The 144,179-nt window shown below is 39.8% G+C and overlaps 2 protein-coding genes across 3 annotated transcripts in view; both read right to left on the bottom strand.

The window, feature by feature from the left end:
• LOC121320487 (DNA repair protein REV1-like) overlaps positions 1 to 20,083 on the bottom strand; it is an 87,675-nt gene extending 67,592 nt beyond the window's left edge. The window contains exons 1-2 of one of the 2 annotated variants that reach the window (XM_041258853.1): positions 19,848 to 20,083; positions 10,551 to 10,662 (exon numbers count right to left, since the gene is read on the bottom strand). The gene's annotated coding sequence lies outside the window, so the exon portion shown is untranslated. The remainder of the gene's footprint in view (positions 1 to 10,550; positions 10,663 to 19,847) is intronic. The other variant, XM_041258855.1, reaches the window with a different exon arrangement.
• A 20,525-nt stretch (positions 20,084 to 40,608) lies between these two features.
• On the bottom strand, positions 40,609 to 91,376 carry LOC121321056 (AF4/FMR2 family member 3-like). Its single transcript, XM_041259968.1, has 14 exons — positions 91,343 to 91,376; positions 57,514 to 57,688; positions 54,956 to 56,017; positions 53,693 to 53,811; positions 52,288 to 52,306; positions 51,865 to 52,083; positions 51,528 to 51,652; positions 50,179 to 50,242; positions 49,655 to 49,791; positions 47,924 to 47,995; positions 46,827 to 46,920; positions 44,597 to 44,646; positions 43,901 to 44,130; positions 40,609 to 40,961 (listed from the first exon to the last, which is right to left on the bottom strand). The coding sequence occupies exons 2-14, from the start codon at positions 57,679 to 57,681 to the stop codon at positions 40,837 to 40,839; spliced, it is 2,484 nt and encodes an 827-aa protein (XP_041115902.1). The 5' UTR covers positions 57,682 to 57,688; positions 91,343 to 91,376; the 3' UTR covers positions 40,609 to 40,836.
• Between the last annotated feature and the right edge of the window lie 52,803 nt (positions 91,377 to 144,179).

The raw sequence follows: 144,179 nt of genomic DNA, 5'->3' as shown, positions 1-144,179 counted from the left end.
CTAATATACTGTCTGTTAATAATAGTTCTGTACGGTGTGTCGCACAACTGAGTCAAACAAGAGAATGTAACCTAAAATCCCAGAGTTATCAATTTATTGTATTTTCAGTCACTAAACAGACTACAACCATGGAAAGTGCTTATTAATAGTGAACACTGCCAGTATACATTTATAAAGGACACACTTTACCAACGTTTTCTCTGCTTCGGTCTACCCTGGTTTGCTAGGTCAGCTTCAAAAGCTCTCTGATGCCTTGCTGAACTGTCGCGCTTCTTAACAGCAATTATTGCTGCCCTCTATAACACTGCAATGGGGGTCTGCTAGTTGCGGAAACTGTGTACACATCACAAAACATTGCTTTTCTTTGCTTATGTCAGCCACAGGAAATGTAATGCCAACTTACTATCTGTTTCGAAAGCGATCCATCTCATATCCTTTCTTTTTTCTCAGCGTCAGAAAGCTTTATTTTATTTTTTTTGATGGTTCAGCCCCACCCTCTAGACAGTCACATTTAGCTGTCAAATTACGTGTTATAAATAGCAGCCATCTTGCACAAACGGTCACAGTGAGCCTTGCTTCATGCGCGCCAGTAACACTTCATTGAGTAGCACTCAACCCGGAGAGTGGAGTCTGGTGGGTGTTACCTTCATGGAATGCACATTTCCCCATTATTATTATTGGCTCCTCAATTTGAGTAGCTTTTTATACAGCCAATGATAACAGGGGAATTGAAGTTAGTAAGGAAGCTGACTTAGTGGTTCAGCTAGCAAAGACTGCATTTGGTTGGTGCCATTTTTCTTTTTTAACATGGGAAAAATTTATGGTGGCCTACCGGGTGACTAGTGGTGCAAGTTTGGTAGCCCAAAGAAATATTTGGTGTTAACTATAAACCTAGTTCAATAAATAAATAATAAAAAAAAACATTCCTTAATGTTTTGAATAAGGCCCTCAATAGCAGTCTCAAGCTGGTGTTGAGTTTCATGGAGACAGGGGTGATAATTTTAAAACATATAAACTCTAAAAGAAGAGTAAAACAATTAATAATATGCTAGGACATACAGCCGGTCACATGACAAATGTCAAACACATTTTTCTGTGCATTAATTTTATGTTATTTTTCATCATTAGTCCGTCACATATGAGACTGCTCTAGTGCCACAGTAAGGGTGGATATTATAAAAAGGAAGAGTAGAAATGCGGTAGAAAAAATATGGGTTTCGTGTTTGTTGTCTGGTATGTTGATCTAAAGCTATACTAGGTATAATTAAAAAAATCATTGTTTTAGAAAAGAAAGAATTGGCAAAAAAGACATTTTGCTAAAATTGTTAGCTGTTTTTAAAATTCAAACTACCACCAATCCAAACGCATGTACAAACTTATAAACCTAAAATAAAAAAAATGTTTTGTACACAAAATTTAATGCAATAATGCACTGTACAAAACAACCCTCTGGAGCTTTAATAATTGTATTCATTTTTTTACATTCCTGTAGCCTTCTACAACCACTGTCATGGCAGCACACGGTGCAAGCTGTCGCATCATTTTTGTTTTCCAGAATTCACAAATTGAGTTAATCAGCTCTAGGCCTATTTGATTAATTTAATACATCAGGATTTGCATGTTGAATACATGCATTAGAGTTAAAAAGCTTAGCTTTTTTAAAGAATAAATTCATAAAAACAAAAATATCCAGACCAGACCACAGCAGCATGATTTTGGGAATAGGTACAGTCAACATTGCCAGAAATGGAAATGCATGGTTTTCAATTAATTTTTAATAAGCGGTCTGTGGATTTTGTCATAGTGGGTGAACAGATCAATTATTACTCCAGCAAAAAAAAAAAAAAAAAAAAAAAAAAGTGTTTGTTTGCACTGATGTGGTATTTTGCATACCACAATACCAGTTATACCTTAGTAGGGTTATTCAAAATACAATTGACCTCTTACTATTACTGTACCTTTGCACATTAACTACATTGATTTTATTTAGACAAACTGGAATTTTATTGTGCTAGGTATAGGTTTATGGTGCGATGTGTTCTGTATGAAATACTTGCTATATTTTTTAAATATATTGGTGAATAACCCTTTATCTGACAATAATAAATTTGTTTTGTAACATGCATTTTGTAACGTGCATTACTATGCTAAACTCTTAGCTTTTGTAACTGTTAATGTTTTAAAGACTAGAAGCAAGATTTCTACATCAAATATAAAATTAAACGCAACAACTTCCTTTCATATGGTTAAGGTATCTGAATTAAATAAATAAATAAAACAATAAAATCAGGGAGTTTCACTGTTGAGAAAGTGAAAAACCCTCGGGCTGTGTCATAGAGAGAAAGAATCGATGCTGTAAATCTCCCTCCCGATCGGAAAGGGCGCCAGGTAAGGTTGGTAGTACACTTCCCCATCAACGAGTCGACTCGACTGTAGGCGGAAACCAAAAGTTGGCCATCTTGGGGAAAGTGCACAACTGCAAGTACTCTGAACAACTCCATTGCATTCAGATACGGGTCAGGCAGCGAATGGATAAACCATGGCAACAGGCTGGTTGCAGGGAGAAGTTTGGTGGTACAGTTGCGCGAGTAAGGAGTTTGTTACCACACCACTCGCACTCAGACTGCCATTAGTAAAATTGTAAATAAATGCTTAAATGCATTCCTTTGTTTTGTGGTATCCATTACTGTACATCCAACCTAACTGAGCATAGGTAAAATGGCCTTTGTATGGTCAATAACAAAATCTGCTTATAAATAGGCCAATGAATCGGAAATGGAGAAACAAAACACAAGGCAGAAACCGTGGACCTTTAATGGTGAAAACTAGTGGGGCAAGTATGACCACATTATTGTATTAATTCAATTTTGTATTTTTAATTGAAATGTTCTTTTTACTTGTAGATTGCTAATCTCCTGTAAAATGAATCTGATTAAATCAAACTGTCAGAAATAATGACTCTAAGCAGGAGAGCGAGAGGGGTGAGATGGATACTTTGTATGCCTAAAAGGTTATCGGATGCACCCTCCATCTGTAAGGCCATTTGCAGATCGCACACTCAGCCGAGGGATGGTATATTACACTGCACACCCTGTAGAGCAGGGCTGTCAAACTCCAATCCTCAAGGGCCGCTTACAGTTAACTTAATTACTTGTTCAATTGGACACTTCATATTTTTTCAAGGTCTTTTACAGTTGATTAAAAAAGAAAAAAAAAAAAAACATTATATTCAAGGAACAATACCTACAAAACATTTTGAGGCTTGGAGAGCAATTAAGTAATTGAGAGGTCGGGTGGAACAAAAGCCATAAGACACTGTGGCCCTCCTGGAACTGAGAGCGAAACCCCTACTGTTAAGGGCACATCCCTATCACATCTGTAAATACAACATTAGAGCTATCATTACCATGAACAAGACTTTGATCAACCTCATGAACATACGTTAACATACAGGCACCTGCTTATATTGCCTGCTTTCACTCTAACTTGTGCAAAAGAATGTCCTAACCAGGTGTTATCACAGTTGGATTTACAGATCTCTAGATATACAGTATGTACAACTATAGGGCAATCCCACTCTATTCCTGTCACTGTGAATATACATCCCCAGTAGAGGTTTGTGGCAAAGTGGCTTGCAATGTGCAGGTGCAGCAGTGATGTGGTGATTAATGAAAAGGCAGACAAGAAGAATCCAAGTGCAATTGTCTTAATTATAATCCCGGTCTGGTGACCGCAAATAATAATCCCAGGCAATACCTAGCAATGGGTATTGCACTGTTGACAATACGGGTTACAGCCCCAAATAATAAGCACAGTCAATTTGCAAAACAAAACACTGCCACCAGTCCTGGGTGCGTGTTTTAGTAATCATGGTAATCATCAGTAGTTGTGCACTGGCTTTTACTGAACTGCAATGACACTGAAATAATTACATTGCGGGGAGAAGAATGCACCAAAAATGTATGGTGCAATCATCAATATTTACTAGAACGATTATATTTTATGTGCCTAATTAATCGATTCCTATTTGAGGCTTAACTGACAGCCCTAGTGTACTTTCACTACAAAAAAAATATATAGTGGGGAAATACAGTACTAATGGGTGCACATCAAATCTGCAGAATGTGGCAAAAGCACAACGAAAGCAGGAACAAACATGCCCTTCCATACTTAGCACCCGATGGAGTTAAACATCAGCAGTCAACAAGCAAGGTCACTTTAATAACGCCCCCCCCAGTGCAGCGCCCTCCCTATACTGTCCTCCGTTACACCCTCAATTGTCAGTATATAATTTCAATACGTCCATCAAAATGTATACGTTATAGGCTATTATGCCACCAGAAAAACAGGCTACCTCGGGTAAGGCTGATAACAGTATTGAAATGTGTTTTCTTAAATTATAAATCAAGTAACGACAAAAAAAGGAATATGCATAAAGAACATCATGCCCATACTGCTACATTCCATACTTACAGGGTGTATAGTACAAAATGTATTTATTTTGCAGACTATTTGAAAAAAAAAAAATTGAGAATAGTTAGCAGTATATGTGTAAAGCAAGTACTTAATGTATTGAAAGAAATACAGATGCTTCATATTTTGTAATTATGTACTGGTTCCAAGTACATTTAAATAAAATGTATAAATAAATCCGAAGGAGGAAAAAAGCTTACAGTCCCATTTGGAGAGACTTACAGGTATCATTTTTTTGTAGCTATTAATGAGGACAATTTCATTAAGATTATTTTTCTTCCACCTGTGTGCTTGTAAACACATAATTGTTACTTTTATCTTTATTCAGTTAAAAAAAGTAATTAAAAAACAACAGCTACTATCGTGATAATCATGTATCGTGAAAGAGTGGGCTCTCAACTATTCGTATCGTGGAAATTTACTACCATTTCGTCCCTAGTTACTTAGCGCCCTCACAGGTCGGGAGGGAAATTTACCACCAAAGAGCATTCTATTTCCTTCATAGAGTTAAAAACTATTAAAAAAGATGCAAATTGATCAGCTTGGCAGCAAACCAAAAGTATGTTGTTGCTACCCTGTTTAAGGTACTGCTGCTCTCAGATGAAAGAATACTGTATTTCAACGGGGAGAGAGCCATATTACCACAATAGGGCATAAAGGGCACCTGTAGCCGGCACCTGTGTTAGTATTAACTAGTTAATTTTGCCTTAAGAAAGGATTCCATTACCAAGATAAAATGCATTCAGCTGTTTTTAACTCAAAAGAAACACACACATCCCTTGACAATGTTTTCTTTAACCAGCAGCACTGCAAGGTGGCTTAACTGCCATTCACTACACAGAATCCATTGACTTGAAACAAAGCATTTGTCGAGCACTGTCACAGCCTTGAAAACCCCAGTTTGTTAGTACATTTGGTTAATAAATAATGCTCAAGTATTACAAACCTATTTGTTTTGATTACAGTTCAAATGGTGAATTGCTACTAGAAGCGTATTTTAATGTGATCAGAAATCCCTTGTTGGATACCAAACACAGATTCTTAATGTGGCTCGCTGCAGAACAGGCAATCAATGCAGCAGAGCTAGATAGTCTAGTCAGTATGCAAGTGGTTTTAAAATTGAGCCTTTAAAAGGTCTAAACAAAATCCCCTTTGCTGACTGAACAGTCATGTTTTTTTGTATTCCAGTCAGGGACTGAAATTTATATTTTTGCTCAGTGCAGACAGATCTGACTGCAGACATGGAAGCTGCAATGTATGAAATTACAAAAACCCTGCAGCTTTGGTTTAGTTCTCAAAGATAATGTACTTTAAAATACAGTACAAATAACAAGCATTTAAGATCCACTGAAATACAGCAAAAAAAAAAACGGCACCAATCATAATTTCAATTCAAAATTCAAATTCAATTTGGAGTTTGGAACGTGCTGCTTCTATCCAGAAGGAATAAGAGACAATGAAAACAATTCTGACATACTGTTCAAGAAGGTTAATGCCCTTATTTATATCCCCGGTATTCTATTTAGAATTGCGTTTCCTCCCACTGCCCAGTGCCTGAGGTTTAGCTTTCCTTTGGTAGTGGAGTCAGTTTAAACACAGCTGTGTTGTTAAAAAAAGGTTTATACCTCCTGTCTGAAGGAAAAAAAAAAAAAACACGACTATCCTGTTTATGACAACCAGGAAGAGAAAGAACCACTGCGCTTCTGTATTCCTAGAGACAGTAAACCAACTCTGCCAGCAGAGCAACAGAACCCTTTGTCTGTGAAACAGGTGTCTCTCCATTCATATTCTCTCACTACACTGCAACAAATAAACAATACATCCACTATCGGATTAACTAACACAAATTGTATTAATGCCGTCAGTAAACGACTCATATATAAATAGAATATTGACATTGTGGGGAAAATATCACAAGGAATTACCTTATTCCAGGGATGGACATAAGACTCCTATGAGGTTTTACTAGGAGCCATAGTGTATAGGTAACAACCTCCGGTGTGTTTTATTAAAGTTGCAGTAAAACCAGGAATGGATCAAACTGCTATCAACAGGAGTCTTATTTCCATCCCTGTACTCCAACATAGACTAAAACAGTGGTGTCACTGACAAAGAAAGAATCAAAAGTTCAAGCACGTATACCTCAAGATACTTCCTGCAGGTAAGAGCAAAGGGAAACTGTAAAATCTACTGTACTCTACAAACCACTAAACAATCAGATTGTCTTCCAACCATGGACTGTATTCATCAAAATTCCAAGTCTGGAGGATAGGAAACCTAAAAATGTTAATCTTCACTACTCAAACTGGTGACCTAACTGAGGAACGAACGCAAAACAGCCAGTTAAGTTAAATTGATTTAATTAAAACTGTAATTCAGAGGAAATTATTAATTTGCAAAACAGGTTATAACATTTTTGCAATGGGTCATTAAGACTTTATATCTGGAAAAAGCAATTTAACTGAACTCGTTTTTTATATTCGGTTTGAATTAAAAATAAAGTGCTCTTTTTTTTTTTTTTAACATTATCAAATGAAACATAATCAATCACAGTCACAAAGTGACCAAAAATAATAAAAAAAACAAAAAAGAACCCTAGATATACTTAACAAAAAAAAAGTGAAAAAAGCGACATTTCAAAATCTAATATGAACATACTATTTCCGAAAATACATTATAAATCTTGACATGTGTTACTCAATTAGAAATTATGAAAAGGTGACAGTTAGAAGTGGTAACAAGTAGATTTAAGCTATATAAGCATGATTTTTACATAGATTTTATAACTTCAGAGTAATCCCTGCAGAAGAGCCATACCTCCTTAGAAACACTCTCAGCCATCATTGCACTTCATAAGGAAGGTCTGGAAGCCCAAAAGTCAACACTGCTCGCCAAGATCACCACCTAAGCCGTTCAAGTTTGGGAGGGAGTGAAGGCTTCTGTGTGCACTGTGAGAAGGCATCTCTTGGAGAATGGTCTGGTGTCAGGGAGGCCTGCTCTTTTGTCAAACGTACAAAGACTGGATCAAAGATGACTGGGTCCAAGTAATTTTCTCTGACAAGCCCCCCTTCAGCTGCTTTGGAACCGAGGTGGATTAGAGTTTGAAGGTGCAACAATGAAGCATCCGGAAGCTGTTCATATCTGGGGGTGCTTTTCACATTTTACCCGAGGCGACAGCTGTAAACAAGGACTGGAACCTGAAAACTTCAAGACCACCTCCTCCCCACGGTGGGGAATACAGTATAATTGTAAATCTCGAAAAACTAAACTATTCTCTTCTAAATCTTTTGTAGTCATTTTTGTATTACTTTAGTATAAATACATGTTAAATTTGGATTCATATGTTGTTTTTTTCTGACTTTATGTGAACGAAAAGACACACATTTGCCCATTTTCCCATTGGAAATAGTGGTATTTTGAAATATCACTGTACTGGTCACAGAAGCAAAGTTTGTGGGGAATAATAGCCATGTTCTATACTTTTGAGGCATAAGCAATTAGGAAATAACACTTACTACCCAAGAACAAAAAAAAAATAATAATTTTGTTACACAATGTTCTTACCCGCGACCAACCCGATTTAATAAGACCAGCAACCTGAACCGAAAGTGTTTGTCGTTTACCTACTGCCTGCGTCAACTGACTCTCTCACACATTCACACACAGATAGATATCTCTACCATTCTCCAAAGACTGACTTTACACAATAGGCTATACAGCATGGTAGCTTTCTCTAGTGGTCTGAATATATTTTAACACTATAGCATATTAACCATCTCTACTATAAAATATCTGTCTATTCCTTTTGTGCCACCAGTTGAAAAGGACCTACACCTGTGCTTTTGCATAAATGTACCAGTTTTGTGTCTGTCGTTCACAAAAACATGACAGGTTTTACAAGCAATGAATCCAGTCACATGTTCATTATTTTCTACACTACAAAATACAAACCCTATGCTACCTTGTTTCACCTCGTCCACAGACATTTTTAATATCACCAAGCAGATGTGATAAAAAGGGTCTTGCAACGTATCAAGCAAGCAGCAATACTAACCGAGAACACTGCTTAGTCAGCTGACTCCTCCCTAATCGCCTGCTTTAGTGCAGGAAATAGCGGTACATTTACCTTCTAATACCTTATTTGGGAAAGGTTACATAGGCAAGTACACTGAAAGGACAGAAAACGTTTTTGCCGATTCAAATTCAGACTCGAGTCTGACCCGACAATGTTATTTATTTATTTATTTTTACATGCACCAGAAAATTTGTAAACCGCGAATTGTAAATTTGCATTCTGACACGAACCCGACATGCTTCTGTGGGTCACCCGTGGTGAACCACGGGTACCCAACCCAATGCAAGACTCTAATGCTGCATTTACACTGCCAGCTTAAGTCCGAATGTGCGTGCATACCATCTCAATTGTTTCGATGACAAGGGATGACAAGTTTTCCCATCCCCAAACCACCAAGACAGAAGAGACAGTGGTATTACAAACAAACAATACAGTGCGTGTTCACATTGCGGGAACTCATCTTAAATATATACTTATCTTGCAGTCTACAAGAAAAATGGTTATTTGTTTAGACAGTGTTTGACAGAACACAGCGGTTCCTGACCCATTTGTTATGTGAAGGATTTTACCTTGAGTAAGATAAGCAAATTTGATGTTTATTATCTCATCTTGTATATATAGATAACTGTATGATGTATAAGTCCTTTATTTTCTAGTTAAAATAGGCTAAGCAGTCACGGGAATACTGGAGAAAAAAACATTTATTGTATACAATTGCAGATAATAAGTTTTACTTTTTCAAAATTAGCCTTGTTACAAATACTACTACTTTAAATGAATAATAATATTGTTATACAAGTACAGTATCTACATTGTTTGTAATTATTCGAAACATTTCGTTCCTTTTTTAAAAAACAAAATGACAGGGACCGCAAATTATTAAAACAATCTTTATTTAAAACTTAGAACAGAACATGTAAAACGCAACTGCGTAACAGATCAACTGTAATCAAAACGTGCAAAGAAGGGGTTGCACAGATCTTTTCGCCAGAAATGCCACTACTACTCGGTATTTGTATTTATTTGGTGTTTCCGCTCAGAGTGCACTCAAAAAGACGGTGTGTTAAAGCGTGTTTGAAACTAAACCGATAACTAAGTGGTTTACAATAAAATAACTGGGAAAAACACAATCCAGGATAGTTTTTGTATAAAATTACTTGATAGCATTTTATAAAATAATTCTCACCAATACACTGAAATATTACACGTTTGTTTCTTTGAAGTCCACCGGTGTCTGCACCTGTTTAACAAAGCAAAAAAGCTTTCGTCAAAAGTTTACACAGCCCAATATATGGATATTTGGCGTATGCACACTTTTGACGACGATTTAATAATAAAACGTAGATATTAACAATTACTCCCCAATATAAACAGTTAATAAATTCAAATATTCAGGATGTTTGCGTCTCAAGTCGTTCTCTTTTTGCGACGCTGCAATGACACTGCAGCTTCTTCCTGTTTTGATACCATGGGGGAGGAGCCGAGCGGCACTCAAGTCTTGCGTGAGCCATCCTAAAGTCGGGTGAGTTTACACTGCCTTTCAGACAGAGCTAAGCTGCCGCTAATCGACATTTTTAGTTGGCAGTGTGCATTTACACTGCAGAAAGACCTGAGACAGCCCAAAGCTGTACTAAAAACGGCCAGTGTAAACGCAACATAACATTTATCGAATTTGTTATAAACCAGTGTTGTGCTTTAAAAATAATTTTATTTAAGATAAGAACGGTATCTCATTGTAAACTGACCCAATTACTGCCTGTTTTTTTCTCATTCATGATACTACTTGGGTTGACACAACGTTACCTCCCCCAGAATTTCTCAAATGACGCCCCTGGTTTCTTTGATTACATGATGTTACATAAAAGATCTAAATTATGCTCACAATTTTATTTATTTATTTTAATTAAAATGTCTCAATCCTAAAATTCTAGGGCGATACAAAACATATGGCCATAGTTGTACATGTAAATATAACAATAAAAAAGGGACAAATGTTACTTGCCTGAGACACTGTCAAACATGCCCTTACGACACCTTGATAGGCTGGACACTTGTATTACACAGACTTGTCTTGGACAACCTTCAGGGATGGAAAACAGACAAAATTGGGGTTCCTGTGAATTACAGACAACAAACAGATTAGCGTCTCCCTGAACGAAAGTAATGTTGGGGATTTATATTTTAAAAAGGGAAGTTTTGTGAAGAATGGTGTTGTTTTGTGTTTAGCAACAGGTCAACTGTGGAAGCAGTAAAAACTAGAAAATTACTTTGTACCGGTTATTGGGGTACTCCTCAATGCATTTTAGCTCCTGTCAGATGGCACATTACAGCCCTGTCATTCTGGTATTTGCATTGTGCCCTGGTTCTACACACAAGACTCCACCATTAAGCCACTTTCAACACTACAGTTTGCTGAACCTTACTTTTAAAATGACCCAGTATTTTATCTAGAATGACAAACAAAATCTTGAACTACATTTGTGTGACCAAGAGGTATGTATAGCAACTACCATCTCAAATTGACAAACACGAATATGGAATTACAATATAGCACTTTTACTGTGGTAGGTTCAATACCTGCACTACATTTAACAACTACAGCAAACTATATTTATATTTTACAGTAAGTCACAGTCATCTTAATCATCACAATAAACCTAAGACCACGGGATTTATAAACATTATAGAGAGATTATATATATATATATATATATATATATATATATATATATATATATATATATATATATATACATACATACACATATATATATATATATATATACATATATACATACACATACACACACATATATATATATACACATATATACACACACACACACACACTGCTGTGCAAAAGTCATAGACAGGCTGCATTTTTCTACTCCGATGCAGTATGAGCATCAACAATTTAGTCAAAGCCTCCGCTAGTGTTTTCTACTATTTTAATAACCTTGATTTGCATAAAGAAGGAAAAACATTGAGTGAAATAACTCGCATCAGCAACAGTTCTATCCAGATGTGGAGGTATCTTCTCCCAGCGCACTCGCATGTCATGGTCAATGTTCATCCTGGCTCTGTACTTTGTTTTCATCGATGTCATGGCTGAAAATCCAGTTTCGCATAAGCAGGTTGTACTGAATGCGACCAGCACTTTCAGTGCTGCAGAAGAAGCAATGTTGTATTCATTGGAGCACTCACACCAAAACGTCTCCAGCGGCATTTCACTGAACTTGGTTCTGAGGGAGATGTCTGATGAAATGTCAATTAGCTCTTCTAACAGCTTTGATGGGAGAGAGGGTGGCAGTTTAGCTTCAATATTCTCACACAAGTGTGTAGTGGCGTGTTCCCGCATAAGTTCAGAAAAGTAAGTATTACATTTGTTGAATAGACCAGACAGATGCGTTGCCAGCTGCTGTTTGATTATGTCAAAATCAATGTTAACTTTCTGAATGAAAGAAGAGCTCAAAACATATCAATCACAAAAAAACATTTGTGAGCAATAAATCTAATCCACATGTTGGTGTTCAATTAGCTTAACTCACACGTCCAGACCGAGCTCAGTAAACTAGATGGAAGCAGTGCCTGAACTTCCATTGTACATCACTTCACAATCATTCATTTAATTAACTTCAAGCAGTAGGAGGCTCTATTACTCTATTGTTGTCAAGTTTAAACATGCACTTGCCATTTATCTCATGTTTAAACTAACCCCAAAACCAGCCAGTAAACAATACAGAAAGTAAAAACAAAATCAGAAGAAATATTTAAATGTAGAATGCAGGCCTCATTTGAGTTCTACTTTCATTGTGTGAATTCTTTGTAAAAACAGGGGTGGGAGCAGAGCAAAGTAGCCAAGACTGAAAATGTATGGTGCCAAGTGAAGCAAGGCGAACATTTTTAGTAGTTTTTATTTTAACAGTTGTTGCACGTAGCCTATATACTACAAACAACGCAAATATGCATATAAACATACAGAAACAAACACACTGTGCACAATAATTGCACAAACTGTTTCATTTTAAAACAAAGTGCAAACAGAAATTACTGTGCTGAGAATACCTTGTTTCTAGTTCATTTTTACTGCATTCTCTCAGGTACAGCTAAACAAAGATATTCTATTTATTTCTATTCTATTAAATAGAATATCTTTGAGCTAACCTTGGAAGTATTTGCGCTACGTTAAAGATCAAACCACATTTAAACACTGAAACTGGAGTCGCTATTGAAACAATATTTAAACATGTATCAATGTTCTATAAATATACTGGATGCAAAAAAACATAAGCAGACAAAAATAGATTTTTTTTTTTTTTTTTTTAAACCCCTGAGCAACAAATTCAGCGACATTTTCAAGTTTTGTAAACCTTTTAAAATTATGTCGACATACTACTGAAAAGGAACGTGCAACTTCTATATTTTGCTGCCTTTAAAATCAATAAATCATGTACACGGAAAACTTCAAATGACAACGTTTTTGTATTTTTCTTTACATTTGTAAAACTACGTAGAAATAATGATGACGTTTTAAAAACAGACATTATTAGTAAATTGTAACATATATGCCACTGACTCGCTAGATCAATGTACAGATTAGTACAAGTATAACTCGAACACCAATCATGAAGTAGGTTTTTTTTTTTTTTTTTTTTTTTCCTTGTTACCATAGTAACCAAATGCACTGCTCTGATAAGTGACTTTACAGTGTAAAATACTGGAAGAAAAATAAAATGCATATTTTTCACTGTAAATTGCAAGAAGCTGAAAACAACTTTTCGTTTTTGCTTACGAAATCAGCTCTCGGCTCGCCAACACCCGCCATTGCTACAGTACACATTCCAAACACACACTAACTATTCAGTTACCAAAATATTTTTAATAAGACGAAAAATCCCACCCCTGTGCAAATCTGTTTCAGCATGGGGGAAACTTAAATACTAGCACAGTTCTGTAGTACGTACTACAGCTTCTCAAATTATGTATAGTATCCTCACTTTCATATTTTAAGGTTAAGGATATATTTTCTTTGAACTATTAATCCAATAATCCCAGCCGCCCTCCACATTGTTCACATTTTAAGAGATTCAAGGCCAAAGAGAAAAGGAACGATGGACTCTTCAACTGCATGCTCCTTGAGATGCACAACCTAGGTTAAAGAGGTCAAGGTTTCTAGAGAGGTTATGCATGTGTATCCGAAACATTAAGACATTTTACTTGAAACAGTCACAACGGCTTGAAGTGATCTTGGAGAATATGCTGCAAATTCCTATACCCAATGGAAGATGAAAATTATATCCCTCAAGAACAATTTAATCATCTACAGAGTAGGGATGGAAATGTTAAACGTTTAAAACATATAAACTCTAAAGTGGTTAAACGTTAACTAATATGTTGATGTATAACTGGCCATTTGATAAATTTCACCAAACTAATATTTTTTAATGTACTAATTTAAGTAATTTGTCATCATATACAGCAGTCCGTTGCATATCTGACTGCTGTGGTGCTACAGTAAGGGCGGATATTTTAAAAGGTAAGGTGTTTGGCAATTGCCTCCACGTGGTTTTTCTAATTGGTGCAACATAAAGATTGACACTGGGGCGGGCTGTATCCTCAGTCGATCTGGCGCTTCATTGGTGCACTCTGTGTTCATGCTGTAGTGGGCGTGGTATGATCCAGTCCATAGGGGTAAGAGAGTTAATGGCAACCATTTTTTTCTGACATTTGTTATGTATTTTTAATAAAATGGCATCTCTAAACAAACGAACGAGGTAAAGCCACATTTGGAATTAGGAAGTGGATGAGAAAATCGTGGTACGCAAATAATTACAAAATAGCCGTACAATAAAAACACGAGTTCAATGCTTCACCATTAGAAATGAAAACATTCTGAAATTACTGTGAATGGAGTTAGAGAGTAAAATGCAAACATCCATAATAAACAAAACACTCTAGGTGGTGAGTGACATTTATTTAGCCCTTACATCCTTGTGAATACGTATAATAAGATTTCAAAATCTTATTTTTCCCCAATATTAATTCAGAGAACACCCAAGTGTAAATAAATTAGGTATAGTTTTAAAAAAAATAAAAATAAAAAGGTATTTCCAGATTGTGGCACCGATCCCTGAATAGCAGAGATTTACTGATGCATCGTATTATTTGACAACTGTTGACAGTCAAGTCTGTGCATCGTTTTTTTGTAAATGGTTTAAGCAAATGAAAGCTTTACTTTGTATTAAAATTTGGAATCTGCAATTCTTTTTTGCATTAAGCACTTCTCTGCTCCCCTCAGGTCTGACTCACTGAATCTGCATGTGACAGCTCACTTTCTCCCCCCTGCCCCACTCCCTGTGAGTGTTTACTGGTGGGACTGGATCTGTGCTGGAGTCTTCAAAGTTACAGAGCAAGTTAAGAGTGTTGTGCTAGAATTACAAATACTGTATTGATCAAACTACAATGCCCTCCGATGTCTGCAATTATTTTGTAAAGTAAGACGGCAAGGAAGAAAAGTAACGAAAGTAATGTTTGGGATACTCGGGTAACACAACTAGTTTGCGTGACCATTTAATGATATCCAGAGGTCGTGCTAGCCTTTATAAAGCCTATTTGTAAAAAGCATATGTGGTGGGCTGCCCGGCCCCTGTGCGTATTATATATATAGACACACACACACACACACAATGACTTGCAAAAGCATTCAGACCCCTGACAAATTCTCTCATATTACTGAATTACAAATGGTGCATCGAAATTTCGTTCTGTTTGATATTTTATTTTAAAACACTGAAACTCAAAATCGGTTATTGTAAGGTGACATTGGTTTTATGTTGGGAAATATTTAAGAAAAATAAAAAAATGAAATATCTTGCTTGCATAAGTATTCAACCCCCACACATTAATATTTGGTAGAGCCACCTTTCGCTGCAATAACAGCTTTAAGTCTTTTTGGGTAAGTATGTACCAGCTTTGCAGTGTTGGAGTGATTTTGGCCCATTCTTCTTGGCAGATTTGCTCCAGGTTGTTCAGGTTGGTTGGACGACGCTTGTGGACTGCAATTTTCAAATAGTGCTACAGATTCTCAATGGGATTGTGATTAGGACTTTGACTGGGCCACTGTAGGACATTCACCTTTTTGTTCTTGATCCACTCCAATGTTGCTTTGGCCAAGCTTCAGTTTTTTAGCGGACTGAAGCAGATTCTCTTGCAGTATTTTCCTGTATTTTGCTCTATCCATTCTTCCTTCAATTGTAACAAGATGCCCAGTCCCTGCTGATGAGAAGCATCCCCACAGCATGATGCTGCCACCACCATACTTCACTGCAGGGATGGAGTGTCTTGAGGCATGGACAGTGTTAGGTTTGCGCCACACATAGCGCTTTGAGTTCTGGCCAAAAATCTCTATCTTGGTCTCATCTGACCACAAAACCTTTTCCCACATCGCAGCTGGGTCACTCTCATGCTTTCTGGCAAACTTCAGACGTGCTTTCAGATGGTACTTTTTGAGTAACGGTTTCTTTCTTGCCACCCTCCCATACAGGCCAGTGTTATGCAGAGCTCTTGATATGGTTGACTGGTGCACCATTACTCCACTCCCAGCCACTGAACTCTGTAGCTCCTTCAAAGTGATTGTTGGCCTCCCTCTTGTTTGAGCGCTGAGTTTTGAGGGACTGCCTTTTCTTGGCAGTGTCTGGGTGGCGTGATGCAGCTTCCACTTCCTGCTTATTGATCCAACTGTGCTCACTGGGATATCCAAACACTTGGATATTATTTTGTACCCTTTCCCTAATCTATCCATTTGTATTACTTTATCTCTAACTTCTGTAGAATGCTCTTTGGTCTTCATTTTCCTTCAGATTCACAGCCTTACCAATGATCCTTCAACAGTGGGGTTTTTATGCAGAAAATGCGACAGCAACTTTAATTGTTCACAGGTGGAGGCCAATGGTAAGGTAACCGTGTCCTCGTTTGGTTAATTTCTTTCATTGGTGCAAACTAGGAGCTTCCACAGCACAGGGGTTGAATACTTATGCAAGCAAGATATTTCAGTTTTTTATTTTTCTTAAAAATATTTCCCAACATAAAACCAATATCACCTTACAATAATTGATTCTGAGTTTCAGTGTTTAAAAATAAAATATCAAACAGAAAGAAATTTCAATGTACCATTTGTAATTCAGTAATATGAGAGAATTGGTCAGGGGTCTGAATACTTTTGCAAGGCACTGTGTGTGTGTGTGTGTGTGTGTATGTGTGTGTATATATATATATATCGACTGAGAAGCAACTGAGGCTGCCTAAATCCACAGAAGAACTGTATATAAATATATATATTAGTATATCCAAGATACACACACACACACACACACACACACACACACACACCAACCACACCTGTACTGAGTTCCTTCAAAAACTGTGTAAGAATGCTACCTAGACATGAATTGATGCTGTTTTAACTAAATGCAAAGTGGTGAACAGAAGAAAAATCTAAATCAAATCCATATTTGGTGTACCACCCTTTTCTTTCAAAACAGCATGTTCTTCTCACTTGCACAAAGTCATTTTTTTAAGGCATATAGTCAGGTGTATGATTAAACAATTATACCAAACAGGTATTAATGATCATCAATTCAATATGTAGGTTGAAACACAATCATTAACTGAAACAGAAACAGCTGTGTAGGAGGAATAAAACTGGGTGAGGAACAGCAAACTCAGCTAACAAGGTGAGGTTGCTGAAGACAGTTTACTGTCAAAAGTCATCACCATGGCAAGACTGAGCACAGCAACAAGACACAAGGTAGTTATACTGCACAGCAAGGTCACAGGGGTTTCCAGATGTGCTGTCCAAGCTCTTTTGAAGAAGCACAAAGAAACGGGCAACGTTGAGGACCGTAGACGCAGTGGTTTTACTGCAGCAGATGAAAAACACATCATGCTTACTGCAATCAGAAGATGTCCAGCAATCACTCAGCTCAGAATTGGCAGAAAACAGTGGGAGATACAAAATCTACTGTCTGGAGAAGTCTGGTCAGAAGTGGCCTTCATGGAAGACTTGTGGCCAAAAAGCCATACCTCCGACGTGCACGGCCAAGCGACTCAACTATGCACGAAAACACAGGAACTGGGGTTCAGAAAAATGCAGGTGCTCTGGACTGATGAGTCAAAATTTGAAATATTTGGCTGTAGCAGAAGGCAGTTTGTTCACCGAAGGGCTGGAGAGCGGTACACGAATGAGTGTCTGCAGGCAACAGTGAAGCATGGTGGAGGTTCCTTGCAAGTTTGGGGCTGCATTTCTGCAAATGGAGTTGGGGATTTGGTCAGAATTAAGGTCTCCTCAATGCTGAGAAAGAAGATAACAATCCATCATGCAATTGCTACTTCTGTGCTGATTTATTCTGCACAGTTCAGCGAAATACTTGTTTTGAGGTTTCAGCACTGTTTTGTCCCCCACAGAGCCCTGTTTATTTATTTTGGCCAGCGTGCCGTTCTCCAAGATGTTTGGGGTTTTTTTGCTGTTTAAAATTGTTTAGAAGAATTGAATAAAAGATGCAACAGCACAATTCGCTCACCAATTTGCCCCGTCTACTTCCTGGCCTGACGTCACCACTTTACCATTTGTTGTTTACAGCATTTTTTCTCACCTGCCTAAAACTTTTGCACAGTACTGTGTGGGATATGTTGCACAAATGACATTTGTATTTAGGCACAGGGATTGCACAATCACTCCATATGCAGATTAAAATATTTAGCAGTATGTGAGCACAGGGATGGCATAAATTAGTTCACATGCTGGGATTCAAGTGAATGACTAATTAGCAATCGAATACCGGCACAGCTGTATATATAGATGCACGAATCACTCACTTGGGGCTGGGTGTTCATAGTGGAAAACGGGAGAGAGAGGAGGAGAAAGAATAACTATATAGATGCACGAATACCTCACTTGGGGTTGGGTGTTCAGAGTGGAGAACAGGAGAGAGATTTTTCCGACTTTGTCAAGTCAAAGAATAAAAAACAACCTCCAAACTTGTGCTGAAACAGTTCAGTACGATACTTGTTTTGAGGTTTGTCCACTGTTTTGTCTGTTTATTTATTTTGGCCAGCGTGCCGTTTTGTTTGGGGATTTTTTTTGCGTTTTTAAAATTGTTTATTAGGCGTTAAAATTGTTTATTTATAATAAACCGATGCAACAGCACAATTCGCTCACCACTCTTTGCCCCGTCTACTTCCTGGCCTGACGTCACCACCAGCCCAAGTGTTGATTGCATACCATCTCAAAATCTGCGTTTTCAACCAGAACTCCTGCGTTTTTACATATTGCATCAACATTGTTACACTGGAAAATAATATAACTATTTCAGATTAAAGACGTTAACATGCAAAACAGTACAAATAATGGAAGTAGAAATAGACAAATGACGCTCCATTGAAAAGTGTTGCTTTTCAAGCTGCTACAGGGGTCACAGCTGAACTGAAATGGTGGTGCATCCTAAGTTTATTCAAATTATAACAACACGTGCCCAAACACCACTGGCGATGTGACCCACTGCACTGGAGAAGTGGAGAGGGGGGTAACTTGTGCCATGCCAACTGCAGCTACACCCCACAAAAACTAAGCCGCTGCATTTCACTCTCCTGTGAAATAAACAAAATAAAAAACAGTTATAGAGTAAGTATTTGCCAGTTTGGGGCTGTATGTAACGGAGGGGTAATAAATAGCAATACAGAGTGGCTACAGTACCCCCCTTCCAAAAACGCAGTGTAGCAACGCCTGTCAAAACATGGACACGTAAGCCAGCGTTTCTGTTATTATTATTATTATTATTATTATTATTATTATGTTTTTGAACAGAGACGGTCAGCTTTCGAAACCCGCCGGCTCCATTACCTACTGACTGATTCCTCAACGGTAAAATGTCACTGGACCTCAGAAATGTTTGGCCCGATAATGTTGTGTCTGCTCGTCGTACAGTCCCATGTGATGCGGCTGGTGGGTGGGACAGTCTGACATAGACCGGCCTAAAAAAACATACAGCCGGCAAGGCAGGGGATAGGCAAGCTCGGGCAAGTTACACTTACACCAACAATGCAACAACCAGAGGAAAATACAGAATAGAACCACACAAAAGCCGACTTACCATTTGCAAGATACACAATGTTTTTGCAATGCATGCAAACGATATACCAGTAATGCATTACACACCGAAATCAAAATTATCATTCTTTACAAAGCAAACTGTTTATTGTTTTAACAGCTGTAAATGTTACAACGCTAGGAAACCGTCCTCACCTTTCGACATAGAGACAACCATCTATCTGCCAACTTCTCCTTTTCCGAAATTTTCTGGTTTTCTTTTTTGTTTATTCCTTGTCTTTGTCTCGGTCTTTCTCGTAGCTCTTCAATAAGACAAGCGATTCCAAGTCAGTCCTCTCTCTCACTCACTCCATTTCTAGCCGCCTTCTCTCCGACTCCTCCTCTCGCTGCTTACCGCCGCAGACCCTCCTCCTGCCGGGGTCACTGTTTAACAGACGCACCGCAGGCGGAGGGTCTCACAGCGACCTCTAACGGTTTGACTGCTATCTACATTGACGCAGCGCAACACAGACTTTCGATATTCACTGTCGTTGGTGTCTGTCTGCGGATACTGGCGGCTTTGGCGACATAAAACCCTTGCAGCAAACATGTAACACGGCAGATGGGAATAATCACTTAACACTATCCACCTAGCGGGATGATCAATTTCTTGACTAGGTCTAGTCTTCTAGTCTTTTTTTTTCTTTCGGGAAAAATCTAAATTCTAAACCATATATATATATATATATATATCTATATTATATATATATATATATATATATATATATATATATATATATATATATATATATATATAATTAGAGTACCTGAATGGTCTAGACGAGGTGGTGTTGCTGTGTGGTTAAGCACTGGATAGTTTGCACAACCAGGGAGACTTGTTTGATAATGTGGAGGCCGATTTGCATGTTATGTACTGTATAATTACCTGTGTTATTGTGCTAGTATACCTCAGCACTAGGTCACGCTTAAAAACAGCCTTGACTAAAGGCGTTTAAGTTCATTGTCTTCAGTTCCTCCGCGCACTCTTTCCTGTTTTTGAATAATGTAAAAAAAAAAATCGTTTTCTTCTGGATTGGCCCACATCTGACTGCATAGTGATATATTTTATCATGACAGAACCTGGCTGATTGATTAACTCTGGTGATGTCCCTGTCTGTTGAGTGTGTGCCCATAACAACACACAGCTCTCAACCTTTCCAACAAAGATTAAACCGTGTGTTAGATATGAATTTACACTGCAATATAAAAAAAGGCTTCGTCTGCCTTTAATTGTTTGATATTTAAAGGGAATTTACAATTGGTAAAGACCTTTCATTTGCCACAATTTATGTTAAAGTAATACTTGTATAATCAAAAATCCTATAGCTGTTTAATATCGTATGATGTGTGCTCTGGTGTGTATGTGTGTTTCAGCACAGATCATTATTTACTATTCCAGCAAACATTGCTTCTTGAAATATTCCTCAAGGCTGATTGTGAGGAAGGATAGCATTGTGCACTGAAGCCCAAAGGAGTATTGTGAAATGGCACCTGCACCATGCTTATCCACCTCAGTACCAGGGTACTGTTGTGTATTTTCCAGTATTTCCGTGCTCAAACCAACAAAACTCAGGCAAATGGAGATAGTTACTCAATATCTGTTTGATAAGGGGATGTATGCTCTGAAACAATTGTGATGACACAGGTTATGATTTTACCATTGTATAAGTTACATTTTATGGGTACCCTTTTTGACTATTCCAGTACAAGTGAACAGGGTGTTGCTAAACTCCTTTACCTCAATTCAATATACAACATATATTGTTGGAAAACCCCTTGAAACAAGCTTTAAAATGACACTAACAGTAGTTGTCTCACTAGTCCCCCAAAAACCATTTTCTCCATCACAGGTGGTTTATACCGCATCAGAATTGTGTCCACTTCAGTTGAAATGACCCAGTTGTCCAAATCCTCTAGCTGAACATCTGTTACAGAATTTTAAGTTCACCCTTTCTATTTTTCAAGTAACATCGAGTTAAAGTAGCTTTAGACACTTTTTATCCTCTGGTGTAAAGCTCCCCTATTGCCGGTTTGTGATACAGTACAATCACATGGGGTACAGTTTGTTTTTAACACACGGGGTCCAGCCTGTTGGAACAGATTGGGGCATTGAGTTCTCATCATACCAGCTAGCCTTGGGCTCTTCTGTAATGAACAGTTCAATGCCTGGGATTTACCTCTTGTCTTAAGGGGAAACAACAACCATGTCAAGAGATTGGTACAGTACTGGTTATGTAATTAACATAGAACATACTTTCTTTAAAAAAAAAATAATAATTATATGAAAACCCATTTGGGTTTTTTTTCAGCCTTGCATTTGCCTGTTATTCTAAAGCTTGTCAGTAATGGCATTAGCACGGTCTTTCGTCAGTAAATATGCTGAAGCTAAGCTTCAGTATCTGACTCAACAGCCCCTTCTCTAGCATGGGTAGGATGCTATTATGAAACAACATATTTAGTGTTTATTATTATTATTATTAATTATGTATTTATTGATTTATTTTTAATAGCTTCTTTTTTAGGTTCTATGGGACCTCTTCGAACTACAGTGTTGAAAATATTCAGACAGTTACAGTACATTCACAGTAAAGCTAGGTACTTGTGCTTATGGTTTAGAGTTGACTTCTATTCAGTTGTTTGGACATTGTATGGCTTATTTTAGTTAATAAATAAAAGTTTGTAACACAAATGTTATCCTGGGTATCAGCGAGACAACCACCACGTACAGTATTTGAAGGACTTGTAAAGTACACTATGGAATCTATTTTATTATTTTACAGTACACAATTTCAAAGCAACACTTAGAAATGTATTTTAGGTCAGTTAAATATACATTTTACTACTCAGGTAAAATTAGACACTACCGGTTAAAAGTTTTAGAACACCCCCATTTTTCCAGTTTTTATTGAAATTTAAGCAGTTCAAGTCCAGTGAATAACCTGAAATGGTACAAAGGTAAGCGGTAAACTGCCAGAGGTTAAAAAAAAGTTTAGGTTACCAAAAACTGAAAAATAATGTACATTTCAGAGTTATACAAAAAGGCCTTTTTCAGGGAACAAGTAATGGGTTAACAACTTACAGCTGTTCTGCAGCAATGGAAGTAAATTAAGCCTTAAAGTTGATGCTAACAATTCCTACAGGTGTCCCAACTTTTGTTGATTACTTACAAACCCTCTGTCTGTATAAAAGCAGTGTTGGAACAGACTGTGTTACTACGTCTGGCAGACGCAAAGCCACAACAGAATCAGAAGACAAGTTTCTGAGAGTCAACAGCTTCCGTGATAGGCGGCTCACAGGACAACAGCTTCAAGCACAGCTTAACACTGGTCGAAGTAAGCAAGTCTCAGTTTCAACTGTGAAGAGATGACTTCGAGCTGCAGGTTTGACAGGTTGAATGGCAGTAAGAAAGCCATTGCTAAGATGGCAAAATAAGAAAAAGAGGCTTGCCTGGGCCATGAAGCACCGCCAGTGGACTACTGAAGACTGGAAGAAGGTCTTATGGACCGATGAATCAAAATTTGAAATCTTCGGTTCATCACGCAGGGTTTTTGTATGCCGTCGAGTAGGCGAAAGGATGGTTCCTCGGTGTGTGACACCAACTGTCAAACATGGAGGAGGAAGTGTAATGGTCTGGGGCTCTTTTGCTGGATCCAGAGTCGCAGACTTGCACAGAGTGAGTGGCACCCTGAACCAAAACAGCTACCACAGCATTTTGCAGCGCCATGCAATACCCTCTGGTATACGTCTAGTTGGTCAGGGGTTCATCCTACAGCAAGATAATGACCCAAAACATACCTCCAGGCTATGTCAGAACTACCTTAGAAGAACAAGTTGGCAGGCTTCAAATCATGGAATGGCCAGCGCAGTCTCCAGACTTAAACCCCATTGAGCTGGTTTGGGATGAACTGGACAGAAGAGTGAAAGCAAAGCAACCTACAAGTGCAACACATTTGTGGAAACTTCTGCAAGTGTTGGGAAGAACTTTCGGAACAATATTTGATTTCCATTGTAGAAAGAATGCCACGAGTGTGTTCGGCTGTTATATCTGCAAAAGGTGGCTACTTTGAGTAAAAAATTTAGATTAAATTTTGTTAAACAAAACAATCGCATGATCTCCAATTGTTTATTTGTTCTATGCTTTTAATTTCAGAGTACATTGAGCCATTAAACTGCGTAAATTTCACGAAAAACTGGAAAAATGGAGGTGTTCTAAAACTTTTGACCGGTAGTGTATATATATTTTTAATTTTATTTTGCAGGACAGCGTAAGTAGCAGAGAACCCACCGTTGCAGACAGTGGGTGCGTAACTTGAAGCACAGTTTTGTCATTCTGTGCAGAAGCGGCTGCACAGATCACACAGGTTCTGAAAGCTGCTGTGCTGGAGCAGCCGCGGCTTCAAAACAGATGAGCGCTGACTGACAGCGAAAGACATCGTCATCCATATACAGTCACCACTCAACCTGCTAGTTTCACCTAGTTATGGGATGTGAATAACACAAAATTGCCTTTTAGTAGTCATGTTTATTTTTTCATGAATGGCATACGAGATATGGGAACCTTACATCCCTACAATCACTGCCTATACAAATAGGCATTGATATTACAATTCCTAAAAGTATCGTTGCAAATGACTAAAAGGTATTTTGTATTAATTTGTTGTTACAATTTTTTTTTTTTTTTTTTTTTTTTTTTTTAAAGCTTCAAATGACACAAATACAGATACATACATGTTTAAATTCTTAAAACAGTTTCATAACAAAACATTGCACGTGGATGTTTTCCGCTATCTTTCTTTGGTCTGCCAACATAGACTGATGCCTAAGCAAACCAGTGAAGTTTAATACTTGTGATTTTAGAATATATGTAACACCCCCGAAATAAATAATAGCCAGACTACGCCACATTTTGTTTAAAGAAAATAAGGAATTATGTTCTATTATAATTACCTTCTACTTTCATTGACACAGGTTCAAATCAAACGAAGGGGGACAGCAACTAGCCCACATCCCACAGCAAGGAGTACAGACGATAAGTAATATGCAATTCTTTATTAAAAACAGGTTTTATTCAAAACTTGGCATTAGTATAGCACACCTCGTCACTAACAAGAAAAGTCAAAAGTAGCACAGTAAAATAATGTGCATGACCAGTCCTTATTCAATATTGCACTTGCCCTGGCTGGATTGTCAGTAGGGGACGTGGTTCCAATCTCCTGCCACCCCAAATTTCACAACTGCTCAATTATCTCTTTCCCCAACAGGGGGCGCCACTCCACCACCGAGTCCAAGCCAACAGACTAATAACACTAAGCCTTCCCCAGAGTCAATTGAGTGGAGAAAGAAACGTTTCAATCTGCAACACAGCAGGACCTCCACTCTCGATCTAAAATAGGATATTGCACATGACACAGGTTTCCTGATAAAAATAAAAACAAAGGATCAGTGCACTTCAAGACATTTCAATTCATCTGCTAATTTATACAGCAAATTAAAATAGTATAGTAAAACCAGAGAGGTCACTATTAATAGAATTGCTAATTAAAATTAATCACAAAACACACACACATTATTATATATATATATATATATATATATATATATATATATATATATATATATATATAAAAACCATATAGCAATACACATATCTAGACCTATATATAAATACAGTATAATCTAGTAGCAGATATAACCTAGCAGCATATACAACCTTAGCAGTATTATGTAGTTCAGCAACAGATACAGTCTAGCAGCATTATATAGTTTTAGCAGCATTGTCTAGTGTAGCAGCCAAGTATAATCTAAGAGCATTTGTAGCAGTAAAATACAGCCCGGCATCAATTTAATTCTGGCTGTAATGTAAGGCAGGGAACAGGGAAAAGACTCCGCTGATAAGTTATAATAAAAAATAACAATAGCTCAATGAGAAGGTGCGTGACTCTACTGCAGTTTAAGCAAAAGGCACCACAACAAAACACTTAGCTGGTGGATAACGACCCACAACTCCCAGTCCAGCGTCTTGGGCAGCTCTCTCTCTCTCAAAGTGCTCATGCTTTTAACTTCTCTCCAATCAACGCCGCTCCGCTGGGGGTCTTCTGATCCTCAGGTTCCGATTTCTCTTTAGTCTCGTTCCCAGTACACCAAGCGTCCCGTACAGCTGCCAACAACACCCCATATTCCTCACATCCTGGTCCCCTGCCGCTACCTACAACGCTCCGATCTCCTTGCTTTTTTTGGTCTTGTATCTGTTTTGTTCTTTTTCTCTATCCCCGCGTTCTGCTTCTCCTTATCTTGTTTCTGCCTATCTTTCTTTTCTTTTCGTTCCGTTCCGCCTTGTTCTAACTTCATTTTCTCACTTTGTTTTCTGACCTCGTTTTCTAAACTGCGTATCCCAAATTAATAATAATAATAATAATAATAATAATAATAATAATAATAATAATTATTATTATTATTATTATTATTATTATTATTATTATTATTATTATTTTCTTTCTCCTTGTTTTCCGTTCTACATTCTCCCTTATTTTATAGTGCACAGCTGATTAAATTATTGTCCAAACCTGTGATTGCCCAAAAGGTGATTTCAAGCGGTAGACCCGGTGGCGTTGCCATAGGAACAGTAACAGCGTGTGTACAAAAACGTAAAAGCAAAACAAATCAATACATCAGTAACGTGCTTAAACGAAATAAATCATTCCAACAACACATCGTGAGGAAAAAAGGAAAAATAAATAAAAAAAATTCTACAAATCACAACAGTATAATTCAATAAATCACATACACCTTTGTCACCCGTGACATATATGGCTATGGTTGTACACAATATCATCATCTCACAGTCTGCTTTTCTGCAGTTCCCGTACCAAAGCTGACCACGCTCTGTCCGCACCGACCATGACGTCTGCAGCAGACTCTGGCTGCAATCTGGCCGGTGAAGAAGTACAGTTGCCGTGGTACCAACTGCCGGTAGCTATGCGCTTCCGTACAGAAAAGGAAAAGATGGAAGCAAAGACACTCAACTCCTCCTTTACTCCCGACACTCTGAGCCCAAAGAGTTATGGGATATAGAGAGCTCGGAAGAAATTTTTCTATTAAGAGTGGTGTCAAATTTAGCCGATTTTCGCTATGTTAAAACATGCATCAAACTTTTGAAGTAAACTTCACTTTTACACAAGGCCTAATGCGGCAACTTTGGCAGATTATGACATAGGTAATTAGTGTGAAATTTGCTATTTTATGAGCAAAGTCCCATTTTGTGGTGCATGCGTTGAAATACAGAGTAAGAGCACAGCCCGATATTCTACTGTGGGACAGCATTCAGAAGGATAAAGTTGAAGAGATTTTGGAAGCTGTATCAATATATATATATATATATATATATATATATATATATATATATATATATATATATATATATATATACACACACACACACACACACACACACACACACACACACACACACACACACAGTACTGTGCAAAAGTTTTAGGCAGGTGTGAAAAAATGCTGTAAAGTAAGAATGCTTTCAAAAATAGACATGTTAATAGATTATATTTATCAATTAACAAAATGCAAAGTGAGTGAACAGAAGAAAAATCTACATCAAATCAATATTTGGTGTGACCACCCTTTGCCTTCAAAACAGCATCAATTCTTCTAGGTACACTTGCACACAGCTTTTGAAGGAACTCGGCAGGTAGGTTGGCCCAAACATCTTGGAGAACTAACCACAGTTCTTCTGTGGATTTAGATAGCCTCAGTTGCTTCTCTCTCTTCATGTAATCCCAGACAGACTCGATGATGTTGAGATCAGGGCTCTGTGGGGGCCATACCATCACTTCCAGGAATCCTTGTTCTTCTTTACTCTGAAGATAGTTCTTAATGACTTTCGCTGTATGTTTGGGGTCGTTGTCATGCTGCAGAATAAATTTGGGGCCAATCAGATGCCTCCCTGATGTTATTGCATGATGGATAAGTATCTGCCTGTACTTCTCAGCATTGAGGAGACCATTAATTCTGACCAAATCCCCAACTCCATTTGCAGAAATGCAACCCCAAACTTGCAAGGAACCTCCACCATGCGTCACTGTTGCCTGCAGACACTCATTCGTGTACCGCTCTCCAGCCCTTCAGGGAACAAACTGCCTTCTGCTACAGCCAAATATTTCAAATTTTGACTCATCAGTCCAGAGCAACTGCTGCCATTTTTCTGCACCCCAGTTCTTGTGTTTACGTGCATAGCTGAGTCGCTTGGCCTTGTTTCCATGTCGGAGGTATGGCTTTTTGGCTGCAAGTCTCCCATGAAGGCCACTTCTGACCAGACTTTTCCAGACAGTAGATGGGTGTACTAGGGTCCCACTGTTTTCTGCCAATTCTGAGCTGATGGCATTGCTGGACATCTTCCGATTGCAAAGGGAAGTAAGCATGATGTGTCTTTCATCTGCTGCAGTAAGTTTCCTTGGCCGACCACTGCGTCTACGGTCCTCAACGTTGCCCGTTTCTTTGTGCTTCCTCAAAAGAGGTTGGACAGCACATCTAGAAACCCCTGTCTGCCTTGAAATTTCTACCTTGGAGAGACCTTGCTGATGCAGTATAACTACATTGTGTCTTGTTGCTGTGCTCAGTCTTGCCATGGTATATGACTTTTGACAATAAACTGTCTTCAGCAACCTCACCTTGTTAGCTGAGTTTGACTGTTCCTCACCCAGTTTTATTCCTCCTACACAGCTGTTTCTGTTTCAGTTAATGATTGTGTTTCAACCTACTTATTGAATTGATGATGATTAGCACCAGTTTGGTATAATTGCTTAATCATACACCTGACTATATGCCTACAAAATCCCTGACTTTGTGCAAGTGTACCTAGAAGAATTGATGCTGTTTTGAAGGGTGGTCACACCAAATATGGATTTGATGTAGATTTTTCTTCTGTTCACTCACTATGCATTTAGTTAATTGATAACTGTAATCTATTAACATGTCTATTTTTGAAAGCATTCTTACTTTATAGCATTTTTTCACACCTGCCTAAAACTTTTGCACAGTACTGTATATATATATATATATATATATATATATATATATATATATATATATATATATATATATATATATATATAGATAGATAGTAGCAATTCACTTGCTCCATGAAGTGGGTGTAAGTTTCACCCACCTGTCCCTTTAATTAGGGTCAGTAGCCTGGCCAGGTTAAAACTAATTTTCCCATAGTTCCTTTCTATCGCCCTCTGTTCATCCTCTCCCCCCATTGGCTCATTCAGGTATCCACTTCTCCAATCTCAGAGCTCCTTGGAAGCCAGTACCGGTATTAAAGCTGACTGGCTAGGCTGGGGACTCCATTTTCTCTTGAGGAATCCATTTACAAATAATAGCATATTACTTAATTAACAGAGTAACTTTAACTATTTAAGATTAATACTGTTGCATCCATTTACTCTTTTCATAATCTTGTACTTTGTCTAAACCTTTCTTTTTTGTTTACACTGTTACTTGTTTAAGTTTAGTTGCTGTTTAAGGTCTGTTTAGGGTTTGTTTTTTGTTAGTGTGTTCAGTCTCCATTTTGTTCCAAACAGCTGTTCACCACTCAGCCTGGAACTACTAAACAGACTGTCAATTTCTATGATCGCTATTTTTTCATCAACCTTCATCCATCATCATCAGTACAAGATTCTATTCGGGACTTCATTATTTGTTGGTGAGAGTATTCCTTTTCTGTTTGCTGTTTTTTTCTACTTTACTTTGATACTTTGGATCCTGTAATTTTGGTTTTGTTCTTTTGTTACTTTGGATTTCATTTGCATTGCTTCACTGGACTTGTTAGGCCTAAATTTCATTTATCATCCATTGCCATCAAGACTGTCTTTTGGAATTGTTTTCCCTGTATAATTATTCGTTCACCTTTGTCTCTTTTGCCTGTCTGTTCTGGTTTTGTATTGGTGTGGTGTTTGTGTGTGTGGGTTTATTGGAAGCCCACTGGACACCGCATTCATTTCGCTTTAGTGTTAGTTTGTTTGGATGTTTGTTTAATTAACTACTTTCTTACTCGCCTGTACCTTTCACTAACTGTTCTCTGCAATAAGTTGTTGGCATTATATTAAATTTATTACTTTATAGTTTACAACAATAAACCGTTTATTCGTGAAATTGACACCTCTGACGTCCCTGCTTTTGCTGTCTGTCACTCTTGCTGACCTAGTTAGTTATAAATATTGGGCCAGTAGTATCTCCTTAGGGAGGACAGTACAATTGCTTCTCAGTTGTGCAGAGTGATCATTATATATATATATATATATATATATATATATATATATATATATATATATATATATATGTGGTGCTTTATTCATTAAGCTGGCTCTTTGAGATATTGTGTTTACTTTTCTTTTTAAACAGCTGAAGAAGGGCTTTTGCCTGAAACAGTGCCTCAGAGTTTCATGCATTTAAATGATGATTTTTTTTTTCCCCACTTATCTACACACCATACTCCACACTGTTAAGGGAAAAAAACTATTTTATTGAGAAAAATTATATATTAAATACAAAACTGAAAGATCATAATTGGATAACTCTCCACCCCCCTGAGTTAATACTTGGTGGAAGCAGCTTTGGCAGCAGTTACAGGTGTGAGTCCGCTACCAACTTTGCACACCTAGATTTGGCAATAGTTGACCATTCTTCTTTACAAAACTGTTCAAGCTCTGTCAAGTTCCTTGGGGAGTGTTGATGAACAGCAATCTTCAAGTCATGCCACAAATTTTCGATCGGATTTAGGTCTGGGGTCTGACTGGACCACTCAAGGACATTTACCTTTTTGTTCCTTAGCCACTCCAGTGTAGCTTTGGCTGTGTTCTTTGGGTCATTTTCATGCTGAAAGGTGAACTTCCATCCCAGTTTCAGCTTTCTTGCAGAGGGCAGCAGGTTTTCCTCAAGGACTTCTCTGTACTTTGCTCCATTCATTTTCCCTTCTATCCTGACAAGTGCCCCAGTCCCTGCTGATGAGAAACATCCCCATAACATGATGCTGCCAACACCATGCTTCACAGTAGGGATGCTGTTCTTTGGGTTATGCACTGTGTTGTGTTTGCGCCAAACATAACGCTTTGCATTTAGGCCAGAAAGTTCAATTTTAGTTTCGTCAGATCACAAAACTTTTTGCCACATGGCTACAGAATCTCCTGTGTTTTTTTGCATACTTCAAATGGAATTCAAGGTGCACTTTCTTGAGTAATGGCTTCCTTCTTGCCACCCTACCATACAGGCCAGATTTGTAGAGTGCTAAGGATATTGTTGCCATTGGCCTCTTGGTAGCCTCTCTGATCAGTCTTCTTCTTGCTCAGTCGTCCAGTTTGGAGGGACGGCCTGATCTAGGCAGGGTCTTGGTGATGCCATACACCTTCCACTTCTTAATAATCATCTTGACCGTGCTCCAAGGGATATTCAAGGCCTTTGATATTTTTTTATACCCATCCCCTGATCTGTGGCTTTCAACAACATAGTCACAGAGTTCTTTTGAAAGCGCCTTGGTGTTCATGGTTGAGTCTTTGCTTTGAAATGCACTACCCAGCAAAGGGAACCTACAGGAACTGCTACATTTATCCTGAACTCACGTGAATCACTACAATTTAACACCGGTGGAAACCACTTAACTTGGTGTGTGATTTTGAAGGCGATTGGTTACACCTGAGCTAATTTAGGATTGCTATTACAAGGGGGGTGGACACTTATCCAACCAAGCTGTTACGGTTTTTATTTTTAATTAATTTTCTACAAATTTCTAGAATATTTTTTACTTGGAAGTTGTGGGGTAGGATGTGTAGATAAATGAAAAATAAAAAAAAAACTATTTTAATGCTTTAATGCATTTTAATTCCAGGCTGTAAGGCAACAAAAGATGAAAATTTTGAAAGGGGATGTAGACTTTCTATAGCCACTGTGTGTGTGTGTGTGTGTGTGTGTGTGTGTGTGTGTGTGTATATATATATATATATATATATATATATATATATATATATATATATATATATATATATATATATATATATATATATATATATATATATTAGTTCAAAGAGCCAGCTGCCCAACATTTCGATATGTTGTACATATTTTTCTCAAGGGAGCCTGTGTTTGAATCGAAACATTGGAGGTATTTATAGGTTTTGGAAGGCATGACAACTACTTGTTGTTATTTATATTCAAATCCATGATTTATTCTTACATGATGTAATGGTGTTCTATACATTGTGCCATCATTTATACTTATATCTTTAAATCTGTATTAATTCTAATTAATATTATTTTATATAAACTTATATTTATATTATTGTGCAATGCTGGCTCTGAGGATCAGCCTTTATTTGGCTTCACCAGCTTATCAGGATACACAACCTTTGAATGTATTTTGTTTATTTTTTATTTAAATGTTATATTTATTGATGTTAATTAGATCACTATTTTCTGTTGAGTCCCGCTAGCATAATCATGTTCAGAGTATTTATTCATTTACTTTCTTTTATTCTTCTATATGTTGCATTGTCTACATCATTTATGTCATGTCCTTGACTGGTGAAGTGCTGTACTGTTGGTTCATTATTTTTTTTTATTTCTTATTAATGAAAGGTGTTTGAGTTATTTTATATGTTCCAGTCTCCAACATATTTTATTTCATCATATTTTTCACAGGCTATTCCATAAACAACGTTGCTGTTTTTATAATTGCACCTGTTCGTAATTGTCTGTGTGATTTGTACCTGCACTGCACTCACCTGTATCTACTCACCACTCTGCCACACGTAGTGTCAGAGTGGGATGGAATATGCAGCACTGTTGGTGCTGCTGGAGCAGCTGGACAGCAGACGGGAGTCTGAGGAGAGATGGAGAGAGGAGCGTAACATGACTCTGATTGACAGAGTTGAGCTGGCGATACCCCCCGCAGCAGCAGCACCCGTTATGGTGCCCCCAAAAACAAGGACACATAAAATGACGGTGGAGGATGACCCAGAAGCATACCTGGTGGCATTTGAGTGGCTAGCTACCAGTTCTGGGCAAGCCAATTGGCACCCTGCCTGATTGGTGATACACAGGCAGCATACCAGGCAATGGCTGATGACGACGCCACTCAATATGGCCTGGTAAAGCTGGCAGAGCTCTGCCCTTTATAAATTGGTGTGACAGAGAGGGCGAGGCTACTGGGCCATCAAGGGCAGATGTTACTCCCGGCCCTCTCAATATACCGGACATGTGGCACTCAAGCGCGGACATGGTGTGAGGCCAAAATAACGACCCCTCACTAGTGCACACTTGGGGACAGGTCCGGTCTGTTGGAAATACTAGCGCTGGGGCGCTAGTATTTCCACATTTTTTTTATCAAAATGGAAAGAGATAGGAGACGACAAAATAATAATTTAAGAAACGTAGAAGCGCCTTTTCTTTTTTTAGGAGGTTACACGTCATTTTCCTTCAGCAAATCTATTGTGCACTATAGGCGCCAATGCACATATAATGACCGTAACAACTTAATAAAATTGGCTTGAGAGGGTCCAGAGTTGATCCAAAACATGTAAAAATTGTATGTTAGAGAATTTTTATGAACTTTGACTGCTGTGTATTATTAATTTCCACCAAATTACAGGCACAATTTTTTATGAAAATTTGCAGAAAATGTAATAATAAAGTAAATGGTCAGAAAGGGGATGGGGGGTTGAGGTTGGGCTTTGGGGGGCAGCACCATTGTCCTTGTGGGCCGCATTTGGCCCATGGGCTGCACTTTGGGAACCCCTGTTCTAGATAGATTGGGAGCGTCAAGGCTTATTTCCACTTTAGATCTGATGACGGGATACTGGCAGATCCTGTTAACTCGTAATTCTAGAGAGAAAATCGCATTTTTAACACCAGAGGGGATGTTTCATTTCACAACCATGCCGTTTGGGCTACATGGTGTGTCTGCTGCCTTTCAGAGACTGATGGACTAGGTTTTACGCCCACATCATGAATATGCAGCAGCGTATATCGACGATGTGGTTATTTACAGCTCCACCTGGCGCGAGCATTTGGATAGGATCACAGCCGTCCTTCAGTCTCTAAGAGCATCCCAACTGACAGCTAACTTGCGAAAATGTACATTTGCCAAGAAAGAGACACAATATTTGGGATTTATAATGGGGAATGGCAGGGTGAAACCCATTGTCACCAAGGTCCAGGCCTTGGTGGATGCGGCAATCCTTAAGACCAAGGCTCAGGTGAGGTTTCTACTGGGGTTAGCTGGTTATTACTGCCTCTTTATCCCCGAGTATGCCACAGTGGTCAATCCCTTAGTTGACCTCACCAGAAAGAGCGCACCAAATTCCATTAAGTGGTCAGAAGAATGTCAGGAGGGTTTTTAAATTGTTAAGCAGAGACTTTGCCAGGCCCCCAACCTAATCACACCAGACTTCACTAAATTCATCCTCCACACAGATGCATCGGATGTCGGCATAGGTGCAGTCTTGTCCCAAATGATAAATGGAGTAGAACATCCCATCCTTCACATTAGCAAAAAAAAATGCTCCCTCGGGAGCGCAACAACTCCATTGTCGAAAAAGAGAGTTTGGCCATCAAATGGGCTACTCACTCCTTGAGATGCTACCTGCCAGGGCACTCATTTGATCTTGTCACTGACCACGCCCCACTAAAGGGGTTAAGCACAAACTGTGTCTGTGTCTTTGTGTTTTGTGTGGGTGATAAAACTGGACTTTTGATTGCTGGTCAAACCCGTGGGATTATACAAACTCAAGTGATACACGCCGCTGTATCGCTTCCATCATTTATTATTTACAGGTATTCGACATAAAGCTCTGGACTTTGAAAACCATTTCAAAAAACACCTTTGCGTCTGTTCATAATTGTCTGAGTGATTTGTACCTGCACTGCACTCATCTGTATCTACTCACCACTTTGCCACAGGGGCTTACTGCGTGCAAAACATATTACCGCAGTTTAATGAATGAGGCCCCAGGTGTCTTAAGGAGATAGATGTTGTGTCTGAAGAAACGTTTAAAAAAAAAAAATAATAATAAACTATATTGAAAATATATTGAAGGTAATCTATGTTTTTATTTACTCAATTCTAATAGTTTAATAACAAACACGGTACAGTCCTGATCTGTGTGTGATGCATGGTATATACAAATCAATGTAAAATGTCTTTGATACAATACCTCCCTTCCGAACTTACAGTAAATCAACGCCCCCCCCCCCCATTGTTTCTGCCTACATCCACCCCTCCGTCCCCTGAATCCCTTGGCCAGACTGGCGAGGGTCACTGAGGGTACAAAGCTGCACCAAGGTCCACTCATTGAAGCAATCTGTTGCAGTCTCCTGCAGTCCCTGCATGTGCCAGCTCCCACGCATCACCCAGAAGCGATCACAACAGGCCGCCTAGCACTACCTCTCTGCACTGTGCACGCAGGAGCTCAGAGCCCTGCAGGGCTGGTGTTGCTGCTAGCAAGCCTTATCTATAACAATGTCGCAGACACAGTGTTCTGTCTGCATGTGCCAGGCTGCAGTGTGAGAGGTGGGGCCATCACCGGGGGTGCCCACGGCAGCCTGCTGGGTGGTGTCCCTAGCTGGTGGTATTGACGTCCGGGTGATGTTGGGTCTGGACAGCGCCCCACCCCCAGTATGGGACCAGTTTTTAGTTTTTCACAGTGGAGTACCACCCTTGGTGGAAGTATCTGGTAAACCACTTCTCCTACGCGGTCCAAGACCCGGCAAGATCCTATACTGGCTCTGTCTTGTTCTCCCGCGCAAAATTGCCGACCCTTCACTTGAGTATCAATGTGCCTTTTCTGGCAAATGACCCCAGCCTGCAGCTGGTCACTGGCAAAGCGACTGGAATTATCCAGGCCGCTTACAATTGCCTGCCATATTCTGTGCTGGTTGCCTCTCCCAGGTCGCCCTGTGACCGGTCAAATAACAGGTCAGCTGTGGGGCTCCCGAGGGGAGCATCCAGTAAAAGCGCTCCACTTGGAGTGCAGGATGTGCCCTATAGTCTGGGGATCGCAGGTTCGAGTCCAAGCTATGACATAGCCGACTATAACCGGGGGTTCCCAGGGGGTGGTGCACAATTGGCCGAGCACTGCCCGGGTAGGGAGGGCTTAGGTCGGCAGGGGAATCCACGGCTCACCGCGCATCAGCGACCCCTGTGGCTGATAGGGCGCCTGTGGTTCTGCAGTGGAGCCGCCAGATCTGTGTTGTCCTCCGGCACTATAGGTCTGGTGGCCTCCTATAGGTCTGGTGGCCTCGCTGTGGATCTGCAGTGCGAAAAATGATGGATTGGCAGGAGCACGTTTCGGAGGACGCCTGCTCCAGCCTCCGTTCCCCCGAGTCGGCGGGGGGGTTGCGAGCGGTGAGCTGAGGATACAGATAATAACTGGGCACAAACAGGGTCTAAATAAAAGAGAGATGACTAAATAAAAAAAAATAAAATAAAATAAAAAAAACAGCTCAGCTGGGGTCCAGAGCTCCTGACCAAGCATCGGTAGAGCAGGGGTGCAGTTAGTGGAGTCTTACACAGTGGAGAGGCAGTAGCAGTTTTAGGCACATGCAATCCGTGCAATTGCCCATAAACAGAAAAAAACACAGTGTGTAGTTTAAAGCTGTGAGCAAGTTTGTCAGTATGTGCCATGTTATCATGTAACCCATGATTTAAGATAAAAATGGTAAGCCATTTAAAATTGAACTAATTTCAACACACTGAAAATAAAGTTTGCTTGCGCGTACTGTCAGTGCTGCAAACTTCATGGGAATAAACATGTAGGTGTCTCACACGTAGGACTGCGTGTTTGAATGAACCTTGAAACAAACTAAAATGAATGTATTTCTAACCAATGTATCGTCTTCGCCTCTTGTGATGCTTGACTATATCTACAAGGAACCTGTATCCTAACCTCAGTATTATTGACTTGCGTCTGTTTTGACTGTCTTTCACAGTAGTGTCAGGGGAGACCTTTTCATGCCTGAACATGAAAACTATTCACTTTCTACAATGTCGCAGAATGTTTGGACTAGGGCAGAGATCGATCATGTGCCAGATTTGCCAAAAACTGGTTTATTCAGCTACAGAAGCACAACAGGTTATTTTGTAACTGTCTCTGTGAGTGTTTTTTTTTGCTATTGCTGTAGTTAAGTGCAATACAAATAATCATTGTTGCTCTGTTTGAAAGTCATGGTATTGTAGCGTAGTATTACTGGTAAGAATATCTTATAGGGACCCCAGAATCGAGCTTTGCATGGGGCCAACCCAGGACAAATGCCACCACAGTGGTGCAGCAGGCCAGCAGAACCAAAGGCAGTTGGACGTCCCAACCTCGCCTCTACCACGGTCTCCGCCTCTTGATCAGGGATGGCATAGGTGTATGGCCACTTGGTAAAGTAATCCATGGCCACCAGGATGTAGTGGCTCACCTGATCTGAGCGAGGAAAGGGCCCCAGAATATCAATTTGTGCCTCACAACGCACCCAGGCATGCGTAAGATATGTCACCCTAGCATGGGTTATTGCTTCAGTACTTCCAGAAGCACATGTTCATATCACAAAATGATTACCAAAAAGATGGTTAAATATATAGATTTAATAAATTCTTCATTTTATTTTCTTTATGGGTTTTCTTTGACTTTAATGAAGATAGCATTTAAGTTCTTAGGAATACTCAAGGAGTTACTTTGAACAAAAACATGCAAAACTTACATAGAATCCAATAAATGAGAAATACAACAATACAACACAAGATTTTTCACCCCACCTCTCTCCAGAAGTTTTATTTCAATGCTTTAAAAACAGTATGAACATGTTTATTATAAAAGTGCTTATTCTTATAAATAACTTAAGGCTCTTCCTGTATTGTAACATTGTACAGTGGGGCTGCTTTACTGTTACAGAAACTACAACAGATTTCCAGAACATGTGGTAGATTGAACTAAGTAACATGTGCAAGATGAACTTGTACACAGTGTGTATTGTGTTTGACATATGCCTGCCTTACACTGTGAATGTATTGTATAGAATGACAAGGCATATCCACTCCTAAAATACACAAGCATTTCTCAGGCTAGGTATTTTTGCACTCCAGTTACCAAAATGAAACACAATTTAAGTCCAGGTCCTTTAAGAGTATATTACAAGAAGACAGAAAATACATACAAAAAAACCAAAAAAAACCCAGCTTTTTTTATATAAATAACTTCAAAAGTAATGATATGTACATAATTTTACAACATAATTTACTGTACACCACAATGGTTCTTTACTACTTCTCCATTATTGAATATTCACACAAATATACACTCCATGTGGTTTACTCTCAGGAAAAACACTACATGAAGTTCCACATATAACTTACTTAAATAAAAAACACAGTTTGCTATTATTGATATGTACATTTACTGTACATATTCCAGTTTTCCAAAAATGAGGATAGCAACACTACCATTTTCAAGATGATGTCTGTTGCCATACTGCTTGCAATCTTGCTGGACACATTTTTAAGTTATGCATTTGGTGAGAATTGGATCTGTTACCTTTTTAGTTTATTCTGTGGTGTGGCAGGCTTCTTGGAATTACAAATATTTCATTTACTGAATGGATAACATTTAGTGTACACTGAGTGTGAGGGATGGGCTTATTAAAAGAGTTTGCCTATTTTTGAAGAGGGGATGAATATACTGGGTTTTGCATTGTTTTAAATTCTACTTAAATTACATTATTGAACAAGCTGCTGGTGGCCAAACAGTGTGTCAGAATCTTGGTCAGACATTTTTCCTTTACATCCATGTAGAGCCTAGTTGTGCAAATTATGAATCACCCTAATATATATCAATACATTTTGTGAAACAAATGCTTAATTAAGGTTAAATGGACAAGAAATGCAATTCAGCAATATTTTCTTAAATTTAATTGACTTATTTGTCAATTTGTTTGTAAAAGGTATTGTATTATTATGTAGCCTACAGGAAATGTGACATCTCCCACTTAAACAGTTCCATAAATCAAACTCTTCTAAAGAACTAGAAACTCACCTTGACTTTTACAACTTTTCTAACTTCAAATCATTGCTACCTCCTAGATATTATTGCAGATACACCCACTCATACATATAAGCCCACTAAAAGCTCTGCTTCAGTGCAGTTACAATGTTAACAGTCAGTAAACTGAACTTAACAGTGGCAGGTCTGAATACTGCCGATCAGATAATATACATTTGTGTACCAAGGTTATGGAAATCAAACATCCAATTGTGTATGTGGGTCTCTTGTGCATTTCTGTCTGCAAAAATACTGTATTTATTTAGATCAGCCATTATTTATATCAATTCAATAGTCCCCACTAAACAATGAGCATTGAGATATTTAGCATTGAATAACGGTTTCATATTCAGTGGTCCTGTGTGATTTTTTTTAAAACCTGATCTCATTTTAGAATGTACCTTGCATTCATTCTAATACAATGAGGGAATGACCAGGCAAGTTGCATCATGTGCCAAAGCAGATGCCGAGCTTGATCTAAGGAAAGATATTCTAAGATACTGGATTTTAAATAAACATACTTTCTTTTCCACACATTGTGTTTGTTACATAACCCGAATCCTCAATGAAGGTTCAGTGTGCTCTGGTTATTTCATTCATTTGGACAACTGTAAACAACTCTCTCTACCCCTACAGTATGGCGTATCCTCTACATGTCTTTATATAACCAATAATCTAACATATAGGACGGAATACTGTAATTACTTACAATATATTTTATGTTTGATTATAGATGACAGGGTATATTCAATTTAAATGCTGCCGTCCTGTAACTCCCTGTTGTTTTGAACTGTAATATGGTTTATATTCATAACCTTGGTAATACATTTAAAACTATCTCAGTGCCAGTATTTACATTTTAATATGTATTCAAAATAGAAACCTGCAACTCTGTCCAATTAAAAAATATTCAGAAACGGGAAGCTGACCTGCGGGGCTGTTCTGATTTACGTTCAGGCTATAGTAAAGATGATCATGCAAAGCTAATTTCTCATTTCATCTAAACCAAACTGAAGTGGCCTTGCACCTTTTAAAGATGGGGAACTGTAGTATGTTATGTTCTAATTTGTAAAGAAGATTTCTGAGTAAATATATTGATGCTCCTGACTAACAAGTAAGGGATACTATTTTCAAAATGAATTAAAAAGGGACTTCAAAAAAAAAAAAATAATAATAATTATACACATCGACAGTTTCCTACACATTTCTTGGTGCTATGACTAGACATAAGGTTGCAATAAGTATTTAAGATAAAACAGGACTATGGACTAGAGGAGTTAAAAGCCCAGAAGTCTTGTTCAGATTGATAAATACATAAAAATACATACAGGAGAGGAACAAAAGAGAAAAAAACACCTGTCAGGTGTAGCACAAACTTTTGCGTAAATGGCCTGTCTCTAGCTCACATGAATGATTTGCTTGTTGTAAAAATGTATTCTGCAATATAAAAGATGCATTTCCCTGCAAGTACATTTCTGTCACCATGGGTAAGATCTGACATTGTAGGTCTTGTATTCCCCCCCCCCCCCCCCCAACAACTTAAAAACTTTGCAGAATTGTCACTTTTAACGTGTTCTAGATCACCTTGCAAAGTTTACAAGAAATACATTAAATTACCTTTGCTGTGTCCCATATTGTTCATATTGCAGGGTTATATATTTAAACACATTGCAATTCTTTTGAAAATTTTATTCAGATGCCATGGGTCATAAATCTGAGGAGCATTTACCAAGTGAATGTTGAAATAAGGAATTTCTGTTTTTTTTTTTGTTTTTGTTTTTTTACCAATGATGTGTGAATAAAAAAAAAATATAAACTATTGGGAACATGTTGGAAAAAAAAAGGTGAAAATCACAGGAGACAGAAAAGGTAATGTAAACACTGCAGGGGGTTCTGAAACACTTTCATGAAGGTGTACTTCTAATAAAGATTGGATCCCTTGTTTTCATCTGATATGCCGTGGAATCCAGTGACGTTCAGTAGTGTTCTTGTAGAAAACATATTGTCTGTATCACAGTGTCTAGAGACCAAGTTCTTATTTGAGTTGAAAATCAGTCTGGTTGTCAATGGGGCAACTGAGTGCTATTTCTTACCCAGTGCAGTCCTTGTCTGGTGTACTGAACTAGATGGGTCATACTACTGTGCAGCGTCAGCGGTCTCATCAATGTATTAAGGTCATTAAAGAACTCTGGAAGACAAAAAAGGAAGGATTAATAACCTGCTTTGCATAATCAATTACATGCAAATGTGTACCTAATTTAAAGTAATACCAATAAAGTCTGGTTTCTACCACCACATTTTTTATTTTTTAATTTTTTTAAATTAGATTTAAACTCGATCTTACCCATAAATGGAGCCAAATAATGTAATTGAAGTATCTTTAAATGTAAGTGTGACTGTGATAAAATAGGTAAAACCTGATTTTACCCGATTCCCCACATATACTTCAATTATACAATAATGTAATTGTTTCTGACTGAATTCAAACACATGTTCTTACCACTTATAAGCATAGCAACCCTAATTACAGGTCCCATAATTTTCCACACACGCCAACAACTCATGATGCATTTTAGTGTTTTCAAACAAACCTGTAAGTGGTAATTCAATAAAGCACTGCTGTATTGGATAAATCCACCAAGAATTTATTTATTTATTCATTTTAAATTGTAATGTGCCCAGTCGTTTTTTCCCATCACCATAGCAACTCCCCACACAGGTCAGGTGAACAGAGACTTCGCACAGCCAGGACACAAACCTGCACTGTATGACTCACCCTGAGTTTTGTATTTAATAAATGTTGTACCTACGTAATATCCTACTGTGTGTCATGTATCGTTCTCGATTACTGTTTCAGCTTAGATCACTATGTAACATGCTGCAGGTGTTTTCCTTTGGCTAACCAGTTGATTGAAGCGACTGACCTGTTTAGTACATGGATTCTGTTGCTGCTTGCAGTTAGAAGGAAGAAATCAAAAGTGTTTGGTAAGTAAATCTGAATGCTTGTTTGGTAAATCAATTTGAATGCTTGTTTGCTGATGTAACTTCATCAGCTGGTTGAAGTTATTAATTCTCTAAAGTGTTCAGAGCTGTGGTAGATTGAAGTGAATTTTGATAGCGTTTAAACTGGACCAGCTCTAGATGTGCAGGACAATATAAATTGGCAAACAGTGGCTTAGAACGCCAGCCGTTCTAAGCACCAGCCAGTAAAAGGGCCACACGTCCAAGGGCAGTCTGAGCTGTGGCAGTCTAAGGGCCACATGTCCAAAGGCAGTCTGAGCTGTGGCAGTCCCACTCTGACATCTAACATCTGGATCCCCCGGACACAGTGTGCTCACACTTTCTCTTCTCCTTGAATGAACACTGGTAAGTACCTGCTGCAGATACCATTACTAACTCCTTCTCCCCCTACGCTGCCTGCTACAAGTTTGAAAGTCTCCTTTTTCAATTGTTGTTCTCTGACAAACTCTGCATCTCAGTAAACTCATAACTGATGCCCATCTTGATCTTCCCTGTCTAGCTGAAACTTGGCACTCTGTAAACGACATGCACTCGCTGCATCTAGCCACCCCAAATGGCTATTCCCTCTTTGACAAACCTCGCCTCACTGGCCAAGGTTGGGACACTGCTGTTATTGCAAATTCTGCGCTCGCTTCTTCATTTCTTTTTTTGCCAGTCTTTTTTTCATTTTCCATCAAGCTCCCCTCTCCCACGTCCCTCACCCTTGCTGTTATCTACCATCCACAAAAGAATAACTCGCGCAGGATCTGCTCATCACCAAGGTCTTGACCGCTCCAATCTCTCCGTCTCAGATATCTCTTTGTGATGCAGAGAGAAGTAATCTGAGATGCAAGTCTGCCTCCTGACCAGGAAGGATGTTTGGCAAGATTAGTGTTATACCGTCTCCGAGATGACAGAACTCTGTGTTCCGCCGAAACTGGAAGTCGGACAGCTTGCGGAGGATACATGGCTGCAGTGCTGCTAAACAAATCCCTTCTGATCAACTGGGGACCGTGCACTGGGTTGATTACGGGGTGGAGTTGCGTGAGCATTGACCTTATGTTGCTGACTGATGACGCGTCGGAGTGCTCTGTGTTTGTTTAGTTTTCGTTGCAGTGGACTGACATGGGAGCTGCAGCTATACAGCACAGCACAGCACTACACAACCCAGCACAGCACCACACCATAACCTGGTGTTGAGAGCACAGCTTTTTGTGCATGAAGGTGGCACAGCTGTGCCGGATTAATTATTGTATTTTTGTTTGGAGACTGTTGTCTTTCTTTCCCACTCTCTTTTTGACCATTTCTTAATCACTGCTAATATTAATCTTCCTGCTCCTTCCTCTGCTACTGATACTGTTATTTCCTTCTTTCTCGCTTTCCATACTCTTTAAACCTGATATCTGTTATTAGTTGTTGTTTCATTGCTACTTTTTTTCTTGAATCCACAATGTTTTAAAATTCTTTTTACATCCTAGCCTTGTAGTTAATGTATTATGCATTATATTTCAAAATATTTAATGTATTATGCATTTTTCACTGTATTTAATGTATTATGCATTGTTTTATTTATTTTTTTTACTGTATCTTGGAAAGCTCTTTGTGATGGTGGTCCACTATGAAAGCCGCTATATAAAACAAAGATTGCTTGATTGATTCATTCATTCCTATTCCAGCCAAAATGTCACCTGAGCTGATTCTGAAAAGACTTAGAACGTGCATGCTTCTGCTTTAATCGGCTGGTCTGAAATCCTGAACTTTTGTTGTGTAAAGTAAAAAAATAGATTCCCAGTGGTTCTCCTAGGCAAAGCCCTACCCCTTGTACTACAGGTTGAGTGATGCGGGCATGGTGAGAATCCTGCTTGTGCAGAGTTGTGGATCTTGGTGCTCTCACAGGGTTAGACAGAAAAATCATCAGGGGAAGCTCCAAGGTTCAGTAGCTTGGAAACATTTTTTTCTTAGGTTCTTCAGTCATTCTGATGAGTGGGTAGGTTGCAGTGGTGAGGTGATATCTGAAATGGGTGTTTCAAATTGGGTAATAATTGGGGGCAGAATAATTGTTAAAAAATGGATAAATACATTTAATTCAAGCCCTGTTATGTCTATCCTGAATGTTGTTAGACCTACCTTTGTTTTCTTTGGCTAAGTTGTCAGAAATCTCCCAGTACTCGTAGCTGTACAGGACACTGTTGGTGATGTTGACGTGATTTGCTGCCATCTGGTGGATGCGCTGGGGAATGGTGATGAGCAAGGAGGAAGGCATAGGTACAGTGGTGCTGCCGCAGTTGCTGCCCTGGGACCCCACAGAGCTAACAGGGGATGGGCTGGGGGACATCGGTGAGGATGTGCCAGTGCTCCTACGGCACACAGAATAAACCGGTCACCTTCTTACACACAGCGATAGCATCGTACAGGTGGTTTGAAGTCAATTTGGGACCAAACCACAATGGTGGTATAAGTCACTAGGTATACAAACACATAGAAATCCAACAAAATCTTATAAGATAGTAAAAAATGAAAATCTAAACACAAGACAATGGTGTAACCCATGTTAACTGAGATTCTGTTATGTTATCAACCAAAAATGTCCTATATGTTTTTTATGTAAAAAAATAAATAAATAAAGCTGTTCATCTGTTTATTTACAAATCTCATAAAAATACTTTTGTTTACAATTTTTTTGTAGGATGAAGCATGCAAAAGAAGTGCAGTAACAACAGTAGTGAACCACCTTCAACATCCCTCCCCTGTAGTTCCTTACTCTGATTGACACTAGCTCAATGCAAAAAGGTTCAATTTCATCTCAAAGACAATTCCACTCACTTTCCACTGCCACTCCATGGGCATGGTACATTGACAGCTTTGGCCGAGCTCTGTGAGGGAGAAAGTGAAAAAAAGAAAAACGATGAAGCATAAAAAAGTCCAGCTATCTCACGTTTAAAATCATTTTTACTGAATTAGAAAACAATTTTTCTGCAAATTCTTTTAGCATATTTATTATGAACATAGAAACTCTGAGAAAGGATAAATAGGTATGGTAATCCCCATCCTATTGGGGCACTGTGGGCCCTATTCACAAAGCTGTAACTCTGGAGTTAATTGAACACTGTTCTAAGAAGGTCTAAGACACTCAAACTACCACTCAAAAGAAGCTGACCAGTTAATAGAGTTACCATGACCTTGTAAAGACAACTTTTCTGTAAAGTTACTTTTTGATGAAGGAGTTAAATAAACTTTGATAATCATGATTATTTGTTTTGCAAATATAATTCCTGATTTAGGGGTAGGTGTACTAAAGTGTTGTGGCTGTTGCAATGATCATAAACCAGTTGCAAACAAGTCGGAAGTCTAGGGTGAAATGTACTAGTGCAATGCTGTTGGAGACTTTTTAGCAATGTTTTGCGGCAGCAGTTTCTTTGCAGTTCAGTTGCATGTAATTATGGACGTTCCTGTATAAATTCGCAAAAATTAGAGTTCTCATATATTACATTGAGATGTAAAGCGGCCGGCAATTGCGACCCTTTACAATTACATCACTTTGTTAAGAACTTTTGAAAGCACGCTTTAAACAATTGTTGCTGACATTTCCCAGTCCGCTTTTTCTCGTGCGTTGCCAATTGTGCTCAATGCATTTTTGAGGCGAACACCCAAATACCTATTTTTCCCTAAAAGCAGGGTGTACTTACAAGCCTTGAAAACAAATTTCTAAGACATTTCTGGTTTCCCCCAATGTGCTGGGAGCAATAGACTGCACACATGTGCCGCCAACCCCTCCAGCTCATTGTGAGCATCTGTTTAGGAATAGGAAACACACCTATTCTATTAATGTGCAGGTGGTTTGTAATTGTGCACAACTTAGCACTGCACCACTGACTAACTTCAATAAAAACTGACAGTATACATTTGGCTTATAGGCTACTCATGATAATACAAATTAGTGGCATAATGTAAAATTTGTTGCTGGCCACTTGAAATTTGTATTGATGAGAACTGACTGCACTCCTGTAAGTATCATAACTTATCAGTGAGGCACCATGATCTACTTTGTGTTAACTGTCTAAGCTACTAAGTAGGCCAAGTTAAAAATAATAATAATAATAATAATAATAATAATAATAATAATAATAATAATAATAATAATAATAATAATAATAATACATGCTAAAATGTGTACAATGCAGCAGCAAGACTTGTTTTGTTTTACTGGTATCCTACAGGCTTAAGTAAAAAGAAAGTGTGCTAGGCATTCATTTGATTTTACTACTGTACTGTATATACCTACTATACAGATTTATATTTTGACATAATGTAGTGTGTAGCGTACCCCACACACATTAGTGTTATTTCAGTGGAATGATTTATACATTTAAAATACAAATCTATGCGTGTGATTTTATTGTATTTTTTAAAACCGGATGTCGGACAGATATGTCCAATTTAGTGAAGGGCTACTGTATGATTATGAATATGAAGCTTTTTGATAGAAACACATTTTTTATTTGGCAGTGAAGGTGGGGCCCCCACTATAGAATCTAATGGGATTAAACTGCCTTTCATTATTTATTAGAAAAAAATGCCGCACGACTCGCAATGCTGGCGATCCTGCGAAGATGACGCAACAAATATTTTAAACACAGTAGTATATTTTGACTCTTTTCATTAACATATTTTCTCTTAGCACATATGACAATATGTATGCGAACTGTCGCAATAAATATGCAAATTGCGGTATGTTTGCGCTGTGACTGGTCCATGACAGTACATCTACCCCCGAATCTGTAAATTATAAAAAGCTTCCCAAACATTTTGTTAGCTAGCAGTGGCACACAGCCACCACTAGGTGGTAATAGAAGCCTTCATTTATAATTATCATAGTACAGTTCATCTGAATGGCATTGGATCTGTTTACCCTATGTTTGCTAGCAGTGGCAATGAAAATATGTCACCATTTTCCAAAGGTAGAGAGGGAAATATTCATACAGATGTTGCAACTACTTGTGGGGTACATTAGGATCAAAATGGGATGATGTTTTAAAAAGAAAGCCTCTACTACCTTAAAGTAGTCAAGGAGTGCTTTGGAATACTTTATAGCAGGGTCCTTCTTCAGTCTGAACATTCTCCAGTACAGAAGTGCCAAGCAACGGAAACTGAAAAAACACAGAGTTCTCTTGAACAGCAATGCATTTATAAACAGTGTATTAATATTGAAAACAATGTATGTGTATCATTGACATGGTGATTTATAATTTGAACCATCCAAATTTAAAATACTCAACAATAAAACACTTTCTCAAGTCAAATAACATAATACAAGTTTCATTCAAAAACAATGTCAATATTACATTAAGTTTACCTGCAGCTGGTGAATTAAATGTTTAGTTTGTTTGTTTTATTTATTTATGCATTTTTTTTAGCTAAAACATAGTAGGAACTTGTTATGATAATTACATTTTTTCAGTTTTTTTCTTTGTTTAGTTTTGTTTATGCTTAATGTTTATGATATAAACTGGCTGATTGATCTCTGACTGATTCATTACTGCACCTTTAAGCAGTCTTGACAGGTCTTTAGTCATGAGCAGAACAGTATAAGGGAGAGTAATAACCAAGGGGTTAAAACTTTTACCCCTACTAATACAGGATATACCGACTTTTCCAGTACAAACACAAAATGTACATACCCTATTGTATTTTGCTATCATTCACTTCCTGTCCTGAAAGTCTGATTGCAGCTGGACCATTGGACAGAAATTGAGAGATAGCGCAGGAAGTGACTACGTGCCCAGCAACAGCAGTCACTTTTAATTCTGTAGAGTTGTATTGGAAAGATCAATATATACTTCAGTTGCTTTGGTATTATTGACTTTTAGACTTTGAAATTATGGACATTGTTCTAGTATCTAGATCTATAAAGATGTAGGATATAAAGGTTATCTGCTGATCTGCTTGTCTTGAACCAATATATGTAACACAAAACAACATGGTCAGATTGCGTTTGGAAACTTAAAAATGTTCAAAACAAAATGTTTTAGCAACACAGGGAACAAGAATAGCATATTATTTATTAGTATATAGGGAAGGCATGGAGTTCCAGGAAAAGGTCAGCTCCTTCCCCTCCTGGAAGTCTTGCTGGGTAGCAATTGATTTACTCACCACAACACAGCAAGCTGTTTGTCTTCCTGACTGGCACGTGGACCTGAGTGGCTCTTCAGCCTCATAGCGTATCTGTCAAAGCAAGAGAATAGCATTTCAGCAAATCATGCAACCACAAACTGTGCTTTCACAGAACATGGATCCCTTAAATATTCCAATGGCTCTGTTGCTAGAAGAGGTTCATAACAAAAAAATATAAGACCATAACTACAATGTCCAAGTCCCTTATTGTTTTGATGTTGATGTCTTTGTTTTTCAGACTATAATACAGGTAAATTCTATTGAAAAAAAAAGAACAAAAATGTTTTTCTTTTGCAAATGCAGGTCTTTAACATAGTTTCACATACAACAAATACAAAAATAATTAGATAAAGTACACTTTGCTGCACATAAACACCTGGGGTTGCAAATGTAAAACTACATATAAATGAATATGAACATGAAACTACTAATTCCAGTAACAGTATTTCAAATATTTCAAACAATATCTGAGATAAATTCTAATTCAATTCTACATAATTCCGGGTCTAATGCAATTATGTTTTTTTGGCTACTATTAGACACTGAAAAAAAAGGAATAAAGAAATCAATAGAACTATATGGTGTGGCAAAAGTTGAGGGAATCTAAGACCACTATGTCACAGTTTTTAAAAGACAGGTGATTGTAATAAAAGTAGTCAATATGGACAAAAAACTGTATACATCTACCTTCTCTACAACTTTCCTGTAACTGTAATTTCTATCAACACAAATATAATGCACTTTTAAAAAAGAGACAAGGTGACATAGCTTTTTTTTTTCTAAGCCAACTGTACAACAAATAAAGGGAGAGCTCAGCTCTAAACCCACTGCTTTCCAATAACAGATTTGATACCGATATGTGAGGGTGTTGTTAGTTCAGAAGATGTCATGCTTGCCTGTGGGCCTTAAGGGCATGTTTCAGCTCAGAATCTGAACAAACTCCACTCACCTACACTCTAAGAAGGCAAGGTGGCACAGTGGTTTATAATGCACTGGCATTTGGCTTAGGTCACAAGTAAACGAGTTTGGACATAATTGGTTGAGGTTCTAAGGAAATGGCACCAATTTGCCATTAACTATCCTTACAAGTACTGTTTTGTTGCTATGTCTGCTCTACCCAAGTACTGCTGTCACTCAGAAACACATAAGTACAAAAACTATTCAGTGCAAAGTAGTACCCAGTAGTATCAGAAGACTGCATCATACATCAAGGTGTAGTTCCTAAAGATTTAAAATAAACTGCCCAACCCTTTAGCTTTCAACCATTTCCACCATTAATCAATTGAAAAGTCTATGAATGTGCAAGACTATAGTCTATGTTGGTCTGCATATATGTTTTCATTGCTATTTTCAGTATGAACGCTCAACACATGCAGTGCTATCATATTTTAATACCCACAGGGCAACCCGAAGTGTCACAATAGTAAGTGACAAGGTACCAAGAAGCAACAGTAACTTTAAACTGTATAAAGGTGTATTTTTACCATCTATATATCCAAATGAAAGTATAAAAAAAAAACTGTTAAAGAACCAAAAGATATTCAGCACAAGAAATAATGTTGCAAGTGCGAATAAGAAATATGAAAATTAAACTTGTTTTTCACTCATTTGAGCTGTTGTGAAGAAGTAGAAGAGCAGCATATGCAGCGTGACAACAGGAACTGGCTTGGCCAGTCAAAGTAATGCCTCCTTCCACTGATGTCCGCCTACCTGATTAGCTCCACAGTTTCAGAGTACATGGTGTATGGTGATTTTGCTTCAACCGGGCCTTCTTCCATTGCCTTCCCACACTCAATGAACGACAGTGCCGCATCAATGTAATTCACTGCCTTTCCAAACTTGTCACACTGTTCAAGAAAACATTGCATTGATAGTCAATGTACTCATTCTGCTCTAAAAGAATTGTAGCAATTGCTCAAAGTACAGTTTTTACAATGTGCTGTTATATATAAAAGTTTTATTTCATACTGGTGTTGAAATAGTGAAGAACTAAAGTACTGAAAATAAATGCGCCCTGACTTTGTGTGCAGGCCTAACTCTCATATAAATTATTTTGCATCACAGGGGGAAAAAATGAATTACAGAATTTTGTTCTTTATATACACCCTGGGGCATTGTGTATCCCACCAACAACCAACCAAAGCAGGCAGGCATTTATATCTCAATTAAAACCTTTTCTTACACCTACTTCATAATGAATAGTGCTTATAGTATAAACAAATACTTTGACTCACCATTGCATCAGCTTTATGCTTCATCCTTTTAGCCTCCTGCATGTAATAATCTGCACTGTGTGCTCTAATGAATAAAGGCAGATAAATGAAACCAACAAAAACATATATATATATATATACATATATACAATATTGGCACCCTACACTAAATATGTTTTAGTGAACATTAGCCACTAATTAATGTGAGACCAAAATATACAATTTCTGGTAGTTTAAAAAGCAATCTTTATAAAAAAAAAAACAAAACCAAATCACTACGGTACATCTTGATTATTGCTCTGATTGTGAACTATAGTTGAATCTACATCAGTGAGAGGCATGTGTAAAATAACAGGAACAAACCGAAGTCATAAATCAGCAAAAAACGATGATACATCAAGGGCAAGAGCTAAACTTAGATATTATAATGAGATTCGTATTGTAGAGATCTTGACATAAGCAGGCACGTGCATCACACAGGGTGAGGCAATCCACACACAGGCGGAGGGCCGATTCCGCTATATAAACGGGCCAGCTCTATTGCAAGGAGCGTATATCGGGCTCATGTCTTTGTGTGTGATTACGTCACCTACCAGCCCTGCTGCTGCCTTCCCTGTGCACTCCACAGTATATTTGCATACAAAAGTACTTTGAAACAAACAGTCTTTATGAAATTACCGCAGCAGGGATGAAACTAAGTCTACGAAGTCACAAAAATCTATGAAAAGTCAAGAGATGAAAAACCAATGATACACAGAGTTCAATAACCATAAAAAAAGGTCATTATTTCAAACATTTGAATTCACGTTTGAGAAGAGCACTCGTAAAACAAACTACAACAAAGGAAATAGCTATAGAACAGTATCAAAGAAATGTGGAATACCAAAATCCACAATCAGAGCAATAACCAAGAAGTACCACAGAACAAATACAACTGAAACGCTTAAGGAAGTGGACGTCCAAAGAAAGGTATGAGAATCACCTGAGCAGCTAAAAAAATAAAAAAATAAATTAAAAGCCAAGGACTAAAGAAAGATTTAGAAGCAGTTAGAACACAGTTATGTACATGCAGACCTCACTGCGAACCACTTTTTTTAGTGAACTCTATGGAGCTCAAGAAGCTGCCCTGCCATAACTTAAAAAACAAAACAAAACATATATACATTATAAAATAGATGCATAGACAGGAAACTTAACATGGTACAATTGTGCACACAATGCCTGAAGGGAATATAGACAACATGTGTACAGCAATTGTGTAGACAGGCTACTATTCAATACATGTTTAAGTATTTTCTAACTCTAAGCTTCAATAGGCAGGACCGCAAATGTCAAACTTAAAAGCCTTTTGTTTTTTTTTTCACACTTACACATCATCAAAATGCAACAGATGTCTCCCGGAATCCCTCTGCCACTGGGGCACAGTCCATGGCTCACGTTTGCTTTGTTGGCTACTGCCGAGGTGGATGTTCTCCAAAACCACATGGTGCATTTTCTGCACACAAAGCAAAGATCAATAAGGATTCATTACTCTTTGTTCATATAAATAGGTGGGGCTGGTTGAATACAATTAGGAAGGATGTCAAAGCATAAAAATAAGGTGTAAAACCCTGTAAAACACCTCTGGTCAGATCTTGTGCACTCACGTACATAAATCTGACTGTCCATCAATGGCAATCAAATGCAGTACCCGTGGAGTTGACTTACATTCATCTCTGGCGCGGGGGATTTGATCTCCTGCTTACGGTATTTGCAGACAGAGCCAGGAGCCAACCCACTGCTGTCGCTCAATCTGCCTAAAGAGCTGAAGTCACAGCAGTTCAATCTGTGTTCTGACTGGTCAGACATTGGGGACAGCGGGGACAGAAGCCTCCTGTCACTTTTACTAAATGCTTCTGGAAAGCTGAAGGAAAGAGACAGTTTCATCTATGAGGAGACATTTATGTCTGAATTCCTGAAGCACGTTTCCAACAAATATTATCAATGCAGAACTAAAAGGTTAATTATAATGCATTCCAAGACTTTGTGAAAGAGGAAAATATGAACAAATGTGTATTTAGCTCCTGAAATGAGCTTTATAATTGTACATTTTCCCAAAACATCTACAGTAGCACTGCATTAATTCTGTACTAATATAGCACAATGGCACCTACAGTGAACAATTTTGTATATGTTTAGCATATTGTGCCAATGGTATCACAATGATATTAACCATCATAAAATGGTTATTCATTCTAGCACCAGTTTAGTACTATTGTGGTGCCATAAGGACAACTGAGCAACATGGGTTCCAAAACCATTGTGTTATCATTGCTGATAACATTTTTGTAAGCCAAATTATACATTTCTTGTCTGTTTCATAACACTGTCAGTTTGTAACTCTGCGACTTGGCCAGAATAGCAGAAATTGTGGGAGTGCAATATTGTTACTGGAAGAGAAATTTAAATAAATTTAAAATAAAGCGAGCAGGCACTCTAAACCTCCCTTGACGTGAAATGTCTTCGCTCGCAACAGAACATCAACAGCAATCTATCCCAAGGAATCTGTAATTATTAGCATTGAAAAACTGGCAGTAGAATGGGTGAAACACAGCACTGAGCGCATTTCAGAGCCAGCAAACGCTTTGTTTCTGTGAAGCTTTGAAACCTGTCCACCAGTAACAAGTCCATTGTATGAAAAATTACTTTATCAATCAAGAGTAAATAGGAGCTTCTCCATGATGCCCATAGAAATGCCTGCTCTCTGCTGGTGAGTTAAACTTACATACGGATCATTATGACACCAAACACAACATTATCCTGACTGACACAATAGCCACATGGCCATATATTTGGACTGCACAAGCTTAATTACACAGAGCTCCCCTCAATCTCTTGTATTAAACAAATTCCTCCAGTCGTACCTCCATATCTGTCCTTTATACTGGGACTCTTAACACTAAAGTGCCCTTATTATTTTAAAATTATTTGTACTAAATGGAAATTGAATAGTTGAATTTACAGTTTTAAACTCATAACAAAATGTGCATTGATCAGTTACCATCTGTACCGTCCAATTGTTACCAGAAGGTGTAAATAAATAAGGTTTGAGATCTATCTGCTAAATGAATGCAGGAAGTAAGATTAAAAAAAGAAACATAACAACAAGTGCTGTCTTTTCTGTTCCGTACCACACCGTGGATCATTATTGCTGTGTTGCCTGTTTAACAATGTGGGCAATAATCCTTACACTGTCAGTGCGCTAAAGTGGCCATTTTGAAAAGAGCTTTGAAACAGACTTTAGAGTTATAAGTGTAAAAGGTTGGCAGGATGTTAACAATGAAAAGAAAAATTACAGCTACGTTATTTAAAAAGTTGTAGCAACATCTGGGGGCGTGTAACGCTATATTTTTCGGAACCCTGCTACTTACTCTTTAAGTTACCAGCATGTGTAAAAGCACACGTCAGAAGAGCCCATTCCAGTCAGATAAATAGCAAATTTGTTTTTGGTAATACTGTGGTATGTTCCGTGAAAAGAGCAGAAAGCCAGACTTACTCATGGATGCTGATATCTGTGTAAGCTGTCATAGGTGTGTTGCTATCGGAAAAGGTGAAGGCTGCAGAAGATTCTTTGTCTGTGTGATTCCTCTTGCTGCCTACAACTCCATTTTCACACTGAAAAACATGTCGGCACATATAGAAGTGTTATGACCTAGGCCCCAGTGGCTCGCCTAGTAAATGCAAAGCCACTTGGACAGTAGGGTGGTTTGTCATGCAAGCATGGTTTGAATCATGTTCGGGCAGTGTGTTCCATTTGCTTTGCAGAATTAAGCCTAATGATCTTCAACGACAATGTGTTGTTTCAATACTAAGGGCCGTGTACATTGTGTGCAAATCGTTGTTAGTAATGTAACACATGTGTTCCCCTGGGTAGTAAGTGTTATTTCCTAATTGCTTATGCCTCAAAAGTATAGAAAATGGCTATTATTCCCCACAAACTTTGCTTTTGTGACCAGGACAGTGATATTTCAAAATATCACTATTTCCAATGGGAAAACGGGCAAATGTGTGTCTTTTCGTTCACATAAAGTCAGAAAAAAACAACATATGAATCCAAATTAACATGTATTTATACTAAAGTAATACAAAATTGACTACAAAAGATTTAGGAGTAGTTTTTTGAGATTTACGATTATACTGTAAGTACAGTATAATCGTAACTCTCAAAAAGCTACTCACTTCTATATCTTTTGTAGTCATTTTTGTATTACTTTAGCATAAATACATGTTAATTTGGATTCATATGTTGTTTTTTTCTGACTTTATGTGAACGAAAAGACACACAATTGCCCATTTTCCCACTGGAAATAGTGATATTTTGAAATATCACTGTCCTGGTCACAAAAGCAAAGTTTGTGGGGAATAATAGCCATTTTCTATACTTTTGAGACAAAAGCAATTAGGAAATAACACTTACTACCCAGGAACAAAAAAAAAAAAAAAAATTTTTACACGGTGTTATCAATTAATTGGTAGAATGGTGCTTCACTTTTGGTGACATTCTATATTTTTACATACCAAAGATTTGGTAATAGTATGACACAAAGCACACTGTTTATCTATTTAAATTCTAGCATACAATATCAGTTCCAGACCAGTGTGCTACTAATGTTCAAAATCCATTGCATTTTCTTTACGCTAATAGACTATTATTATAGTGGGATCCCAGTGGTGTTTTACAAACTTTCTGTATGGTAGGCAATCCCTGAAACTATGGTACTGTTTTTCTAAACATTCAAGGAAATATCCAAATACTAACCTTCCGTTTCCTCCTGCTTTTTTCAGGATCCATCTCTGCAGGGTGGTTTACAGAGTTATTCTCGTGCCTCATGCTGGTCTCCTTGCTCTCGTTCTCTATCTTGAAGGCAGAGAGCTCTCTAGTGACCTCTCTTGGGACTCGGGTCAGGAGGGTCAGGTCAATCTTCACCAGGAGGGACTTGAGCTCCTCAGTGTCCTTGAGGGTCGAGAGCAGCTCGTTGCGACCGAAAGGCACTAAAGTATAGAACTGTTCTTCCAAGCTGCTGCTGAGCTGTCCAGTCACTCTGGTGTATACTGAGCGCGCTCTACCAGAGCCCCTGACCCTGCCCAGGCATCTACTCCGGCACTCTCTCTGCCTCAGGCTGCAGGCGGGAGAGGTGGAGTCGGCTGGGACTTTAGCTACAACGGGAGGGTTATCTCTGTCCACGTCCGAGTCTGAATCTGAGGAGTACGATGAAGAGGAAGATGAAGAGGAAGAGGAGGAGGTTGAAGTGGAGGAAGATTCAGTCTCTATAAACTCCTTGGATTTTGGAATAATTTTGACTGGTCCCTTCTGTCTGTTCTTCTCAGCCTCTAAATCTTTCCTTTTGCCAGAGTTGTTTGTGTGAGGCCTTTGTTTGGGCTGTACCTCCAAGCTAGACTCCGGGACCTCATTCTCTGTGCTGTGCTCCACAGCTTTCAGCCAGCAGTTCAGTTTATACCCACTAGATGTCTCTGTCCTTCCTGTCTGCTTTTTACAAAGTGCGCTCTTCTGAGGGCTGGCTTCAGTGATGGATGACGGTCTCTGTGTGGCGCTTTTAGGCCGCGGGGCTTTGTGCGCGACCCTAGGCCTCAACGCGGCTGTGCTTGGGATGTGGTTCTCTCTTTCTTTGAGTTCAGCCAAGTGCAGCACAGTGTCTTCACCACTGTGCACATGGTCTGATTTGAACTGTGAAGTTAATTCTTTTGTATTATTTAAATCGTAGAGACCACTGTCATGGTTAATGACTGTGTTCTTGTTGGGTGGGCTAACCTTGTTAAGCCATTTATCCAGCTGCCACTTAGTAGATGATGGTTGTTTTGGCTAAAATAAAAACAAATACAAGTTAGATTAAACTACTCCACTGCATGTATTTAATTCAGTATGGAAACATGGAAACATCCAGCAGACAGAAAGAAACATTACCCTGTTCATGTGCAACACTCTCAGGTTAATTCCAGGGGAAAACGTTAATGATTAGACTTTGGTGTAAAAGCTTAGAGATAAGACATTTCTCAAAGAGCTTAATTGAGACCACAGGGGTTTAAAAAAGTCACCAGGATGGAATGACTGAAACAGAAAATTATACACAGTGTTTCTAAACACCACAAAGAATAGATTAGTTAGGCAGGTAACCGTGGTATTTCATACCAAGTTGCTCTATAAGAAAAATAATGAGGAGGCACTGTACTAAAGCCAGAATCATTGTCAAAGATTTAATGAGAGCATGGTACTACGGCATTCAGAGATGTGCAAGTCTAAAGCTGCAGTATGTGTAATCCTGTTCAATATTACAAAACCCATAGATTTTTGTTGACTACATAGTTTAGCCTTTTGTGCAGTCTTCTTCAATAGAATGCAGACTTTGTTAACTGTTCAGCTTAAACTCTGTACACTCTGCAGTTACAGCTGCAGAGACACAACCCCCTTTATATGTTTTCTGTAATCCAAATGGGCATGCTCCAGCTACTACCTGCAACAGTAATACATTGTAGGAGGTTATCCGTGGCATTTTCAAACATGGGTATAGCTCAGAAAGCAAAATATAAATGGGAAAGTTGATCAGTCTTTCTTAGCTTCTTCTAGTGATAAATACTACACCCCAAAGCTATTTAAAACACCAGTATGCTGCAGTACAATATTTTCTTAATTGTGTGTACACATGTATTATTTATCGCATTCTTTTGGTGCCATCAAAATCTGAGACAGAGATTGTATATGTTGTCAACAGTCAGCAGTGATTAAGGCAATTGGCAGTTACCAGCACACCTCTGTTAGCCCTGTGATTCAAAAACTGCCAATCAGTAGCAGAGGTGTGACTTGCTATAAAGCAAAGTCTCTTACTGGGCATCACAGTACATGCTTTATATTTTACATATCAGTAGTTTCAGTTCAGCTAAGGTAAAAAAAAATAAATAAATAACATAGTGTATAATAATAATTAAAAAAACTGCAACAATAACATAGTACATAATAACATTTAAAAAATGTATCTTGAACAACTGCTTAAACATTATATAATGGTCCTGTATTCCGAATATATACATTCCATTTGGTATTCATTAAACTTTTCAAGACACGGCTTTTTGATTTATTAAAAGAAAATTATGACAGCAAACTTAAAAAACAGTCTTCAAAAAAGCTTTTTCAGTAGGGAACAGTAGAGTGCATTTATTTTTATTTGAGTTTCAGCCGGTGACTTTGTTTACTGATAACCCCTTTAGCATGCTCTCTCTAGTGTTAAGTCATTTTCGTACAAGACATTTAGCTTGCTAACAAGAGTACACTTCTTCTTTAAGCTTTAAGAAATGGGTTTTTACCTCTGGGCTAGAGCTGTGTAGAGGTTTGCTGCCATCGGTATCACTGCAGCTGTTTTCACTCTCTGTGTCTGACTGGGAGTTGCTCTCTGAGTCACTGGAGGTGCTGGAACTTTCACTGGAATGTCTTGATCTCTTGCCATTGGGCTGCTGCTGCCGCCGCTGCTGCATCGAAGCACTGCCAATCAACAGGAAAACTTGATTTTTTCTCCCCTTTTTTGCTTCTCTTAAATTTAGCTTTGGCAAACCACCTACTCTGGGCACATATACCAGTTAAGACAGCCTTGATTGTAATACAACACCGCTATACTTACAAAGAACTAGCTTCAAGTTAGATTTCTGAATTCTGTTAGCAGCAAAATGTTTTCAGTGGTTACCTTACATTTTAACATCCGTAGCTGTATTCAGTACATGACTGTTAAGTTAAATGGCGTTAGAATAAAATTATCTTTCTCACTCTGTTGTAGCAACCTCTTCTGCCTTCTTGTTGCAGTATAGTATTTTAATGAACCATTAAAAATAGCTGGAGAGATTTTTTCAATTTACACTAATTATTTGAAGTAGCACAATGCTTTCCTAAATATTGGTTTGGATATGACCTGTCTATACTATTATTTTTAATGTATCCAAACCATTAATTATATATCTGTCTTATTCAATGTTGGACAAATGTTTTTTTTTTTTTTTTTTTTTTTAAGGAATTCACGAAAGGTTTCACAAAAAGGCTGCTTTAAGGAATGTTTAAGGACTATTTATAAACATTCTCTTAAACAATTATTTATACAGTCATTTAACAAATTGAGAATGAATTGCAAAAAACATTAATTTTTATTTCTTGCAATACAGCAAATATTGAGAACCATTTATTTTAGTGCTGTTATTTATTGAATAGATCATTGGTTGCGCCAATTCAAAACTTACAAGAAGTCAAGTAGACAAGAACACTGCCCAGAACTTTATCTAGGTTAGTTTTACCTTTTGCTTTGATTGAGTGCTGAGGCCAGCCTGGAAGGGCAGTTCAGAGTCAAACCATGACGATTGCAGATTACTTTGTGTGAATCAAACAATAGTCTAAAATCATTATCTTAAATGATTTATTTGCAGTGTTTAGAAGTAGTACACTAAGCACCATTCAGTAATATTTAAGTAGTATAGGTATAGTAAGGTAGTGCTTAGCCTTAGAGCTGATAAATCTGAATGTTTTAACATACTTTTTAATCATTATTTTTTTCCACTGCATAGCAATTAAACACCATTTAATTGAACCGTGTATCTTTTATTGATGATTCCATTTATGCTCTGCTCCTGTTTACTCGCATGCCTGCTTTACTAATGTGTACCTAATAGCTGAACATAAGCTGGCACAAAGTAAATAAACATGACTAGTGCTATTTACATTTTACTCAATTAAACCATTAAATTTTACTATTTACATAATTCATTTCTAGTAAAAAGGTATTTTAAATTTAGAAATAGTAAAATAACTTCACAAATTCAATGACAAATATGTTGACTAGAAGTATTTTTCAATGTCTTCTAGTTGATACATTTCTCATCGAATTTATTAAGTTTCTTTTAGTATTTTGAAATTCAACCCTATTGAGTGTTTAATAGTTATGAATGTGATGTATTTATAGTGATTGTAGCTAACAAGATAACATTTTGTGAAAACATTTTGTTCACCATGCACAACCATTCATCATATAGGTCTAAAATGTACAGCTTTGAAAGAAGCATATATTTTAGCAAACATGTATTTTCATTTTAAAACATGCTATCTGGTACTATGCAAAGTTCAATAGTTCAGGACAAACCCCACAACGCTATCGATTAGGTAAAAACACAGTATTTTATCGATGCAGCATGCGAGGAATGAACAAAACGAATTTTGGCATTTCACCTATCTGGATCGAAGATCTCGTGCCTGGCCATCAGACAAGGCAGGAGACACCCAAAATAATATCCAGATAGGTGTCAATGCTGCAGATAAGGAGTAGAGTGAGATGGATTACTGATTGATACCAGCTGCAGGTCTGCCTGGCTGTTGTACGAGCAGCAGACCCCCCCCCCCCCCCCCCCCAAAAAAAAAGGATCTGACGAGAGACTCAATATCGATATAGTTTGCCCACTCAAGAGAGTGAAAAATGTGTAGCAAGCAGGAAAGGAAAGTAAAACCCTTAACTCACAAGGGAAATAAACCTCTGGGAATCCAGGGCTAACAAAATGCCTTTCCTCCTGGCAGGCACTCTGAAACTAGGGACAGAGTGATTTTCTGAGATCGGAAGTGTTAGTTCTGATGTATAGCTGATATGCCTCGGACGACCACCACCCTAGGTGTTTAATAAGGTGGTCAGAGACTCCTTGCGGGAAGCTGCAGAGGCTGCTCCGATTCAGAATGAATTGTCTGTTGGGAATACACACCTGGACAGAATCTGATGAAGATGGTAAATGAACCAGTGGCGAGTGATGATAGTTTTCTTTTTGTTCAAAAAAAGGGGGTCCCCACTTGAGGCTCCCTGAAGAGTTTGGAGATGGAGGAAGGAGAGAAGGGATTCTTAGGGACTTAGGTGAATATTTCATTTAAAGTAAAAGACGAGATTGACTTTGACGCCATGGCCAATTTTAGTTCTTTTTATGTTAAAAAAAAATTGTGTCTGAAGAGAGAACGGACAGGTTGTTAATGCAAGGGTGAAGCGAGGGAATGAAGGAATGAGAAGATACTGTAAACTCAGAGCATCTTAAAAACCAGAAAAAGTCAGTAGAAAAATAGGTTCAAGAGTTTTACTGAGTGAAGCAGAGTGGTACCTGGCTCTGAGAGTGAAGATATACCGAGAAAGAATATCTGACGTGATAGGCAAACGAATTAGGGAGGAAGCCGCTTTGGAGCGCTGGAGCACTTTAAGGAGTAAGGAGAGTTGAGAGTTAAGGAGAAAAGGGCTGGGAGCACCGAATATAAGTTTATGAAAAAATGTAATGGCTGAAGCACCTACTTTGATGGAAGACACTTTTTTGTGACTGTTTTGAAGGAACACGAATGAATGAGGCGATAACTGAGGTGGAGTGAGAGGGAAACGGAACATTGAAGGTAGCGTGGAAGTTTTTAAAACAGGTCCCGATAAACCAGTAAGTTTCAAGGGTGCATGGTGAGATATCATGAAGCAAAGTTTCCTGGCCTTGAAGGATGAGGGGATATATTGGGTGATTCACAAAAAAGGCTGTTTGAAATTGTTAGAGTTTTGAAAAGAAGGCGTTCCGAAGATTTTAAAAAGACAGAAAGATTTTCACAATCAATGATCCTGCTGCCAACGGAAGCTAGAGTGTTTGTAAGCAAAGAAACAAGGTTAATATTGGCACTTGAAAGAATTTGTTGATGCAGCGGCAGAGAGAGGATTTTGGGTTTAAAAATAGAGCAGGGGGGATTGCATTGTTGAGAGAAAATCCAGAGGAAACTGGCTGTTTACCACGCGTATGAGAAACCCTGTGCCAAATGTGGTTGGAGGATAAACAAGGTAGTGATTAATCCCTCGACCACATAAAACAAGCAGCTTTGGCTGATAGGGGAGTGTGTATTCAGAGGCGGAGTGAGAGATGTGGGTCGTGAGACAACAGAGTCGATAATATTATAAAGCAATTGCAAACGATACTTGTTTTTGTTTCGTGTCTGTCTATTTTGTGAACTGTGCCGTTTTGTTTCGGTAAAGTGTTTTGTCTCTGTTTAAATTTTGTATTTTTCAATAAATCTGCGCACCAGCGCTTTCTCTCATATCCCAGTGCTGTCTGTGTCTGTCTCCTCCCTGGTCTGACGTCACCCACCAAGCCAATCTGTGACGGCACCATATGAGATTCTCCACAAAGGGAGAGCTGTGCACTTCTAATATACATACATGTGCACTCAATGACATTGGTACTAACAGGTTAGGCATGTCCCACACAGACAACATGAAGAATTAATAAGCTTCATATGCCTTAATAAAGCAAGAACAATAATGTGGCATTGCTGGATTATCAGAAACCAAGAATGATAATTCTCTAATCAGCTGGTTGTAGTGCCATGAATAGTTGCAGGGGGATCAATAGATCAATCTAAAAATAGTCTTGGGCTACTTTAAAATCTTTAAAACCACCTTTGGTATGTGTGTTATTTATCTCCTACAGTATTTGTTGTTGGCCTTTATCATAGAAGCTTTAAAAAGAGTACCAAAGAAATTCAGTGATAAAGCATAGCAATAACAGTGTGTATGTTAAACCTCCCAGCCATTGCTTCAAAAGCAGAAAGATTCAAATGATCTTCACCAAGGAAATAATCTAGGAGAAATCGTGGAAGACAGCCTTCTGTTTATCTCACAGACATGTGCGCTGTGTAAACTTAGAAATGAAGTGATTAGTCAGGGGGCTGACAGCTGTGCTAACAGAGTACCGCAAGATTCCAGTGTGTGCTTTCCATCACTGCCAATTGTTTGCTTGCCTAGCCAGATAAATGGGGCATCAGCGATGTCCTACTTAACCTGCTCTTAAGAAAAATAAAGCAACTTGTTCAGACGTTTCCCTGTCTGTGGAATAGGTTAACTCCAAGAAAAAAGCAAGCGTATTTCTCTGTCATTTTAAGAATATAATGCACACCCTTTACAATGATGCAACATTATTCTTGATTAAAGTTTACAAGTGTATCATAAATCATGACCTACACCAACACCACCCTGTTGTGCTTGCAGCTGTCAGCAAAAGCTGATGTTGCAATAAATCCTTTATTTAAGAAACAATGAAATTATGGTCAAGCCTTTGAAAACACCTAAACTTAAAAAGATTGTACTGTATATTGATATAAAAAGTGTGTAGTTTATGTTTAATTGATACATTTACTATATATATATATATATATATATATATATATATATATATATATATATATATATATAAAGGTATAAATTTCAATGAAATATTTCATTTAAAGCTATAGTGATTGACCCATACAACAGCATTTAAAAAAAAAAAAAAAATGAAACATTGATCAAATTAAGTCTCCTATCCCAATAAACTTTAAAGAGGCTATTTTAGCTTAGCATGTTATTTATTTATTAATTTATTTGGCAGACACCTTTATCCAAGGTGACTAACAGGTGTTAAGGCAGAAACACACCTATGCAGAGCGGCACAGCTGGGCATTTTTGCATTGCGATACCGTTTTTATCATCTTTTTCCATCTGTATGAAACATGGTTTTTGAGGAACAGTTTATACTTTAAAAAGTACCAACTGGCCATTTGATCTTTAGTGTTTGTAGCATGACTGTAAGCCTGTTGAATACTGTCCCCCTTTGAACAATGCCATCTATTTATTTCACAAAGCAGTTTAAGCTCAACAGCATTCTTTTTAAGCAGTTAAAAAAAAAAAAAAAAGAATATGTACCAGCAAACACTTTTTTAAAACGAAAAGTAAAGAAAAAAAAAACTGTCAGCCTTCATTTGTGCAAAACACATAAACAAACCTCTTACCGTATTTTTTCAGGTTAAACAAATCGACCCATTCCATCAAGGTAAGCCATGTATTTTTATCCATTACAACGTCTCTGACTGTCCTTTGATTAACAGTATACCTCACTTAGGCGAGAAAACATTTGCAATGTCTTGCGTTCTTATTTTCAGATGCATACATGCAGATTTTTTTTTCTTTTGCTCTGGTTTTAAAGGGTCGACCCGCCATTTCATACTTTCTGTTTTGCTTTGGGATCGAGGGTGTTGATGACATTGGTATGAATGTTCAGTTAACAATGAATTAGGAAAGTGAGTCAAAGGTTAACTGCATAACTTTGTTGTTTTAATTGGCCATGATTATTTCATTGGTGCTACAATGAGGGAAACTACAATGCTTGTATTTACGTTTGCTTGGCTTGGGAAGTTGGCGGGTGGCGGACAGCGGGGTGGCGATATAACGGGTAAAAACAGCACTGTTTTTATATTGGTGACATTTGTTCAGCAAGAATAGCTGGCGGTATGCGAGGGTGGCATTATAAAGGGGGGCGGTATAACGCGGGACAACTGTAGTTTATATATGAGGACAGCTCAACGACTTTAATAAAGTGCTAAATTATTATTATTATTTATTATTATTTATTATTTTTATTTATTAGCAGTTGTCACAAATATTTATACACATTGAGTCACACAAAATATGCAATACTTTTTTCTCATCTGCTGCCTGTCCTCTGAATAGAGTTACCACCAACACTCCACTACACTCCTCAGGCAGAATGACTGTGCCACCCTGAGTGTGTACAGGTGTAAAAAAATAAAAAATGTGCTTATTCTAAGCTCTCTGCACAAATCAGTGACCATTGGGACTGATGCTAAACGAAAGCTAGAGACTGTTGCATTTTACAACGCAACGAAGTACGGTGTGGATATACTGGATCAAATGGCACGGCTGTATTCTGTCAAAGGTGGTGCAGGTGGCCTGTGGCTGTTTTTTTTATAATGTTTTGGACCTGGCAGCCATCAACGCTTTGGTTTTGTACAAGGAGTGCACCAGCAACACAATCACTCAGAGGGACTTCATTTTGCAGCTAGCCCTGGAGCTACAGCAGAAACATTTTGATAACAGACACGAAAGCCCCTCAGCCTTCAGCCAGCGCTGCGCCCACTGGCACATGGAATAAAAGACAATGCCAGGTTGCTAAATGCAATAAAAACAGAACTTTTGATGTCTGTTCTGTGGCAAATGTACTGGTACAGTTGAAAAGCGTGTTTTCTACATAGATTGTACTGAGAAAGCTGTAATAGAACTTTGAACAGACAGACAGGAAACTGCAGCCCCAAGAGGTGCGAGCAGGCGACCATGGAGCAATGTCTGGCCTACCAGGGGGAGCGGAGCAGGAGACCAGGCGACCTCCCGGGGACTGTGGTGGAGGTGGTCTTCTCACCTTTTCCCCTTCTTTGTGGCCGGCAGCTCTCCGTTGTGGGGCTCTGGCCACAGTACTTCCTGCTGCAATGCAGGATTGGCAGCACCTCCAGGCGAAGCAAAGCAGGCAGCGACCCCAGGCGAAGCAGAGCCCTCAGCGATCCCAGGTGAAGCAGAGCCCACAGTGACCCCAGGCGAAGCAAAGCAGGCAGCAACCCCAGGCGAAGCAGAGCCCTCAGCCGCCCCAGGCGAAGCAGAGCCCTCAGCAATCCCAGGGAAGCAGAGCCCTCAGCGATCCCAGGTGAAGCAGAGCCCACAGCGACCCCAGGCGAAGCAGAACTCTCTGAACCCAGGCAAAGCAGAGCCCTCAGCAACCCCAGGCGAAGCAGAGCCCTCAGCGACCCCAGGCAAAGCAGAGCCCTCAGCAATCCCAGGGAAGCAGAGCCCTCAATGATCCCAGGTGAAGCAGAGCCCACAGCGACCCCAGGAGAAGCAGAACTCTCTGAACCCAGGCAAAGCAGAGCCCTCAGAGACCCCAGGTGAAGCAGAGCCTGCAGTGACCCCAGGCAAAGCAGAGCTCTCCGACCCCAGGCGAAGCAGAACCCACAGCGACCTCAGGCAAAGCAGAGCCCTCAGCAAACCCAAGCAAAGCAGAGCCTTCAGCGACCCCAGATGAAGCAGGACCGGCAGCAACCCTAGGAGAAGCAAAGAACACACAGACAGCCCCAGGCGATGCAGGACCTTCAACACCCCCAGGCGATGCGGGACATTCAGCACCCCCAGGCGAAGCGGGACCCTCAGCAACTCAGGTTCAGTGTAAAGTGCCCCCACTCCCCGTAGAAGTAGCACTCGGTGGTCACCCCTAAAGTGCAGAGGAAGGCTTCCCAGATGCTCTCCTCTCGTGGCTGTGGAGGGGCCAGCAGACACTCTTCCCCTGTGGGTGCCTGCTTGGGCTGTGGCTGTTCGGGCTCTTCCCTCTTGGGTGTTGGCTGTGTCTGGTCTCTTGCACAGAACAACTCTGCCGCATCCCCAACCAGGTTCCAGGTCTCCTCATATTGGGGGTCTCCATAGGGGCAGTCCTCCCAGACATGCCAAAACTCACCACAGGCGCCGCAAATAGGAGCCCTCTCCTTCCTCCACTGCTCCTGCTCAGCAGCCCAGTCCAGGGTTCCAAATGGACTGGGAACCCGGGACCACCACCTCTTGCCCAGCTGTTCTGGCTGCTGCCGCTTGAGCTGCTTCTTGCAGCTTTTTCTTCCCATATATATATATTTTTTCCCCATAAAAACCAAACTACAGTCCCACTCCAAGTCTCTAGGGGGCGCTATCCCGCTCTGACACCATATGTGACAGAGTTGCGGGCCCAGGTGGTATAGGCAAGCAAAGAGACTCAGAGGCAAGGAAACTGCAGTTTTTAAGCGCAGTTTAATAAACAAAAATAAAGCACAAATTTGAACAAAACACTGCTCACAGAGCAAAATAAAAGGTTAAACAAAAACAAGTCACGAACACAATAACAGAAACAAAAATAACCAGCTAAAGGTGCAAAAACAAAAGGTTTAAACAAAACTGTTCAGGCTGGGCAGAGCCTTCACTGAACTTTATCCAAATACAGCGACACACAGTAACAAATTTATTCACTAATCAACTCACACCACCAAACAAACGATTTTCTCCTCTTTTTATACCATGTGGGTGGAGCCTAATTATCATCAATTATCCAATCAGCTCCAGCCACATTCTCACATGTATTTTGACAGGGATAGGAAATTAACCCCATCCCTGAAAAAACGTTTAATTTTCAATGTAAATATGGTGTCTCTGCTCTGAAAATGTTATGTATGATGCTCATAAATAAAAATATCTGATTGTCTGATTGTTTGTTTTTCATTTTCATAACAAAGCCGTTTTAAAATGGAGCTGAACATTTTGCGGGTGCGGCGGTTGTATCTAGTCCGAAATCTTAACGGTTCTAGTGTTAAATAAAAGCCCGCAGTGAATGCCTGCTCGGGGATGCCTGCCTCGCATTGTCCAAGGATGCCTGGGGTTGCCTGCTGCTCCGTTTCGCTTGAGGAGCTATTGATTACAGGGTACGAGGGAGAAGTGGAGCTCTCGCTGCCACCTCTATGGCCAGGGGCTCCCCTCCCGGGGGTCCGCTGCTGCAGCCGTTGCCTCCCAAGTGTCTGCTGCTGCTGCCGTCGCCTCCCGATGGTCCGCTGCTGCTGCCGGCTATGAAGAAGGGGGATGGGTCTGAGTCCACCTCCCCCCTGCAGGGAATTTGGTGGCCGGAGCCCCACAGGGGGGAGCTGCCAGCTATGAAAAAGGGGGAGAAGGTCAGACCAACCCCACAGACAGCCGGTCGGCGGTCAGGATTGCCTTGGCCGGAGGAGCCGGCCTGTGTACAGTCGGCCTGGCCGCTACAGCTGTTGGGGTAAGAGGAGGACCTCCCACCATGGCTGCCACCTTTGACCGGTTGCTGCCGCTGTTCCTGGGTCAGGACTAAGACCGGGACTTTGGGACTGAGGGGGGAGGTGGCCATTGAGGCCAGGCGTTCTGCGCACAAGGGGGGGTAATTGGTAATTGAATCCCAGCACAACAGTATATATAGATGTATGTTTTACTCACTCTGGGTTGTTGGGTGTTCGGTGAGTAGGGAACGGGAGAGAGAGGAGGAGAAACCAAGTTAGTTATATATCAATTGCTATTACATGCTGGTGGGACCAGCACAGTACTTGTTTATTTAAACTCATTGTGTTTGTTAGTGTGTATCTGCTCACTGTTTGTTAAGTGTTAGTCCATTTTTGTTTGTCTTTTTGTTTTGGCGTAAAGTGCCGTGTCCTGTCTTCTGTTTGTTTAAACCTTTTATTTTCAATAAACTGGCGCAAGCAAGCGTCTTCATCATTTCACCTCATCTGTCCTGCTCTGTGTATTCATTTCCTGGTTCTGATGTCTCCATTCAGCCGTCTTTGTGACAGATGGTTACAGTTTATTGATGCTGCTTACCCACCATGCAATTGCGACAGTCTCCAGAAATAAAACCTGATCTGGAGAAAGAGGTCAACTACAGTGTGTCAGGACTGTCAATTCAAGTTAAGTACAACGATTTCGTCTGATGTCTGGGATCCACCGATAGACCTACAATATCTGACACAAATGCAACAAGAAACGGCCCACGAAATGTTGCACCAGAAGTTTGTCTCATTTGTTTCAAAAGGAAGAGCGTTATTGTGGCAAGATTGTTTCCAGGTAGTCATTCATTTCTGACCTACCATTTAATAATCTCAAATAAATTGTCACTGGGACCTGGCAGCTGACCTTACCCTCTATTAAGGCCTATTACTGCCCCAATATAAACTTACGGTTTATATATTTTAGATAAAGGTTACTGACATTAGCAAAGGTTAGTATTAACAAGAGCTTTACAAATAGAGCAAACAGATATAACATTTCATACATACAAAAACAAATGCAGAAATAACATTTAACAGACAGACAAATAGTTTTCAATAGTTTCCTTCTTATAAATCAGTTTGCTTTTAGCTTCAATTAATTATATATTAGGCAGAGGAGAAAAAACACATATGCACATGTATAAAATCATTCAATGAAAAATGCCAGTTATACATGCTATCCAACTACAAAAATAATTAAATCTGCACCAATGTAAAGACACAGACCCTCAATATTTATCATTAAAGTCTCTATAAATGCTATAGCATGTGTTTAGAACTGCCACATGCAATGCATTGAATAACATTTTCCAAGCACAGACATTTGATTTTTTTTATTTTGAAATGAAAACAATGGTCAGTAAAGCCTATTAGATGGTTGCTCCTCCATCCGCCACTCAGTGAACAATCCCTTTTTCTTATGAAGAAGTTCATTGAACGCCCAGATGAGTCTCAGTGTAGAAATAATCCATTCTGTTTTTATTTAGTGAATTCTACTAAATGTATTTTTTCCACTGATAGTCACAAGATAGTTGACTAGACTGCTTTCTCACTTTGAGATATACCTTTTCTTTTAAAAAAAAACAAAATGAAACAAACTAAACTCGCTGTGCATTCTACTCTTGCCGCAATATGATTTGTATTTTCTTTTCTCCTCCCTCTTTACCACAAGTCAGGTAATGTACAGCACCATGGCAGGTAGAATGACAACACCTAAAGAGACACAACAGCATTGAGCCAGTACGACACAGCCTCAAATAATGGACTAGTAGTTGTCCAATGACAGCATCAGGATGGCAAGCTCAGAGTGATTGCTTATGGATCAAGGACACTAAAACTGCAAAGAGACATTGCAATCTACATGAGCAAGTTAGAGTTCCTAGCATTGAAATAGGCAATCACAAGAGATTCTGGGACTATCTTTATTATGCTCCATCATTCACTGCCTATAGCGACAATAACCCCTTGACATCGATGGGTTACATGTCATCGATGGGTTTCTGAACTCTCTGACTAACTTTTGGATGAAATACCGCCCAGGAAAGTTAATATTGATCCTGACTTATGGAAGATATGTAAGTGGATGCATGGAAGAGTGTGATGCAGAAATCATTTTTGCAGTCACACAAGCAACGGAAGCTCAAAGTCAAGGACAAGTGGCATGGATTTCAACAATCAATCCAAACATTACCCTGGACAAGGAAGAGCACAATACAGAGATTTTAGCTTCTCAGAAAATACCACTGAAGAAATCTGATCACCTCAGTGGCATGATTCTGCAATAGGCAGAATCTTGGAGTTAAAGAAGAACAACCCTAAACTGAGTATTGGAAAGAAGAAAAAGGAACCTCTTGAAGTACTGCAGTTGATACATATGGAATTGACTGAAGGTCAGTAATGTTGGCATTCTAAAAAGACCACATTCAAAATCCAACTGGTGTTACCAGCTAAATACAAGGAAGTGATTTACAAACAACTCTATGAGGAGATGTCACATTTAGAGACAGAGAGAGTAGTAAACCTGGCCCGAGATCACATTTACTGGCCAAAAATGCAGCAAAAAATGTAACACTATATCACAAAAGTCTACAAATGCCTGAAACAAAAGAAACTGTATATACCAAGCAGAGCACCTATGCAAAGCACTATCTCTACAGCACCTTTTGAGTTGATCTGCATAGACTATCACTACTTAGAGAGATATGTAAGAGGAGATGAATACATTTTAGTGATCCATGACAACTTCAATACATTTGCACAGGCTTATCCATGTACAAACAAGTCTGCAAAGGTAACAGCAAAAAAACATTTCAACGATTTTGTCATGAGGTTTGGGTATCCAACAAAAATCCATCATAATCAGTGGAAAAAGTCAGAACCACTTGTTCAGAAAACCACAGAAATACACTGGTATCCAGACCTCTAGAAGAACACCATACCAGCCCCAAACCAATCCTGTTAAGCATTTTTATCGTACCATACTTTGAACACTGGATAAAGAAAAGAAACCCAACTGGAAAGAAGACCTTAACAAAGTTGTACATGCATAAAACTGCAATGTAAGTGATGCAATAGGTTTCTCACCCTTCTACCTCCTCTATGGAAGACAATCAAAATTGCCAATAGACATAGTATTCTGAATTAATTTACCACAAGGATATGCAGAGTGTTGGCAAGCCCAAATGAAAGAAGCTTACAGTTAGCTCTAGAAAATATCCACATCTCGAGGGAAAGAACAATATGATCAGAAAGTGAGAGTCAATGCACTCCAAGAAGGTGATAGAGTACTAGTCAGAAACCTTTTAGAGCATGGGGGACTGAGGAAACCAAGTCCACATTGCCGTTAAGAGAAAAGGGGAAAAAAGTCCAGTTTATATTGTAAAACCTGAAAGTGGAACAGGCAGAAGCAGGGCACTACATTGCACTCAATGTCTTGTGATTGCCTCCTTGTGAGCAACATAATCCAGTAACACCAAAGAGCAAACAACCTGCAAACTCAAAGTAATCACATGATAAGGAGAGGCTGCATAAAGTTTCACAGAATGAGTCAGACAGCTCCCAGGACAACTTAGACTTTGTGCTAGTTCCAACGTTGCAGCAAGACTATACTGTAAATTCAGAACAACCAGTTAAGACAACAGAACCTACCTTAGCAACAACTGACACTGACAGTTTGTGTGATGAAACAATTTCATCCACCAACCAAAGGGATCCTGCAGAAAACAACATGAACTGTATAAGAGATGAAATAGCATCAACCAAACTCCCACAAAGTAAACTGTTATTGCAACAAGAGACCTTGACAAGGATCCCCAGAAGCATGTTCACTTACAACTACTTGAGACAGACAAATTTCACAAATGCAACAGTAAGTTCAATGACTGCACCATAATCTTTATACCCTGGAATTATATATTATCAACCTGCACCCTGGGGGACACACTGGTACCACACACTAGTCCCTTTAAAACTCTATTAAGAGGCTAAAGGGAAGCCTTTTGAGGACACTAAAGATTAATGTTAAAAAGCAAGGACCAGGACTGAAAAATGTCAAGTGTTCTTGATGTCACTAAAAAAAGAGTTAAATGCAGGTGTGTAACAGGATGGCACGCATGGTGACTATGACCCGGAAGAAACAGGTGCCAGGTGAAATGTGAATTGCACTGTTGCGCAGTTTAATCAACAAACAGAAAATAAAAGGTTGCAAGACAAACAAAACACAGGACACAGCACTGGAGCCAAAACAAAGAGATGATACAAAACAAACTAACACTAAAGAAACAGTGGACTAACAGACAAACAAACATGGTGAGTCAAGACAGTTCTAACTATTAACTATTATTATTATTATTATTATTATTATTATTATTATTATTATTATTATTATTATTATTATTATTATTTTAACCTCAGTCTCCAATCCCGTTCTCCACACACAGAACACACAACCCAGAGTGAGTGAAAACATGCTTTTATGCAGCTGTACCGAAACTCGATTACTAATCAATCATTCAATTGGAGTTGCTGTACAACTGCACGTGAATTAATAAGTGCAATTCCCCGTGTTCACATATTACTACATTTTACCTGCACATGAATTGCTTTGCAATCCTTGTGCCTAAATACAAATATACATTTTAAACACTTGTGTTACACAGACCCGTTTATATCCCGTGTACCAATGACTGTACACCAACATTAACACACAACATACAACACAAAATACACACAGGCATGGGGCACTTTGCCACAAGGAGACACAAGGAATGTTTACGATGTAGACAATCTTAGAATATATCACATTAAGCTCATTAAAGGTACATACACTGAACAAAAATATAAACGCAACATGTAAAGTGTTGGTCTCATGTTTCATGAGTTGAAATAAAAGATACCAGAAATCTTCCTTATGCACAAAAAGCTTATTTCTCTCAAATTTTGTGCACAAATTTGTTTACATCCCTGTTAGTGAGCATTTCTCCTTTGCCAAGATAATTCATCCACCTGACAGGTGTGGCATATCAAGAAGCTGATTAAACAGCATGATCATTACACAAGTGCACCTTGTGCTGGGGACAATAAAAGGCCACTCTAAAATGTGCAGTTTTATCACATAACACAATGCCACAGATGTCTCAAGTTTTGAGGGAGCGTGCAATTGGCATGCTGACTGCAGGAATGTCCACCAGAGCTGTTGCCAGAGAATTGAATGTTCATTTCTCTATCATAAGCCACCTCCAACATTGTTTTAGAGAATTTGGCAGTACGTCCAACCGGCCTCACAACCGCAGACCACGTGTAACCACGCCAGCCCAGGACCTCCACATCCGGCTTCTTCACTTGCGGGATCGTCTGAGACCAGCCACCCGGACAGCTGATGAAACTGTGGGTTTGCACAACCGAAGAATTTTTGCACAAACTGTCAGAAACCGTCTCAGTGAAGCTCATCTGCATGCTTGTCATCCTCACCAGGGTCTTGACCTGACTACAGTTCGGCGTCTTAACTGACTTCAGTGGGAAAATGCTCACCTTCGATGGCCACTGGCATGCTGGAGAAGTGTGCTCTTCATGAATGAATCCCAGTTTCAACTGTACTGGGCAGATGGCAGACAGCGTGCATGGCGTTGTGTGGGCGAGCGGTTTGCTGATGTCAACGTTGTGAACAGAGTGCCCCATGGTGGCGGAGGGGTTATGGTATGGGCAGGCATAAGCTACAGACAGTGAACACAATTACATTTTATTGATGGCAATTTGAATGCACAGAGATACCATGACCAGATCTTGAGGCCCATTGTCATGCCATTCATCCGCCACCATCACCTCATGTTTCAGCATGATAATGCACGGCCCCATGCTGCAAGGATCTGTACACAATTCCTGGAAGCTGAAAATGTCCCAGTTCTTCCATGGTCTGCATTCTCCCCAGACATGTCACCCATTGTGCATGTTTGGGATGCTCTGGATCGACATGTATGAAAACATGTTCCAGTTCTAGCCAATATCCAGCAACTTCGCACTGTAGCAATTCACTTGCTTCATAAAGTGGGTGTAAGTTTCACCCACCTGTCCCTTTAATTAGGGTCAGTAGCCTGGCCAGGTTAAAACTCAGTTTCCCATAGTTCCTTGCTATCACCCTCTGTTCATCCTCTCCCCCCATTGGCTCATTCAGATACCCACTCCTCCAATCTCAGAACTCCTTGGAAGCCAGTACCGGTATTAAAGCTGGCTGGCTAGAACAGGAAAGACTCCCTTTTCTCTTTAGGAATCCATTTTACAAACAGCACGTTACTTAATTACAGTGTAACTTTAACTTTATTTTAGATAAATACAGGTGCATCCATTTACTCTTTTGTTAATCTTGTACTTTGTCTAAACCTTTCTTTTTTGTTTGCACTGATACTTGTTTAAGTTTAGTTGCTGTTCAGTGTCTGTTTGTGGTTGTTTTTGTTAGTGTGTTCAGTCTCCATTTTGTTCCTGATCCTTCTGATATTTTCCAAATGGCTGTTCACCATTCAACCCAGTACTACTTGACAAACTCATCATTTTCTACGATCGCTATTTTTTCATCAACCTTCATCCATCATCATCAGTACAGGACTCTATTTGGGACTTCATTATTTTTTGGTGAGATTATTCCTTTTCTGTTTGCTGTTTTTTCTACTTTACTTTGATACTTTGGTTCCTGTAATTTTGGTTTTGTTCTTTTTTTTTTTACTTTGGATTACATGTGCATTGCTTCACTGGACTTGTTGGGCCTAAATTTCATTTATCATCCATTGCCATCAACACTGTCTTTGTAATTGTTTTCCCCGTATACTTGTTCATTCACCTTTGTCTCTTTTGCCTGTCGGTGTCTTGGTTTTGTGTTGGTGTGGTGTGTGTGTGTGTGTGTGTGTGTGTGTGTGTGGGGGGAGGTTTACGGGAGGCCCACCGGACACCACATTCATTTCGCTTTAGTGTTAGTTTGTTGGGATGTTTGTTTAATTCACTTTACTTTCTTACTCACCTGTACCTTCCACGTAACTAAATGTTCTCTGCAATAAGTTGTTGTCCTTGTATTTAATTTATTACATTATAGTTTACAACAAACCGTCTGTTCGTGAAATTGACACCTCTGACGTCCCTGCTTTTGCTGTCTGTCACTCTTGCTGACTTAGTTATAGATATTGGGCCAGTAGTATCTCCTTAGGGAGGACAATACAACTGCTTCTCAGTTGTACAGTGTGATCGTTATAGCACAGCCAGTGAAGAGGAGTGGGACAACATTCCACAGGCCACAATCAACAACCTCATCAACTCTATGCGAAGGAGATGTGTTGTGCTGTATGAGGCAAATGGTGATCACACCAGATACTGACTGGTTTTGTGATCCACGCCCCTACCTTTTTTTTAAGGTATCTGTGACCAACAGATGCATATCTGTATTCCCAGTCATGTGAAATCCATCGATTAGGGCCTAATGAATTTATTTCAATTGACTGATTACCTTATATGAACTGTAACTCAGTAAAATCTTTGAAATTGTTGCATGTTGCGTTTATTTTTGTTCAGTGTAGATTAAGGATATGGCAAGTTTACTTTTAAAGAATCTTCATACAACAATATGAGGTAGATTACTTAGTTACTTCATCAAGTTTCACTAAAAGATATTTCACACCCAGAGAGTGCAAACTAAATAATTAATAGTTGAATTCTATGTGAATGTGTTACAATTAATTTAGTTTCATGAAAGGAAAATGCAACTGGAATCTCAACGGTTCTTTGAAGCTTAGACTTTTGGTCTGCTGGCTTGGAAACTCAATCTGTTGAAGTGTCCAGTACAAAAACTCTCCTCTCTGCATCAAAGTCTTTAATCCTACATTGGATCAAACTTGCCAACAAAGGTTTCAAGTCTCGATAGAATCAACAAACAGCTGCAACAAAGTCTTCAGTCCTCGGTATAGGATCCATCATAAGCTCCTGTTTAATGTCCTTTTTCACTGGGACATTTTATGTCTTCCTTGCATCAAAACGGTTGTTTCACGTGTGAATTATCTGTACGTAATTCAACTGTCCTCAGCCTAATCCAGTTCAGGCGCTGGTCCTCTAATCAGTAGGTCACTGACAGAAATACAATGAATCTTGGTTATAAATCTCCCTCCCGACCTGTGAGGACAGAGTTCTTTGGACAGGCTGGCCTGACAGTTCTTTCCCCGGGTCGAGAAGTCGGCCCTTCTGGAAGAAGGCGAGACTTTGTTGAAAGAACGTATTGACCCGGATGGGAAACAATGTATCAGCCTATGATAGAGAGAGAAAGAGTCAATGTTGTAAATCTCCCTACCAACAAGAAATGGTGCTGTGTAAGGTGTAAAGAACGGTGGACCACCTTGATGGTAGGTGGAAACCGAAAGGTGATCTTATTAGGAGGGGCGCATAGTTGCAAGTACCTGGAACAACTCCATTGCAAGCAGCTGCGGGATGGCCTTCTATTGGAAAAACCATGGCTACTGGTGTTCTGCAGGGAGGTGTGTATGGGTTCAAAGGGGAAGCAGCTATGTCAGTATGTGGCCTTGCGCTGAAAACGTAAACTGACAGCCGGAGCTGCGTTTTGTTATTTTTGTTATGTTTGTTTTGTCTTTTGCAGAGGAGAAATTCCTCCCTGCCAGGAAAACATGTGAGTGTGGCTGGAGCTCTAATTGAATAATTAGTAATTATTGATTAATTGGGCTCCAGCCACAGGGGAAAAAGCCAGGGGAGAGGCCCTGGCTGGAGGAGGTGTTTTTTTGTTTGGGAGTTTGCTTTGTGTTGAAGAGTTTTGTGGTTTAGAAGAAAAGAGTGTCTTGTTTAAAAAAGCCTTGGAACCTGACCATTTACTTTAAGTTCACTCATTTCTGTTTGAATCTCTTTTCTGTTGGCCCTTGTGCCTATTTATTTGATTATTTTTGTTTAATAAAGAACTTTATTTTTTGACTATACACTGTCTCTGAGCCTCAGCCCTCTGTTACCCTGTCACAAGCCTTTTTTCTTAAGACACAGCAGTTTTATTAATTAGTCCAGTTATATCATTAATACGCGTTCATGTATTACCATATTCATATCAAACACTTCAGGGTGCTTGGACACCTCTGTAAAGAACAGTTTCATTCATCATTTTTCCTGTCGAACATATTGTCACCACTTGGCTGTGATTGGTTAATCCACTGATGGTACCATGCAGCAGCTGGAAAAAAAATTGCTCTGGATTTGATTTGAGCAGCACCACTCAAGGACACTGCAGTATTACATCACTCTGGTCAGTGCAGCACCATTCACTAACATTGCAAATGATATTGGCGGTAAAATGCCGTATGATAGCCGATGGCATTGCACCGCATACGTGTGACCTGGCCTTTACAGGGCAGTACAGTGTTACAATGCAAGATTAATAATTAAAATGCAGTATAGTTTATAGTAAGTGCTACTAAAATACTACTAAAATACAATATGAAGATTATAACAAGTTGTATCTACAATGGAATATTAGTAGTGCAATACTGCAAGGATAGTGCATCAGCTGAGGATCCAGTAACATGGTGCTTAGGTCAAGCAAGTCCAGTGCATAGTAGGTGGGGTTGATCAAGAGATCTACAAGTGCAGTCTAAACAGGTGGGTATTACACATTAGCATTCAAGTCAAATGCTTTGGAAGCAGGTAATAAGGTGTTGAAGTAACACTTTTTTAAAGTGTTACTACCATCATTAATTAATTTATACAGTATTATAAATACAAAACCATTGTATATTTACACCTGTTGAGCAGAATCAAACAGCCATTAAATGCCTGAGAACAGTAATATGTTTTGCTGGTGGGGGGGGGGGGGGGGGGAGATGGGTTAGAGTCAAGTCATTCTAAGAAAATGCAGGGAAGATACGTCAATGTCCTTGACACTACACAGGAAGCAGAGACTGACAACTGTGACGAACTGTGGTGGAACTTTTGTCATGTAGGTTAACACATTTTGACATGACCAAACTCAATTAATTTGAACTCAGGCCTCCAGAGGTGACAAGCATCAGCAAACACTGAGCAACAAAATTCCCCATGCTGGCTGGGTTTTATCATTCCCCTAAAGTAAAATGCCCTAGTGACACTACTGGTGGCTACCAATGTGTTTTGTTGGTTACCTAGGTGAGCAATCTATGAGCCAGGCTCTACACAGGGGACTAAGCTCGTGAAAACAAGAGGTTCACATTTTAATCACGTTGGTCTGGTGCTGTCTTCCTTGAACTAAAGGCAGGAATGCTACTTAACAAGTTGTGCAAGAACACAGTTATTCCAGTCCTTGTAGTCTGGCTACTAGTTATTGTGTTATTATGTATTGCAATAGGGATGGGTAAAAAAGAAGAATTAAATACAGTACCGTTGTCCATGAAGGCTAAATTAAATTACTGTATACATCACTAACTCTGCCCCACCCCCACCCCCAGGAATTTCAAAACTCAGCATCTATGGTTCTGTATTACAAAGGACAGACGGTACATATTCAGTGAAGGGCAGAGTATGGCTAATATGATAATAGATGTCATCTCACGCAGTTTGGGTTCGTCCTGTTGAAACTGTGCAAAATGATCTCTTATAATAAGAAGATCCCTACACATTACAAATACATGGGATGGTATCTGTACACAGGATAAGATGCAGTGAAATTCTGCCAAATCCCTAACAGTGCTTTGTTAATTTCTCATACATGATTTATTCAAAATATCAAAAATCGGTAGTTTAAAAAGATGTGAATCATGTTTTGATTTGATGTACAATGTTGAAGTTAAATATCCAGCACACTAGAAGAGGGGATAAAATGCCATCAGAAACACACACTATGCAAGCGAGTGCTGAATAAGAGAAAACAAAACAGAACTGCATGTTTACCGCATGTCTGTAGCTGTATTTCATGGGAAATGGAATATAGTGGAACTGCTAGCAGTGATAAGGCAAGAGCAGAGGTCCACTGAAATACTGTCGCTATCAATTACACAATAGAAAGGTCACCGTAGGATGCAGCTATTTTCTGTAGTAACCCAGATAAATCAACTGCAGTTTGCATTTAATTAGCAGATAGCTTCATTTTGAAGCAGTCTTCTATATAAAACACCAGCTGTGTACAACACACTTTGAAATAAAAACTTTACATAGTTTTTTTAGTATGATAATGTTTTTTTTTTTTTTTTTATTGATTTTCTCCCTAACAGTCCAAAACTGCTGACTATTATATTAACCCTCAAGCCAGTGGAAAGTGATATGCAGAGGGGTAGCGTGAGAATACCAGACGAGCAGCAGAATTTTTATAAGTTGGAGAGGGGGCGAATAGCCGAAGCAGGGAGACCAGCAAGGAGAGAGTTAAAATAATCCAATCTAGAAAGAACAAGAGTTTGAAGTTGAGTGGAACCAGTAGACTGAGAAGAGCAGATTCTGTACGTGCTACTGAAGAGATGTGTTGAGAATAGAGAGAAGGGTCCAAAATAACATCTAGGTTTCTTGCAGAAGGAGAAGGAGAAAGGAAGAGAAAGATTGATAGCATCAAGGGACTACATTCTCTCCCTACATGTTAGGCAAAAACCCTTCTTGTTGTAAGATGACAAAAATGGTTGAATCATGTTTTTGACTCACAGCTGTAGCGCGATGAGGAGAAACAGTCCCTGCCAACTTTGCCTCCCGAACCCAAGGGAGCATCAGAGCCAATGAGGCGCTCCCTTCAGAATCCCCAGCGAAGAGCAACGACTTCACACCACCAGGATGCGAGCCAACGCTCCCCTGACTGTATGACTCACCCTGTACACAACGCGGCTGTGCTTTAACCAGATGAGCTGCTCGGGGACCCCCTGAGAAGCAATTTTAAGTAAACATCGTACATCAACATTGACACGTAATTTCACAGACGCAGTAGATAGAATCTGTGAAGAGATTTCTGGATATTCAGATCCCTGTTTGGTAATATTTTGATTTGAACCTTCATAAAGGCTTCATAACACTGCAACTCAATGAGATCTATGAAATAATAAAACTTTTGCACCATTATGGTAACAAATTACAGCACATTTGACATACATTTGTTATGAATACTAATATGCATGTTGGTTTTCAAAGTGGTTGTGAAGGATTATGCACACAGTTATAAAGTGACAAGCCTTTATGAAGGCACTCAAATAAATACATAAATAATGTTCAAATAAAGCATTACCCAGTGCTTTATACTGATTTCAGACATTGAATTTGCCGGCCCTATTCATGGTCTTAAGCAAAAATGGGAAGTACCTGTCATCACACTGTTAAACAAGCAGCAAGCTAATGTAAAAGCCTGTATCCTATATAATTAATAAGAAGTGCTCTGTTCTAAACAACCCTGTTTCAAAACGTCTGTAAAACCCTTTCTGGGTAATTAGCTACTCCAGGATAATTTAAATATAAATGCTTTTTTGACATTATTAAAAAACGTTACCATAACCCTGGTTCCCTGAAAGAGAATGACAGCCATTACCGAATGGGAAGAGCCTTGCTGACCATCAATCACTGAACATATATAAAAAAGCTGCCCTATCAGGGCCCTGCTGTGAGGGGGAAGTCCCTCCTACCTCCTGTTGAAGAGGGATGTCCTCACAGTAGCACATCACCATTTTCTTTCAAAAACAGAGGTCAGCTGGGGACACGACCTCAAAGGGCAATGGTTGTCATTCTCTTTCAGGGAACCATTCCCTTTCAATTAGAACGACAACCATTACCGAATGGGAAAGCTGTACCAAAGCTGTCATGGCTCCAGATTACCAACAGTACAGCCCCACGGCAATAGCCTCAGAGCCCACATGACGCCTAAGGGCATGCCGCCTGCAACACTCTAGAACCCAGAGAGGGTCTCGTTCAGTTTGTAACATCAAGGCGGTAAAAACGCATAAATGTCTGACTACCTGTCCATGTAGCAGCATTGCATAACTCATCTAAGGAGGCGCCATGAAGGAAAGCCCACGAAGTTGCCTGGCCCCTGATAGAATGGGCCGTATTGTCCCCTGGTAACGGGGAGTCCATCTGTTCATATGCCAAGCGTATTGCATCTGTCACCCAATGCGCTAGACGTTGCTTCGATAGGGCCTGACCTTTAGAGCGGGACCCACAGCAGACAAACAGCTGGTTGGACTGTCTCTAGGACGCCGTCCTATCCAAATAACAGTGCAGAGCCCGAACCGGGCATAACATGTGTTGTCTACGGTCCACCTCATGCGGGGGAGGTCTGAAAGTTTCCAAAACCACTGATTGGTTATATGGAATGAGGTTACCACCTTTGACAAAAAGGATAGATTTGTTTTTAATGTTACCCGCGAGTCATTTCCAGTGAAAGCCATACATGTGTCATCGTTGGACAGTGCATGAAGCTCATTTATTCGTCTGGCAGACGTAATGGCTATTAAAAATGCCCCCTCAATGAAACAGGGCGCAGTTCTGCTGACGCCATGGGCTTGAATGGGGGACCCATAAGGGCCCGCAGTACCAGTTCTAGATCCCACTTGGGGACCATACTTTTCATGGGAAGACGAAGCTTCCGAGCCCCTTTAAGAAATTGCACTGCCAGGAAATGTGCCCCAGGGGACACCGAGTCAATTTTGTCATGGAACACTGATATTGCTGCCAGGTATACCTTCAAAGTGGATGCTGATTTTCCTGCGTCAAACAAGTGCTGTAAGAAGGTTAATATCGCCTCAATCGGGCAAGTCACAGAATTGTGACCTTCGGCAAGGCGCCAGTCTTGGAAAACTTTCCATTAATATGAGTACTGGGCTCTACGGCTAGACCCAGAGTTGGAGCTGGGCTGGGTTTGGGTGCCAAAATACCCCCTCCGCTTCGCTCTGGAGGTTCTTGCACAGCGGTAGCTGCCACGGCTGATCCGACAACATGTTGAAGAGGAGAGCAAACCAGGGGTGTCTTGGCCATCTGGATGCAACCAGCAAAACCTGTACTCTCTCCACCCTGATTCTCTCTAGTGTCATGGGTAATAATGGTAGCAGAGGGAAGGCATACAATCGCCCCTGTGGCCAGGGGCGAGCTAGCACGTCTACTCCCAGGGGGCCCCCGTCTCTCTCCATGGAGAACCATGGACTCGGCTGTGGAAAATAGGTCGACTCGTGCCGGTCGATACCTCTCCCAAATCTGTTTCACCACTTGAGAATGCAGCCTCCACTCTGAGCTGTCTGGAGCTCCTCTGGACAGGAGGTCTGCTACCTTGTTGTCCACACCGGGGAGGTGAACTGCCCTGATGGAACGCAAGTTTCTGTGCATCCAGTACAGGAGTCTGTGTGCTGCGTGGTGAATGACCGGTGAGCGCAGGCTGCCTCTGTGATTTATGTAGGCTTCCACTGTGGTATTGTCCTTCCTGACCAGCACATGTTTGTCCGCTAATTGCTGGCGAAAATGGGATAACGGCATGCTCACTGCTTGCAGTTCTTGTACATTTATGTGCGCTTGCTGTCAATGTCCATTCCACTGGCCTCTTATTCCTCTCCCATATCAGACCGCTCCCCAGCCAGGCTGGAGGCGTCTGTAGTGACCACTTCCCTTCTGCGGGGGGATACGAGGGAAGATCCAAGGCACAGAATGCCGGGACGGAGCCACCACGCCAGCGTCTTCCGGCATTGTCTGGACACTCGCACCAGCCGGTACCGATCTTGGACCGGGTGCACCTTGAGAGTATTCACCCAGGCTTGAAACGGACGCATTCTCAGCAGCCCTAGTGGAAGGATTCTCGAGGTGGCTGCCATCAGCCCCAACCACCTTTGATATACTTTGATCTGTAGGAGAGCATCCTCTCTGAATAGGGAGAGTGTGGCCTACAAATACTGAATCCTGTCTTCCAACAGTGAGACAAGCATGCTCACAGAGTTCAGTTTGATCCCCAGGAACATTGTGGACTGAGATGGTACAACGTTGCTCTTCTGTTGATGTATTGACAGCCTTAACTTCGTCACATGATCTATGACCTGTTTTGTGTACGTCTCTGTGCGTGCTTTTGAATGCGTGCAAACTAATCAACCGTCCAGATAGTTTAGGATCCGAATACCCCACAGCCTGAGTGGAGCCAGTGCTGCATTCATGCACTTTGAAAGCGAAAGGCCAAATAGCAGCATGTAGAATTCGTAGATGATGCCTTGAAAGTCAAAACGCAGATATTTTCTGTGCGCGGGACAGATCGGGACGTGAAAGTAGACGTCTTGCAGGTTGATCGATGTGAACCAGTCGCCTGGTTGGACAGACTGGAGGATACGCTGTGCTGTCAACTTCCTCTGAGGTCCATTATTGGTCTGAAACCGTCGTCCCTTTTGGGAACCAGGAAATACCTGGAGTAGAAGCCACTGAGGGCATCGCTTGGACTTACCAAGCGTACAGCGTTCTTTCTTTGAAGATTGGCGATCTTCTGTTGAAGGAGTATTGCCCTCGCTGGTTCGACGGTGGTGAGGAGCACACCCTTGAAGGGTGGCGGACCTATGCGGAATTGTAGAGCGTATTCGTGTCTCATTATCGATAGCACCCAGGAGTCCTGGGTGCAGCCTTGCCATGGATCATTGCCGTTGGTCAGTCCGGTTGTGGGGGGGTTTGGTGGCAGCCGGGGCCCCTCAGGAGTGGTCTCCCTTGGGCTTGGGAGAGGGAGGGTCTTTCTTAGGCCCCAGCCTCGGTCTCCAGCTGGAGAACCGGTTACCCCTGGCCTGCGGTGATCCCCTGCCGCTGGCTCTGCCTCTGCCTGCTTGTCTACTCTGGGGTGGAGGGCGGTGTTCAGACCCTTTTACCCCAGCAGGCTGTGTATGCTACCTTGGGCACTGACTGTAAGTTAGAAGGCGCAAAAACTTGGAGGTGATCTTGGCCTTGTGGGACCTCTCAAGGCTCACATCAATGGTCGCCCCAAAAGTCTGCCCCGGTGTAATGGGGGCATCCAGTAATGCCACCTTCTCGGTTTCCATGACCTTGGCTTGTGTCAGCCACAAATGCTGGCGGGCGGCCACCATCGCCGCCAACGACCTCCCGGATGCCTGACCTAACTCCCCCATTAAGCCAGTCATCGCCTTAACTACCGCCTGGAGCTCCCCTGTGTCCCTTGGTGAAGGTGAAACCTTGCACCAATAGCGTGACTGCATCCCCGATAGTGGGGAATGTACCTAAGCCCGCTTCTTGGGCTCCTGCAGTATGAAGCAGAAACTCTGCTGTTCTGGAGGCTGAGGGTGCAGACTCTGGGTTGCTCCAGGAGGAGGACACCAATTCCAGGAGTCCTGGCATAAGGGGAGGGTGCCCTTTCTGCTGGAGGAAGCGGTTTCCCTTTCCCTCCTATTCTGCCGGCCAGGGAATGTCCGTGGCTGCAGCTGCACGCTGCATTAGTGCCCAGAACTCTTCTCTCTGCCACACGTGTGGCAAGGGTCGAAGGAGCCTCCCACCGTGGTCTGCCCGACGGAGGTGGCTTGGTCAGAGACATCCGATCTGGTGAAGAACAGCTCGCCTGGGCTAGGGGGTCTAGGCAGAGGGGATTGGGAACGAGACTGTGGGGGCTGGAGCTGCCCGGTGGTAGGGGGCAGTCTGCCCTGTGATTTCAGTAGGGTCTCCAGCATGGTCTGCTGAGCCCTTACAGTCTCTGCTAGCTCCGCAAAGTGCCGCTCGGCAGAGCTTGGGCGCCTTCAAGGTGACTGTGACAGGGATTGTCGGTGCCTTTCCCCTGGGGAAGGGGAGCGGTGCCTGTGTTTTGACTGCCTGTCCCCCGCTGAGTGTCCCCTCGAGTGGTACCGTCTCGGCGGTGACCATCTCGCCTCCCCTCAGAGGTGTCTGCGCCTCTGTACTGGTGGTGGGGAAGGAGAGGGTGACCCAGGTGTGCGTGAGAGCTCCCTTGTCACTGTAGCAGGGGGTGTCCTGGATGACCTCTGCGGAGGCTCTTGGACCACTGATCTCATTCTCCCATGGCTCGAGGAGAGAGACTCTTCTGGGGATAGGACTGCTCTCCGTCACTTAGTTCTCCTTGAGAACTTCCTACAGGGAGAGCAGTCCAGCTCACCTGCCAGTGCTTTTGCCGCTTGTTCTGGCCCTTGGCATCTGGGGCAGGACCAATGTTCGTCCTGCCTGGGCAGCTTCGCCGCGCACTGGTCACACTGGTGGAACCCAGCAGAGGACCCAGTCGACTGGACCGACATGGCTTTGCAGGTGAAGCTGCTGCACTCGGTGTCAATAGTAACGTGGTCGGTGCCAGCTGTAGACGCTTCCAAGCGATTCACCAGTGCTGAATCAGTTGGTGCCGGGATCGGCATCGAGGCGAGCACTTTCAGTGCCGAGTCAATCGACGCCGATGTGTAGCACGGTCGATGCCGGGCTGTAGACTGCTCCGAGGATAGTCACTGGTGCCAAGTTAATCGGTGCCGGGATTGGCGTCGAGGAAAGCCCTGTTGGTGCTGAATAGTTGGTGCCAAGTGGACCTGTTCAAAGGTCCCTGCCTATGGTAGGCACAGTCGTGCCGGGCTGTAGGTGGCCGCAAAGATGTTTACACCGGTGCCGAGTCAATTGGGGCCAGGTAGGCGCTGTTTTTCTCAGCCTCGCAAGTCGGCGGGAAAATCGTGGTCGATGCTGGGGTATGCAGCCATTTCAGTCGGTGTGGTCGTTGAGGGCAAACGCAGCCGCGCTAGGAAAGCCCGAGGCTTGAGAGGGGCCTGGCCTTTTTTTGGTCACTGTGACCGATAAATTGGCATAGAGGATGACGTCGCGAACCCGCGGAGTCTCCTTACAGCACCATAACAGCTCCCCACACGGTATATCAACTACACAAGGCGTCGTGCAGTGAGAAAGAGTAATGGCCACTCGCCAATCTCTCAAGAGGGTTCAAAACCAGCTTTAGTCAGTAAACTGACGTGAGAATTAGGCAAGGGCACTCTTACTAACGCTCGAGAGTGTGATTTTACCGTCTGTCCAATAAATTTGTCTTTAAAAACCAAAAAATCAGCCAAATTCGGTACAAGAAAGTGGAATGAGAGAGAAAATATCGATGTGCTACTCTGAGGATGTCCCTCTTCAACAGGAGGTGGGAGGGACTTTCCCCTCACAGCAGGGCCCTGATAGGGCAGCTTTTTTATATATGCTCGGTGATTGACGGTCAGAGAGGCTCTTCCCATTCGGTAATGGTTGTCATTCAAATTGAAAGGGAACCCTCAATATTGTTGTCTGATAATAATGACCTACATACTTGATAAGAAACATTTTTCATTTGAACTGAATGTTTGTACAGTATGTTGGTAACTTGCATCATGTGTCTTCTGGGGAGAATATAAAGTTAGAGCTATCAATATGATGTAAAAGTTGATGGCAGTGCCATCTATCAACAGTTCCCTTTCAATTGAATGACAACCATTACCGAATGGGAAGAGCCCTCTCTGACCGCCAATCACTGAGGGCCCTTATAGGGCAGGTTTTTTATATATGCTCAGTCAGAGAGGGCTCTTCCCATTCGGTAATGGTTGTCATTCTCTTTCAGGGAACCAGGGTTATGGTAATAACCTAACGTTCTGTATGTATGGAATAATATAGAAAAGGAATTAGCAATGAATGTTTAATCAGAATTTGATAAGCAATTTTCCAGATATATGCTAAATGTAAGTGTAGCACACAGCTGTACGGACAGATAAACACTCCCATACACAGACTGATATTTTCAAAAATGAAAGAGTAAGTAGTGGGGTTCTGAAAAATATGACGCTATACATCCCCACTTGTTGCTACAACTGTTTAAATAATGCACCTGTCATTTTTCTTTTCATTGTTAACATCTTGACAACTTTTTACACTTATAACTTTAAAGTCTGTTTCAAAGCTCTTTTCAAAATGTCTGCTCTAGCGCACTAGGGTTTGAGATCTGTCCTCTAAATCACTGCAGGAAGAGCGTTAAAAAACAAAGCAAAAAACATAGCAACAAGTGCTCTGGCTTTTCTCTTCCGTACTACATCATGGATCATTATTGCTGTGTTACTTGTTTGGGCAATAATCCTTACACTATCAGTGCACATTTTGAAAAGAGCTTTGAAACAGACTTTAGAGTTATAAGTGTAAAAAGTTGTCAAGATGTTAACAATGAAAGAAAAATGCCAGCTACTTTATTTAAACTAGGGGTGTCAAACTCCAGTCCTCGAGTGCCGCAGGGTCTTTTGGTTTTCATTCCAACTTAAGCTCTCAATTAACATAACTGATCTAATCATTTGTTGAATTTGACATATTTAATATTTTTCAAGGTCTTTTACAGTTGATGGTTTGAAAAATGCAGTTGATTTAAGGTACACTACCTATGAAACATTTTGAGGCCTGAAGAGAAGTGTTAAATGTGTCCAGTTAATCAAATAATTAGACCAATTAAGTAAGAGAGAGCTCGGGTGGAACGAAAGCCAGAAGACCCTACGGCCCTTCAGGAACTGAGTTTGACACCCCTGAGTCAAACAGTTGTAGCAACACGTGGGGACGTGTAACACAATATTTTTCGGAACCCCGCTTGTGACTGGGAGCCGGGTTGCTGGTTCCTGCACAAGTGTGTGTGCCTGTGATAAATCAGCTGAAGCGATTGTCACTTTGTGTGGCAACCTTTTATTTTTAGCTTTTGTTTTTGTTTTTACTTCTTTATTAAATGTGACACCAGTTCTACCATCGCTGGTACCCTAGAGTCAGTTCGATGTTGAAATTAAATCTGTGTGCCTGTGCGGCGGCGTATCACCACCAGTGCACTGTGTCTCTGTCAGTATTTTCCAGTGACTACCCACACATGTAACATGTCACCCTGTTACACTGCTACTTACGCTTTAAGCTAAATAATGTTAAAAGTTGTAATGACAATTTGATAATTGACCATGGAAGGCTTATTCGGGAAGGGCTGCTCTCACCTGTGCACCTGCGGTTAAAGGGACGGGTCTCTGTGGCCTGCATCCATAGGGACATCTGTATCTATCCTATGGCCCGGGTGAGTATTACAATTGGAGACTGAACAGCCAAGGTACAGGTGCGAATGTAAGCAGTTTAGTGTGCTCCCCTGCTCCTCCTGATCAATTGGCTGGAAATAAATACATGACCCTGAGACTGGAAATAAATACATGAGCCTGCCCATGGATTCCTATTGGACATACGAGAGATGGTCTGTCCCATTACAAAACAGGTCTTGTTTGGATAAAAGGTTACCATACTGACCTCCAGAAACTCCACTGTAAAATCAATGTTGGACTTCTATACATCAGAGTTATTGAATATCCCTATATATCCAACAGTTTTATTGTTATCATATATTAGTAGTAATTGTACAGTTGTACTCGTGATATTATTATTTTTGTCTTCGTGGTACCAGTAGTATGTTTTTTTTTTTCAAATTTGAATCCATTTAATATTAAAAAACAAACAAAAAACCTTTAAATGTATTTTTTTCCATACCAAACAGATCCAAAATATTTGATATTAAAAGAAAAGTGAGTGTTTGAGCCATCTCTGGCTTAATTTACTCATGAATAATTATACACAGAATAAGGTTGTGTGCCATGGCAAGATGCAAGGCTTTTATTTAGCTTTTCCTTTTAAAACAGTCCGATTTGCTTTTATGATGAAGAATGTTTTGCTCACTAAATTGTTCTGTTGCACAAGTCTGTGACAAGAAGAATGTCTTTACATACACATAAAGTGAACGTATGCATAAACAGATTCACCAAACAAACAAAATATTATCGAGGTCCTACTATTCTATACATTGTAAAACAAAGCCAGCAACATGTTTGTAATCTATGTGACCAACATTACCAAGCTCATAGTTTTTAGTGTCTACTTGTAAAATACCCCAGACAAAACACTTTTTTTTTATTATTATTATTATTATTTAAATCAAACTGGATTTATTTTTTTTAAGTAAGTGGCTGCAACCTCGTTTATGTTCAGTTTGTGGTATCGGCTTGTTTAATAATATTAACCACAGCGGTTTAAGTATAAATAATTACACCATTACTGCCCACAATACCACGTTGTATGATATCTCTTTGTTTGTAAAATATAACTGTTTTGTAGTCTTGTATTAATTAAATTGAATCATTAAATATAGTTTTAATATGTGCAATGGTGCATTCCAACCACTCCATCCCCATAGCTACAGTATTGGTATCACTCTGTGAATGTCTGTTATTTTTAACTGTCAAGAGCTTGAGTAATTCAGAGCCATAGAAAGAAATAATTATTTATTTACTATGTGCAGCTGCGATGTGTAACAGGAGACGCTTTGCAAGGCAACCAACTGAGCAGGTAGGCTGGCCCAGCCCTGCTGATCGGGAGGCCTGGATTGGCTGGGGGCGTGCCCGGGGAGGCTGCACACAAATCAAAAAGCGTTTGTGCCACAGCTCGAGGCGACTGCACCACCATGCTACACAGAGGGGTGCTTTATTTAAATCTTACTCGTACGACGGAACCCTTCAACTGCAAGACGGTGCCTGTGAAGGCTCTGCCCAGCCAGGACTGTCGTAAAGACCTGGAGTTGCTAGGAGGCCGGGACTTCGGGAGAAACAGCAGTGGGTTAGTTTAGGGGATGTTGATCCCAATCAGCATAGAGAGTGTTTCGTAATGTAGTAGGTTCCTGGAGTGGGACATCTTTTTTAATGAGGCTAGCGCTCGCCTTGCGTGACAAACTTTTATTTTGATCTTTGTTGTGCTTTCTTTATTAAATCTGACAGTACCCTAGTGGCAGCACCTGGGTGTTCATAAATATGCAAGCCTATGTGTCTAACTTATTATTATTCATTGACGACCTGCGTTCCCCTTGTCACAGTATCCAAGTGGCATAACAGATAATATCAACTATCACCGCAGTGGTATCAAGGAAAAAAGTCTTCAAATATAAAAATATATTTTTTATAAACCATTTGGGGCACTTAAACAATGTCTCTAATGAGTCACATACACAGTAGTTCTAGGCTGGTGAGAGTTTCTATTGACCTTTCATGTTTTACAATACACACTAATGCATAATGTTCAGCTTGCAGTAATGACTGCCAGAAAACTATTGACTATGTCATTCAGAGACTGATGGATTTAGTCCAAGTATATAATTAACAACACCCTCACTGCAATTTTCTCCTATAATACTCCTATAATTTCTCCTATAATACATGCCCCACATTGTCAGGCTGACCTCTTGCTTCTTAATTTAATTTGTACCTTGTTAATTAATCAATGCTCAATACACACATTGTGCTTTGCATAACCAAACTACATCTTAGTTTAAAGATGTTTTTCAGTCAGCTTTTTCTTTTTCTGGGTGCTTGTGATTTTAGTAATCAGGGAAGGTGAGGGTCAATAGCATTGACTACAGCCTCCTCTTCCAGCTCTAAAAGTGCACTTCAATCATGAGGAACTGTTTCCAGCAAGCTCCATGCTTTGCCTGCTTAATTTCCTGGTTTCTGGAATCACGGAGGTGATTCAGTGATTTAATCTTTATTTAACCAGGAAGGTTGCATTGAAGCTAAAATATTTAAGAGGCACCTGGTTATGGTATGCTTACAGTATATTTCTGATCATGGTAGCCATTTTAGCTTGTTTGAATAGGCATGTTATGATGTCATACTAACAGCACAGACCTTTTACAGCAAGCTCTGAAATTCAGATAATGGTACATATTTTAGATGATTATTTTCTATGTACTCTTTCTGGGATCGGTATTTTACAGAAGGTAATGATTCATGGTTGAATCCCTCTCCAGTTTCATAGACCAACATGCTGATTAAAAAAAGCCTGGCTCTGTCAGTGGAAAGACAAAATAACATAATGAAAAGTTAGGAACAAGGCCATTAGGCCCATTAATGCTTGTCCAGTTCCCTTTAGGTAATTGATCCCACCACTGCATCCAGGCGGCTCTTGAAGAATTTCCAATGAATCAGCAGCAACACAATTACTTGGTAACCCATTGTACCTTTGCTTTAACTCACAATATGTCCTTTGATCAACCCATCAGTACACTGGCCCAACTTTCACATGTCTAAATACTGATCAGCTATTTGAAATAGTTAATAATACTTCTAGTATATATTTTTTTCAAACGGGATAGAACAAAGGCCAAGTATATATACAGTCATAAAATCAATGTCATCTAATAGCTATGGGGAATGGGTGACCTTACCCCCAAGGAATACTGAAGCAGTAACTCCATACTAACTACTAAAGCCACGGAGGTTATGCCGTGTTTATAAAGCATTGAGTGGGAAGTAATTGATTCTGATCTGCACAGCTACCAAAAGGCAGCAAAACATACTGAAAATAAAAAAAAAGTGCCCATGGTAAGTACCTTGCAGCGAGGAGACACACTGGAAGTTCACTACATTGCCAGAACATCTTGCCACAAAAATGCTAACACATACAAAATGTATGCATACAATGTCTTCTAATACTCTAGCATCAATTCTCAATTGTATTTAAATGGTAGTACCGTAACTGTAAAATACATATTTCGGATCATCAGCTCTGCTCAAGGTGTAGAAATGTAGAGCACACCCCTAGCTGCTTCCCAAAGGCACTTGGTGATGGACGGTAAACAGCATTTTAAAACAGATACACTGTAAAAAATCTAATTATTAATAACTATTATTAAAATCTGTTTATTTATAATGAATGCCCTCTAAAAAAAACAGGGCTTTAGAATCTTGAAACTTGCTTTAAACAACAACATAAATGTCAAGAAGCCTAAGTGATTCAGACCAACACACAACCTTAAAATACAAAAACATTTAATCGGTTTATAACAGCATTAATGGCTGTCATTACTTGTACATAATTGAACTGGACTTTTGTTAAATGCCCTTTCCTGCAACTTGAGACACCAAACTGTTGCTACATTCGTTGACAAACTACAAGTCTACAGCAGTGAAATTCGGTTTTGTAAGTGTCAACTTGAAACATTTTTACCAGTTTCTTTTAGTATTGCTAAATATGAATAATAACTAAAAATAATATTGTGTAAAATAATGATTTCATTAAATATATCGGTGGTTTCATAGACCTAGATTAACAATAACGTTGGACTACCTTACTTATTGCTATGAAATAAATAATAATAAATAAGGTAACTTTAGGCAGTCCATAATTAGTCTGTGAAACCCTTGGATAGTTATTGGACTAAAACATCATATTACTATAAGTTATAACAAACCCCCAAAAACCTCCCAATCGATTTATTAGCAGGTCTATGAACATAAGCATTTGGAAACGTGGATTGTTGTGATTTTGTGTGTTAGACAAACACCCTTGTGTATAACCAAATCCTATCATCTTCCTTAAAGTTTTCATGCTACACACGTTTCGAGTATTAAACTTCTCTAGTGCGATACTGTATTTGAAAAAAGCTAAACGTCTCCATAAATAATGTAAAAAGGGGTAAGAAAATGTGCTAATCTGAATGGCAAAATGAAGCACAGGTTACCTGTGTGGTTGTACAACGTTTAAATAACTACAGTGAATGAAAGAAGAACGTACCTGTCGGGAATGACCTGAAGAACAGACTCCTTTGACACCTGAACAAAGAAGAAGTGACAGATTACACATTTTCCACTTCAGTGGGGAATACATTGAGTATAGCTACTGTATCTATGGGCTATGTTCATACAATATAAATGTGCCTGTATATGCACAGGGTTTTGGGTCGCTTACTAACCCTATGACTAATACTGCTGGTGTATCTGTTACAGTAAAAGGTTGAGTCTGGTAAATCCAAGTAAAGTGGTAAATGTCCAGAATTATGAACAAATGTATTGCTTTTAGTACATTTACTGGTTAGTGTTAATCTTTTTGGTAAATGTCCAGAATAATGAAGAAATTGTTTTTGGACATTTACCAAAAGCTTATTGGTAAAGGCACTTGGTATTCTTGAGGTTTACTGGTACATGTCCCAAGTAAAACATTATCATTTTTATTTCAGACATTTACCACTGTATTTGGTAAATGTCGATATTTACCAGTAAATATTGAGATTTTCCAATATTCAAACTTTTACCGTAACATATTGACCACTGAATATTGACTATATTGATTCAAAGCACAGTTTCCTAAATGTTCTTGACTCCCGCTCCCCGTGAATTATTTTTTAATGTAAAATGTAATCAAAGTAATGTATGGCATGAGAATAGTCAATTCAATTGATAACAGATTCGATTTATATTCGATTGCTATTACAAATATTGTCTTGGTTTATCCACCATGTAAATGTATTATCCATCTCTGATTTGTAGCACATATAATTACCAGTACTGGAACACACATGGGCTCCACTCTATACTTCAATATTCAAATATTCTATGATTTTATTATATTATGGCATAATCTCTCAGGGTACCACATAAAATGATCTACGAAAGAAAGTTGAGACATGCGCGTTATTTAGAACGTGTTGTATTTATTTCAGATATCATTAAAGCAAAGGTTATATTTATTTTTGTAATTTGTAAATACGAACATGGTCATTTTTGCCACTGAATACATTTCAAGCCTGCTAGGGGTTATTCTCCTTTAATGAAACTGTAGCATATCTGCCTTCAGTACAGAAGGTCAGCAATTCAAATCCAGACTGGGGATGTAGAAATAAAATAAAACAATGAATTATTACACAGTGTTAGTTGGATATTTTAATATTTGTCCCAGCACTAATATGTATAGATTTAACAGAAAACCATACAAAAATAATAATAATAATAATAAAAAACGTACTAGGATTAACACATTGACATTAAATGACAAATGTGTTTGGGTAAGAAGCACCCACAGGCTGTAAAACAATGATTGTGATATTGTCCTTGTAAAATTAAACAGATGTGTCTCAAGCAATATTTTTATACAGGCCAGTGTGATTTAGGAATTAGACAGACTGATGATACAAGAGGTTTTGCCTTTGAAAAAGCTTCTGGATGATGCAATCTTATTGCCCTAACCCTTGTTCCAGTTGTACACAATTCTTGTATCAGTGTTTCATGATGTCACTAGGATGGCAACATATGTCTCCTGGCAAGTACAGTGGCAATATAATTTCTGATACTGGAAATGATGCGTGGGACAGTCCTTAATAGAATCAGTACCAGTTTCTGGCCTTTACATCACCCCTAGAGAACATAAGAACATAAGAACATAAGAAAGTTTACAAACGAGAGGAGGCCATTCGGCCTGTCTTGCTCGTTTGGTTGTTAGTAGCTTATTGATCCCAGAATCTCATCAAGCAGCTTCTTGAAGGATCCCAGGGTGTCAGCTTCAACAACATTACTGGGTAGTTGATTCCAGACCCTCACGATTCTTTGTGTAAAAAAGTGCCTCCTTTTTTCTGTTCTGAATGCCCCTTTGTCTAATCTCCATTTGTGACTGGTCGTTGTTTCTTTTTTCAGTTCGAAAAAGTCCCTTGGGTTGACATTGTCAATACCTTTTAGAATTTTGAATGCTTGAATTAGGTCGCCGCGTAGTTTTCTTTGTTCAAGATTGAATAGATTCAATTCTTTTAGCCTGTCTGCATATCACATGCCTTTTAAACCCGGAATAATTCTGGTCGCTCTTCTTTGCACTCTTTCTAGAGCAGCAATATCTTTTTTATAGCGAGGTGACCAGAACTGCACACAATATTCAAGATGAGGTCTTACTAGTACATTGTAGTTTTAACATTACTTCCCTTGATTTAAATTCAACACTTTCCACAATGTATCCGAGCAGCTTGTTAGCCTTTTCTGTAGCTTCCCCACATTGTCTAGATGAAGACATTTCTGAGTCAACAAACACTCCTAGGTCTTTTTCATAAATACCTTCTCCAATTTCAGTATCTCCCATATGATATTTATAATGTACATTTTTATTTCCTGCGTGCAGTACCTTACACTTTTCTCTATTAAATGTCATTTGCCATTTGTCTGCCCAGTTCTGAATCTTGTCTAGATCATTTTGAATGACCTTTGCTGCTGCAACAGTGTTTGCCACTCCTCCTACTTTTGTGTCATCTGCAAATTTAACAAGTTTGCTTACTATACCACAATCTAAATCATTAATGTAGATTAGGAATAGCAGAGGACCTAATACTGATCCCTGTGGTACAGCGCTGGTTACCACACTCCATTCTGAGGTTTTTCCTCTAATAAGTACTTTCTGTTTTCTACATGTTAACCACTCCCTAATCCATGTACATGTGTTTCCTTGAATCCCTACTGTGTTCAGTTTGAGAATTAATCTTTTGTGCGGGACTTTGTCAAAAGCTTTCAGGAAATCTAAATAAACCATGTCATATGCTTTGCAATTATCCATTATCGATGTTGCATCCTCAAAAAAATCAAGCAAGTTAGTTAGACACGATCTCCCTTTCCTAAAACCATGTTGACTGTCTCCCAGGACCCTGTTACCATATAGGTAATTTTCCATTTTGGATCTTATTATAGTTTCCATAAGTTTGCATATAATAGAAGTCAGGCTTACTGGTCTGTAGTTACCTGGTTCAGTTTTGTTTCCCTTTTTGTGGATCGGTATTACGTTTGCAATTTTCCAGTCTGTCGGTACCACCCCTGTGTCAAGAGACTGCTGCATGATCTTGGTTAGCGGTTTGTAAATTACTTCTTTCATTTCTTTGAGTACTACTGGGAGGATCTCATCCGGCACAGGGGATTTGTTTATTTTAAGAGCTCCTAGTCCCTTTAACACTTCTGCCTCAGTTATGCTAAAGTTATTTAAAACTGGATAGGAACTGGATGACATGTGGGGCATGTTGTCCGTATCATCCTTTGTAAAAACTTGTGAAAAGTAATCACTTAATATATTTGCTATTTTTTTTTTCTTCATCTACAATTTTTCCATTTGTATCTCTTAGACATTTAATCTCCTTTGAATGTTCTCTTGCTGTTGTAATATTGGAAAAACATTTTGGAATTCGTTTTAGCCCCCTTCGCAATGTTCATTTCTATTTCTCTCTTGGCCTTTCTAACTTCCTTTTTGACTTATGTTTGCAGTTCCGTGTACTCTTTCTGTATACTTTCTTTTTGGTCCCTTTTTAACACTCTGTAAAGTGTCCTTTTTTCGCTGAATATTTTTTTTTAATTGATCTATTAAACCATTTTGGCAATTTAGTTTTACATTTAGATTTGTCTACTTTAGGGATGTAATTGTTTTGCGCCTCTAGTACTACATTTCTGAAGAACAACCATCCTTTTTCTGTGAATGTTTTCTCTATTTTACTCCAATCTACTTCTGTTAGTCTCTGTTTCATACCTTCATAGTTTGCTTTTCTAAAATTGTAAACCTTAGCTTTAGTCATTACTTTTGGGGTTTTAAAAAACACTTCAAATGAGACCATGTTGTGGTCTGAGTTTGCTAATGGTTCTCTGACCTCTGTTTTAGTTATTCTGTCTTCGTTATTTGAAAAGACTAAATCAAGGCATGCCTCCCCTCTAGTCGGTGTCTTGACAAATTGTGTTAGGAAGCAGTCATCTGTCATTTCCACCATTTCAATTTCATCCGTCGTGCTCCCCACCGGGTTTTCCCATTTTATATGGGGGAAGTTGAAATCCCCCATTAGTATGGCTTCTCCTTTGCTACACGCATTTCTAATGTCATTGTATAACAGATTATTTTGCTCACCGTCTGAATCTGGCGGTCTATAGCATGCTCCTATTACTATGCCCTTTGAATTTTTGTCCGTTATTCTTACCCATATTGATTTGGCTTTGTTTTCTTTGTCCAGGTTTAACAACTGGGCTTCAAGACTGTTTCTTATGTATAGCGCTACCCCTCCTCCTCTTCTGTCCTGCCTGTCTTTCCTATACAGTGTATACCCACAAATATTATATATTAGAACACTGCTGCCCCAGCTGCTCTCTCCTCTCTCTATCTCCTCTCGAATTCTCCTTGGTCCTCAGGACGAGTCCAGGGAACTGGATTCCTACTTTCTCCAGCCTGGACCTTCTCAATACCCTCTGCTCTCTCCTCCATCTCATCAGCACTTTTGAATTTGACGCCATTGAATTGCATTCTCGCCGCAATCTCTACTCCTTTTCCCCAACCAGCATTACTTCCTCTGCTCTCTCCTTTCATCCCCCTATTGACTTATTCTCACAGCTTTCAGCAGACTTGGCTATCATGACTTTTTAAGCTCTGCACTCATTTTGTCCTATTGTCTCCCGCCCTGCTCGCTCCTCCCCTTCCCAGCCCTGGCTATTCTCTACACGCTGCTTATCCCGTAATAAAGGGGGAATAAAGTGTCATGCCTTTTAGTCCAGGGTATTCTGCTCCCTTTATCTAGTGCCCTCATGGGTCGGGAGAGAGATCTAACACCAAACTTCATTCGATCTCTGTCGCAGTCACTTGTTTCTCAGAACTTGTTCAATGTGTGGTCAGTTGGAATCCAAATAATTTCTGCACAGGAAGTCAATTTATAGTGAGGTGGCAGTATATGTAATGGAAAGGGTTTTTAAGACTTGGTTATTACACAGAGGAGAGCACAGATCTAATATAGGACACATCTAATACAATTACTTCAATAATGCATAGGTTAATAACTCATACTACACCTCTGGAAATTATTAAAATTACAAAATAAAGGGGTGTCCTGGCAGGCTCTGAGCTATGTTATGTGATTAGTGATTATAATGGTCTTCCTGAAATTGCACAGTTAATAGGATAAGTGACCCTCTGTCATTAACAAGTGCTGTGTCTGCCGTTTGTACAGCCTGGAGCACATTCCTGTACGTGGCTGACAAGCACCTTTAAAAGACTTGTCATTTCTTATTCCTCTGGGTTTATCTTTTCTGTTTCCCCTTTCCTTTGACTTTCTTCCTCTATAGATCAATTTATCACTACTGCCAGTCGCCCAATACCATCTCTACAACTTGGGCTTGAAGATAAAGGAATAAACAGCAATATCAAGACCAATTTAGAAAATCAGTTTTTTCATTTTTTTAAACCCCTAAACCTGTGTTTTGGCAATATATTTTAAATAATGTCAATCATGCACTTCTCTCTTTTGTATATAAAGAAAACAGCTTTCACAAGGTGGGCACTGTGCAAAGCCATTGCTACTGACCAACCATCAATTTGGTTTATTCAGGTGTTTATTCAGTGATGAACTGAAAAAGTTATTATAAATATAAAACTGCTGTAAAGTTCTACTAATTCATAGTAAGGTTCTTCTTCTTCTTCTTCTTCTTCTTCTTCTTCTTCTTCTTCTTCTTCTTCTTCTTCTTACATAACTATCAAACTTAAATTGTGATGAATGTTTAATTTTAGGAAAAAATGTAAATAACTTCTTGAATGCTGAGATTAATTACTACAGTACGCTACAGCTATAGGGTGGGCTGAAAAAAACCCATGAACTGTAGTGCGATAGATATGCGGGTGGTAATGGGCAAACGAAATCTCAGATTCAAAACGCATCCAGAGTTCTACATGGCCGTAATCCTAAATGTGGACATCCTCACTTCAGCACAGTAAGTTAACCTTTGTATTAGTGAAATATACATGCAATTTAATATAGAAACTGAACATGTATGTGTTTGAGTGGTGTTTATTTTTAATATCCAAAAATAACCAATTTTGCCAGATGATGAAATGAAAAAAAAAAACATGAACTAAACAAAAAATACACATCGAAAAATGCAAGCCCTTGTTACACCACAACCATGGAGGACCCCTGTTCTTTTGGTATATACGAAATACTATCACAAAAGAAAACTTCCAAAAACCTTCCACAGGGAGGTGTATAAATAATATGTTTTGGTACAAAAAAATATCCTCAATTTTTCAAATTTTGTTTTTCAACTGCATGCTATATATTGGAATTTCCATGTGTTTTTCATGAGGAACATAATTTTTCATAAATGTATGAATTTCGGCGTTTTCCTAAAGACAACTATAGAAAATATTTTTTTTACAATAATACAAATAAAATATAATCACAGAATAATAAAACATTTCCATGTATTGAGAGGAACGGTAGTTAGAAAAACTTGTTTGAAACTGCCATGAGTTTTGCTGTTTTCACCATGTAGCAGCAGCAAAACTAAATCACTTAGAATTACCATCTGTACCAGGTCCAAAAAATACCTCTTTTACTCAATGAGATATAAGTCGTCAAACTAAGGTAAAATTCTTCTTCTTCTTCTTCTTCTTCTTCTTCTTCTTCTTCTTCTTCTTCTTCTTCTTCCTTTTACTTTTTTAAGAGTGTGTAGCGACTATTCAAACAGAAAAGCTAAATAACTGGATATCTACCAATCATGTGATTCAACATGTTGGTCAACGTCAAAATAAACCAGGGATCACAAGCAGTTTGATATTCACACCATTTATATTAAACAATGTATTCATGTTTTAAAACAGCACATATCACAGAAAAAAATAAAAATACAGTGGTTTGAATTTGTAACATGATGTCCTTGAAGAGCACACGGTCTTACCCACTGCGCCGCTGGGCAGTTGTTGAAATATGTTAATTTTTTAAGCTTACATTCATGCCTGATCAGCTTTTGTTGAAAACGTTAGGTTATTACCATAACCCTGGTTCTCTGAAAAGACAATGACAACCACTACCGAATGGGAACAGCCTCTCTGACCATCAATCTCTGAGCATATATAAAAAAGCTGCCCTATCAAGGCCCTTCTGTGACTGTACAGACTCACGACGATAGCCTCAGAGCCCACATGCCATCTGCAATACTAGAGCCCTGACTCGGTTTCCAACATCAAGGCGGTAAAAATGTGCAAATGTCTGACTACCTGTCCATGTAGCAGCATTGCACAGTTCATCTAAGGAGGCGCCATGAAGGAAAGCCTACGAAGTTGCCTGGCCCCTGGTAGAATAGGCAGTAATGTCCCCTGGTAACAGGAGTCCGTCTGTTCATACGCCAAGCATATCGCATCTGTCACCCAGTGTGCTAGACTCTGCTTCGATAGGGCCTGACCTGAAGAGCGAGACCCGTAGCAGACAAACAGCTGGTTGGACTGTCTCCAGGACGCCGTCCTATCCAAATAACAGTGCAGAGCCCGAACTGGGCATAGTGTGTGTTGTCTACGGTCCTCCTCATGCGGGGGAGGTCTGAAAGTTTCCAGAACCACTGATTGGTTAATATGGAATGAGGATACCACCTTTGGCAAAAAGGATGGATTTGTTCTTAACGTTACCCGCGAGTCACTTCCAGTAAAGGCCATACATGTGTCATCGTTGGACAGCTCATGAAGCTCACTTACTCGTCTGGCAGACGTAATGGCTATTAAAAATGACACTTTTAATGATACATGGCGCAGTTATGCTGAAGTCATGGGCTCAAATGGGGGACCCATAAGGGCCCCCAGTACCAATTCTAGATCTCACTTGGGGACCAAACTTTTCATGGGAGGATGAAGCCTCCGACCCCCTTTAAGAAATTGCACTGCCAGGAAATGTGCCCCAGGGGACACCGAGTCAATTTTGTCATGGAACACTGATATTGCTGCCAGGTATACCTTCAAAGTGGACGTTGATTTTCCTGCGTTAAATAAGTGTTGTAAGAAGGTTAAAATCATCTAAATCGGGCAAGTCACCGGATCGTGACCTTCGGCAAGGCACCAGTCTTGGAAAACTTTCCATTTACATGAGTACTGGGTTCTAGTGCTCGGTGCCCTAGCAGACTTTAATGTTTCTCCTACTGCATCTGGCAAACTGTCTGAAAAGATGGCTCTGTTCAACAGCCAGACCCAGAGTTGGAGCTGGGCTGGGTTTGGGTGCCATAATAGCCCCTTCGCTTGGCTCAGGAGGTCCTTGTGCAGGAGGTCCTGATCCGACAGCATGTTGGAGAGGAGAGCAAACCAGGAGCGTCTCAGCCATCTGGGTGCAACCAGCAAAACCTGTGCTCTCTCCACCCTGATCCTCTCTAATGTCAGGGGTATTAATGGTAGTGGAGGGAATGCATACAATAGTCCGTGTGGCCAGGGGTGGGCTAGCACGTCTACTGCCAGGGGGCCCCCCGTCTCTCTCCATGGAGAACCATGGACTCGGCTGTGGAAAAGAGGTCGACTCATGCCAGTCGATACCTCTCCCAAATCTGTTTCACCATTTGAGGATGCAGCCTCCACTCCGAGCTGTCTGGAGCTCCTCTGGACAGGAGGTCTGCTACCTTGTTGTCCACACCGGGGAGGTGAACTACCCTGATGGAACGCAAGTTTCTGTGCGTCCAGTACAGGAGTCTGTGTGCTGCGTGGTGAATGCCCGGTGAGCGCAGGCTGCCTCTGTGATTTATGTAGGCTACCACTGTGGTATTGTCCGTCCAGACCAGCATATGTTTGTGCGCTAATTGCTGGATTAAATGTGATAACGCCAGGCTCACTGCTTGCAGCTCTTGTGCATTTATGTGTGCTTGCTGCCAATGTCCCTTCCACTAACCTCTTATTCCTCTCCCATTCTAGACCACTGCCCAGCCCAGGCTGGAGGCGTCTGTAGTGATCACTTCCCTTCTGTGAGGGGATCCGAGGGGAGATCCGAGGCGCAGATTGCCGGGACGGAGCCACCACTCCAGTGTTTTCCGGCATTGTCTGGACACTCGCACCAGCCGGTACCGATCTCGGACCGGGTGCACCTTGAGCGTATTCACCCAGGCTTGAAGCGGGTGCATTCTCAGAAGCCCTAGTGGAAGGATTCTCGAGGCGGCTGCTATCAGCCCCAACAACCTTTGTTATACTTTGACCTGTAGGACAGCATCCTCTCTGAATAGGAAGAGTGTGGTCTCCAACGACCGAATTCGTCTATCCAACAGTGAGGCAAGCATGCTCACAGAGTTCAGTTTGAGACTGTACAAAGTTGCTCTTGATGTGTTGTTGTGTTGATGTACTGAGAGCCCTAACTTCGCCACATGATCTATGACCTGTTTGTGTGCGCTTCTGCACATGCTTTTGTGTGTGCTTCTGTGCACAACCCAACCAATCGTCCAGATAGTTTAGGATTCAAATTCCCAGCAGCCTCAGCGGAGCCAGTGCTGCATCCATGCACTTTGAAAATGTGCGGGGCGTCAGCGAGAGCCCAAATGGCAGTGTGCAGAATTCATACGCATTGCCTTGAAAGGCGAAGCGCAGATATTTTCTGTGCGCGGGACGGATCAGGACGTGAAAATAGGCATCTTGCAGGTCCATTGATGTGAACCAGTCGCCCGGTTGGACGGACTGGAGGATACGCTGTGCTGTCAACATGTTGAACTTCCTCTGTTTGAGGAACAAGTTGAGGACCGTGAGGTCCATAATTGGTCTGAAACAGCCGTCCCTTTTGGGCACCAGGAATTACCTGGAGTAAAAGCCGCTGAGGGCATGGCTTGGACTTACCAAGCGTACAGCGTTCTTCTGTTGAATATTGGCAATCTCCTGTTGAAGGAATATTGCCCTCGCTGGTTCGACGATGGTGAGGAGCACACCCTTGAAGGGTGGCCGACCTATGCGGAATTGTAGAGCGTATCCATGTCTCATTATTGATAGCACCCAGGAGTCCTGGGTGCAGCCTTGTCATGGATCATTGCCGTTTGGTCAGTCCGGTTGTGGGGGGTTTTGCTGGCAGCTGGGGCCCCTCAGGGGCAGTCTCCCTTGGGCTTGGGAGGGGGCTGGTCTTTCGTAGGCCCTAGCCTCTGTCTTCAGCCGGAGAACCGGTTACTCCTGGCCTGCGGTGGTCCCCTGCCGCTGGTCCTGCCTCTGCCTCTGCCTGCTTGCCTACTCTGGGGTGGAGGGCGGTATTCAGACCCTTTTACCCCAGCAGGCTGTGCATGCCACCTTGGGCGCTGACTGTAAGCCGGAAGGCGCGAGAACTTTGAGGCGACCTCAGTGGCCTTGTGGGACCTCTCAAGGCTCACATCAATGGTCGCCCCGAAAGTCCCCGGAACCTTGCACCAACACCGTGACTGTGTCCCCAATGGTGGGGAACGCACCTAGGCCAGCTTCTTGGGCTCCTGCAGTCAAAAGCAGGGACTCTGTTGTTCTGGAGGCTAAGGGTGCAGACGCTGGGTTGCCCCAGGAGGAGCGCACCAAATCCAGGAAGTCCTGGCATAAGGGGAGGGCGTGCTGTGGGTGCCCTCTCTGCTGGAGGAAGTGGTTTCCCTTTCCCTCCTGTTCCGTCGGCCAGTGGACGTCTGTGGCTGCCCTATCAGGGCCCTGCTGGACACTACATTAGCGCCCGGAACTCCTCTCTCTGTGACACGTGTGGCAATGGCGACAACTCCCCACTGTGGCCTTCCCGACGGATGTGGCTTGGTCCGATACATCCGACCTGGACACCGTGAAGCACAGCTCATCTAGGCTAGGGGGTTTAGGCAGAGGGGATGGGGAACGAAACTGTGGGGGCTGCGGCTGCCCGGTGGTAGTGGGTAGCCTGCCTGAGACTTCAGTAGGGCCTCCAGCATGGTCTGCTGGGCCCTTGCAATCTCCGCCAGCTCTGCGAAGTGTCGCTCGGCTGAGCTTGGGCGCCTATGAGGCAGCTGAGATGGTGAACGTCTGCGCTTGCGTGGGGAAGGAGAGAGGTGACTGCGCGGCGACCGTCTGTTCCCTGATGAGCGTCCCCTCGAGTGGTACTGCCTCAGCAGTGACCGGGGAATTGTTTTAAAAAGCGTCTGCAGGCAGCAGTTAAAAAAAAAAAAGAACAAAAAAAATCTGCAAAGCATGTCGGTCCAGTCTACTGGGTCCTCCGCTGGTTTTCACCAGTGTGATTGGTGTGCGGCTAAATTGCCCAGGTAGGACAAGCAACTATCCTGCGCCAGGTGCCTAGGGGCAGAACACGCAGCCAAGGCACTGGCAGGTGAGCTGGGCTGCTCTCCATGTCGGAAGTTCTCGAGGAGAACTAAGCGATGGAGAGCAGCCCTATCCCCAGCAGAGTCTCTCTCCTCAAGCCATGGGAGAATGAGATCTGTGGTCCAAGAGCCTCCGCAGAGGTCCCTCCCCATCCCCCCCCCCCCCCCCCCCCCCCTCCCCCCCTACAGTGACCAGGGAACTCTCCCGCACCACTGAGGTGCCCTCCCCTTCTCCACCATCGGTACAGTGGCGCACACAACCAGCTCTAGCCAGAAAACTGACACGACAGTATAGCGAGGTCAGTCTTACCAACGCTCGAGAGCATGATTACCGTGGATTGTTTTTTTAATTTATTTGGATAACCAAACAAATCAGACAAATTCAGTACATGAAAGCAAAAGCTACCTACGTCCTTCTCAGAGAGATGAGAGAGAAAATGGCGATGTGCTACTGTGAGGACGTCCCTCTTCAACAGGAGGTGGGAGGGACTTCCCCCTCACAGCAGGGTCTTGATAGGGCAGCTTTTGTATATACGGTCTGAGACTGACGGTCAGAGAGGCTCTTCCCATTCGGTAATGGTTGTCATTCGAATTGAAAGTTGAACGACAGTTCTGCTCGATTCCAGAAATGCGCTATTTCCTGTTTGAAAATATCTGGTTTCCTGTTTGGTAGAATGTAGTTCCTCCTTTAACAAGCAATAGGCATTTGGACGGGTACATTTAAACAGCTTCGAGATGAAAATGAAAGGCAAACTGTGAAATACAACTCAAAATATTTATTTAAGAACATCATATCTAACATTTGCATAGCAGAAACACCTATTTAAATGAAAATATATATATATATATTTTTGTGAAATTTGCTTATATAATGCATGGCGTAAAAAAATGAAAAACTATAATAAACATTTCAAAAAAGATATTATGTAAAAATGTGTAAACTGCTATATGTACATGCACAATTGTAAAAACAAAGTAGTTATTTACAAAAAATAACATACAAGGCCTTTATTCGAAATTAGGCATATAATGTATGACGTAAAAAAATTAAAAACTATAATAAAATAAGCATTTCAAATGAAAATATTGTGTAACCAGCTGTAAACTGGTTATATGTAGGCCTACATACAGAACTGTAAAATCGAAATCATTACTTATAAAAAAGAAAATAACTCCGTTCACACTGTAACTGGAATGCGCATTCAAGGAAAAATACTTCAAACAGCCCCCATATTAGCACAATCCACACAGATGTAACGCTTATCAACTTGTCGTGTACATTTACCACATACTGCTCTTTCACACTGGGCACAGATATCAGACGTTTTATTTTTATTGCAATTAGTTACCTGTCATTGTTTTCTGTTGCGTGTGTCACTTGATACACACTGTATCCAGCTTGAGCTGCTTTTCCCTGCCGCTTTGCAGCTTTCTGATTGAAATGTTTCTGCCAAATCTCCGTGACTAGCATCATAAGGTGATATTTTCCCATGTGCATTCATTGTACAAAACGAAGAAATTGACGGTTGCCATGTCCAGTACATTGTAAAATACAACAACTGGACAAATTGCTTTCACGGAGAACTAAGTTTTGCGCAGATGGTCGAAACTCTCTTCTCGCTTTGTTTACTGTTCTAACCAGGCTGTGTTTTTTTTCTTCAGCTGTTTTGCTAATTACAGTGAAATAAAAATTGTCATTGGTAACATTCATCCCTTTTCCTAAGCACGGTTACATCAGCCTAAGTACCACATTGCCACCCAGTCTCTGACCAGCTGGACGAGTTTCATCTTTGCACAGGCAGGGGTATGGTCCGCTGCCAGCCAAAACCTGATCCCAATTTTTACAGGTTTGTTTGACATGTATTGTGTCCACAGACACCGTGCTTTTGTCGGAAACAGCTGCTTATCCATATATTGTTTTAGCTTGAAACAGGCAATGCTGTTTTCAGCGAAGTCGTTACAAATTCCTGCTGCCAATGCAAATATATATGTAGCTGCTCTCAAATCAAAACACAAAAAATATCAAGAATTCTCGAAAAATTCTTGTAATAGTAATATTAATAGACTATTTGCTCACGTAGACAGCCAGATAGCAGTTCTCCAAGGAATTGATAAGATTACAGTAGAGATTTGGATAACACATATCTAGACCTCAAGAGCAATATTTTATTCAGATACATACTGTTGTAAACTCAGCAGTTAGAGATAACAAACGGGCTTGTATACATGTACAATTATTATACATACGTGATTCTGACTTTCAAACGCCGTCAGAATATTTAATATATCTATTTAGGAAAAGTCAGGAACAGACAACTGCTGATCTTTAACACACGCAGAGTAATTTAAATTTTAAAAGTGAAAACCGTCAAAATTTCTACCGTGGTGGATTGTGCTGAATTGCTGTTAGCTGCCTAATAAACTGCATTAAACGCGATATCGTGTGTCTCCGATAAATATCGTGCATGCTACAGTATTATAAATGTATAAATAAATTAAGAAATAGCTAGCTAGAAATATACGTCATATTAATTGATTTGGCTGATGTGTTTATCCACAGCAATTGACATTTATATACCTATATAAAAAATACACGTTTTATACATATATAAAACGTCTACATCTACTCTCCTGTGATGTGCAAATCCTGTGTTAAAGACAATGTATTTTAACGGCGAGCGTCAGTGTTGTTCCGAGAATGTGAGCGGAGCGAATCGGTGACAATTCCGTTCACCGCTCATAATAATATCCTCCGTTCACCGCTCATAATAATATCCTCCGTTCACCGCTCATAATAATATCCTCCGCTCTGCTCTGTTCTTTCAATCGTTCCGCTCCGCTCCCCTGCTCCAAAAAAAATATATATATATATATATATATATATATATATATATATATATATATATATAGTAAATAAGTAGCTGTTTTTCCCCCATCGTGTTGCCGATTGCAGATGAAAGGATGTACTGTACATTCAGAAAGGAATACCAATTAACTGTCCCTATTAATCGCATACCTTGACCCAAGTAAAAAAAAAGAAAAAGAAAAAAAAAGAAAAAAAAAAAAAAAAAAAAAAAAACAGCTGTGCAAAAAAGCCAACATGAAGTGTTCAGAGAAGTTATCTAATTGAATTCGAAGACGCTTTCTCATTATTATTGTTTGGTACTGAAAACATACATACATTTCAAACTTTGCATATGATTCGTATCAAATTAGCTTTATACAGGGCTTATTTGTATCCGAAAATCCCATAGGGTGCTCAAAGCAACCCATAAATACATATGAGTGAGTGGACGGGGCTGACGGACCACCCTGGCTGCACTAGTGTATAAACTATCCTTAATTTAAGAGTGCAGAAAATATAAACCGTGTTCACAGCGCTGTATGGTGCATAACCGTTGAACTGAATAAGAACAATAACCGCAGACAGATGGACACATACACACAGAGATGACGTTTCTCACATTTTTATATGGCACAAATGCAGCTCCACAATCTGGGAATATATATATATATATATATATATATATATATATATATATATATATATATATATATATATATATATATATATATTTTTTTTTTTTTTTTTTTTTTTTGCTGTTTTGAAGGCAAAGGGTGGTCACACCAAATATGGATTTGATTTAGATTTTTTCTGCATTTAGTTAATTGATAAATATAATCTATTAACATGTCTATTTTTGAAAGCGTTCTTACTTTACAGCATTTTTTCACACCTGCCTAAAACTTTTGCACAGTACTAATATATATATATATATATATATATATATATATATATATATATATATATATATATATGAAGAGTTTGGAAGCAAAACACGATATACGCTATTTGCACCAAAAGTGAGCTAAAAGCTGGATCATTCATCTCACAGTACCTACTTTTTGGTGTTCAGTGTCCTTTAATTTCAAAACACTATATACACCACGTTAAATACAACTCAAATGATCGTTTCTTTCCATAACTCGCTATACGCTAGGCTTCTAATTTAGCAAAATCCAACATATCCACTGAGCCAATCGGTGTACAGTATCACAGTTGTGTGACTCTATTATGGCAGAGCACAGGAGGAGTACAGTAGCATATTTAATTTTGTAAATTGTGATTTTATGATTAAATGTTTAATACTTTTTTTTAAAAATGCAGGAAAGTCAATTTTCTAACAGGGTGTAGCAATGATGAATAAGCATTCACAAATAATGCTTAGAAAACTGTCACACAATCGGAACCTCCCGTCATCTCCCTTGCAATGCCAACTCCACTTAATGGTGTTTTCCATTATTTCATCTTTAGAAATAAGCGTAAAGCCATTTTACAAAAATGTTGAGATTTATACTTGGTTATGACCCTGACGGAAGATGTCGTTAGTAAAGGAGGCTGGTTGTATTAACGAGGTCAAACAATAGGCCATGTTTTACTAAAGATTTTAAAACTAATAAACAATCAATTACCATAATGAATACTAAAGTAGTATGTTGTTTAAAACATAATAACACAATTCATAATAAAGTTGAGTTCTTATTTATAAACAGTAACACATTTTAAGCTTGGGACTCCCTGTCTGTAGCTTGGTGTTGTTTACATTATCTTCAGCATATTTTAAGTGATTGAAAGCTGAAATTACTTTTTTAAAAACACACTTTTCATATACCAATACAGTATTGGTAAGCGATAATCAGTTTGTTTGAAAACCAGGCTTTAATCACTGATAATATGTGCACAGGTAGGGATTCTATGAGTGCTGCTGGGCTAAAGCACCAATGGAAGAAAATAAGGTCCTGCACAGTGCAAATAAATCACCTGTTCTGTCAAATTAGAGTGTGGATGCTTCAGAAGCAGAACTGTTATTGCAGCATTTAAAAATATAAAATCAATTTATACAAAGACTCCCAGCTTTCTTGAAAAGATCTGCATTTCCCTTGTTTTTCTTTTGTATTTGTTTTGCTTTCTTTAGTATCTATAGTAGATACAGCATCCGTCAGTTCTGGCAGATTCTACTGTACTTGCTATTTCATCCCGAGTGCTCAACCTATGTCATGCCTACTGTAGATGCCTGTAACTAGATCCAGACTGCTGTGCTTGATCGTATGCCTGGAGAGGACATTCATCTTATGGACTGTGGACTGCCCTTGTAATTTCTAGAGAAATGTGCTGAAAGAAATGAACAACTACAAAGCTGACTGCAGTCGTACAGCTGGAGTGGAAACTATCATGCGAGTCAAAATAGGCTGCAAACTGGTGCTTCGCAAGAACATTGCCTTTGCCACTGGTCTCATCAATGGGGCAATAGGGAAGCTTCAAGCTGTTTCCTGCTATCTGAAAAACACAAGTATGGTCAAAACCATAACCATCTCATTTAACAATGGAGTCACCCATATCTTTGAACGTTTATGCTCAAAGTTTAAAATCATGGACATCGTCTACATTGTTCGAGAGCAGTTCCCAGTCATTGGTGCTCATTCAATCACCATTCATAAATGCTAGGGTAAGACTCTAAAAACAGTTAGGTAACTCCATTTAACTCCATTTCCTCCTATGGACAAAGTTTTGTTGCACTTTACAGAGTTACATCCTTAAGCAGTGTCCACCTTATCAACTTTTTCACCCCACCTGCATTTAGGCACCTCAAACTGCAGTTGCAGAGTACAATAGGCTCAGAGAGATTTATTGCCCTAAGTTGATAATCTAGAAGGAGACCAACACACACAAGGGACACAAGGTAAAAGAACGAGTGCATTTCATTCACCGAGCCATCACTGATGTTCAGGAACAGCAAAAGCCTCAATTTTCTAAGAGAACACTTGCAGTTACACATCCATTCATAGGCTTGACCAACCCCAATTTCACATCATGCTATGCAAATGCAACATTGCAGTGCCTTCTTCACTTGCAGCCTCTGAAGGATTCATTAAAACACAGTCAACAAGAGGCTATCAGGCGCTTTGTTTACCACTATGATCACTTGCCACCACTTCTTAGGAGAACCCTTCAATAGAGGTGAGCAGCAAGATGTTGCAGAGTTTCTCACAAAATTGTCTGAAATTTGTCCTGAAGTATCTCGCATGGTTTCAGTCACAATAAGTCATGACATTCTCTGTACTAGGTGTAACTACTGCTCATCAAACCGACAGGTGTTGCATGTTTACCCTCTACATGTACCTGCTGGTACAGATTCCATGTGTTTGGAAGAACTCATTTATAGAAATGACAACGATTCTTGGTAGCAAATGCAGGCAACGCAAAACTTCTCCAATCACGAAACATGAACTTACTCAGTCAGCAGGAAGAATGATTACAGTCCAAACCAGACAGAACCGTTGCAAAGCAACACAATGCCAAGTTTACTGCTGTGCAGAAGAGCAAAATTACTGTGAACAACAGGAATGACCAGGTATCTTCCATTATCATACACCAAGGACAGGGTATTACGTCAGGACACTATGGGCCCGATATTCAAAAGGCGCAGAGGGTTATGAGCGTCGTAAATGGCCGTTGTGCCAAAATTGTGCCAAGTTGCCATATTCGGAACCTTTTGCGCATCACAATCCATTCTGCGCTGTGCAGAAATAAAATATATCCATCTCACAATATTGGAGGAGTGGCCGACAATATGCGTGATCCTGATATATTTGAAGGTATGCGCCAAGCACAAAAGCAGGTTTGTGAAGGATTGTAAAAGGACTGTGTTAACTCCGCGCACAGCACTGACAACAAACAGGCAACAGTGGTAAATGTGGGTCGTCGATATGTGGATGTGAATGATGCAAGGCACACCCAGCATCAGCAACCCCGACATAGGCGAAGATATGCTGAAAGGGTGTAACGGCCACGGCACACATTTGAGGAGCTCATCAATGAGCAAATTCTGTCCAGGTATCGTCTCGACTCATCTATGCCACATGCTGCATGATGACCTGGCCAGAACAAACCTGCGCTGGCATGCCTTGTCTGAGCAATTGGTAGTGTCTGTCTGTATGTGTAGCCTGGCTACCGGGACCTTCCAGAAGGTAGCAGGTGATACAGTGGGGATCACCCAGTCAGCCGTGTCCCGCCACCTCAACCGGTTCATAACCGCGTTGCTGCGATTTGCTGAGGAACATATTAAATTCCCCAGTACCAGAGCAAACAGTGAGTACATAATGCAGGGTTTTAATGAGGCCGCGCACCTGCCATGTGTGGTAGGTGCAATTGACTCCACCCATATTGCTATCCGGGTACCTGTTCCAGTTGTCCTGTTCTATCAGGATTCCAGTTGTATTCGAAATAGTGGGAAATTTGAATAGCTATTCCAAGCCATGTAAACAGGGTATTCCGAATGAATCCGTCCGTATTCTGCATACCAGTATACCGAAAACGTGATATTGTTTTATAATCTATACTATATAAGACGAAGGCTTGTGTGCCCAACAAAGCCTTTGCAAAAACTGTGCACAAATATATTAGTACTTGTATGTCAAACAATGGCCAGCAAATGCAAATTATTTATTAATTTATTATTCTTGTAGTCACACTGAGATTAAAACCTCTTTTACGAGAAGACATAGCCAAGCAGACAGCAGCAAGTCAATCGGACAAGAAGAACAAGTACACAAAAAAATACAATTAAGACAGGCAAATCACATTTAAAACAATATTCAAAATATACAAAAGTAGTCAACTATTTAAAACAATTACAACTCTCAGTCATGAAATCATGCAGTTTGCTCTTAAATTGCAATAAAGATACCTGGGTCTGCAGCTTTAGTTCGGACTGGAACTCATTCCAGGACCATGGGGCATAATAATCAAAGAATCCTTTACAAGCCTCAGTACGCACATTTGGGATTTTAAAATGCAAAAAAGAATGAGATCTGAGGCTATGGTTACTATGGGAAGCTATAAGGTATTCATTTATTCATTTAAATAAGTATATTCATATAATTTACATTGAATAGACTTATATACCAGAATATACCAGAGCTTCAAACTGCGTAAAGCCAAAAAGTCCAGCCTACCAAATCGTATAATATACAATGATGGGTATTAAATCTTGTATTTGATTGGACCTCAATGCTGCCTGATATAGCGAGTCCAGTTTCCCTTAAGTTGATGGTGATGCAAACCTGTATACTGCATCACTATAGTCAATTTTCGGCAAAAACATACAAGCAATAAGCCTCTTTTTTGTTTACATAACATATATAACATGTTCATATCATATTGACGTTTACAGCGTATTCCCATGCCCAACAGACGAGTGCGGAAACATGCACTCACCTCTGTCCAGCAAACTGCATTTCATCAGTTCCTTTAATACGGTCCTATTAGCATATGGTAATGCATCGGCAAATAGAAACATGTGATGCAAATGTATTCTAGGTGGACATTCAATATACACATAGCGCAATCAAATTTGAATTGGGTGAAAGCCCTAATTTGTTTGAATATACCAATATCTGCGTGATAATTGCAATGCGCTAGTTCCAATAACTGCGCACCGCTGTTCCAATAACTGCGCACCGCTGGCTCAAATAGTGTCAGAGTAACAGTCAAGGAGTTGGGTACAATAGTACAAACGTACAATAGTACAGAATCCCAACCCCCCATCCGCACACACCAGATGGGTGGATCAGTTATGTGTTTTATCACTGTAATGATATGATGGACAGCGGTAGTGTGTTTACATATACAGTTATATGTGTTCTTCACTGCTCCACAGGCATATCGGCATCCAGCATGTACTATCAAAGTATGGAAATGAAGATTGAGAGAAGAATGAAGAGGGGAGGGGGGTCCTGACTGTTATCATTGCTGTGTGTTGCCACACTTCTGTAAATTAATTGTATAAATACATCATACAACCATCTTGTGGCCCATTGCTTTATTTGGCTATTCCAAAGGTTGCTGTGCATTACGGGTGAGGAGTGGGCAGCTGCAGTTAACGTTTTCCTAAAGTCAGACCGGTGATGCGATCAACCAATCGAAGACCTGTATTTTCTCTGCAGCAGTCCAATCATAAGTTAGCTGAGGCGGGACAAACAGTTCTGTTAACTATAACTTCTGGCCGTTTTTATGCAGCTGTCCAGTCTGCTGAATGTCGGTGTTGCTAATTGTACAGAGACTGTTCATTTATTGAGAAATCATAGTAGGCTACAATTAACATTTTAGGAGCGTATTTAGAATTAACTATTATTCTTACAAAAAAATGGCATAACAAAAAAAATCCATTCCGGCAACACTCAAAACTTTACAAACTGGGCTTAATCATGATGTTCAAATGGGTGAAAAAAAAAGACAGTACCCAAAGTTTTTTTTAATTTTACTTCAAAAACATACAGCTATGTCAGATCAGCTGACCTTTAAAGAAACCTAAATAGTATTTCCTCGTGATACAATACTGTCCGTATTCAATAAAACAGTGGCGTTATCAGCAGATTAATTTGAAAACTTGGCGCCTAGCAATGGAGCCAATTGTGTATTTGAATGGTCCGTATGTATGTGTACACAAACAGATTTGAGAATTGCTCAAAAAACTGCTATATTCCAATGCTTCGCAACTGCTTTGTGCTGTTTTGGAATATCTCTCATTTTGTGCCAAATCACTGTTTTCTTTGCGAGGCACAAATTTAGCGAGGGGATTGCGCGAAGATCGAAGATCGGGCCCTATGTCTCTCTTCTTGCTGTGGGTGCTATTGTAAAATGGGTGCATGCAAATTATGCACTCATTGAAGTCAAACCATGGCCAGCAAATGCAAAGGACATGGATATGGCCTTTTATGAAGAGATCGAATGCTTTACAAATGCCTTACATCGGCCTAAGTTCATAACACCTCTCTAACAAGGAGAATGTTTTTTTCAGCATTAAAATGTGTTAGTATACTATCCTTTAGCACTGACATGCATATGTACCTTTTTAACCATTCATAACATTGTTGTTTTGTACCTACGTAAATATCAATATATCAATACCTACCAAAACAGACATATTGTTTTCACCTCTCATGGATGTACATTTGCAACTAAAACAGTACAATGTTTACACTTTCACTATTGTCCAAAAGTCATTTCTATCATTATTTTACTTTCAAATCTTTTCTCATTTCTCTTATATTTCTCTACTTATTACTCTCTTGTCTTGTCTGTCTGTTTATTTACCATACACATTCTCAAATAGCTTTACTTTGCTTTATTATTTGATGAAGTAAAAAAAAGAAGTGATATCTATAACAAAAATAATATAAAAAATATAAATCAATATAAAAAAACAAGTTAGAAAAACACAACAGCCGTTTAAAGTGGTGATATCAAACACAAAAGTTCAAGTTAGGAGAAGCAATTGGGGCAACCTTGTCAAGCATCAAGCAAATAGGCACAATTAGAAAGGTGCTGGGGCCCAACATTCATACAATTGTTGCTTCTAACTTGGCTTATTTTTTCATCGCTCTTTGTACAACTTCAAGGACATTGTGACCGTTCCCTTATCAGCTCAAAAGTCACATTGACAATGCACAACCAAAAAAAAGGCTCCAACACCCCAGACCTGGATCTACAATGCCTGCCCCATCAACTGTCACTTCCCATACACTTACCCTGCATTCTCATTATCCCTTGCACTCGTTGCCATTATTGGCCTTGTTCATCATCTTCATTGTCTGTCCATGTGTGCCCTCATCTACCTGTGCCCTACCTGCATGTTCTCTGTGTGTCTTCCCAAAGCATACTTGTCTGCGCCTGTGATGACGCCTCCCCCATTCCCTGTCTGTCTTTCTCTCTGTAGCAGTGCTTGTATGGATAACCAAGAACATTTCAGTCTGTGTTGAGCACTTTCCTTGGCACAGATGTGTCTCAGCATCTTTATTCTGGTTACAACCCAGATGATAAGGGAATGAGCATTTCAATGTAAAGTGGAGCGATGAAAAAAAAATGCATAGAAGCCAAGTTAGAAGCAACAAGCGTATGGATATCCCAGAGAGCAAAACTCAACGCTCAAACTGCAAGAAGGAGACTTGTGAGAGAAGCCACAGAGAGGCCAACAATCACTTTGAAGAAGCTACAGAGTTCAATGGCTGGGAGTGGAGTAATGGTACACCAGTCAACCATATCAAGAGCTTTGCATAACACTGGTCTGTATGGGAGGGTGGCAAGAAAGAAGCCGTTACTCAAAAAGTACCATCTGAAAGCACATCTGGAGTTTGCCAGAAAGCATGAAAGTGACCCAGCTGCGATGTGGGAAAAGGTTTTGTGGTCAGATGAGACCAAGACAGAGCTTTTTGGCCAAAGCTCAAAGCGCTATATGTGGCGCAAACCTAACACTGCCCATGCCTCAAGACACACCATCCTTACAGTGAAGTATGGTGGTGGCAGCATCATCTGTGGGGATGCTTCTCATCAGCAGGGACTGGGCATCTTGTTACAATTGAAGGAAGAATGGATGGAGCAAAATACAGGAAAATACTGCAAGAGAATCTATTTCAGTCCTCTAAAAAACTGAAGCTTGGGAGGAAATTTACCTTTCAGCAGGACAATGATCCCACAAGGCCAAAGCAACATATCTGTGAATCTGTGGCACTATTTGAAAATTACGGTCCACAAGCGTTGTCCAACCAACCTGAACAACCTGGAGCAAATCTGCCAAGAAGAATGGGCCAAAATCACTCTGGCACTGTGTACAAAGCTGGTACATCTTTACCCCAAAAGACTTAAAGCTGTTTTTGCAGCGAAAGGTGGCTCTACCAAATATTAATGTGTGGGGGTTGAATACTTATGCAAGCAAGATATTTCAGTTTTTTATTTTTCTTAAAAATATTTCCCAACATAAAAACAATGTCACCTTACAATAATTGATTTTGAGTTTAAGTGTTTTAAAAAAAATATCAAACAGAACGAAATTTCAATGTACCATTTGTAATTCAGTAATATGAGAGAATTGGTCATGGGTCTGAATACTTTTGCAAGGCACTGTATATATATACATTTGTATTTAAAATGTTGATCTGAAAAAAAATATACAAATGCATAGATTAGATCAATCTTCGTTTTAACACACTTAATAAACCGGGGTATGTGGAATTAACAGCACAGGATTTAAACGAATTGGTTTCTTATGTCTTGTGTGATTGACTCTTTACAAACACAGTTTTGTTGTTCTTTCCCTGGAATACTTCGATCTTGGTTAAAAGGTTTACCGACTTTCATAGTGTTTAATTGCTATCTTTTTGTTATTGAAATGAAAAAAAAAAAAAAATAAAAAAACCCGTGTTCGTGTAGAAACTTTCTTATGTTTTTTGGTTAGCGGTCTTTGTTTTTATCTCATATTGTCAAATTAATTTACTATATTTTCGTTTGCTTTTTTCTTTGAGAGGTCTTTTTAACTAACGGTTTTTTATCGATATTTTTATTTTACTCTTTGCGTGGTTTTTTGTCGTATCGAAATAACGTTTCATATGGGGTAGTTGCCTAAAGAGGATTTATTTAAAAAAAAAAAAAACAAAAAAAAAAAAAAAAAAAAAACAAAACAATGCATTTTTTCGGTATTTTTTTTTTTATGTATTTTTTTTTACGCTCTTCTATATTTTGTATTTTTAATCCTGTTACTTTTTCCTAGTTATAGTCTCACGTTTTTTTTAGTTAGTTTTGTTTTGGCATTTTTATGTGATCTATCGTCTTTTTTCCTTTTTCGTTTCTTGTGTTTAAGCCGACTCATTCCTTGTAGAGTGGAATTCACACGGAATTTTAGTGCTGGACATTGTCGTCATACAGGGGCTCTGACAAACAGTTTTAGCATTTAATACATAGTTGCTGACAAAACAAAACAAAATAGGTGTTTTTTTCTAATATTACAATTTACTATATATATATATATAATATATATATATATATATATATATATATTATAGATGGTGTGTAGTGTGGTGTGTGTGGTGTGTCACAGCTTTGCAAAAGTATTCAGACCCTTGACCAATTTTCTCATATTACCGAATTAAAAATGGTACATTGAAATTTTGTTCTGTTTGATATTTTATTTCTAAACATTAAAACTCACAATCAATTATTGTAAGGTGACATTTTTTTTTTTTTTGTTTTTTGTTTTTTTTTTTCTTTTTTTTTTTTCTTTTTTGTTTTTTTTTTTTTTTTTTTTTTTTTTTTTTTTTTTTTTTTTTTTCTTTTTTTTTTTTTTTTTTTTTTTTTTTTTTTTAACAAGTTTTTTTTGTTTTGTTTTATTTTGTTTTTTTTTTTTTTTTTTTTTTTTTTTTTTTTTTTTTTTTTTTGAAAGTTTGTTGTTTGTGGTCTGTTTAAATTTGTTTGGTAAAAATTCCGATAAACTAGTTTGGTTTTTTTTCTTGTTTGTTGGGTGTTTGTTGTTTTCAAATTGCTTGTTAGTTGGTGTTTGTTTTGTTGTACGTTTTTGTGGTGTTGTGTTTGGTTGTGTTTGGGGTTGTGTTTGTGGTGGCCTTTGTTTGTCGTTGTGGTTGTTAATGGGGTTTGGGGTGTTTGTGTTGTTGGTTTGTTTGGGGGGTGGGTGGTGTGTTTGGGTGGTTTTTGTTCTTGTTGTTGTTGTTTGTTGGTTATTGGTTTTGTTGGTTTGGTTTGTTGTTGGGTTGGTTTGTTTTTTGAGCTCCACCTCTCGTATTTCGCCCCCACACAAAAACAAAACTGTTGTAGTGCGGGTTGTGTGGTTGATGTTTTTGGTTTTTGTATGTGGTAGTGTTAGTGTGTTTTTCGTGTTGAGATGTTATGTTTGTTTTGTTTTTTTGTGTTTTTGTTGTTTTGTTTTGGTGTGGTGAGTTGTTATGTTGGTCTTGGTGGTGGTTTTTTGGTTTGTGTTGGTAAGTAAAAGTTGTTTGTGTTTTTGTTGGTTTTGGTTTTTTGGTGTGGGTTGGGGTTGTCCGTTGTCGTTTTGGGTCTCTAATTTTTGGGTTTGTTGGGGTTGATTGTGGTTGGTGGTGGGTTCAGGCCCACCACGCTTAGCTATTTGTGTTTGGTTTGTGTTGCCACTTGTGTTCGGTGTGTTTTGTGTTTGTGTTTTTTTTATGTTTTTGTTTGTGGTTCCTTTTTTGGGGTTGGTCCTATTGGTGGCTAGTTTTGCCCTGTAACGTTTGTTTGACGTGTGTGTGGTGGTAGTTGTGTTTGGGTTCTGTGTTGTTTGTGGTCTTTTTTTGTTGTGGTGTTTGTTGGTTTTGTTTGTCCTTAATTGGGGTTTGGGTGTGGTCTTGGAAATGGTTTTTTTAAAAAAAAAAAAAAAAAAAAAAAAACAAAAAATTTTTTGTTTGTTTTGTTTGTGTTTTTTTTTTTTTAAATGTAATGTGTGTGTTGGTGGGTTTTTATTGTTTGTGGTTTTTGTGTTTTGTGGGCTGGGTGTGTGGTTGTTGGGTGGTTGGTTTTTGTTGGTTGGTTGTTCCGGTTGTTGTGTTTGTGACATTGGTGTTTTTGCACAAAAGGAAAAAAAACGGTCCACAAACACACAAAAACACACAAACAAACACAAAAAAAAAAAACGTGGGGGTGTGTTGGTGGGTTTGGGTTCACCAAAAACAAAAAAAAACAAAAAAAAAACAAAAAACCAGTTGGTGTGTTGTTGGTTACACCCACACAAAAACAAAAAAAAAAAACAAAAAACCAAAAAAAAAAAAAAAAAAAAAAAAAAAAAAAAAACACAAACAACAACGGGGGGTTGTGGTTGTTGGTGTTTGTTGTGTTGTGTTTTGTTGGTTGTTGTTTTTTGTTTTGTTGTTGTTGGGGTGGTGGTGGGTTTTTTGGGTGTTTTGGCTGTTGTTGGTGTGTTTGTTTTGTTTTTTTGTTTGTTTTGGTTGGTGGTTTTTTTTGTTGCCTGTTGTTTTGAGTGTGTTTTTTAAAATAAAATATCCCAACATAAAACCAAGTCACCTTACAATAAGTGATTTTGAGTTTAAGTGTTTTAAAAAAAAAAATGAAACGAAATTTCAATGGTATATATATACATTTGTATTTAAAATGTTGATCTGAAAAAAAATATACAAATCTTTGAGCTTTAAAAGAGGAGACGTAGCTTCCCCCAGTACATATATAGACTCCTGCCTTACTGTAACACACAGAACTTTAAAAAATCCTCTTTGGTATATCAGTTTTCTCAGTGCTTCACTAACTTTTAAAACAGCGTAAACCCCCGTTGTCCCCATTCTAACCACATTCACAGAGATCCTTTGTGAGGCTTGTTTATCCAAACTGAACAGCAGGGAGATTCTACTTGTTCTATAATTTGTGGTATGATTTACAGTGAAATTGTTTATCTGTCACTTAAAGAGGCTGATCAATATAATGCACACACACAGTGCACATGAACATTTTCAGACAGTCACAAGAATAAAATAATTAACTTACAAAAAACTTGGCAATTTGAACCTGCAGTATTTATTAAATTAAACTGTTTTCCCACCTAAGCCCTGTAATATCTTGACAACACAAACTGCACACCTGTCTGTAGCAGTCTCGACTTTCACAGTTCACTTGCCTTGTGAAGAAAAATAAAAAAAAAAACTACGAAAGTACATCAAAATACTAATGGAAAAGAAATCAAACAGGAATGGCATCCAAGAGATGGGAGCAAATAAGAATGTTAGCGAGGAGGAGAAAAAACAAACAACCAAAAAAAGAAACAAATAAATTGGCTCATAAATTGAAAGTGTAGAAAGAAAGTATCATGGTAAGTTAGATAAATTGCTCAATTTCGCTGCCTGTGGGAGGCACAGCACAAAGGGACAGGTCTCGTCCGGGCAGAATAGGTTATTATACATTTAGGGCATAAGCTTGCTGATCTGTGTACAAATCATTTCTCATTTATGAAAAATCTCAGCTTTGCCCCCATTGACATGAAAGGAAAGGGAAATGTTGGCTGCCTGCCATAATCATTTTTATCTTCCTGCCCCCCACTCCCAACCCCCAGGAGATTGCATATTTTTTCATTCTCTTTTTATTGCAGTAAACTGGTGCTCAATGGCATAATCAACATCCATTCATGTTTGTGCAGGGACCAGATAAGCTACTAAGATTACTAGCACAGAACTGGTTGGGATGTTATTGAAAATGATTTTAATATTTTTATGCTACTTTCTGGCTTGTGAATTGAATTTTAGATTCCAAAAGGAAATGGAAAAACAAACATCTGATGATAAGAAAATAGGTTGTGACCTCTTAAAAAATATTTCAATGGAAAGTCTTTCCACTTAAAATCTTAACTATGATTGATACAGTACAGGATTAAAAACACCTGCCTTAACATAGTCACTAGGGTATATGGCTACAACTGACACAACAGCACTATTTTCAACATGACAAGTCTATGTTGTGTTGAAATTGTACTGGAGTGAAATGTGACGATTCTTCAATCATTTCCACCACTAATTCTAACCTGTAAGTTGGGGGTGAAATCCGCAGCAGTCTGTTATCCAGAGCGGTGGAGCCATCACTTTTGAGACTGCCAACTGATTTTCTGCTATCAGCCCTTTATCAAAGTCTGTCTCACTTGTAACAGAGGATACAGTCATTATACTGTGTAACATAGAAAGCATGACAGGACAAGTACAGTAGTGTATATTAAAAAGCTGTTTCCAAAATCATTTACAGAAAAGCAACTCTGCTGTCCAATTACTTCCTCTTTCTTCGAGTTACAGGAGTTGCATAGTAAACTATCGGAATTTATCTTTATGGGTTGATCAGACGTTTGTAAAACTCGGTCAATATCATGTATAAAAATGGCAAAAGCTGTTGTCTTTGTCAGTCTATTTTTCTGCAGTAGTAATCCAAACATTTTTAAATGTAACCATTAGCCTGTCCACCTGCAACATGTAAAAATAAAATCTGTAAGAACTTAAATGTGATGTGTCTTCAATTCAATGGGAAAAGTGTGTTGCCGGAGGGGACAGGTTAATGGTTAAACTTTGATGTACCGGTTGAACTTTTAGGAATGTTTAGGAGGCCTTTTGAGGTCAAAAAGACACCAGGATGAGATGAACACATGTCTCTCGTAAACTTCGTTCTTCTTTGGCGTACAGTATGCATCAAACTGGTCCAACACTTCGTCTAACTTGTCTTTGTCCTAAACCTCCACAAAATCAAAAGTGTTATAGATCTTAATTGCCTGAGATCCCGCAATTGTCAGTAGCAAGGCAACTTTTTGCTCACCGCTTTTTTCGTTGGTGCCAACAGCTTTCAAGTACAACAATAAAGTCAGTTTGAACGTTTTCCAGTTATGATCCACATTTACTATTTGGACACCCTTTTCTGCTTTGCCATTTGCCTGAGGGAAATGAGGGCTCACAGTGACATGCTTGACACTCATATTGCCTGGCAAACTGAGCAAACTCTTTGCTAGCATACTGGTGCCATTATCTGACACCACGGCGGTGGGTATGCCATGTCTGGCAAAGATGGATTTCATACGTGTGGTCACCCCTGCAGTTGTGGGGTTTGTGAGGAGCGCCATTTCTGGATAGTTAGAGAAATAGTCTCTCACTAACAAGTAGTCCTTACCCTGGAAGTGAAACCAGTCTGTGCCCACTTTCTCCCAAGGGTGCTGGGGTGTGTCAATGATCATGGGCTCTTTCTGTTGTTTGTTCTGGTGCTTGATGCATTTCGTGCAGTTTGCAATCATGTCTGTAATGTCTCTGTTCATCCCTGGCCAGTAGACAGTTTCTCTTGCCAATCTCTGTGTTTTTTCAATCCCCAAGTGTCCTTGGTGCAACTTTTGTAGGATTTCCTTCCTCAGTTTAGTGGGAATCACTATCTAGTTAGCCTTAAGCAACAGTCAGTCCACCACTGACAATGTGTCCTGAATTCCAAAATGTTTTTCCAATATTACAACAGCAAGCAAACATTCAAAGAGGAGATTAAATGTTTAAGAGATACAAATGGCAAAATTGTAGATGAAGAAAAAAAAATAGCAAATATATTAAATGATTACTTTTCACAAGTTTTTACAAAGGAAAATACTGACAACATGCCCCACATGTCATCCAGTTCCTATCCAGTTTTAAATAACTTTAGCATAACCGAGGCAGAAGTGTTAAAGGGACTAGGAGCTCTTAAAATAAACAAATCCCCTGGGCCAGATGAGATCCTCCCAGTAGTACTCAAAGAAATGAAAGAAGTAATTTACAAACCGCTAACCAAGATCATGCAGCAGTCTCTTGACACAGGGGTGGTACCGACAGACTGGAAAATTGCAAACGTAATACCGATCCACAAAAAGGGAAACAAAACTGAACCAGGTAACTACAGACCAGTAAGCCTGACTTCTATTATATGCAAACTTATGGTAACTATAATAAGATCCAAAATGGAAAATTACCTATATGGTAACAGGGTCCTGGGAGACAGTCAACATGGTTTTAGGAAAGGGAGATCGTGTCTAACTAACTTGCTTGATTTTTTTGAGGATGCAACATCGATAATGGATAATTGCAAAGCATATGACATGGTTTATTTAGATTTCCAGAAAGCTTTTGGCAAAGTCCCGCACAAAAGATTAATTCTCAAACTGAACGCAGTTGGGATTCAAGGAAACACATGTACATGTATTAGGGAGTGGTTAACATGTAGAAAACAGAAAGTACTTATTAGAGGAAAAACCTCAGAATGGAGTGTGGTAACCAGCGGTGTACCACAGGGATCAGTATTAGGTCCTCTGCTATTCCTAATCTACATTAATGATTTAGATTGTGGTATAGTAAGCAAACTTGTTAAATTTGCAGATGACACAAAAGTAGGAGGAGTGGCAAACACTGTTGCAGCAGCAAAGGTCATTCAAAATGATCTAGACAAGATTCAGAACTGGGCAGACACATGGCAAATGAGATTTAATAGAGAAAAGTGTAAGGTACTGCATGCAGGAAATAAAAATGTACATTATAAATATCATATGGGAGATACTGAAATTGGAGAAGGAATCTATGAAAAAGACCTAGGAGTTTTTGTTGACTCAGAAATGTCTTCATCTAGACAATGTGGGGAAGCTATAAAAAAGGCTAACAAGATGCTCGGATACATTGTGAAAAGTGTTGAATTTAAATCAAGGGAAGTAATGTTAAACCTGTACAATGCACTAGTAAGACCTCATCTTGAATATTGTGTGCAGTTCTGGTCACCTCGCTATAAAAAAGATATTGCTGCTCTAGAAAGAGTGCAAAGAAGAGCGACCAGAATTATTCCGGGCTTAAAAGGCATGTCATATGCAGACAGGCTAAAAGAATTGAATCTGTTCAGTCTTGAACAAAGAAGACTACGTGGCGACCTAATTCAAGCATTCAAAATTCTAAAAGGTATTGACAATGTCAACCCAAGGGACATTTTCAGTCTGAAAAAAGAAACAAGGACCAGGGGTCACAAATGGAGTTTAGACAAAGGGGCATTGAGAACAGAAAATAAGAGACACTTTTTTACACAGAGAATTGTGAGGGTCTGGAATCAACTCCCCAGTAATGTTGTTGAAGCTGACACCCTGGGATCCTTCAAGAAGCTGCTTGATGAGATTTTGGGATCAATAAGCTACTAACAACCAAACGAGCAAGATGGGCCGAATGGCCTCCTCTCGTTTGTAAACTTTCTTATGTTCTTATGTTCTTATGAGTAATACTGCGGACACGCCTGTCTGGGCCAGTCACACTCCATCAACCGCATCACTTTTTGAAGCTGTCCATTGGCTGCAGTCTCCACTGCTATTTTCTCTTTTATTGTGACACTGACAGGAAGTGCCTCCATCACTGCATGAATGTGACTTGTGATCTCCTCCATTTCCTGTGGATATCTGATTCGCTGCTGTAGCAGGGGGAGATCTGTGCTGACTCTGCTGGCATGTTCACAGGGCTGCAGGAAGAGGGCAGCAGTCATCCAACAACCTCCTGTGAGTCATGACAGTGACACAGGGAGGTGGGAAAGTGGGTGTGTGGACTTTCCCCCTCTCTGAGTGGCTGAGAGGCGAGTCTTGGGAGATTGTTAGCCCTATAAAATAATGCTCTGCTGTTTCCTCAGCTCTGCCCTTGTAAACACGCCGAGAGTGCAGAAGCTCTGGTCCACGACCAGTTGGAGAGAACTAAACGGAGTTTCAGAGTGAGACAGTGAGGGCGGGGAACCCTTGGGCAGACCCCTGAATATTATAGCTGAGCAGGCTAGTTAGCCGGCAGCGTAGTACGGTGATCCGGGTCGCACGGGTAGCGGCGACCGGGATATCGCTGCAAAGTGCAGCACCTTTTCTTTGTAGTTTTGTTACTGTTTTATTTTCCCTTCCCAAATGACCAGACAGGGGAATAGCGTGACCAAGCTGCAACAAATCCTCCTTAAAGGGCTGAGGAATGAGCAACTGATGACGCACTTCACCAGTCTGGGGTAATTTATCAACACGGTACAGCAGGTCTCGATCAATTTCAAAGTGGGGGTACGTGGCGGCGTGTCTGGGCTCGACCACCCAACCATTAACCACCGCCACTTGGTCAAAGAGCCTGCCCAACACGTCGTCACGCCCTTGCTCGAGTTGGAAGTCACGGGAGCGAGCTAAGAAATCAGCTCCCATGGCTTCCAACTCGGGGTCAGGTCGATCCCGAGCAGAGGCAGCCGAGCCAGACCCCTGCGCTGGCTCCGCGACCTCCCCCCGGACTCTTCACCAACCGCCCCCACCTGAAACTTCTCCGACTCCCTCCATTACCAGCCCTCATTCTTAGCGATCCTGCACTCCCGTTTAGTTTTACGGGGTTTAAATTTATGGCAAAACCATTCTGGATCGCGAAAGGGAAAAATCTCTCCAATTACTTCCTCTTTCTTCGCCAATAAAGAGGACGGGGCTGTCAGGGCAGTCAACCAATCTTTAAACTGCTCACAGTCCCATCCCAGAACTACTGGTACCGGCAATCGAGGACATAGCACTACCTGCACCTGCGTCACCTGCTGGCAAATAGTCATACACACATTGATCTTGGGATAGAAGCGGACATCCCCATGAATACATTTAGTATGCACCCGTCCCAATATACATTTATGCCCTGGTGAGATTAGGCTCTCCTGTACTAAAGACTGACCATACCCTGAATCCAGGAGAGCCTGGGTTTTTGTACCATCCACTGTCACAGGAATAACAAAACCTGTATGCTGAAGTGACTGAGGTAATTGAATGCGCCTACCTGGTCGGCTGAGGTCACACTCCATCACGGGGCAGTCCCGGGCGAACTGGCCCACCTCCCTGCACGTCCAACACCTCGGTGGCCTGGTTTCTCTCCCCGAAGTTTTGGCAAAAGGGGGAAACACTGGAGCCATAAAAGAGGCTCACCAATAAGGCGTCCGCGCGAGACCCCGGTCCAACACTGCAGCAGCCTGTGGGTATCCCCACAGTTGAGGGGACGATCCAGTAGTTGCACTCCTCCCTGGCAGTTTCGCAGGCGTTGGCTCCGCTGCCTGGTACTGCTTGGCTAGTTTGACCGCCCGATCCAGAGTATCTGGTGCCTGTCGCTGGACCCATAGCTGAGGTCCCGGGGCCAGACACTCTAGAAACCGCTCCACCACGATCAGCTCCACCAACCTGGCTTTGGTGACCGCGTCCGGGTTCAGCCAGCCCATGGCATAATCCTTTAGCCGGTGGACAATAGCTCGGAGGTGCTCCCCCGAACCGCAAACTGCTCCTCCTAGAATTTCTTCCGGTAGCCCTCCGGTGTGGCTCCCACACGATTTAGGATGGCTGCCTTCAGCAGGGGGTAATCCTCGCAACTGCTTGAGCCTCCGCGGTGAGTTGTAGCAACAAACAGCTAGCCCACTGGACTTGGGGCCACCCGTCCGAGATCGCCATGGCCTTGAACACCTCCAAGTAGGCGTCAGGTCAATCCTCGGCCATCATTTTGGTGGATCTCTGTAGGGAGTGGTCTGGAGCTACGGGTCTAGCCGCCCCCTACACTGCCGCGGTGAGCGTCTGTCGCAGGAGGTCCATCATCGCAGCAAACTGGGTAGCATCCATTGCCAGTCTGCTCCTTCTGTAGATGCACTGCTAGGGGCAATGGCAGTGAATCCCACTTCTGACACCACGTGTGGAAGTGTGGTGGGTAATTCACTGATACAGGAGACAGACAGGTGGATTTGGCAACTCCGCACAGGTGCCCAGTTTTATTTTGGGTTGCTATTTTTCGGTTTAGCCTGCAGATGGTGCTGTTGGTCCGTGGTCTGCTTACCACCTATGGTAAACAGAACCACGGGAATAACAAATAATGGTAAAACAGTTCAGGGTGCAAGCACACTCGCAGGTGCTTCAAACAATAATTCAAGAATAGAAGGCGAAAAGAAAAAGGGAAAATAAAACAGTAACAAAACTACAAAGAAAAGGTGCTGCACTTTGCAGCGATATCCCGGTCGCCGCTACCCGTGCGTTCGCACTCTCGGCGCGTTTAAAAGGGCAGAGCTGAGGAAACAGCAGAGCATTATTTTATAGGGCTAACAATCTCCCAAGACTCGCCTCTCAGCCATTCAGAGAGGGGGAAAGTCCACACACCCATTTTCCCACCTCCCTGTGTCACTGCCATGACCCACAGGCGGGATGACTGCCGCCCTCTTCCTGCAGCCCTGTGAACACGTCAGCAGAGTCAGCACAGATCTCCCCCTGCTACAGCTGCCTTTCAGGTCTTGCTCTAGAAAGAGCGTCTGCGACAACAAGGTACTTCCCTGGCTTGTATGAGAGCTCATATTTGTACCTTTGCAGACGCACCGTCACTCTCTGGATGCGTGGTGTCATGTCATTTAGGTGATTTTGGCTGATGGTTATCAGGTTTGTGGTCCGTTTCTATTTCTATCCATGGCAAGCCAAAGATGTACGAGTGAAACCTTTCACAGCCAAACATGAGACCCAAACACTCTTTCTTGATTTGTGCATATCTTCTTTCTGTTTCCATCAATGATTGAGCTGCATATGCCACAGGTCTCCATGCTCCATCATGGTTCTGCAGCAGGGCAGCTCCCAATCCATCCTTGGATGCGCCCGTCGAAACCCGTGTCTTCCTGCTGGGGTTCAAAGAACGACAAGACCGGCTCTGTGACCAGTATCTGCTTCAGCCTGTTCCACTCAGCCTCATGTGTTTCGTGCCATGACCATTCATTCTGTGCTTGCAACAGCTCTCTAAGAGCTATAGTCTTTAAGGACATGTTTGGCACAATCTTGCCCATGTAGTTCACTATGCCCAGAGCTCTCTGTACCGCTTTTTTGTCAGATGGAGCTGGCATGAGAGCTTTGATTTTGTTTACATCTGGCTGTACACCGGCCAGTGTCAGTCTGTCTCCTAGAAATGTGACCCCTTGTCTGGAGAACTGACATTTCTCTTTGTTCAGTTTGAGTCTGTGTGCACGCTCTGTAGCACCTTGTTCACCCTGATGTCAAGTTGCTCCTTAGTCTCTGCCCAGATGATGATGTCATCAATGTATACGTGAACTCCTTCCAACCCTTCAAAAATGTTCTCCATTGCACAGTGAAATATTTCTGGAGCAGATGAAATCCCGAAAGGAAGTCTCTGATAGCCGTAGCATCCAAAGGGAGTGTTGAATGTGCATAGCTCTGTGCTTTTGTCATCAAGCTGTAGCTGCCAGAAGCCTTGCGATGCATCCAGTTTGGTGAACCACTGTGCACCAGCCATTTCGCTGAGGATCAGTTCATGCTTTGGGATTTGGTAATGCTTCCTGAGAATGTTCTCATTGAGATCTTTTGGATCCATGCACACCCTTAAGCTTCCATTTGGCTTCTTCACACAAACCATTGAGTTCACCCACTCTGCCGGAATTGTGTCTGTGTTTTGTGTTTTGTGTGGGTGAAAGAACTGGACTTTGGGTTACGGGTCAAACCCGTGGGATTATAAATTAGAAGTGATACACGCCGCTGTACCACTTCCAACATTATTATTATTTGCAGGTTTGCTATAAGGCTCTGGACATTGAACTAATTTAATAAACACCCTTGCACCTGTATATCATCATCTGTGTCATTTATCCACTCTGCACTGCACTCACCTGCACGTATTCACCACTTTGCCACACACATTCTGAGTTGTGTTTGGCTGTTATATGTTGTCTCCCATGTCTGTGACTGTCAGAATACGCTTCACCAGACTCAAGTCTTCGCAGGACCAGTCTCCAAGGAGTGACTCTCACCCTTTAGTAGCCACTGCAAATGTTAAAGTCTTTTTTATGTCTTTGTTCTGAACTTCCAGTCTACATACACCTCTTGTGACAATTTTCTTTATGTTGTAAGCCTTGAGTCGCATTTTTCTCTTTTCAATCTGTGTTTTAGTTTTAGTCTTTTATAGTCCTTCATCACTATTACATTAGTCTTTTACTCCTGTGTCTAGTCTCATATTGACTTTTGTCCCATTCACAGAAATGGGAACTATCCATTTGTCTTCCTCTGCTGTACTGATCTCACTTGCATTTTCCACTGCTCCAATGAACATATCATCATCTTCTTCCTATGATTCTTCATCTGCTTCCATCATATTAATGTCTGCTTTCTTTCCTTTTCCTGACTGGAAACACACTCTTGCACAGTGATTTTGTTCTTTACATTTTGAACAGTTTTTTCCAAATGCTGGACACTGTCTCACCCTATGCTTCCCTCCAACTGCAGTTCATGACGTAGGGCTTGCCATCAGCCGAGTCTTCTCCTGTGCGAGGCTGATGGTACCCATCTCTGTACACCCTGTCTGCTCACTAGCCCTAAATTTTCTGAAGCATCATTCAGTTTTAGATCAGCTTCTCTCAATAGCCGTTCACGTACCTTCTTATCAAGTACCCCAGAAACGATTCGATCTCTGATGATGGATGACTGTAATTGTCCATAGTTGCAAGATTGTATTTTATGTCTCAAGTCTGTGACAAAGGTATCAAATGTTTCTCCTGGATGCTGGACCCGACACTTGAACACATGTCTCTCGTAAACTTCGTTCTTCTTTGGCGTACAGTATGCATCAAACTGGTCCAACACTTTGTCTAACTTGTCTTTGTCCTCCACCTCCACAAAATCAGAACTGTTATAGATCTTAATTGCCTGAGATCCCTCAATTGTCAGTAGCAAGGCAACTTTTTGCTCACCGCTTTTTTCATTGGCGCCAACAGCTTTCAAGTACAACAATAAAGTCTGTTTGAACGTTTTCCAGTATGATCCACATTGCCTGACAACTTCAGTGATTCTGGTGGTTTAATTACATCCATTTCGTTGTGTGGTTCAATTTATACAAAATAATTTTACCCCACTTCCTGGTACCATGTAATACTTCACCACTCACCCTCAGGTTAGCATATGCTTTATTGAGCTGACATCCTGTTGACGTCTGCTCGACTACGGCAACCTCAGAGGATCATAAAAACATATCCTTACAGAAACTAACTTTTTCACTGGGAAAGACTGGGAAAGCTTTTTAAAAACAATACTAACATAAGTATAACACAGATCTTCAAACACGGAAATCTGTAGCAATGGGGAGTTTAATACAAGACTTGTAGAGGCACTGAAAAGGTTAATGTAAATGGCCTTTTATAGTGCTGTTCTTTCAGAGACTTTCATAGTGAAGAAAATACATTAAAATGGAAAAACTACCCTACTCAAAAATAATGAAAGCAGAGAAAATGGTGCCACACTTTTAAACTGACATTTCAATTGGATTACAGAAATTTGAAAGTGCATTTAAATTGTAGTAACAACATAGTAAGTCACTGAACGCTCTAGGTATCTGTCCCAATTGAATGCATTTTATCTCCAGTTGTGTTTTATGCATGCTAGTAGGGACAGAATGGATTAAATTGTCTCCAGGCACTGGTGGTTTAATTGGTCAGTTTATATGAAAGGTAATACATTTCAAAAAGAGACAGTCACACATACCACCCATCCCCCATCTTAATGATAACTTTTCCACACTGTGACTTTGTAGACAGTCTTTCTCTTTGTGCCTGGCTTAACTTCATCTTTCATCTGCTACTCTTGCTGGGTAGAGTTTCAAAGGAAAATTCACAGCTGCCCGTCATTTCACATTTGTATGAAAAAGGGCCAAGCTGTGCTGTTGTTATAACATTACATATGGTTGAGGTTATAATTTTGGGTAATTCCCAGTGATGTGGTCATACTTTTGAATGAGAATATGTAATTTAATGCAAGTTTAAAGAAATCGACCTACAGATTTAGGTAATGCAAACAGTCATGTATGGGTATAGCACAACAAACAAATATGCTTCCCCTCTTTACAATCAGCTGGACTAGTTAGTAAGCATGGAAAATAATGTTCGAAGAAGAAGCAACAGTAGAGACTCATACAGAACTCACATACAGTAATAGGATATACGGAAATGTAGATGATACATTATCCGTTTAACCTACATCAGTTTTCCAGTTTAATAGGCGAATTGTCACCACATATAAATCCAAGCTCTTCAATGTTACAGATTTTTGGGCTTAAACCTGTATTACAAATTTAAATCTAGCATTAACGTTGGCAAAATACCACCCGACTGACTCTCTCTCCTGTGCATTTCAAAATATTAAAGGAATGCAGACACACACACGAGGGAGCCAACTCATTCAAATCCCATAGGATGTGAATGCAAGGCTGACAGGGTGAAATTATAGCCGCGTGTTACAGGGGAGTACAAAGGGCTCCTTAGTCAAAGTTGGCAGCCTCAGTGCTGATTAGTCGGTGTGTAATACATTTTCAGATGCACTGGCGATCGGCAGCAACCATAATTAAGAGTCATGGAGAAAGCCAAGCAGCGGAGCTGAGAGTTTTGGTTCTTAAACGTATCCAATTATTAATTTTAATAGCCACTTGATTTGCTTCGTAGACTGCTGATACATGCAGCACTGGGGACTTTGCGATACCAGAAGTGGATTGGCAAACTGACAGCTTAAAGTCACTCCATCTGGCTGTCAACAGCTCAGACTAAAGAGTCAGAGGGGGCTAGTCCCCTTGTTCTACTCCCAAAAAATGGTGCCTGCCTGGTTGCAATGTGGAGTATGAATGTCTAGGAGGCACACACAGAAAACATTGAAATCCACCTTTAACAGATATAGGTCTTGCTTATTTCAATAGTGACCTTATGTAAACAGAATGGCCTTCAATAGCAATTCAGTAGCACAACATTGACAATGCAATAGCTTTATACAAAGAGACAATAATAATAATAATAATAATAATAATAATAATAATAATAATAATAATAATAATAATAATACATACACTTATTTTATATAGCGCCCTTAAAAGCATTAGTCTCAGAGCGCTTAACAAAAGAAAATACAAATCATCAAAACACAGAACCCAAACACAGAAATACAGAATCATAAGAAAGCCTTTCTAAAAAAGACTCAATTTAAAAACACTCAAAGTAGCAGAATCCCTAATCTCTATAGGAAGAGAGTTCCACAATTTAGGGGCATGGCAACTAAAGCAAGCGCGAGGGACAATCAACAATCTAAGATCATATGAGCAGAGGTTGCGGGTAGGAATGTAAAATGATAAAAGATCAGATAAATAAAGCGGGGCCAGCCCATGAAAATCCTTATAGGTAAGCAGTAGAATTTTAAAATCGACTCGGAACCTAACAGGCAGCCAATGCAAGGCCTCTAAAACAGGAGTGATATGATCTCTGTTGCAAGACATGGGCAGAATTCTGGCTGCAGAGTTCTGGACATATTGCAGTCTGGCAAGGATGCAATTTGAGACATCAGCAAACAGGGCATTACAGTAGTTAATCCTGGAGAACACAAATGCATGGACTAGTTTTTCAGCTGCAGATTGAGAAAGCATAGGTCACAACCTAGCTATAATTCTGAGGTATAAAAAAGAAAGCTTGACTGTTCAGTACATGCGGTTCAAAAGTTAACCCAGGATCAAACATCACACCCAGATTTTTCAATTTAGAAGTAACATAGGGCTGCTCTAGAGCTATTGTTAGAATAGTACCAAAATGGTGTTACTATGATATGAACCAATACACCGGTTCATATCAGTAAAAGAATGTTAACATATTAGGATTGCTGTGCAATAGTTACTCCAAGTCCATTGAGTTGCTGTTGGTAGTTATGCTGTTAGATGCTAAATGGTAGCTAAATGGTATGTAAATGGTATTTCACTTAAACTCTTTTGTAAAACTACTTGTTCCGTGATGGCATGACCCTAAAATTTATTCTCGCAGCATTAGGAAGTGTACCACAGTAGCCATCCTGAAGCCAACAACAGGCCCCTGCAGGTGTGTGCTTTTATACAGCTCTTAGTTACTCACTTTGGTTTGCACCTTGTAAGAAAAGGTGTAAAGTTTTTGGAGGGTCAGAAAATGTGTTACATCACATTATAATACTATAATAACAGTATCCAGATCCCGCCCAGTTCCATGCTTTTTTCTTCATTTGAATGAATTTCAATATAATTTTAATGGATTAATGAAGGCAAAGTGGAAATTTGATAGCGGGTGTAGAACGGCAGGCGAACACATTCTTTACATACACCGCATCTTTAGCGACCTGTAAAATCAGACTTTATCGCAGCATTATGGGGTTTTGCACTTTGCAAGTATCCTTTCATCACCCCCTTAACTTGCTATTCAGATTTGACTGAAGCAAAAACACAGATTTATTTTATTTTAGTCATTCAGGCCTCTTTGTCTTGAAAAATACATTTTGATTGGTTTAAAAACAAAATGTTCAGAGTAAAATTGCCTTTACTTGCTTTGAAATCTGCTTCAACTCTGGATAAATTTGTTGGTACAATAATTTTGCCTTCTCCATGGCAAGCACAATGCTAATGGAGTATGGAGTGCTTTATTAAAATCATCAGCAACAGCTTTGTATAAGATACATCTGTTTTTACTGCTCTGTTGTCTGTCTCCTTTGCAAATTGTTGGATTTTTTTCTTTTTCCAGTCAGGACAGTCTTGGGTTAAATAACCACCTTCATTATAATACAAAATCTTGTAGATTTTCAACATTAAACCCAAACAATGGTTGAGGAAAAATAAAAAGTAGACTAAAAACTGCGGTTGCGAAGTCGGATTATATATCAAATATATATATACCTGTAGGTTGATGGGAACTTGTTGGTAATTGAATAAATGTAATGTACTATGAACTGTATTAATGATGCTATAGATTTCCTGTCTGAAAATCTTGCATGCTTTATATTAATATCACAGACAATTTCCGAATACCGTATTTTCATCACTGAGGATGACAACCTTGTCAAATTTGAAATATTATATATTTATCAGTGTTTTCTTTCAATTGAAAGTGTAACATGTTTGTGTTTCCCCTTGTGTTTCTCATTATTCTGATTGCATTGTAGGCATGGTTGAGTGATTGCATACTTCCAGATAGAAGTGGTGTGTTTCTACTCAACAAATGTCCTTGTTTTTGGACATGAAGATTTAAGGCCTAGAGCAATGCGCTAAGGGCAGCTCCTGGCATTACTGTGCTGCACCGCTCCTCTGGTAGACACACAGGAACAGCATTGCTTTAAATATCGTCAGTATGTTCAATCTCATATGAATACATATCTAGTGATGATATGCAGGACAAAATTATGCTCTGCTCATTTTGTGTCGAAGGCCTATAGCCTATAATAGTTCAACTAAGGCAAAAGCAGGGTACTATCACTTAAATTCTGCAACCAATAACAGTTCAAGTTTGTTTAAAAGCTAAATGGTATTTTCATTTCAAGTATAAATATATTAAATAAATAAGCACAAAATTTGATTTTCTGAAAATTAATTAGCCAGATTTAAGTAAAATTAATCAGCAAAGATGACAAGCAATGAAAATAACTCCCATAGTTATGGCTATAGGACAAAGACAGCTTACCTTGACATTGTCATCCTCATCACTGCTGATTTTCAGGTCATCTTCCAACATCCTGTAGATAGGAAACATAAAGAAATATGATTTATCTTTCTGATTAAAAAAAAAATGTCCATTAGTCCAGTTCAAGTCACAATTGGAAAATCTATACTAGATATATAAGAATGATCATTTCACTGCTGGATCTAGAATAGAAAGTGGAGAAAAATTACTGGGACAACTTTTTGGCTAGGGTTTTGTCAAAGCTAGTCCAAATGTTAAAATTCAGATAATGCAATAAACAGTTAAATGGTATAAAGCAGATTTGTCCCAGATCAATATTCTACATCTTTAACTTGCATGTGTTTCATAAAACAAAAACAAATGTATCTTGTGTTAGTATCAATACTTCAAAATTCAAGCTATTAGTAACATGAAAAAGCAATGCACAATGGCTTAAATCAACATCACATTTAAAAATGCAAGTTTGACAGACAGACAAACAAATGCCTTTCATATACTCCAGATTCTGAAACTCTGAATGATGTGTGCTAAAGTATGTCCTTACCAAGTTTCATCATACAGTATGAATAAGCTCTTCAAAATAAATCCAAATAAATAATGTCATTTTCAAGTTTCATCACATCTGGATAAGCTGGTCTCTAGATATTTGTAAACAGGTAAGAGGGACATACAGAGAAAGAATGAATCTTGGTTATAAATCTCCCTCCTGACCTGTGAGGGCGCTGTGTAAAGGGAACAGAGTGTCCCGGCCTGGGTGGCCTTGATAATTTCTTCCCATGGATAGGGGGAAGTCGGCCATCTAGAAAGGGGGAGGAGCTACGGTACACCAAGTCATCGACCCAGAAGGGAAGCTATGTGGCAGCCGCGGATTGGAGGAGAAACGGTTGCATTCGCTAACCAAGGGGGCGTGACTGAAGGTACAAAAGGGGACATGGATAGGTGATCTGTCCCTTTGTTTATGGTTAAGAGAAACGCTGAAGTGTTTAATGTTTGTTTTGTCAAGTCTAATTATACTGTTTGTTATTTATTAGATGGCTAACACGATCCAGAGCTGTTGCTTAAGGCCAGCACAAATATTCTCATGTACATCTTGACTAATTTATTTTAGAGTTTTGGGCAAGGCTCAGTTGTATTGTTTCTAATTAAGTTTGTCATTTTTAGACACAGAAGCACATTTATTTGGGAATCTTAAAAGAAAAATTTAAAAAAGAAGAGCACAATATGGTTAGTAGATAGGCTGATGTGTTTTATTAATAAACAAACCTTTAAAATCAATTATTAAACTCTCATTAGCATAAAAACATTCTTACAAGTCTCTTATCCTCTTTTAGACTTTAGTACCTGTTTAACAGTACTCGTATATCTTCAATTATGTTCTTCCTACATCTACACTTTTGGTCTTGATCGATTCCTCAGGCTTCTACCTTTCATACAAGACTACGCCTTTCTAGGGAGCCTTCAACAATTATAACCCCCGTAGTAATGGTACAGAGCAATTGAGCAAATCAAGAGGATTTTTTTAAAATCAGAATTGTCGTTTAGAGGATCTCCCAATCCACTGGACCCATCATCATTTCTTCTCCCAGACATTTCTGAAAAAAGTCCTCTTGGTGTGCTCAATCACATTGTACCGTTACTCCGCTTCATCACACTGTAATGTCTGTTTTTTGTATCTGTTTGTCTATGATATGTCAAATACTGCATTCATTTTATCATCTACCTGTTCCATAATAGTAATTAAAATTGGAAAGTGCTTTCTGTTTGTTTATGAGAAGATTAATTGCAGGTGAGAATTATTACACCGTGTAACAAATTATTATTTTTTTTGTTCCTGGGTAGTAAGTGTTATTTCCTAATTGCTTATGCCTCAAAAGTATAGAAAATGGCTATTATTCCCCACAAACTTTGCTTTTGTGACCAGGACAGTGACATTTTGAAATTTACCTATTTTCCAGAACATTCCAGATAGATTCAGTGCTGAGTAAACTTGGAGTAACTTCTAGAACTTTCTAGAACGTTCCAGTAATATAAATAGTAGTATACAGTGGCTTGCGAAAGTATTGACCCCCCTTGGCATTTTTCCTATTTTGTTGCCTTACAACCTGGAATTAAAATGGATTTTTATTTGGATTTCATGTAATGGACATACACAAAATAGTCCAAATTGGTGAAGTGAAATGAAAAAAATAACTTGTTTAAAAAAATTCTAAAAAATAAATAACGGAAAAGTGGTGCGTGCATATGTATTCACTCCCTTTGCTATTAAGCCTCTAAATAAGATCTGGTGCAACCAGTTACCTTCAGAAGTCACATAATTAGATAGAGAAAGTCCACTTGTGTGCAATCTAAGTGTCACATGATCTCAGTATATATACACCTGTTCTGAAAGGCCCCATAGTCTGCAACACCGCTAAGCAAGGGGCACCACTAAGCAAGCGGCACCATGAAGACCAAAGAGCTCTCCAAACAGGTCAGGGACAAAGTTGTGGAGAAGTACAGATCAGGGTTGGGTTATAAAAAAATATCCGAAACACCATTAAAGCCATTATTAAAACATGGAAAGAATATGGCACCACAACAAACCTGGCAAGAGAGGGCCACCCACTAAAACTCACGGACCAGGCAAGGAGGGCTATTAATCAGAGAGGCAACAAAGAGACCAAAGATAACCCTGAAGGAGCTGCAAAGCTCCACAGCGGAGATTGGAATATCTGTCCATAGGACCACTTTAAGCCATACACTCCACAGAGCTGGGCTTTTTGGTGGCCAGAAAAAAGCCATTGCTTAAAGAAAAAAATAAGCAAACACATTTGGTGTTCGCCAAAAGGCATGTGGGAGACTCCCCAAACATATGGAAGAAGGTACTCTGGTCAGATGAGACTAAAATTGAGCTTTATTGGCCATCAAGGAAAACGCTATGTCTGGCGCAAACCCAACACCTCTCATCACCCTGAGAACACCATCCCCACAGTGAAGCATGGTGGTGGGGATGTTTTTCATCGTCAGGGACTGGGAAACTAGTCAGAATTGAAGGAATGATGGATGGCGCTAAATACAGGGAAATTCTTGAGGGAAACCTGTTTCAGTCTTCCAGAGATTTCAGACTGGGACAGAGGTTCACCTTCCAGCAGGACAATGACCCTAAGCATACTGCTAAAGCAACACTCGAGTGGTTTAAGGGGAAACATTTAAATGTCTTGGAATGGCCTAGTCAAAGCCCAGACCTCAATCCAATTGAGAATCTGTGGTATGACTTAAATATTGCTGTACACCAGCGGAACCCATCCAACTTGAAGGAGCTGGAGAAGTTTTGCCTTGAAGAATGGGCAAAAATCCCAGTGGCTAGATGTGCCAAGCTTATAGATACATACTCCAAGAGACTTGCAGCTGTAATTGCTGCAAAAGGTGGCTCTACAAAGTATTGACTTTGGGGGGGGGGGGGGGGGGGGGGGTGAATACTTATGCACGCTCAAGTTTTCAGCTTTTTTGTCTTATTTCTTGTTTGTTTCACAATAAAAAATATTTTGCATCTTCAAAGTGGTAGGCATGTTGTGTAAATCAAATGATACAAACCCCCAAAAAATCAATTTTAATTCCAGGTTGTAAGGCAACAAAATAGGAAAAAGGCCAAGGGGGGTCAATACTTTCACAAACCATTGTAAATACAGGGGCCTTAAGCCCACCAGTTCAGTTTAGTTCCAGCTGCCTAAGTGGATACATATCTGCATTTTTCTGAGATGGCATCAAGAGGCTGCAATGGTGGCATTCCTGATGGGTCTCCAAGGCGGTTTTATCAAGTTTCCCTGTTATCTTTGCCTTTGGGACAGCAGGGACACAAAGGCACACTACCATAGGCGGGACTGGCCACAGCAGACCGAGTTCTCTGTGGGGGGGGAACAACGTCAAGTGGGAACCACTGATGGACCCCCGGAAGGTGCTGATGCCACCACTGCACATCAAATTGGGCCTTATGAAACAATTTATCAGTGCTCTAGATAAGGAGTCGGCAGCCTTCAAGTACCTTCAAGACTTCTTCCCTAAGCTGTCTGAGGCAAAGGTCAAAGCCGGTGTCTTCGTCGGACCACAGATAAAGAAGATCCTGGAGTGCAATATATTCCCCAAGAAGTTCACTAGTAAGGAGAAAGGGGCTTGGAACAGCTTTGTCACAGTGGTTCGGGGCTTCCTGGGCAATCACAAGGCCGAAAACTATGTGGAGCTGGTTGAGACTCTGGTGAAGAACTACGGCACAATGGGCTGTAGGATGTCCCTCAAAGTCCATATCCTTGATGCTCATCTTGATAAATTCAAGGAGAACATGGGAGTGTACTCAAAGGAGCAAGGCGAGCACTTCCACCAGGATATACTGGACTTTGAACGCCGCTACCAAGGACAGTATAACGAGAACATGATGGGAGACTACATTTGGGGGCTGATTCGTGAAAGTGATTTACAGTATAATCATAAATCCCGAAAAACTACTCACTTCTAAATCTTTTGTAGTCATTTTTGTATTACCTTAGTATAAATACATGTTAATTTAGATTCATATGTTGTACTTTATGTGAACGAAAAGACACAAATTCGCCCGTTTTCTCACTGGAAATAGGTAAATTTCAAAATATCACTGTCCTGGTCACAAAAGCAAAATTTGTGGGAAATAATAACCATTTTCTATACTTTTGAGGCATAAGCAATTAGGAAATAACACTTACTACCCAGGAACAAAAATTGTGTTACATAGTATTATCTTAGGAAATAAATTACTACACTTCTCTTTGTTTTACATTTGTATTTGTCTTCTGCATAGATCAAAAATTAAGCACAGCACATAGTCATTTAAGAAAATTGTCAAGTAAATTGTAAAGCATCATGCCTCATTTTGGGTACACTTTCTTGCACATTGAGCAATTCCTATTACCGGTGTATGAAGTCTTTAATTTTCAAAAGGGAACAGAGGGACCTTTTACAGGAGACAGCATCAAACTGAGCACTGAATACAAGAATTAAGCGATGTTCCCCACCATAAACCCCCCACTGTCAACACTCACTGAAATTCATGGTTCAGGCCCATGACAACAAGTTCACTGTTAATCTTAATGCTGTAAAAGTAGCCTTAATAGCACTTACAGCTTACCTAGGTATAGAATCTAATAGAATGTATGCTCTGGGTCACTTTAGTATGCATTTTATCTCTGCTATTAATAGGCAAAGTCAGCCATTGAGACAAACCTAGTCCTAAACAAGAGTTTAATAAAATAGGCTTTTCTTTTCCATTCTATTGGCTGTTTTCTCTAACACTGGTTGTATGGGCGTAGGATCCAGTGGGCTGCAGTATAGGGTCATGACTAGTTTTTATTTGTTCATATTTGTCCAACTGTTTGGGCCGCTCTGGTCTTGACCTTATGGTACTAGGCTGAAAAATAGTCTGACTTCAAGAAATTGACATGCAATTTGTAACATTGTTTCTTAGAAACACCAAATAAAAAACATACAAAACTAAAGTCCTAGATGGAAATAACCATATATTTCCAACTACTGTCTATCATTTATAAAAACACATCCATATTTTCCTATCAAAATTTAATGACTAGTATAACAAAACTGTGTAATTTTTTGCTGACTCTATATACTTTAATGTTTCCTAACATGTAGAGGCCTGCCAATGTATCAGTTGTAAAGTCTATTTTCAGAAGGTCAAACATGGGAAAGTATAGGCTGTCAAATCAAATACCGTTTAGATACCATAATAATACTATAATTCCTTGGACATAAACCAAGAGCAAACCATTTCTTTACCACCAATGGCAACACAGTAAATAACTGCTCTTATCTGTAATGGGATATTTTGTATTTTGATATTTTGTAATGGGATATTTTGTAATGTGATACTTTATAACAACTGTAAGTCACCCTGAATAAGGGCGCCTGCTAAGAAATAAATAATAATAATAATAATAATAATAATAATTGCACAGTGGTCCTGTTACGTTAGCACACTGATACTATGGTACTGCAAAGAATTAGCAGTGTGTATTAATTGTTATTATTACAAATAATAACATTTTCATGACCATTGTACAATGACCTTAGTACAGAACACTGTCACTGAAGAACATTTGGTAAATGAAGGCACACACACACATCCAAATCAGCAGTTTCACCGAGAATGCAAAATAGCAAAACCTCATAGGTACAGTGGCCACCAAGAAATATCGTGCGAAAGCATGGTTCAAACCACTTTGCCTTTCACTGACGGAAATATCAAGGAGATGGATTGCTTCATTATCTAGGTAACTCTTAAGGCCGCCACACATGGTAAACTTACCATCCTCAGATACAACACCTACCTCTTGCTCCAAACAAGACTCAAAACCAACCAATCAAGCAGTGAATCCTGTTCCTGTCATGACTGCACCAGCCAATCCACTCCCTGTCAGCTCAAATAACGCGCTAATAACAAACAGTTCAGACTCCATTGCACACTGACTGTTCAGTAATTGCTGCGTTTATTTCTTTGTCCAGTTTATAAATAGGGGTTTTAAACCCTAACAAGTTAATAAATATAAACTACATTACTAAATAAATGCATTGTTTTCCTCTTTATATGTATGTCATCCTTGTTTTTTATTTAAAAACTATTTTCTTAGAACGTCTTTACTCAACGGAAAGACACCCGACAAATCAGTACAAGTTCAAGGTAAATTTTGATTTTAAGGTGTTTTCTTTGAAGAAAACAATGGTAAAATAGTTTTCTAATAGCGATTGTGCCCTCTCGATGATGGCTCTACTGTGTGATAGTTGACCTTGACTTTTGTTAGTGCCCTCGCCTTCGGATTATGATTTCCCGTAGACTTTTGCGATAACATTTTGTAGTTTCATTGATTACATAATGTTAAATAAAAGATCAAAATTATGTTTAGATTTTGCTTTTATTAAGTCTCAATCCTAAAATTCTAGGTAATGCAAAACTTTTGGCCATAGCTGTACGTTTTACTTGAGTACATAGCCTGCTGTGTGGTACTGACAACTACAATTACATTGATTTATCCAAAATAGCATTTAATTTCCAAAGCTTGTGAAGGATTCTAGACTTTACATAAATAGTAGAGCATCTGGATCGAGCTTACATAGAGTAATTTTCCTGGAGATTTATTACAGGCCAAGCTGCCTTAATACACAGGCAATAAATCATTTAAATGCCCACCCCTAAAAGTTCAGAAAGACTTTTGGAACGGCAACAGTAACTCACATGTTCAGAAGAGGATCTCTATTTCACTGGGAAGTAAAACACGGGACAAACTGCTTTCAAATAACAAGGCCTTCTCATATTTCTCTGGTATGATGTGAAGGAAAATGACAGACAATGGTACGCTTTAGCAATGCTTTTCTGCTTCGTGATGGTAAAAATCCAAAGTCCCATGATTCTTCAGTCAGTTTTGTCCCCTTTTCTTTGCCACTTGAAGGCTTAAAAAAATGTCCAAACTTTAGGGTTTCCTTTCCACCGTGGTCCCATTCCTAGTATTTCTGCCCTGCAAAAGATTACTTCACTTTGTTTACACTTCAGTTTCAACTCCCTCTCTATCTTTCTCTGAGCTACTGATTCAGCCTGTTCTAAATCTCAAACGAAAATATCTAACATCTATAAAAAATAAATTGCCAGTAGCCTTTTTCTATATCTGTTCCCCTACTCAACTCTATGGCCCAGTTGATGGCCCAAGTTATTGTTAGTGGCATTTCACTGCAGACAGCACTGTGCAAACTCCCCCAGCTAAAAGATTCTGCTGCAGGTTTCAGATTTCAACCAGCCTTCAGTATAGTCCTTCATGCAAAAACCTCTGTCTTAATTCATCACATTCTTTAATAAGGTTACAAGAAAATATGATTTTTAGACCCAATGGTGACAACACAGGAGTTTAAGGCAAAGGCATCTCTAGAATAAAGGTTGAGGGGTAAAAAAAAAACCCAAAACATTCTGGTATTTCCAGCTATTGTTTCCAGAAGGTTGATAACTTAATAGGCTGTGGTGATAATAAAGCTTTATAGGTGTTTCCTGCTAAATGTAATTAGTAGAACCAAAACATAATTTAGAACAAAATCTGTTTTGATTTCTGAAATTTAATATAGCTTGAAGAAGTAATTTATAACCTCATAAAATTGTATGCCTATTATCTCATGGAGTGACCAAGTCACGCAGGACTCAAGAAGGTGGGGAGTTTGTGTATCTATTGCTGAAACGAGGTGAAACTAAGAGTGCAAAGAAAGCGCCATAGAAGAGTCACGTTAATTAACACCTAATTATAAATCACAGTAAAACTGAACATACCATAGAACCCCATTTCATACTGCATCAGATAAAGGAGGTCTTATTCCCATTAGACCTGATACTGGTAGTACATTTTGGGGACACCCTAGTTCAGAAAAGAGGGTAATTCAGATGAAGGATGTTCTTCTCTACTTATGTGGGAGAATGCAGCTTCAATGAATATCCACTGAAAACTTTAAAATAATTATACCTGTGCAGCCAGTGACTTCTGGCAATATCTTTAACCTCGCTCAAAGAAAAAATTCAATGTATTTATATGGTGAAACTTCAAATTCAATAACTGTGCAGGCTCAGTTATCTTTACAAAAGGCTATATGCCAAAAATAGGAAATCAATAAAGATATTATTTTATGAACTCCAGATTCATCGTCTACTGTAACCAAGTTACAATCAAACCAAAAATGCAGGGAACACAGCAATGAGGTAAATCTATATAATAAAAACAATATTCTGTGTTTGCAGAGTCGGGATGCTTTATATTGCTATAGCAAGTCGACCAATAAGGAATACAAAATTATAGTTTCTTTATTTGCATTAGTGCAGTATCGGTACAGTTTTTTAAACAAATATTAGAAATATATAGTTGTAAATGCAGGTATTTTGTTAAGTATATAAGTATATCCCATCGGCAGCCGTTAGCAATATATATATCTATATATTATATATATATATATATATAATATATATATATATATATATATATATATATGTATGTGTAAATATGTGTTATATATTCAGACTGACCTGACCAGCTCTCTCATATTACTGAATTACAAATGATACATTGAAATTTTGTTCTGTTTGATATTTTATTTTAAAACACTGAAACTCAAAATCAATTATTGTAAGGTGACATTGGTTTTATGTTGGGAAATATTTTTAAGAAAAATAAAAAACTGAAATATCTTGCTTGCATAAGTATTCAACCCCCACACATTAATATTTGGTAGAGCCACCTTTCGCTGCAATAACAGCTTTAAGTCTTTTGGGGTAAGTATGTACCAGCTTTGCACACAGTGTCGGAGTGATTTTGGCCCATTCTTCTTGGCAGATTTGCTCCAGGTTGTTCAGGTTGGTTGGACGACGCTTGTGGACCGCAATTTTCAAATAGTGCCACAGATTCTCAATGGGATTGAGATCAGGACTTTGACTGGGCCACTGTAGGACATTCACCTTTTTGTTCTTGAGCCACTCCAATGTTGCTTTGGCCTTGTGCTTGGGATCATTGTTCTGCTGAAAGGTGAATTTCCTCCCAAGCTTCAGTTTTTTAGCGGACTGAAGCAGATTCTCTTGCAGTATTTTCCTGTATTTTGCTCCATCCATTCTTCCTTCAATTGTAACAAGATGCCCAGTCCCTGCTGATGAGAAGCATCCCCACAGCATGATGCTGCCACCACCATACTTCACTGTAGGGATGGTGTGTCTTGAGGAATGGGCAGTGTTAGGTTTGCTCCACACATAGCGCTTTGAGCTTTGGCCAAAAAGCTCTATCTTGGTCTCATCTGACCACAAAACCTTTTCCCACATCGCAGCTGGGTCACTCTCATGCTTTCTGGCAAACTCCAGATGTGCTTTCAGATGGTACTTTTTGAGTAACGGCTTCTTTCTTCCCACCCTCCCATACAGGCCAGTGTTATGCAGTGCTCTTGATATGGTTGACTGGTGCACCATTACTCCACTCCCAGCCACTGAACTCTGTAGCTCCTTCAAAGTGATTGTTGGCCTTTCTGTTCCTTCTCTCACAAGTCTCCTTCTTGTTTGAACGCTGAGTTTTGAGGGACGGCCTTGTAATGTGATGCAGCTTCCACTTCCTGATTATTGATCCAACTGTGCTCACTGGGATATCCAAACACTTGGATATTATTTTGTACCCTTTCCCTAATCTATGCATTTGTATTACTTTATCTCTAACTTTTGTAGAATGCTCTTTGGTCTTCATTTTCCTTCAGATTCACACCCTTACCAATGATCCTTCAACAGTGGGGTTTTTATCCACAAAATGTGACAGCAACTTTAATGGTTCACAGGTGGAGGCCAATGGTAAGGTAATTGTGTCCTCGTTAGGGCAATTTCTTTCATCGGTGCAAACTGGGAGCTTCCACAGCAAAGGGGTTGAATACTTATGCAAGCAAGATATTTCAGTTGTTTATTTTTCTTAAAAATATTTCCCAACATAAAACCAATGTCACCTTACAATAATTGATTCTGAGTTTCAGTGTTTAAAAATAAAATATCAAACATAACGAAATATGAGAAAAATGGTCAGGGGTCTGAATACTTTTGCAAGGCACTGTGTATATATATGTATGTAGGTATGTATGTATGTGTGTGTATATGTGTGTGTATATATATATATATATATATATATATATATATATATATATATATATATATATATAGTATATTGTAATACAAAAAAAAAAACACCTGTTTTGTTTTGTCAGCAACTATGTATTAAATGCTAAAACTGTTTGTCAGAGTATATAATGTTTCTGTGTTTATTTGCTTCATAGCCATATTGTTTGTGTTAAATAAAGCAAATAATAATTTACACTAGTTCAAAGTAACATTTCAGGATGTAGTAAATGTATGCCCCACAAGTTAGCATTAAAGTATGTACAGTATTTATTGAAAGTACTCATGACTTCAAGGCAATGTTACATTTTACTCACCCAAAGTACATTCTACTCACATGGGGGGAGGGGCGGGGGTGGGCAGTTTCCACAAATCAGCATTACTGTATGGAACTCATAGTATATTAATGACAGCTTTAGTAGCAATTGATTTTCAAACATAATTTATTAATAAAATCAATCTGATAATACTTTCAAATTGAGTTGTTGAGGTCGTAAATGAACAAATTTCTCAGCAAAAAGCTTAATTGTTGCAGGTCACGAAACATCACTTCCTTTCTCAACGACTACATAAGGTGAACTTGTTAATCAAAATGCATGCTAACAAGATCAATAGTAATAATTTGCTGTTATCACCTGCTGGAAGTGTACAGAGACAACAGAGACCTCCCCACTCCCAGGCGTTGTCTGTCCATCTGCATCACACAGGCCGACACGCAGGTAGAGGGGGAAGAAAAATAGTACTTTTTAAAAATTGATTGAACTGGTTTTATCATCTCAATTAAGGGGATAATTAGAATCAGGTGTTTAAATAATTAGGTAGGTATTCAGGGGTGAGTTTGGAAGGACCCACCATATATAAAGATCAGAAACTTGAGTCTGGTCTTAATCATACAGGTATGTGGAAACACATCATGCCATGATCAAAATAAATCCCTGAGGACCTCAGAAAAACAGTTATTGATGCTCATCAGTCTAGAAAGGTTTACAAAACCATTTCTAAGGATTTTGGGCCCCACCAATCCACTGTGAGTCAGTCTACAAATGGAAAAAGTTCAAGACCACAGTCACT

Source organism: Polyodon spathula, chromosome 9 (genome assembly GCF_017654505.1).
Source record: "Polyodon spathula isolate WHYD16114869_AA chromosome 9, ASM1765450v1, whole genome shotgun sequence".
Lineage (NCBI taxonomy): Eukaryota > Metazoa > Chordata > Actinopteri > Acipenseriformes > Polyodontidae > Polyodon > Polyodon spathula.
Note: the sequence above shows the minus strand (reverse complement) of the source record. Positions and strands in the feature narration are given on the sequence as shown.

What these genes read in the sequence shown, in the direction of transcription:
- LOC121321056 (XM_041259968.1), bottom strand. Translation starts at nt 57,681, where the DNA reads ATGCAGCAGCGGCGGCAGCAGCAGCCCAATGGCAAGAGATCAAGACAT. An exon ending in CTGTTGCATTTTGATGATGT is followed by an intron (nt 50,243 to 51,527) that starts GTAAGTGTGAAA and finishes TTTATTCATTAG; the next exon opens with AGCACACAGTGCAGATTATT. An exon ending in GAAACTGTGGAGCTAATCAG is followed by an intron (nt 47,996 to 49,654) that starts GTAGGCGGACAT and finishes TTGCTTTGACAG; the next exon opens with ATACGCTATGAGGCTGAAGA.